The following is a 144,179-nucleotide window of genomic DNA, read 5'->3' as shown; positions in this document are numbered from 1 at the left end:
TCCTATTGCACATTGTATAGAGTATGTCTACACTCACACATGCAGGTGGAGACCAGAGGAGGACTCAAGTATACTGTTCTATCATTTTCTTCCCTCCTTGCTTCTTTGTACCAGAGTCTTTTACTGAACCTGGAGCCAGGCTGGCAGCCAGCAAATCCCTGTGATCCCCCAGTCCCTGTCTGCCTCAGTGCTGGAACTACAGGTCCCAGGGCAGTTACATGCAGCTTTTGATGGAGCTCTGTGGATCTGAACTCAGGTTTGCATGGCAAATGTCCTTCCCAACTGGACCATTGCCTCAGTCTCCACACCTCCTTTCTGAGAGAAAAAATTCTAGTTGCATACTGCTGGCTCTTGGAAGATACCCCAGTTTCCTTCTATGAGTCTTTCAAATGTCTCTGTTTTTCCAAATACTCTCGGAGTCATTATTAATTAATTTGTTTATTTATTTATTCATTTATTATTTTTGTTTGTTTTTCTAGACAGGGTTTCTCTGTGTAGCTTTGGAGCCTGTCCTGGAACTTGTTCTGTAGATAGACCAGGCTGGCCTGGAACTCACAGAGATCTGCCTGCTTCTGCCTCCCAAGTGCTGGATTAAAGGTGTGTGCCCCCACCCACCACCCCACCACCACCACTATTAAAAAGAACAAATCTGCTGCTTGTGAGCTGCCTGTTTTTCCTTTATGGTTCTTAATTGTTCATTTGCAGAGCTGCCAGCTTAATTCATGCTGGGATCAAGAATAATGGGCCTCAGGGGGCTGGAGAGATGGCTCAGAGGTTAAGAGCACTGACTGCTCCTCCAGAGGTCCTGAGTTCAATTCCCAGCAACCACATGGTGTCTTACAACCATCTGTAATGAGATCTGACACCCTCTTCTGTACACATAATAAATAAATAAATCTTTAAAAATAAAAGAATAATGGACCTCAGTGGTTCATGTTCCTGGAGTTGTGTGCATGCCAATGGATACCCACATGCTCCAGAAGAGAATTTGACATCACTGCTGCCATTGTTGCTGTTATAACAGTGACAACCACTGCTACTACTGTTTCTGGGATTACCATTTCATAACTGGTTACTACAGCTAGCACAGTGGAGACCCTGGCAGCAAAAGTAGCTACCACAGTTTACTAATTTTTCATTCTATTGGGCATGACAAATTTAAATCAATAGTTATATACATTTCGATTGGCCTTGAAAGTTATAAATTTACAAACTCAAGTTCCATTTGCTCTCGGGATACCATCTTAGAAGGACTCCAATTTGCAGTAAGGCTTGCTAAGGAAGGGAATGGCTCAGCTGCCTTTAGCCTACCGGCTATGGGTGGGTTAAGACTTCTGTTGGCCTTTTCTGTGTTGAACACACAGATTGCAAGCCCAGCGCCACTTAGAGATCTTTGGCAACAGTTAACTCTGCAGCTCTCACATGATTGAGCCTGTATGATAATGAGTATTCAGAGACGGGTAATTCCTGGGGGGCACTCACCAACCTAAGACAGAACGCCTGTGTGGCCTGGACAAGTGTCTCCATGACGGGTAAGGTGACCTGCTAACGTCCCACACAACCTAAGTCAGAAGCTCATTTTTTTAGTAAAAGGGGGGGACCTCTAGGTCCCTGGCCCCCGTTTTGGGTAACTGTTGCCTTGCTTGCCGACTTTGACCTTGATACCCTCCCTATGCTAATTCCCTTTGAGATTCCACCCTCCTGAATGCTTAAAGGAAGATCCTTGTCTTTGTATCCAGCATATTGGGCATTAACAGCTTAGATGCAAGATTGTAAAACATCAGGAGCGGAGGTGGGGATTTAGCTCAATGGTAGAGTGCTTGCCTAGCAATTGCAAGGCCCGGGGTTCGATCCTCAGCTCAAAAAAAAGACATCAGAAGCGAACTTCTGCCCTCCAGGGTTCTCCCATTGTGCTGTAAGCCTGTATTTAAGACCTCCACCCTCCTTCAATAAACGGCATTCGGCATTAGAAGAAGGAGGAGGAGGAGGAGGAGGAGGAGGAGGAGGAGGAGAAGAAGAAGAAGAAGGGATCAAGATAATGATGGGGAAACCCACAAAGACAGCTGACCGGTGCTAGTTGGAGCTCACTGGCTCTGGACTGACAGCTCGGGAACCTGCATGGGACTGAACTAGGCCCGCTGAATGTGGGTGACAGTTGTGTGGCTTGATCTGTTAGTGGGGTCCCTGGCAGCAGGGCCAGGACTTATCCCAGGTGCATGAACTGACTTTTTGGAACCCATTCCCTATGTTGGGATACCTTGCTCAGCCTTGGTACAATGGGGAAGGGCTAGGCTTTCCTTCAACTTGGTATGCCAGACTTTGTTGACTACCGTGGGAGGCCTTACCCACTCTGAGGAGTGGATGGGGATAGAGTGGGAGGGAGGTGAGGAGGCAGGAGAAGGGGAGGGAGGGTGAACTGAGGTTGATATGTAAAATGAAAACAATTTTAATAAATAAATATATTTAAATACAAAAAAGAACCAAAAATTTTTTTTAAAAAAAAGATGTGTGCCACCACCTCTCTGGCTATTAAATTTATAATATTTACACTTGTGGTTTGGAAGAAAATGGCCCCCATGGGAAGTGGCACTATTAGGAGGTATGGCTTTGTTGGTGTAGGTATGGCCTTGTTGGAAGAAGTGTGTCACTCTGGGGGTGGGCTTTGAGGTCTTCTATATTCAAGCTACGCCCAGTGTCACAGCTCACTTCCTGTTGCCTACAGATCAATATGTAGGTCTCTCAGCTCTTTCTCTAGCACCATATCTGTCTGCACACCACCATGTCCTGCCAAGAGAATAATGGACTAAACCTTTGAAACTGTGAGCCAGCTCCAACTAGATGTTTTCCTTTATAAGAGTTGCTGTGGTTATGGTGTCTCTTCACAGCAATAGAAACCCTAACTAAGACAATATTCATATCTACATCCATCTCTACCTGTTGGGCCCAAATGTCCTATTTGGTATTTTCATGGATTCTTCCGTTCATTCTAAAGGTCCTCTTTTTTTGTTTTGTTTTGTTTTGTTTTGTTTTGTTTTGTTTTGTTTGTTTTGTTTTTTGAGACAGGGTTTCTATGTGTAACAGTTCTGGTTGTCCTGGAACTCACTCTGTAGACCAGGCTGGCCTGGAACTCACAGAGATCCACCTGCCTCTGCCTCCTGAGTGCTGGGATTAAAGGTGTACACTACCATTGCCCAGCAGTCCTTTACTTCTTAACTATTTTATTGCACATTTGGACCTTAATAAATGTAATTGTGTGTGTGTGTGTGTGTGTGTGTGTGTGTGTGTGTGTGTGTGCGCGCGCGCGCACAGGTGGGTACACTAGTGTTGGGATGCTCAAATAGAGGTCAGAAACAACTTATGGGAGTCAGTTCTCCTTCTACCATGTGGATTCCAGGAACTGAGCTCAGGTTGTCAGTTGTGGTGAACCTACTGAACCATTTTACCAGCCCTCCATATTTGATTTTTAAAAATGGTTCATGAAAGATTATTTAACAATATGTACATGAAGCCCAGTGTGGTGGCACATGCCTTAGTCCCAACACTCAGGAGGCAAAGACAATTGGATTTGTGAGTTCGAGGCCAGCCTGGTCTACAGAAAGAGTCCTAGGACAGCCAGGACTACCGAGAAATCCTGCCTCAAAAAAAAAAAAAAAAAAAAAAAGAAAAAAGAAAAGAAATCTGTGTATGACATTTTCAAATTATTCAATTTTGTGAATATGAATTTGTGAAGTCTGTAGATTCTAACTCATGTGGCTTATGTAGTGATGATTTTTATTAAGATTTATTTATTTATAATTCATGTGCATGAGGGTTTTGCCTGCTGTATGTCTGTATACTGTGTGTATTCCTGGCACCCACAGAGGTCAGAAGAAGCTGTGAGGTCCCTGAAACTGGAGTTACAGAAGATTGTGAGCTGCCACATAGTTACTTGGAATTGAACTCAGGTCTTCTGCAAGAGCAGTAAGTGCTCTAAACCATTGAATCATCTCTCCTGCCCTGGTGATGAATTTTTTTATAGTGAGTGTCCTGGTTAGTTTTAGGTCATCTTGACACAAGCTAGAGTTATCAGAGATAATGGAGCCTCGATAGAGAAAATTGAAAGCTGTATGCTCTGGCTGTATGCAAGCCTGTAGGTCATTTTCTTAATTAGTGATTGATGTGGGAGGGCTCAGCCCATTGTGGGTGGTACCATCCCTGCACTGGTGGTCTTGGGTTCTAAAGAAAGCAGGCTGAGCAAGCTATGAGGAGTAAGCCAGTAAGCAGCACCCCTCCATGGTCTCTGCATCAGCGCCTGCCTTCGGGATCCTGTACCAATTGGGTTCCTGTCCTGACTTCCTTTGATGATGAACAGTGATATGCAAGTGTAAGCCAAATAAGCCCTTTCCTCCTCAAGTTGCTTTGGTCATGGTGTTTCATCACAGCAATAGAAACCCAGATAAGACAGTGAGCTCTTACTTTATTGAACTTAATTTGTGGAAATCCTAGGTACCTACGCTAAAGTATGCTTCCCTCCATTGATTCAGTGGGGAACTTTGGGGTAGTGATTGGGGATCTCTGTAATGCTTCCTCCAGGGCCAGGCTCCCTGACTCTGCGTCATCCATCTTTGTTTTCAGACACATCCTGCACCCCCAGCACAGCTCTGGCTTCTATGTTCATTTATTGTTCCTTTTATGTTTGTTTGTCTGTTTGTTGTTTGTTTTTTGAGACAGGGTTTCTCTGTGTAGCCCTGACTGTCCTGGCACTCACTCAGTAGACCAGGCTGGTCTTGAACTCACAGAGATCCTGCCTGCCTCTGCCTCTTGAGTGCTGTAATTAAAGGTGTGCATATCCTGGCTCGGTTCAGTTATTGTGATGAAGGACAGAAAGTCCTTTCGGGTGAGCTAAGTACAACCATCGCTCAACTACCTGAATGACTCTTCCTGGTAAAGAGAAGTGTTTTACAGGGATGTGTTCTTGTTCCCCAATGCATCCACTATGCTGAAACCTCCTCCTGAAGGGCTGATGCTTTTTACATAAAAACATCTTGAGCTTGAAGACTCCACTGCAATTTGTACAGCTGTGTAATCGAAACCACTAAAAAGCAAGTTAATATATTATTCCACTCACAGAACAGCGGTTTGATTCCTATGACTTCTTGGCACATCTGTTTGGGATATAAATCCTGAGCAGACTGAACAGTCACTTTCTAAATCTTCAGAATGCTTTACTAAGCAAAGTCTTTAGTGTGGTTAAGGGGAGAAGAAAATTAATAGACTCCCAAGTGAGTGGAGTCATCTAGCTCACTGCAGAATGTTTAAGGCAGGTGCAGGTGGGTCTGGGGACTTGCAGAAGGTATGAGATGAGGTAGAGTATGGCTACATACCTCCAAGGACCAGAGGTGAATTCTCTTGCCAAGCTGAGATAATTAGAGCGAGCCTTTGGGGAGTGGGTTGCCCATGTTTACGACAGGCCTAATTTTTCTGATTGGCTACAGCTTAAATTACACTTAACTCAGTTTGGTAAGAGATACCAATTATGACCGTTCATGTCTATATCCCTTTCTGATAAAAATTCTACTGATCCACCTGACTAAGTGGACAGTGAGTCACATGACCACCATCACAGTTAATTGGATACCTGCCCAATGTGTGGCTATAAACCATATCCAGCAACCTTTGCCCTGTGCGCTTTGGTTTTCAAAGATAAGCAGAAGTCAAGCCTTCTCTCTTGGGAACTTGCAGTAAGAGACACAAAGGGACGCTCCAATTCAGTTCTGTGCTAAAACCAGAAGGCTATAGAGGCGCAGGGGCTAGAGAGGCCAGTTTTTTGCAGTCAGGTGCAAGACTAGGTTGAAAAGGCTGGCGGGGGTGGGGGTCGTGGGGTAGGCCAGCTCACTGTGAGGTCAAAAGGCCCCATGAGAGAAAACAATGGCTGTTCCCTAGTGCTTAGCTGCAGGTTTCCTGGCTCAGTTGGCCCAGATTTTGATATACATAATTTTTATGAGTCTTCCTTTTGACTGGTCTAGGAGTAACATGTCTCTAGTAATTTGACAGTTTCTTGTAACCAACAGTTTGGATCAGATAGCTCATCAACATTCTGTCCTATGCTGCTCTGGCTATTAATGCATCTCCTCTCTTCAAAAGCACGCTGTTTGGTTGCTGTTTCAGTAGGGCCCCTGCATTGCAAGTCAAAGGAAACCACATCAAGTAGATGTAAAAGGGGTGGGTATTGCAAGGATGATGCCAAAACCCAGCCTGGAGGAGAGGAGGCTCCTGGGTCTTAGGAATAACTGGAACCAAGGACTCAAGTCTTTTAGGATTTTAGCTCTCTCCTCTTCCTCCTCCACTTTCCTCCTCTTTCTCTTAGTGAGACGGGGTTTCCCAATGACATCCAAGCTGATCTCCAACTCACCACGTAGTTCAGGGTAGCTTCAAACTCATAATCTTGCTGCCTCTGCCTCCTAAGTGCCACCAAACCCAACTTAATTGACACCCGGATCAATGTATGGCTATAAATTAATTGAAAATTTTAAATTCCTGTGAGTTGTCCTCTGATCTCCTCACTGAAGCCATAGCTTGTGTGTTTTTATACACACACATAAGTAAGTGCCTACCTTGATAAAAAATTCATTTGTGTGAGAAGAAAGACAGTTCTTTGAATTTCTCTACCAGCAAACGACAGGTAGAGAATGGTTAGGGGTCTGGCAGAAGTGGGTGGGGCTCACCCAGACCTGATAGCAGGTCCCTTTACATTGTCACAGGAGGGCACCTAGCACAGGTCATAGGCGCTAAAGCTGCAGTTTACCCCGAGCCAAAGCACACCTACCCACTGCCACCGGAGGGTGCCAGATCACTGGGCCCTCGACAGCTCCAGGAGACTGTTCTGTGAACTGAGAAAGGAGCTTATCCAGGAGTGTATGCCTTGCTTACTGGGAGTGTTGTCAGGGGCTCTAGGGACCTGGGACAAGCCAGGAGAACTGGGACAGGTCCACCAGCAAACTCAGAGCCTCAGGAAATCCCAGCATGGGCTCTGTCTGCACCAAGGTTTCAAATTACCAAGTCAGGAGGAGAGCAGGCCATTAAGAAGTCAGGAGGAGAGCTCTGAGGGAGATGGAGAACCAGATTGGAGTTGAAGAACCTATACAGAAGTCAGATAAGGTCAAGAGAGCAAGAGAAAGATCTGACCCGTGGCAAATGGAGCTGAAGGCAGCCGCTTTGTGAAACATCTGTCCTGCAGGCTGTCCTGGGGAGTGCCCTGCTGCCGTTCAGACTGGCTGGGCTGTAAAATTGTTATTTCAATCTTAAACTCTATTGATTAACACAACCATACACCAAGATAATAGATATATTAAAGCACAAAGTTATAATGACATCTATAAAAACCCCAGGGTTGGTTAATGTATAATTATCTAATATGTGCAGTATTGTTTGTCAGCCATTATCTAAACTGTACCTCTTTGTGCACGACCAGAAACATAATATGAAGTTGTAGAAAAGGGAGAAAGTTCTACCAGCCTGAAGACCAGAAAGTAGTCAAGAAATTTGGGCTATGGAAACAAGGAAAACATAGACAAATGATAATAATAATAATAAAATCAAGTATTTTGTGGTGGCACATCCCTGGAATCCTAGCACTTGGGAGGCTGAGGTATCAGCCTGGACTATGCAGCCAGATCCTGTCTCAAAAACCTCCAAGAGGGCTGGATGCTGAGATGGCTCAGTGGAGTAAGGCAATTGGCCTGAGTTGGATCCCCAGGACCCATATGATAGAAAGAGAAAACTGACCCCTGAAAGTTGTTATCTGACTGCCCATACATGTGCTGTCACACACATGTGCCCACATACATACAAATACAAACAAAATAAAGAAATAAAATGTAAAAAAAAAAAAGCAAAAACATTGTTTTCCTATCCATCTTAATTGGCCTTTAAATATTATTTTTAAAACATAGTTTATGAGCATGTTCAATGTGATATTCTATCTTTTATATCTACTATCATCTCACAAATGTCTCTATAAGAAAATTATTTTTCACGACTACATATGGAAGCCATGAATTTAATGTGGGTTTGTCACAAATTACTACTTATGCTATAATTGAATACTAAATTCATTTTTAGTTATAATTACACTATGGTAAATACTTTTATGCATTAAAATTTTATTCCTATTTTTATTTATATCCTTAGAAGATTTTTAAATGAATTTACTTATTTTTGTGTGTTTATGCATATATAATGTGTCTGTGTATGTCTGCATGTGAGGGTGTGCAATTGCCATGGTGTGCTTGTGGCAGTTGAAGGCAGGGTCTGTCCTGTTGTTTGACATTCCAGGCTAGTTGGCCCCAAGTTTCTGGGGATTCTTTCTCTGTCTCCTATCTCAGTGTAAGAGTGTTGGGGTTATAGATATCTTACTCCATCTGGCTTTCACATGGGCTCTGAGAATGTGAACTCATATTATCAGCCTTGCTCAGGAGACACTTTTACCCACTCAGCCCACCTCCCTGGCCTTTTCCGAAGCTTTTCGTTGTTGTTGTTTTGTTTTTGTTTTTTGTTTTTCAAGACAGGGTTTCTGTGTGTAGCCCTGGCTGTCCTGGAACTTGCTCTGTAGACCAGGCTGGCCTCAAACTCACAGAGATCCACCTGCCTCTGCCTCCTGAGTGCTGGAATTAAAGCTGGGCGCCCATTACCTCCAGGTCAGAAGCTATTTTTTTTTTTTAAGATTTATTTATTGTGCATACAGTGTTCTGTCTACACATATCCCTTGTGGGCCAGAAGAGGGCACCAGATCTCATTACAGATGGTTGTGAGCCACCATGTGGTTGCTGGGAATTGAACTCAGGACCTCTGGAAGAGCAGTCTGTGCTCTTAACTTCTGAGCCATCTCTCCAGCCCCAGAAGCTATTTTTTTTAAAGATTTGTTATTACTATTACTTTTAGTTTATGTATGTGAGTGTAAATACAGGTGCCTGCAGGGCCCAGAAGAGGGCGTCCCTGGAGCTGGAGTTCCAGGCAGTGCTTGAACCCACTAAGAACCAGACCCCGGCACTCAGAGGGGTGGTAGGCACTCTTAACTGCTGAGTCTTCTCTCCAGCCCCCTTCGACGCTATCTTGAAAATAACATTATCGGCTCAAAGAGCCTGGCCATTTTAAGGTTTTTTATACATTAAGGTCAAATTGTTCTTACAGAAAGTTCAACCAACTCCCCCCCCCCACCCCTTCTCAGCAATGTTGATAAATAAGAATGGTAAAATTATACTTCTTTATAATTTTGGGCATCTGTGCATTAATGAATTATCTTCTCAGGTTTTAATCTACTTTCCAAAACTCAGATCACAGGAGTTTCTTATAAATTCATTTAAATTCAAAATAGATTTTTGAATGTATATTATTGTTATTATTGGCCTTTTTTTTTTTTTTTTTTTTTTCCCGAGACAGGGTTTCTCTGTGTAGCTTTGCGCCTTTCCTGGAACTTTCTTTGGAGACCAGGCTGGCCTTGAACTCACAGAGATCTGCCTGGCTCTGCCTCCCGAGTGCTGGGATTAAAAGCATGCGCCACCACCACCCGGCATGGCATTTATTTTTAATATGACATCATCCTGCTATAGTAAAGATACAGCTTTTCTTTTTTTTTTTTCAGAGCTGAGGACTGAACCCAGGGCCTTGTGCTTGCTAGGCAAGCGCTCTACCACTGAGCTAAATCCCCAACCCCAAGATACAGCTTTTGTAATATTTATTTATTTATTTATTTATTTATTTTAAGATAGGGTCTTAATGGGTAATGGCACACGCCTTTAGTCCCAGCACTTGGGAGGCAGAGGCAGGAGAATCTCTGTGAGTTTGAGGCCAACCTGGTTTACAGAGTGATTTCCAGAACAGCCAGAGCTACATCTTGAGACTCTGTTTTGGAAAAAAAGAAAAACAGAAAAAAAAAATAGTCTCACTATGTTAGTATCGACTGGCCTGAGCTCACTATGTAGACCAGGCTACCCCTGAGTTCATAGAGACCCACCTGCCTTTCCCTCCCAAGTGTTGGGATTAAAGCCATAACAGCTGGCTTTTTTTTTCCTATTTATTTTTGGGACAGGATCTTATCCCAGGCTATCCTGGAACTTCTTGAGTAGCTGAGGGTAGACCTTGAACTTCAGCTGCTCCCTCCTCCATCTCCTCAGGGCTGGGATTATATTTTATTTTTATGTGATGTTGGAGAGCTAAGCCCAAGCTTGGTGTAAGCACGTCTACCAACTGGGCTATATTCCCAGTCCCTAGTGTTGCAAATTTACTTCCTTTTTCCACCATTTTGTTTGTTTGGTTTTATTTTTAGAGAGGTTCTCTCTACATAGCCCTGGCTGTCCTGGAACTCACTATGTAGACCAGGCTGGCCTTGACTCAGAGATCTGCCTGCCTCTGCCTCCTAAGTGCTGGGGTTAAAGGGATGCACCACCACACCTGGTTATAAGTTTACCTTATTATATTTAAAGCCTAAACCCAGCAGAATTTTCTTTGGGGGTGTGATATGAGTTGACAATCAGAATACTTTTATAGAAAGGCAAAATATAGCCATCAGTGCCAGTGAGCAGTCCCCAAACCTCCCTCCTAGTGACTCTGGTTCCATACTGGGTGCTTTTTCTAGGCACTGTAAACATCAAACATTGAATTGCTGGGGTTTGTTGTTATTGTTTTTTAAGCTGTGAGCACAGAAAGATTCCCCCAAACAGAGATATTTCTGGACTCCATGGTACTTTGCAACAGGGAAACCACTTGGCCATTTCACTGGCTAAGTTATACCAGACGATAAAGATGAAAACCTCGGCTTCTCCAGGCTTTAGTGGTCCAAGTACATTTATACCAGATGCCTGATACTGGGTGTACTGCTTAGTTTTGGTCAACTTGACACGAGCTAGTGCTCTCTGAGAAGAGGAAACCTCAACTGAGAAAAATGTCTCCATCTGACTACCTGTAGGGCATTCTTCATTAATGACGGATATGGGAGGACCCAGGTCACCGGGCAGTGCTATTCCTAGGCCTGTGGTCCTGGATGATATGAGAAAGCAGGATGAGCAAGCTGTGGGAAACAAGCCGGTAGACAGCATTCCTCCACAACCTCAGTTGGTTCCTGCCTCCAGGTTCCTGCCTCGAGTTCCTACCCTGGATGATGCACTTAGAAGCTATAAACTGAAATAAGCCCTTTCCTGCCCAAGTTGCTTTTGGTCATTGTCACCGTCACAGCAATCAGCAATGGAAAGCTAAATAGGACACTAGACACTTAGGCTTCTGCACCTCTGAGGTGGCCACGTGAGCACAGGCAGCTGATATCAGCGAGGCTAGCTTCCTCCACAGCAAATGCTTGTGGATGCAGCCGTGATTCTTTTATCCTAAGTCAACATAGCCACACGGTACTGTTAAAGTTATTGCTTTCCTGGTGTAGGGCTGTCCATGTCCAGGTAGGCTACAGTTCAGAAAGAAACAAGTCTTCAAGTGCTAGAATATTTTATCCAGCCCCGTATTTGAGATTTGAAGGGAGAGTTTTTTTTCCCCTCCTCCTCCTCCTCCTCCTCCTTCTTCTTTTTTGTAAGATTAATTGTGATTAAGTGAAAGTGGAAGCCTACAAGAATCCCAGGACTAACTCAGTGCTGTGCACGGACCTGACTGAGTATAAAGTACAAGGCCACTGTGTAGATAACCGTGGGGATCTCTGACACAGTTCTTGGACTTAGCCTGGAGTGCTGCTGTGACCAGTAGCCAATAAACTTGGTTCACAGGCTCATGTCAGATGGGGGACATGTCCTCAGAGACTGTATGGCTAAAGCCCGATTTCCTCGGAGCCACATAGGAAGCTGTTCACTAAATGACTGAGAATCTGTGCGGGCAAAAGGCAGTGCTGACTGGTGCTTAGAGACCCGGTAAACAAATTTTCCTTCCCTTCCAGGGTGGAGTTATAGGTTCCTTTAAAATGTCTATCTTGCAAAAGATCAGAGATTACTTGGAACAGCTAGTTAGGATGGATGGAAGACTTATCCTACTAAGGCAGAGATGCCTTTTATTTATTTATTTTTTTAATGAATGGTACTGAGAGTATGAATGAGGAAAAGAGACTGATCTAAACTACCATGAAAGGTCTCTGAGATACCTCTCCTTCCTGATGACCTTGCTAGTTACCGGGGGCGGGGGGGGGGGGGGGGGGGGGCACGTTCTTCAATGGTGTAGCCTCTGATCAGGTGCCCAAGATCCTTCCTGTAAATAACCCGTCACCCACACTCATGAAAGTAACTTTAATTAAATTCATTGGGTTACCCAAAAAAAAGGCCTGAAAGTACAAGAGAGACTCGCTGAGAGAAGAAAGAGGATGAATGGGAACGAGACAAGAGGACGTGTGTGTGTGTGTGTGTGTGTGTGTGTGTGTGTGTGTGTGTGTGTAGAGAATATGAACAGCCCACATTATATGCCTGCATAAATATCAGTAAATCCATCCATTATTATGTATAATTAACATATGCTAATAAAACCTTTTGTGAGACCATTTCTCACTATGCCCTGGCTGTCCTGGAACTCACCTTGTAGACCAGGCTAGCTTTGAACTCAAAGAGAGCTGCCTGCCTCTGCCTCCTGAGTGCTGGGATTAAAGATGTATGCCACCATGTATGGCTTAAGAAACATTTTTTTTTTTTTTTTTATGGTCTCTGATTTTGACTCTGAAGTCAGGATGTGAGGAGAACCGTTACTTGGCACCAGACCTGTTGTATGGGTTCACCTGGGGAGCAAGCTCTTTCTCAACTGTGTATAAAAGCCCTTCTCATTAATATGAGTGAGCCTTATGCTCAGACAGAAATCTTGTGGGGAAAGGTCATAGGTGAGACAGGGTTTGATTGGGAGTAGGGTAAGGGGAGGTACTGTCTATAATGACAGTGGGAATATGCTAGCAGGGAGAAGGAGTACATTTTCCAGGACATGGTTGGGTCATGGGCCTCTAAAGGAACCAGAAATCTAGGGGAAACATTCACACTGAATGTGTCCAGTCTCTATCCATGCTGCAGTTGCCACATGTCAAGTGAGAGAGAGACCAGTTAGACCAGAGAAAGCTGCCTGAGGCCCCTGAGTCCATCAGTACTTCATCTGAAGTCTGGAACCCTTAGACCTGAGCTCTACCAGGAAGCAAAACACTGGTTTCTATGCGTAAGGACTGGCTGGCCCCAGGGCTCAGAACCAGGTCATCGGCCAGACCATCTCGTAAGGTAGATTGCACCTGGATTGTGCGAGGATAGAGAAGCCTGCCTTCTCAGACAAGACCAGCCAGTCTTCTAATCATGGAGCAAATAGCAAACGCCAACTGGATGAACTGAAACATATCTCAGTGTATTTGGCCAACGGTTTGGTTTAATTAAGCAGACACACTTCCATACATACACTTTTTTTTTTTTTTTTTTTCCGAGACAGGGTTTCCCTGTGTAGCTTTGCGCCTTTCCTGGAACTTACTTGGTAGCCCAGGCTGGCCTCGAACTCACAGAAATCCACCTGGCTCTGCCTCCCGAGTGCTGGGATTAAAGGTATGTGCCACCACCGCCTGGCTTTGTTGTTGTTGTATTTTTTTTTAAAGATTTATTTATTTATTACGTATACAGAAGAGGGTGCCAGATCTCATTACAGGTGGTTGTGAGCCACCATGTGGGTGCTGGGAATTGAACTCAGGACCTCTGAGAATTGAACTCAGGACCTCTGGACCTCTGGAAGAGCAGTTGGTGCTCTTAACCTCTGAGCTATCTCTCCAGCCCAAGTCTCAGTTATTTTTAAATTGCCATTGAATCCTAATTCAGCCCTCTTTAATGATTACCAAGGAATGGTATTGCAGTTTTCCCATGTTCCTAAAATTCCTCCCATTAATGTAACTGAATATATTTATTTCCCTAAAATATTAGGTAAAACCACTTGTTATCATTGCATAAAGGCATTGTGTTTATTATGTCACCGGTGTGAGCAGCATAAGATAGGGTTAGAATTCAGTGACCTGTTTTTATAGTAACCATTCTTTACCCACCCAACTTGGCCTTCTCAGGCAAAAGCTGAACTTATCAGATCTTAATGAAATGCATTTTTCATTTATTTTTGCATGTGGGGATGATAAGCCTTTTGAAGATTCATAACTTGAGGTGCTTTAGAAGTTACCAATGAACAGATTTGCCTTGATTTATCACTCTTTTGCCAACAGTGTCTGGATTAGTGTGTTCCTCAGCCATATCCTACAGACTAGAGTAATTTAAGTAGAAAACACATGTTGGGCCTGGGGAGATGGCTCAGTTAATAAAATGTTTGCTGCATAGGCATGGTGGCCTGGGTTTAGATGCTCAGTACTCATAGGGAAGCCTGGAGTGGTGGCGTGCACCTATGATCCTAGCGCTGGGGCCGGGCGGAGAAAGACAGATGGATCCCCAGGGTTTACTGATCAGCCAGCTGAGCTGAACTGATGAACCCCAGATTCACTGAGAAACACTGTCTCAAAAAAAATAATAAATAAATAAGGAGGAGGGCAAGTGAGGAAGGCAATATTGACTTCTGGCATCCGCGTGTACATACCCACACTCATCAGACACACATGAACTTGTACATGTACACACATCTCACGTACATACAAAGAGAGGGGTGTTAGGGAGATGACACAGAGGCCAATACAACTAATGGGAAAGCTGGAGAATCTGCTTGGGGGACAGGAAGCAGGACAACTCCAGAGGCCGGAGGGCAGGAAGTCCTTGAGGGTTCAGGAAGAGAGCACAGGGACCGGAGATGATAAGGTTTTTGGTGTCTCGGTCCTATCATCCAAGATTGAGTTCCCAGGAGAAAGCAAGGCAGTTTGACTTCAGTCTCGTCATGACTACACAATAGGGGAAGGAATTGTCTCAGTCAGAGAGTGACCACCCAGAACAAGCCCTGTATGGTCCTAGGGCTCTAAGTCCCCTCTGTCCTAGATTACTTTAGTTCTGAGCATCCCGGTGACTCACATGCTCCTGCGATGGCTTCAGTGGCTCTGCCAGAATCGAGTGTGGAATTCACACTACTTCTCTCCATTGCCAGGACCCACATATGTCACTGCTCCCCGCTGAGTCTGGGACTCTAGATGCTATGATAATAACAATGTTCACAGCTAACAGGGAAGATGTTTTGGTCTGTGGAAAAATGATAGTTCTGCTTTTAGGCCCCTTCAAATACCACAGTGGTCTTGGAGCTTTCTGTTCTCCTAAGTAAGAGTATTTGAGTATCTGTATCCTGTGCAGGGATATTTCTTGCTGAAGTCACTTGTGTCCTGCCTAGGACATGTTTTAAATGTCATTCCAACCAGCATGAGGATAATTCTCTCAACATTTATTTATTTCACATATGTGTATGTTCCATGGCATATGTATAGAGGTCAGAGTTCAGCTTGCAGGAACTGATTCTCTCTTTCCGTCATATGGGTACCACAGCTGGAACTCAGGTCATCAGGGCTGGTGGCAAGTGCCTTTACCCACTGAGCTATGTCATAGATCAGAGAATTCTCTACTTGCTCACCCTGTCCCCTAGTCAAAAGTTGTCCAAGGCCTAGCTCCCATCCCAGTGTCTCAGAGATTTTACTTGTCTTCCACGCCATTTCTTTCAAGATATGAGAACTCCTGGTCCTCTCCCCTGACATCCCAGAGACATACAAATGAAGTCCTTTATATGTCTGCTTGTGACCGGGTGTGCAAGACATGCTGACTGTGAGGCTCCCTCCTTGTGCCTGAGGGCTGAAGGCTAAACTCAGATCCCAGGTGAGGGTACGTGGTAGGGGTTGGAGTAGGCTCAGTGAAGATGAATTGCTTGGAACTCTAGCTTGCATCCTGTAGCAACAGAAAGCTACCAACCTGCACTCCACCACATAGGGAGCCACTCTGATAAGAATCAGCAGTGTGAGAACAGGGTCAAGAGTCCAGAGGACTTGCAGGGTTGAGGAATGTGTGTTACGAGCATTAAAACTCCAAATGCACTTTCTCACAGAAACACTGTTATAAACAGTGGTCAGGGTCCTCAGTGTCATTAGTACAGTATTTTAGGTGCATTAGGGAAATGTAAGCTTTTGTGGGTTGGTGTTGGGGTAGAGCTACTATTTGGAAAATTGTTTCTATAGGAACACTTGTCTCCTGATTCCAGACGACAGACCAACAGATAGACTGAGATGCTGGCAACTGCGCGTTCTGAGGCTTTCACCAGTAAACACAATAGATTCACCGGCTTTCACAGTTGACCAAACTCAGCTTAGAACCTTCTGGCTAAGATGTTGGCTCTGAACCCAGAAGCCCTCTGCCCATCCCTCTGTCCTTGCTCTGTTGAAAATCTTGATTTAGTACCCCTAAACCTCCAGAGTCCGTCAGCCAGGGCTGCCCTCCACCTCCAGGCCCATTGATAGGCATCCACTGGTCAAAGATAAGTATAGTTTATTCTAAACTTTCTCATCGAAACACTTCAGAATTATGAAAAGATACAAGGATATGTATGTATGTATATGTGTCTGTCCCCAGAAAGAAAATGTCACACCTATAGCTGAAGTCCCCCAATGCTTGCCCTTGGCTTTGTCCCATCTCCCCTTCTATTCCGGAAGTAATCACATTCCTAAAATTGGTGTCACAACCGCACAAACTCCCATCTGGTCCATTCCCTCTGGGCACCACCTCTGCTAGAGCTGTAGTGTAGATACAGAAGGAAGGGAAAGAATCATTCAGGGGAAGCAGATGAGTTTGTTCCTCAAGCCTTGTTGTGAAGATGCCATTTCATAAAAATGGAGAAAACACTCATTATGTGTCAGGCCCAGGTTCTCAGAGGATGCTGGGGAGGCAGCTTAGGAAGAATGAGGACAGGGTGACTCTCGAGCTGGGTTTGTCTCGCCTGGCAGATGGTCCCTGTCTGGCAAATGTGGAATTAAGGCCAGGAAATTGGTAATCATGGAAGAGGGTGGGCAAAAATGAGAAAGTCTTACCACAGAGGCCTCTTTGCAGAGCCCAACATTTCTAGGTGTTAGGAAAAGGGCAACACAAGAGCCAAGTCCATTCATTTCTTCATTAACATGTTCACCTGACTAAGTTCCAGGCAATGCACTCAGCATTAGGAATGGAGGGCTATACAAAAGAACAAGAAATAGTCCCAGGTCTGAAGAAGTCTGTGGATTAGAATATGTCATATTATAATTACAATGACATAAATTTCTGGAGACTGGATATTAGCTTAATAAATACATAGTCCAGGGTACAGCTCTTAGAGAGGTACCAGAAGGTTTGGTGGGACAGTGGAGATGTAAGGAGGTGAAGGAATTCCGAATTTCAAATTCTCTGGGTGCAGATGAGCAGGCGGACGTCTACACTGCAACAAGGATTTCCGCACATGACACACATGACGCAGCACACTGCAGCCCCCCCCTGCCCCGCCCCAGCTACTGTTCTAGATGCTGCCTTCCTGACTCCACCAGTTTGAACCCACAAACCACTGCAACGCCACGCTGCTCTGCACTTCTGCCTTGCTCTACTCCAGCAGACATTCTATTTGTGTCTTTTGGAACACCTGTCCGTTGAACGAACTCTCATACTTCCTCAACTTCACTCAACCCTCTATTGCTGACATCTTTTTTGGAGGATTTGTGCAGCTCACAGCCCAGCACTCTTCCCACATGCAATGGTGGATTCATGGTGAGTTGTTCAATATGTGCAAAATATGCCCCCCCATCCCCAGCCCGCCACAATCCTCCGCTCCCCACTGACCACAGGTGGCTACAATTGGTTTCTGTTAAATGCAACCAGAAACCTAGCTGATCCCCTTCACCTTCTAGCCTGAACTGAAACCCGGCCTTCCCCTGAGGTTACCACTTCCCCTGTCATCATCTGAAGTAAAAGCTGTGTACTCTCCCATGGCTCACGTACAGGCGGGCTAGTGACATTCTTCCAGCCCTCCGAGACCCCTCCCAGCCATTTCTTCCCTGTTCCACTGTGAAAAAAGTCTCTGCCCCACTGAGGACCAACACCATTCAACCCTTTGCCTTCTTTTATTTGGCCCCGTCACCTCCCAACCTGGCTATCCCGTCGTGTTCTCTGACTCTCTGGCTCACTTCTTCATCCTGGGGTGGAGGGAGGAAGGGAGTTGGCTGACTCTGGGCACCTTCCACTCAAGGGCCCAGCTCCTTAATTCCCTGACCCTTCAAACTCAGAACCTCCACTGAAGGCTCACTTCCATGGATTCCACAGCCACGCCCCGTCCTTGTCACCACTATAACAGCTCCACCCTGGAAATCTTACATTATCCCTGTGATCATCCAGCTCTCTGTCACACAATCTGATGGACAGAGAGAGGCCTTTAGTACAGTGCCAGTGTGCCTACATCATACTAGATAATATTTAGTTATCTGTTTATTTACTGTGTGTGTGTATGTGGGTACACATACCACGGCACCAATTTGGGGGTCAGAGGACAGCTTGCAGAAGTGTGTTCTCTCCTCCACCAGTGTCGGCCTTGGCAGCAAGCATCTCTACCTGCGGAGCATCTCCCCAGCCCCGATAAACCTTTTTTTCACTTGTTTCCTGTCAGCTTTCCTTGTCCTTTCATCTCTTAGCAATCATGACATACGTTCACTATTCTTCCCTCATGGGTATTCTGTGTATGAATTAATTTAGTTATCGTATTATTCAATAAGTCCTTATTACACTTCTACTGTGTGCCAGGTATTGGCAACACAAGGGCAGAGCTTTCTCAGCAAGCAGCTCACAGCCTTGCCAAGAGGCGAATCTAATAATCGCACACATAAACATAATTACAAACTGTGATAAGACATGTGTGTGGGACGGGGAGTGGGTGGGTGGGAGGGGTGGGAGGGGGGAGCAGAATGTGTTTCAGGAAGAAGAAAGATTGTGAGCCAGACCCGGAGGCTGACTGGAGCATGGCTTGAGGAAGTGAAGTAACAAGGCGAAGGACCTGCAGGGCTGGAGACAGAAAGCTGAGGACTGGAACAGGGTGCGGCTGGCTGAGAAGAGAGACAGGGGAAACTACACATTTTGAGAGGACCGTGGTCAAAAAATAACTAGATGGAACACAGGGGATTTTTCCAAGCAACGAAACTATCCTGTAGTCACTATAATGGCAGATCGTGACATGTACATCTGTCAGAACCCAGAGGGGATGTGCAAGAGTGAACCCTAATGTCAACACGGATTTTAGTTAATAATAATAATAAAAAAAAAAACCAAGCTGGGCATGGTGCCTCACACTTATACTCCCTACCACTTGAAGGTAAGACCAGCAGCAGGAGGAGTTCATGGTCATCCTTGGCTACATAGCAAGTTCTAGGCCAGCCTGTGATATGAGAACATCTTTCAAAAAACTAAACAGGCCGATGTTGGTGGCGCACATCTTTAATTCCAGCACTCAGGAGGCAGAGGCAGGCGGATCTCAATGTGTCTGAGGCCAGCCTGGTCTACAAAGTGAGTTCCAGGACAGCCAGGACTGTTACACAGAGAAACCCTGTCTCGAAAAACAAAACAAAACAAACAACACCAAAAACAGGCAGGGAGGCACATCCCAGAACTCCAGAGGGAGAGGCAAGAGGATCTCTGTGAGTTTCAGGCCTAGAGTTTCAAACTAGAGAGACCACAAACTCCCAGAACAAAATCGGAACAGAATATGCTGCACTGCCAGGAAATGTTAAAGTAGGGGAACTGAGTACACAAGGAAGGGCACAAACTGGGGCGCTGTGCTATGTCCTCAGTTGTCCATAAACCCATAAAACTGCTCCAATAAATAACAATCCATCATTGACAGTGTAAGACGATGGAGGAAAATCTCCGGTTGCTCTAAGAGAAGGGCTCTGAAGCAGAGGAAGAAGAGTGGGCATCCTCTCTGAAGGGGCTGGAGTATACCTCAGTTCCAGAGAGCTTGCTGGGTGAAGTCCTAGGTTGGATCCTAAGCCTCACAATGAAAGAAAGGAAAGAGAGACCAGAGAGAGGCAGAGAGGAGAGAGAGAGAGAGAGAGAGAGAGAGAGAGAGAGAGAGAGAGAGAGAGACAGACAGACAGACAGACAGACTCAAGCCAGGCATGGTAGTATGGCCTGCCATTCCAGCTACTCTGGAGGCAGAGGCAGAAAGATCTCTGAAGCCTGGGTATTCAAGGCCATCCTGGACAATATAGTAAAACTCTATCAGAAACAAAGGCTGGAAGGGAGGGAGGGAGGAAGGGAGGGAGGGACGAAGGAAGGAAAGTATCCCCAAGTCCAGGCAATAAAAGATGATGGCTGGTCCAGGAAGATTATAGAGAAAAAGAAGTGGGCAGAACAGAAGGCAGCATTGACAAGATGTGGTGATGGACTGACTATGGGCTGGGCATCAGGAGCCACGGGGGACTTCTGGCTTGCCTAACTTGATGAAATGATGTCATCTGCCAGTTGTTACTGTGGCGCTGGGGCAGTTTTATCAATTCTATCGCTACAAGCTGAGACACTTGAACACATCGATTCTTAGCAGGCATGTGGATGCGATGCTCACAAAAGGCCACTTCGTCACCTGCCTTCCCAGCTCTGGCTATGATCATTCCCTATGTCATATCATGAGTCCTGTCCTTGCTTCTGCCATTCATTGAACTAGACAAGATTGGTTGTTGTCTCAGGGCCTTGGTATTTACACTAGTGTTATGAGGAAGCTGGGCCAGATGGCCTCCAAAGGGTACAAAGCAGAGCTGGGGCAAGCTAGTGAGTGTGTGTGTGTGTGTGTGTGTGTGTGTGTGTGTGTGTAGAGATCTTTAGCAATGCCACCCACCTCCTTCAAGACAGAGTCTTTCCACTTATTAGGATAACCTAGCTGGCCAATGTGCTCCACCTGCCTGCACTGGAATTATAAACACATGCTGCCACACTGACACTTTTACATGGCTTGTGGAGTTTGTTTGTGGGTCCTCCGGCTTGCAAGGCAATCACTTTTCTGATCAAGCCATCCCCATAGCCCCTGAGGCTGGTAGTTTCTAGAGGTCTTCCAATCCCAGGGTTTCCACCATGAACATTACTACCTCTAACTTGCTGCTGGGTATTCTCCTGTTGTGGCAGATGTAGAGCTCCTAGATCCCTGCGCTCCCGCACTGTGACTAGGGTCTGTACAAGCTTCCATAACCTCAAGTAACCCTGGACCAACATGGAATACTCCTTTCCAAGTCACACGACCAGATGGTCCCAGGGGAAATTCAGTTCTCTGTGTGTTTTTATTTCCAAATGAAGCCTATCTTCAGACAACAGAACAAATGTGCCAACATCCTGTTCCAAAAACCAGAAAACACAAACTCCCAAGAACCACCAGCCCTTTAGTCAGTCTGGCTCAGAGAGAATGCTATTACTAATTCAAGATCCCATGGTCTTACCTCCTCTCTTGCCTCACTAGGAACACAGGACAGAACATGGAAGCAACTGAGTCATGCTGTCTGTTGTTGGCTCAACAATTAGAAGTGTGAGGGGCTGCCCTGCAATCTGACCTCCTCTATGTAGTAAAGTAGGGATGTGGGGAGTGACTCAAGAACATAGGCTAGCATTGTGCCATGACCCCTCTGTATGGCTTCTCTAAAACACTTCATTAAGTACTGCCTAAATAAACAAGATGACCCAAAGTCTGGCATACAGAGCTTGTGCTGTGTTGAAATCCATGTACTTGGACCCAGGCCAAGGACCATCCCATAGACTCCCTGTGAAATAAATCTCTTGGAAATGGTCATGTACCCTATCCAGGGCTATGATACTTTTGTACGTGGAACTTAGCAGTTTCCCTAACTCCTACTCTGCCCATCATCTGAAGGATCCCCAAGGCCCTAGGATCTGCTTAGAGCCAGCCCTGTTCACTCCCTGCCCTGCACCCTGCTCAAAGTTCCTGAATCAAACAAGTGATCTCTAGCTTTCTCTTCCAAAGTGGGTGGAAGGCTTCTCTGAAGTATAAGGTTCTCCCCACCATGGCAAACGTGTCGATTTTATATAATGTATGCCATGTGCTATAATCTCTTCCTTGTAAGGAGCGTTTGTTAGACTTAAACTCCTGGTGGATGGCCAGCCACATGTATTCATTGTCCTTGGTCAAATGCCAGTCCTTCGTTTAATCAGCTGTCTTGACTTCAGGAGATGGGGAGGGTCATGTGGTGTGAAATGGGACAACCTGTTTCTGGTGTTCCTGAAGGCAGATAGTGCACGAAGCATTGAACAGCTTACTCAGGAACCTCATTGGAACAAATACGGCGAATGAATCAGAATGTGCCTAAGGCAATTTTATAATTGTTTGGCTGATGTTTTTCTCTCTCTGACTAGAGAGGAAGATGCATGGGTGCACACAGTGGGTGCTTAACAGTTACTTTTCAGTGAAAGAATAAATTCCTGAATAAAGCTGGCCATCTATGTATGGGGTAGAAAGAAGTTGGAACTGCCAGGAGAGGAATGTAATGAATCAAAGGAGTGACTGAGTCAGGTTCTGAGTAAGCCAAGTTATGAATAAGCAGAACCTATGCATAAAAGACTCACAGAGCAGACGACATGAAAGGCAGGCAGTAGTGAGCAGAAAGCACGCAGGCACAAAGGAAGTGACCGAGCCACTTAGGAACCCAATCCTTGAGTCCAAGCATCCCTCCTACTCAGTTCTGCCTGGCTCTAATGTCCTGTCTTTCCCTGGGGTTCTGTGAATACATATTCTTACAGTAAAACTTACTGAGGTTAATTTGAGTGAATTGACATTTCTCGGTCATCTCAGCTTTAGGGAACCAATTATTACTCAGCCCATGAAGTCATTATCCCTTCCTCTGAGAAGATTGGCCATCAACCTATGTGGAAACTTAGACATGTTTCAATTCACAGTAGAGACACCTCTTAGACTCAATCTAGAACCCCTATGTAAATAAACCATATTTTAAATTTTGCTTTTTTAGCTGGGTGTAGTGGTGTACACCTTTAACCCCAGCACTCAAGAGGCAGAGGCAAGTGGATCTCTGTGAGTTTGAAGCCAGCCTGTTCTACTGATCTATATAGAGTTCTAGGGCAGCCGGAGCTACATAGTGAGATCCTGTCTTGAAAAGAAAAGAAAAATAAATAAAAAACAGAAAAATTGTTTTTTTTTTTAATTTTTTTTTTTTGAGACAGTGTCTTACTATGAACCCTGGCTAGCCTGGAACTTCTATGTAGACCAGGCTTGTTTCATACTCACAGAGATCCTCATGTTTCTTCCTCCTAAATGCTGGCATTGAAGGCATGCTCCACCTCTCCCAGCCCTGACATACTATATTTTATTATCTCTTGTTTCAATAAAAATCTTATCTTGCTGGGGCAAGGGCAAACAAATTTGCTTGACTATACCTGAATCTTTAAATTGAACATTAGAAAGAAAAATTAAATATTATTTTAGAATAATTTTGGGGGATATTATGAAGATAGATAACTTTCATCATTACCAATATTTACTACTAGATTTTTATGCATTATTAATTACTTAACTGACCAACCAAGCTGTCAATTACCCCACAGTCTTGAGGCCTTTTTGTCATCTAAATCTTTTAATTTATTATTGTTGCTGTAACAAGTTACCACACATTGAATCACCTAAAGGGCACACATTCACTAGCTTATAGTTAGTGGGATAAGAGTTGGATACAGGCAGGGGGGTGGTGGCGCAGGCCTTTAATCCCAGCACTCGGGAGGCAGAGGCAGGTGGATCTCTGTGAGTTCGAGGCCAGCCTGGTCTCCAAAGCGAGTTCCAGGAAAGGCGCAAAGATACACAGAGAAACCCTGTCTCGAAAAAGAGTTGGATACAGACCTGACCAGGTTCAAATCAAGGTATCAACAGAGCTGCTTGCTTTTCGGGAAACCCTAGGGAAGACTTCTCATTTTCTTCAGCCTCTATGGGCTTCTACTTCCCTTCTTCACTTCCAAAGCCAGCAGTGGTGAGCCTTGTTTACATTGTGTCTCTGATTTCTTCCATGGGCCCCTTCCCTCCAACCGATGTCAGCTGGGAAAGGTTCTCTGTGAGGATTCCAGGGTAATCTTGCAATGTCCAATCCCTTAACCTTAATTACATCTGTAAAATCCTCTTTGTAACATAATATATTCACAGATCACCTTCGGTTAGGGCACACATCTTTTAGGGAAGTAATTATTCTGCCTGCCACACTGTAATCCTTCTGTGGTCTGATAAGGACATCTAGGATCATGACAGCATTTAAGATGCGTCTCAAAAGCACAAATTGCTAGAAAGAAGAAACCTCACAATAAGACATAAAATATAGTCCTTTTATTACGGACCAGCAGAACTGGTTAATGTCGGCTTGGGCAGGTATTCTGTCTGACACTTGTTTGGCAGAGGGAGGAGGCCTCAGATTCTGAGGGCAGGCTAGACTGTGATACATACTGAGACTGTTGGAGAGAAAAAAGAAAAAAAGAAAAGAAAAAGGGAAGAGAATTGCCATTAGCGTCAGTGTGCCTGTACTGTGAAATTTACCTTAACTTTCACACGGATTCTTTCTAATAGATATTATCTCCATCTTCTAGCCAAGGAAAGTGACATTCTGAGTAGCTACGTAGTCTGTTCGAAGTTACAGAGCTAGCTGATCATCTGGATCCCTGACTAGGTCTGCAAGGAAGTCAACCCCACATAGTTTCCACTTTGCACCACTGCGAAATTCCTGCGCAGTTTAGCTCATATATGTGAAAATGGCTATATCCCCGGACAAGGGGTTCCCTCGGGGACTTTAGGCAGAACTTTCTCTGACTTCTTAAAAATTTATTTATTTTTGTTTGAATAGGATCTTGCTGTTTCTCAAATTGGTCTTGAATTCCTGGGCTCAATCAATCCTGCCTCAGCCTCCCAAGAAATAGGGACTAGAACATAAGCGTCCACACCCAGCTGAACTCTTTAAACATACATCTGTCATTACTGCTCCAAAGAAAATACCATCCCGGGACAGAATGCTCCCTCTTTCCCTGCTTCTTATATAGCCAAGAACACTGCAAGCCCTCCTCCACTTCTGTATGTCTGTCTGTTTGTTTTTCGAGGCAGGATTTCTCTTTGTATCCCTGGCTGTCCTGGAACTCACTTTGTAGACCAGGCTGTCCTCGAACTAACAGAGATCTATCCGCCTGCCTTTTCCTCCTGAGTGCTGGCACCCCCAACTTTTATTTTCCCCAGAAAAAGGTCATGGATCATTCTGCCTGTCATTTTCTTGAATACGAAGGCTGTGGATCTGAAGGCTGCCTGGGAGAATTCACTGATCTAATTCATGCTCCTCTGTCTCTGTCTCTGTGCCTCTGCCTCTCTCTCTCTCTCTCTCTCTCTCTCTCTCTCTGTGTATGAGCACACATGTGTAGATGGAGGCTAGAGGTCAACCTTGGGTGTCATTCTTCAGGAGCCATCCACCTTACTTTTTGAGACAGTTTTTTACTGGGTTCTGAGGCTTGCTTGCTTGCTAAGGAGATTAGGCTGGCTAGCTATCGTGAGCCCCAAAGATCTAGCACCTTCCCAGCAAGAGCCACCACACTGGGCTTTCTTTTTTCTTTTCTTTTCTTTTTTTTAATGCATTGATGTTTGACCTGTATGTTTTTGTGAGGGAGTTGGATCCATTGGAACTTGAGTTACAGACAGTTGTGAGCTGTCATGTGGGTGCTGGGAATTGAACTCAGGTCCTCTGAAAGAACAGTCAGTGGTGCTCTTAACCACTGAACCATCTCTTCAGCCCCCCACACTGATCTTTTGTTATTTCTCTTAGGATCAACTCAGGTCTCCTTATGCTTGTGTGATAAATATTTTATCCACTCAGAGAGAGAGAGAGAGAGAGAGAGAGAGAGAGAGAGAGAGAGAGAGAGAGACTGAGACTCACTATGTAGCCCTGGCTGTCCTGGAAACCAGGCTGGCCTGGAACTCACAGAGATCCACCTGCCTCTGCCTCCCGAGTGCTGTGATTAAATGTGTGTACTGTCAAGCTCCTTTTCCCCATCTCCCTAACCGCATAACTCCCTTTTGAAAACCAATGGCACTTAGATAAGCCTGGATTCGAGAAGCCAGTGAGGAAGCCTCACCCTCATTGCTCCACGTTCAGTCTCTATCACCAGCATGATCGCAGACCGGACTCACTAAGGATGCACTAGCAGCAGGAGGGAGGTCCATAGTAGATTTTGAAGCCAAGAGAGGATGTGGCGTCTGTTTGGAGAGCCCTCCTCATCTGCTGGGGCTGGCTATCTATTTGCCTGCTCTCCTCTGGTCCCCCTTCCTTCTACATTTCCTGTGAGTCTCTCCAAGTTTGACTGTTTGATCAACAGTCCTTCTCTCTGCAGGCTATTTGTATGTACTTTGGTCATCCTGTCTTGCTCTGCCCTCTGATATTTATTTGCCCTTGATTTCTGTTGATGGAAGGGCCTCTCTTTTACTGCTGCTCCAATCCTTGCATTTCCCTTATGGCCTTGTTCTCTTATACCCTCAGCCTGCTGCCACCTTTGGAACCACTACCATTCATTTCTAGAATTCCATATAGGCAGAACCAACATCTCTACTGTAATCAAATCCACTTGTTGAGATCAACAATAATCAATCTAAGAGAGTGACTTTAAATTCATGCTATATTTTTATTCATGTTCCTTTTGTCTGTGCAAGTGCATGGCGGGGAGCTGTGCGCATCCCATAGCACCCAGGAAGGTCAGAGGACAACTTGGGAAGAGTGGGTTCTCCCCTTCCACCATGTGGGTCCCAGGGATCAAACTCAGATCATCCGGCTTGGCAGCAAGAGATTTTATTTACTGAGCCATCTCCCCGGCCCTAGGACTATGGCTTTTTTCTGGTTCTTTCGATTTCTTAGTATTTGTGCTTTCATAGTGTGGTGTGATATGATTGTGCTGTCTAATTTATATTCTTGAATTGCATTCTTCTGCACCTCAGAATGTGTTCTTTGCAGAGTTTATTTATGCTTCTCTTGGCTGACACTCCTCGAGATTCATTTTCAAATGTATGAGCAAATCTGTTTACTTTTTCAGATCAACTCACACTATCCAGTGACTAGAAGGGTGGATATAATGACCAGTCTCACAACAGTGCTCAACCTTAGCACCCAGCTTTGATTAAGTAGCCTATAAAAGTCATGTGTCATAACTCACATATGATTTAATCTTTCTAACAACTCCCCATGTTTTCATCTCAATCTCATAGACCAGGAAACTAAGGCCTAGGAAGAGCAAGTGAGTGGCCCGCTCTCTCGGCACTGATAGAGTTAGGGTCTTAACCTCACTGTGTCTCGGTTTACAACAGGAAGAAACAATATCAAATCACCAGCAAACAGCATAGGATGTAGATATGAAGAGAACTTTGATTACTTTCTTTTTTTAAGATTTATTTATTTATTATGTACACAGAGGAGGGTGCCAGATCTCATTACAGATGGTTGTGAGCCATCATGTAGGTGCTGGGAATTGAACTCAGGACCTCTAGAAGAGCAGTCGGTGCTCTTAACCTCTGAGCCATCTCTCCAGCCCTTGATTACTTTCTTCTGATAGGATAAAATCGGATCACGATGGCTATGTAAGGGAGCATCCTAGAGGGACCAGGCTAAGGCATCTATCTCACTGTCCTGGAGGGCAGTGAACCAACCATGACATAGAACCCGTCCAGATGGACAAACCGGGAACTGAGGAATAAGTAGCAGCAAAGTGGGAGAAAGGACCATGGCTGGAGGAATCCCTAGGATGGAGAGCCCTAGAGGCCCTCCCTATGAGAGACACAAGCTGACTCACATGTTTTTGCCTAATATAGTAACAGCCGGAACAGAATGTAGCAGGCAGAGAGTATCAGAGAGTGGGTAGGGGGATTCCAGGAACAAAGTGGTCATGAACTCTGATGTGGTTGCTCTTCCAGATGCTTTCCTTCATCTTATGCAGGATCCCCACACTGGTGGTCTGATGGAGAGCCATATCGCTGAGCTGTCAAGGGTTGGGGAAGAGATTTTGTAGGCTATGGTTTAGAACTTCTCACTTAAGACAATGATGGGCACCCAAATCATAGGAACTGGAGGAACTTCTAGGACCCAAATCCTAGAAGTTAGAAGGTAAGTTTGGAGTTGGGATGTGAGTGGAGAATGTCACCAAATCGATGCATGAAAAAAATCGAGTAGCAGAAAGAGTATATACTTTCTCTTTGCTTTGTTTTATTTTTTGAGACAGCGTTTCTTTGTGTAGTCCTGGGTGTTCTGGAACCCGGTCTGTAGACCAGGTTGGCCCTAAACTTAGAGATCTGCCTGCCTCTGCCTCCCAAGTGCTGGGATTAAAAGTGTGCACTACCATGCCTGGTAAATATAAACTTTTTTCCCTCCATGAGGCTTGGCCCTTTAACACCTTCCTTCTAATTTACAGAGGCTAAAACATATTTTACACTATAGGGTCTATAGAAAGCATGTGACTCCTAATTAATTCCACCTTGGGACCAAGAGGCAGAGACAGGTGTTGTGTGAGCTGTGACTATGCACTGGTCAGCTGTGTTCTCCCAACACTGTAATTTTTACTTGTAGAGCAGGGCAGGAAATAATTGGAGCATAGGACTCAGAACCAGTTGCCTGGGCTTCTCCAAACAACAAATGGGAACACAGGAACATTCATTTAGCCAACACTCAACTTGAATGTTCTCTACTACGGTTTTAGGAAAAAGCAGGTGAGGCTTTCTTTCTGTCTTTGCTTTTTCATGCCTACCACATATAGGAAAGCACACCAACCAGAATTTTTCCCAAAGTCATTACATCTGTTCAATCAGTCCCCGGATCAAGAAAGAGAACGCTGGCTAGGCGGTGGATCTCTGAGTTCAAAGCCAGCCTGGTCTACAAAGCTAGTTCCAGGATATCCAGGGCCACATAGAGAAACCTTTTCTGGGGATAGGGGAGGAAGAAAGAGAATGTCACATGTACCCAATCCTTCCGTTCCCTGACCTGGCTACTCCTCCTCACATAATAACTGCTTTTCTGGCTCCTTAAAAAATTCATTTTTGCCTGGTTTGGAATTTCATACAAATAAAGGATATATTCTGCATTCTTTTTTGTTTATTATTGCATTTGTAAGATTCAATCATGTTGTACATAGCCATGGTTTTCCCTGCCCTTGTTGTATATTTCATTGTCTGAATATATTACTCTTTATCCACTCGACTGCTTGCTTTTGGACGTTTGGCTAGTTTTTAGCTAGTTTTATGCTAACTCTTGCTGTGAACATTCTTGTGCATGTCTTTTGATGAACATATGTGTGCATTTTGGTTGGGTCTGAATCTTGGAGTAGAATTCTTGGGTAAAAAGTATATGCATATGTTCAGCTTTAGTAGATACTGCCAAATGGTTTTCCAAAGTTGTAACCAAGAAGTTTCTTTCTTTCTTTCTTTTTTTTTTTTTTTTTTTTTTTTTTTTTTTTTTGTTGTTGTTGTTTTGTTTTTTTGAGACAATGTCTCCTGTAGCCTAGGTTGGCCTCAAATTTACAACATAGCTGAGGCTGGCTCTGAAATCCTGATCCTCCCTAAACCCTTCATCTTCCTGAGTCTACCTTCTAAGAGCTGGGATTTACAAGTATGCAGCCCCATGCCTGGCTTTCTCTTTGTTGTTTGTTTTGTTTTGTTCAGAGGAAGTGGGATAGTATATGATATAGTGCAGGTTAGTGTCGAACTTTCGAAGTAGATAGCCTTGAACTCCTGATCTTGGGAGGAGCCCAAATGCTTGGATTACAGATATGAGCCACTTAAAAGTCTTGAGATTGTATACAATCTCCTAAATCTCCTGGAACTAGAAGGAAAGGTAGAGAGCCAGGAAGAGAGAAATGCAGCTGGTAGTGTCTGCCAATAAGTGGAGCTGATAAGTAATCCTTGTGACCTCAGTGGTTACAGTCATGGACTACTTTTCCAGAAAGCAGAGGTTCAGTTTCCAGCATCCACATGGTGCCTAACAGCCATCTTTAACTCCAGTTTTCCATGGGCACTAGACATGCACACAATCCACAGACATACATGTAGACAAAACATCCATACACACGAAAATAATAAATAATGATTTTTGTTTGTTTGTTTTTTGAGACAGGGTTTCTCTGTGTAGCTTTGTGCCTGTCCTGGAACTCACTTGGTAGACCAGGCTGGCCTCGAACTCACAGAGATCTGCCTGTCTCTGCCTCCCGAGTGCTAGGATTAAAGGCATGCGCCACCACCACCTGGCCAAATAATGATTTTAAAAGAGTAATCCAGCTTCTCAGTGGTGGCCCACGCCTGTAATCCCAGCACTCTGGGAGGCAGAGGCAGGAGGATCTCTGTGAATTCCAAGCCAGCCTGGTCTAAAAAGTGAGTTCCAGGATAGCCAGGGCTACATAGAGAAACCCTGCCTCAAAACAAAACAAAAAGCAAAAAACAAAAAAGAAGAAAAAAGTAATTCTAGGCATGTGCCATAATTTCTGGCTTTGCCACTTTTTTTCTTCATTTCTTCCCAACACTCAGGGCTTGGACAATGTATGCCACCCTGGTGGAATTCTGCAATTCAAGAACTTAGGACTCAGTATGGTGTGTTTTAGCAAAGTCAAAATGAGAAACAAAGTAGAGGAGTTGGAACATCAGAAAACGGGGGCAACAGGTCAAAGGGCAAGAGGCTAAAAGGAAGTACATCAGCAGCGTTGACAAAACAGAGAGACACATAGAGCAAGCTGGCATAGAGGGCTTTAAACCCAGGGAGAGGAGGAAATGCATGTACATGAACACACACAACATGCAACACACACACACACACACACACACACACACACACACACACACACCACTTACATACCCTCACCACACACACACACATACCCTCACCACACACACACCACACTTACATACCCTTACCACCCCCCCAACACACACATGCACATGCACACATACATACCCTAATCACACACACACACCACACTTACATACCCTTACCACACACACATGCACACACACACACACACACACACACACACACACACATACACACACGGGAGTAGAATGGGAACAGGTCTGTGGTTCACAGCCGGCCTTTCTGCACCAGCATGGGTCAGAATGACAATGGTCAGCCAGGTTTAAAGGAACGAAGGATACAAAACAAAATAATCTCATCCTCCTGACAACCAGTGCTGAGTAAGCCTTGTCTGGAAACCTCTTTTAAGCATAATTGCAAACTTCTGGGAACTTGAATGGAGAGTATGGGGGTGGGACAGACAGTTTTCTGTCAAAGATCTGATGTTTGTGCAACACACGTTTCTCCAGGCACAATTAATTTGGCGGTACACTTGGGAAACAGTGACAGCAGCAGCCCCTCCACAGGATGCCACAGCCACCTTGGGTCCCTTCTATATCTCTCAAGGATCGTGAGGACAGGGGGGCCTCACATGCACTTCTGAGAAGCAATTCACTGACTCACTTCACCTCTGGTGTGTAGCCGCTTCTCTGCTGAGGTGGAGAGAGAGTTTCCTCCCACCTGCTCCATAGTCTAGCCACAAGAAAGACTGACTGGGGCCTCTGTTTCCTTGGGTGCCCCTAACGGCCCAGAGCTTTCATTCAGCTTTGGTTTTCACTTCAACTAAAAACAACTGAGATGATGTGACTTCATAATGTGCCACACTCTGAAATCATCTCTCCTTACTTAGGATAGGTAACCAACCCCCTCACCCCGTCGCTGTAGAAGTAAATAACTACTGTGTGGCCTTGAACAAGTTACTCCACATCTACAATGTTTACTTTTTTCATGGGTAATCTGGGAAGAAAAACACCAATCTTTCAGATATAGTGAGGATTAAATAAGGTAATTTGTACAAGGGTCACTGAGGATTTTTTCCTGAGGCCTCGTCTCTGTCTCTCTCTCTGCCATGACAGGCTTGGCATCGAAACCCAGGCATGTTCTCAGGTACAGAGTAGGCACACTGTGAAGGTATAGCCTGCTTCAATGGGAGTCCATTCGTTCTCTTGGAGTTGAGTGTTCTTTGTTTACTATGTTACTGGCGCCCATTTCTATTTTTCCAGAATTGGGCAAGAGTGAGGGTGGGTGGTGAGGAGAGCGAAGAGACTGCTGGGAAGGCAATGCCTGCAGCTTAAGGTGAGTTCTGGTGTTCTTGATTTAGTACTGTCTAATACAATTTCAAACCCACTAGAATGTTTAATGTTACTAACATGAGACATAATAATTTGGGGAGCTGGAGAGATGGCTCAGTGGTTACGAGCACTGGCTGTGCTTCCAGAGGTCCTGAGTTCAATTCCCAGCACCCACATGGTGGCTCACAACCATCTGTAGTGAGATCTGGTGCCCTCTTCTGGCCTGCAGGCAGAACACAGTATACACAATATATAAATAAATAAATCTTAAAAAAAAAAAAAAGAAGTAATTTGGTTGTCTAGCTCTACTTAATGAAAACCACTGTAACTTAGTGGCTTAAATTGGTTTTAATTTCTCATGGTTATATGGGTTGACCCGTGGGTCTACAGTCCTGCAGGTCTCACTTGGGTTTCTTTTGTTTTGTTTGTTTGTTTGTTTTTTTTTCGAGACAGGGTTTCTCTGCATAGCTTTGGAGCCTGTCCTGGAACTAACTCTGTTCCCCCAAATCAAGGTCTCCCATGGGGTGTCAGCAGAGCCCAGCACACTGAGCCTAGGCAGGTCCAAGCCCCTTCCCACTGCACCAAGGCTGTACAAGACGTCACACCGCAGGCACCGGATTCCAGAAGCCTGCCCATAGACCTGATCCCCCTGCCTGGGTGCCCCCCAAACAATTCGAGCCAAACAAACGTCTTCTGTATCCAGAGGGCCTAGTACAGTCCCATGGGGGCTCCACAGCCACCAGAGTTTGCAGCTTTTTAAAAACAATTTTTAAATGACAAATTATTTATTTTTAGGGGACACATAGTACAGCAGTGCATGTGGGGGTCAGAAGACACCTTGCTGGAGTTGATTCTCTCCTGTTTGGGTCCCTGGAATAAAACTCAGGCCATCAGATTTGGTGGCAAGCTCTTTTACATGCTGAGCTGTCCCATTAGCCCAGTCTGTTTTTTTCATTTCCACTACTCTGTGTACATGTATCCATGCATGGACACAAACTCCATTCTTGTCATTTTTGGTAACAACATGACATTCCATCAAATTGATATAGGTGTTGGTCCATCATGAATCATCATTTTCAGCTTCACAAAGAAAGAAAACAAGCCAATACTAATGTGTTCTAACTGCCTTTAAAAATGAGAACAAACATATTTTTTCAGTACTAGGAATTAACCCAAGTGCTTTGCACATGGTTTTTTATCACAGCAAACAGAAAAGAAACTAATACAGTGTATATTTTGGGGGTTCTCTCTCTCTCTCTCTCTCTCTCTCTCTCTCTCTCTCTCTCTCTCTCTGTGTGTGTGTGTGTGTGTGTGTGTGTGTGTGTGTGTGTGTGTGTGTATGTAGGCAAGCCTTTGAGAGTCAGCTCTCTCCTTCTACCTGTTCAAGGCCAGGTCGTTCTTGTCATTTCTACTGAACTGTGTATTCCAGGCTGGCTGGCCTATGAGCCTTGGGTGGTTCTCATGTTTCTGCCTTCCATCTTGATAGAGGATTATTGGAATAACAGATGCTCACCACCCCATCAAGCTTTCCTGTGTGGATTCTGGGGTTGAACTCAGGTCACTGGGCTTCTGCAATTTCCTTTCCTGTTGCTGTGATAAAACATGTTGACAATAGCAACTGTTTAGTTCACAGTTCCAGGTTAGTCTATCACCTTCAAACTTACCCATTCCTGCTCAGGACACATGAAGAATGCAGCCAGACTCTTGACGAAAGAAAAAAAGAAATCACATGAACGCCTATAATGCCAGTGCTTGGGTGCTAGAGGCAGGCAGATTTCTGGAGTCTGAGGCAAGCCTGGTCTACTAGTGAGTTCCAGGCCAGCCAAGACCATATAGTGAGACCCTGTCTCAAAAAGAAGAAAAAAATGTATGAATGGGTCCTAGTCCAGTTTCCAACAAAGTTCGTGTTCCTTGCTGAGATCTCATGGGCCAGACCTCTACTGTTCATGTTTCTTTCAGCATTACTGTTATCTGAGTTCCCACTAGAATGACCCATTAAGCTTATACTTCCAACATTCAATAGATTTTCAAACCCAGAGTCTCAAACTCTTTCATATTCCTCCCACAAAATAGTTCCAAAGGCTTGAAAGCCACACAATCAGGTTTATTGTAGCAACAACCCCACTCCTGGTAACTATTTTTATCTTAGTTTCATTGCCTGGTGTTATGATCAAATAGCCTGACAAAATTAGCCTAGGGGAGAAAAGGTTTATTTTAGTTTACAGTTCCAGTTTACAATCTATCATTGAGAAGTCATGACAGCATGATGGATCAACTGAATACATTGTATCTGTATTTAGGAAGCAGAGAGGAATGAATTAATGGCTCCTTGTTATTTCTTAGTAGGTTTTTTTCAGCTCTTACACATTTCAGGATCCCCTTCCTCCAGAATGATGCTATAAATAGTGGGAAGGTCTTCTTGCTCTAATTAATATAACCAAGATAATCTCCTATAGACATACTCACAGGCCAACTTGATCCAGACAATCCCTCACTCTCTTCCCAGGTGATTTCGATTGTAACAACTTGACAATTAAAACTAAGCATCACTCAAGGACATGTGGTTTTATCCACTGACTGAACCATCTTGCTGGCTCATAAAATGCTTTAAAGTAGCACCAGATAATATGATGTGTTAAGTACGACATACTTGGTTTCAAACACTCAAGATAGAATTATTTTGCAAGGAGCTTGGTTGAAAGGCATATAGGCAAAGGGGCATGAAAAAAAAAAAAAAAGAAAGTTGTGATGTGGTTGTGAGCTTCTGAGTTCACCTAGAACAACCCTGCCATGTGGGAGGATATTAAATCAAGGCTCACTTGAGTGATGGATAGATTATGACAGTGTTGGACTGCTCAGGCTAGATAATAAGGTCCCCTGTAGGTTCTGCCATGGCCTCTTGGTGAAGGCTAGATGCTGTGGGAGCAAAGGCCTCCTCAATATAGACCCATGTGAAGAGAAAACAAGGCCTTCTGCTAGCTCCCAGAAGCAACCTGATGTTCATGTGAGGGAGCCCCTTGGGAGGAGATTCTGCTAGCCCGAAATCAAGACTTCAGATGACCAGTGTCATAGCTGAAACTCTACCTAGAGCTAGCTGTTCAGCCAAAGAAACTGAGAGGGAAGTTCATTGTTTGAGCCACCAACTTTTGAGGTACTTTAGAGAATAGAAAACTAATCTGCAGGCTACTTTTCTTTTTTGGTTGTTTCTAATTTCTTTTTTTTTTTTTCTTTTTTGCCATCCTTCCCTTCTTTCTTCCTCACTCTGTAGCTTAGGCCAACCTAGAACTAAGTAGTCCTGCCTGGCCTGAGCCTTGCTGCCATCTTACTGCCTTAGCCTTCCGAGTGCTGGGATTAAAGGCATAAACGACCAGGCCCAGCTTTGCTCTCTCTTCTCCTTCCCGCTCCCTCTCTTCCCCCCTCCCTCCCTCTGTACCTCTGTATCTCCCTGCTGGGGATTGAACTCAGGATTTCTTGGATACTAAGCATATACTCTGCCACTGAGGTAGACACACTCCTAGCCCTTTCACACATCCATTTAAACATGGCTTTTACAAAAAAGATGTTTATTCTTTTTCTAGTTATAAGCTCATTATTACCCTGAGTTCTATATTCCTTTTTTATCACCAATTCTGGTCAAAAGAAGTCTTCCATCTTTTTTGTTGTTGTATTTTCGAGACAGGGTTTCCTGGAACTCATTTGGTAGCCCAGGCTGGCCTTGAACTCACAGAGATCCACCTGCCTCTGCTTCCCGAGTGCTGGGATTAAAGGAGTGCGCCACCACCTCCCAGCAAGTCTCCCTTCTCTTAACCTACTTAAGAATGATGCTCTAGGCTAAACAGCAGTGGCGGCAGTGGCACACGCCTTTAATCCCAGCACTCGGGAGGCAGAGGCAGGTGGATCTCTGTGAGATCAAGGTCAGCCTGGTCTCCAAAGCGAGTTCCAGGAAAGGCACAAAGCTAAACAGAGAAACCCTGTCTGGAATGCTGCTTTAGAGGGGTATGTTAAAACATATTATTTTCCCCCGAGGGTTTTCCTATTTTCAGAACTTTCTTCGACTACATTGAAAACATAAGCCAAATACTATGGGGCTCCTGAAACTTGGGCCTTGTTTCTTCAAACCTGCTGAACCAAATGTAAAGGTAATAAAAAGCAACAAGTTGAGAGCATAATTGTCTTTTCTTTGTTTTGCTAGTTGTGCAAAGTAATCCTGGTTAGAGTTGAAAAATAAAGTGTATTGCTACAATTAAGTAATTTAGGTAAGTAAGTCTAACCTTTCGACTAGCAGTGGGCAACCTTCCATGATTCCCAAGACCTTAGGACCAGCGTCATCAAATCCATTGCCCTGAATGACTCAGCTTCTACCATTGTTTTTGTTTTACACATGTGCATGTATGTATGCACGCTTGTTCTACACATGTGTATGTCCATATACATATATATTACTGTTTTTCTTCACATGTTCATTGCTTCAGTCAAACTAAACTATGATCTTTCTGGCTCATCCTTTTTCATGCTAGTTATGAAGCATGTAAAGGCAAAACACAAAACCAGGGTTTGTGATCAAAAGAGTTGGAAAATGCTGCATGCTCTAGAGTCCCCTGGGAGATTCATAATGCACATCAGCACATTAAAAAGTCCTGAGGAGTTCCTCAGTAAAGAAACCTGTTCAGCTCAGTAAGACTTCCTTGGATTAGTCGAGATCTAGAAGAAAAAGTAGCATCTATGTCAGGGACTTCATTAAAACACACACACACACACACACACACACACACACACACACACACACTCACAGTTATAAATGCATTAAAAAGCTGGAAGTGTTTGATGGGACACCCCAGAGTTGTGTGGCACGAAGGAGATACAAGTCCCAGGTGGAAAAGGAAGATGATTCAGAATGTGAAAACCAAAGCCTACAACGGGAACATACCAGATGTGGACATAGTTTTGTTTTTGGTAGGAAGAGCCTCAGTCCCAGTTGAACATTGAGATAACTGTAGCCCCAGATGACATAGGAACAGAATTATTGACACATAATTAATAATTACATATTACCATGTGTCGTTTGAATATATGAATACGTTTTTGTTTTTGTTTTTGTTTTCCAGAGCTGAGGACTGAACCCAGGGCCTTGCACTTGCTAGGCAAGTGCTCTACCACTGAGCTAAGTCCCCAACCCCTGTTTTTGTTTTTAATGGGTTTTCAAGACAGGGTTTCTCTGTGTAGCTTTGTGCCTTTCCTGGAACTCACTTTGTAGACCAGGCTGGCCTCAAACTCACAGAGATCTGCCTGGTTCTGCCTCCTGAGTGCTGGGATTAAAGGCGTGCGCCTCCACCGCCCGGCTACATTATGTTAGTTATGTTATCTAGCTATGTTCACTGCATTCTTGTGAAAAATTTGGATCCAGAACCACCTGGCCAATCTAAGTCTTAGATTTCCAGACTTTAGAGATTATGCAAAAATAATTAATAATCGTTGTTTGAAACTTTCCCAAGTAACTGTCTAGACAGAAATACCTAGTATACTGTTTTTTCTGTTAGTGGTGTTCTGTTGTAGCAAAATCCTTACATTCAGACATGAATTTGGAATTTGGGCAACAGTTTTGAGGACAATATTAGATAGCAAAAATCTTTTTCTTTTCTCTATTTGTAATTTTTGTTTGAAGCAGGGTCTCAAGTAGCCCACACTGACCTCAAACTCTCTATGTAGCTGAGGCTGACCTCCTCCTGCCTCTACCTCCTGAGTGCTGGTATTAGAGGTGTGCACCACCAGGACCAGCCACTTTCCTACTTTGGGAACAGGAATGTGTACAGCTGTTCTTGTTATTCTTGGCTCAAGGGCTAAATTATCACTTTGTTTCACAGGTAGACAAGAACTGTGCTCAGAGAGTTGTACTTAAGGAGCTGTGTCCAAAAAGCCTCAGCTATGCTTGAATTTAACTTAGACATTGAGATGCTGGATTTCAAACTCATGCTATAATGAGATGATATTTCTGTTGACTTGGCGGGGGCAATGTATGCATTTTACATGCGAAACAGACATGAATCACTTGTGACCAGAAGGTGGGCCTGGTAGCTAGTGTCTAAGATAGCAGCGAGTTCCTGAGACAGTTCGCTCCTAGTTATCTCGGCCTCCTGATATTCATACCCTCGTGTGGCTCCTTCCTACACTCTGCTACAGTTGGTCTGTGTGACCAACAGCTTGGGGCAGAAGTGACGGCATGTGATTTCTGAGATTAGGTTGTGAAAAGACCGTGGCTTCCCTATGAATCTCTCACCCACCCACTCCCCACCCCCAATCTTGGATTACTCCCTGTTGAAGAAGTAGGCTTCCTGATGTGCATAGTCCAGAGAGAATTCCACCTGTCAGAAACAGCTGGACAGGAACTGTTGCTGCCAGCGTCTGTAGAGGCAAGCTCGGAAGGGAATTCTTTCACCCTACTCCAGCTCTAACCAGCATCCTGGTAACCTCATGAGAGAACGTGAGCCAGTAGCACCTGGCTAAGTCAGTCACTCTCTAGTACTAACCCTCAGGAACTATTTGAGATAATAGCATGTTTGTTCTACACTAGGATGTTTCCATGTCATTTCTATACAGCAACAAATAACCAACAGACCAAAGTTCAGGAGTCAAGCCAGATAAGCAGGCCTCACAGAAGGAGTTTTTCTTTTCTTCTTTCAGAGAGTCTTATGTGGATCAGGCTGGCCTTAAACTGGCTGTGTAGTACAAGATGATAGACTCCTCCTGTTCCTCCCGCCTCTCCCTTCCAGGTGGCAGGATCACAGGCATGTACCAGCACACAAAAAGGGGGCTTTTCACCTGCAGTCAATGAGGCCAGTGCTGGAGAAACTGCCAGAAGCACAAGGAGAAGAATAAAAAGATTTGGTCTTCTCAGGGCCCTTCATCCATCACCCTTGATTCCATATCAAACCACACGGAAATTAGTGAAGGAGCCTGCTATGGGCTGTTTGCAAGGACCATTCTGGAAAAAAGCAAAGGAGGATGCAAATGTAAGAATAAATAATAAAGGAGCAGGTTATCAGCACAACCAAGAACCGCCTTTTCAATAAAATTCCCAATAGCATTCTGTAGAACTTTGTCTTCAAACTGCAGCTGGAGAAACATTACCTAAATTCTTCATCCTAAAAACCAGAGCAAGTCTTATTAGCTAAGAAGCCCTTTAGACACAAAGTTCTCTTCTAACTATTTCTTCCTCGGCACCTAGGGTAGCGCTTTCTTCTTCAAGCGCCATCATGCTTGATCAGCTATTTCAACCATTTGGAAACACAATTAGAGAGCTGTGTGTTGTAGGAGACATAAGAGGCATTTTAAGAGCAGGCCTGCTTCTGACTCACAGTGGGGCATTGCCTCGACACCACTTAGTATAGAACCTAGTAAACACCAGTGTATGTTAAGTGATGAATGAACGTCAGAACCAGCGGTTGAAAGAGCATAATAGGTCTCTGCATTTATATTACTATTAGCTATCATGTAGACTGTGGTGAGACCAAGAGATTGTAGAATAAACTCTTCTTGGCTGTCATACCTTTTGAACGCCTTTGGACTTTCCTTGAGGGAAGAGAATAATGGAATTGCAAACTAGTTTGTATCTGGGCAGGAATAATTATCCTGTGAGGCCAAAGTCTGCCCAGATTTTTTTTCCCCCATGAGGAGTAGGTTCAAAGAATTGCACTTCTCTTCTCTTTTAGCTTTGGCCACTCAGGAAAAAAAAGTCACCTCAAGTAAGAAAAGCACGTTCACCAGTTTGCCAAAGTGATTTCCTTTGGCCAGAAGCTTTTCCCAGGTTCCTCGCTGATGCCTTGACAGTGGAAATAAATGGGAAACAGAAAGGGTGTTTGTAGACAAGCTCCTCTTACTTGGGTCAGGCCTCTCCACTTCCTGCTTGAGTTGCCACCATGCCCCCAACAAGTCCCCTGGTATCTTGTTTCTAAAAACAAATCTTAGCTTGTCACGTTCATGTTTAGTCTTCTCTTCTGGAAAAAAAAATCCAAACTCTTTCTAATTAGGACCTGGGATTTCTCCTCCAACTAAACTGTTCGGCCCCTTTTTTCTTCTTCTTCCCCCTCCTCCTTTGGGGTTTCCCCTCCCCCCCCACCAGTCTTTTCCTAGCTCAACCCAACTCATCCTTCAAGATTTAGTCTCAACTGTCCCTCCAAGAAGTTTCCCTGGAGTCCTCGTGATATATTAGGTCTCGCAGCTTGCTTTACAGACGGCTTTGGTTGCAGGGAAGCTATTACTAGATCTCAACATTTCATTATAGAAAAGTGGAATAAAATAGTACCTCAAAAGATGGGAGCGAAGATACAAGGAAACCTGTCTGGAATGTATTACCTGTCACATATTAGGTGCTAGTGGCAATGGTCCTTTAACCCAATCTCTTCATCCCTCCGTGAGAACAGGAGAGCCAGAAGGCTTAGGTGACTGGCTGAAATAAAGACCTGGAAAGAGACTGCGACTTTGCTAATAAATGTTTGCAAACCTAATTTCAAGTAATGGAATTAGGTGGAATTGATTTCAAAGTTCATGTCAAAATGAAACTTTATTTTTGTTTTTTTCCAGGACAGGGTTTCTCTGTGTAACAGTCTTGGCTGTACTGGAACTCGCTCTGTAGACCAGGCTGGCCCCAAAGCCACAGAGACCCACCTGCCTCTGCTTTCTGAGTGCTGGGATTAAAGGTGTTAGCCACCATCACCTGGTAAAATGAAACATTTGATAGAAAATTTGAGGCTGAGAGTAGATGTTACATTATCAAGAAAAGTAGCAATTTAGGCTATTTCATGCAGGGAAAAACAATGTTTCCTTATTTTCTCACCTTGCTGATTTTCTTTGCTTTGTTCTGTACCTTTGTATATTCAGTGAAGCGAGAATGTGTGCACATTCACTAACTAAAATGCTGTGTGACTTCTTACTCTTCTTTTCTATTGAACTAAATACAACATTAAACCATTAACATGACCTTAAGAAAAATCAATACTGTCTCTAGGCTGAAAACCACTCACTCTATGGCTTAATTGGTTCCTTCACTTTCAGCTTTTGATTCAAAACTTGTATTAATCAACACAGTAGCCATTACTCACATTTACCTATTGGACCCTTGAAATGTGACTAGTTCTGAATTGAAATGTGCCTTAAGAAAAACAAACAAACATGTATTTTGGAAGGTTTGGCAAATAAATAAGTAAGTAAAAATTAATAAAAATGAAAAGGAATGCCTATATGAATAGATTTTAAATGAACTACATATGAAATGATATAGTTTCTGATATATTGGCCAAAGTTTTTAATATGTTTAACAAACAATAACTGGAACTATAGGATTTACTTGGCTTTGTTTCATTTCTATTGGCTAGCTTCGCTCTAGACTTGGCATTTTTTTCAGAATCAGGGGTAGAGAGTTCATTCTAACGTCAGGCTTTGCTCTTTCCTGTACTTCTCTGTATCAAGTAAGGAGCCCATAACCAGGGCCTCCCCCATTCCATACAGAATGGAGCTTCTGAAAGGCCAACGGAGTTAATGAATGGTTTTAAGTGTAGAGATCACTGACTGGATCAGTATTTCAAAGAGAAGACGGCCAGTGGTTAGTGACCCGAGGCTACCTCTCAGTTACCTTGAAATTTCTCCCTGTTCTGCTGTCAGTCACTGTTTTACTTGGAGCCTCTCATACAGTGGTTGCAACAGCGCTCACATCTGGTGCCATTTTACATACCCATTTTATGAATGAGTAAACCCAAGTTGTGAGGCCAGAAGAAACAGTTTTGGTTTCATTTGTTCCAACTGTCCAGTATCAGATCTAGCAAGACTGTGTCTTTTCCATCGTATTCTTGCATGTCCACATACACACACACACACACACACACACACACACACTCACACACACACACAATGTGCTGTGTAAACTGATTAATATAAAATGTGATCTCAACCATTTAGAAAAAAATTATAGGGAAGGCTATGTATCAGAATGTAAAAAGGCGATTAATTGTGGTGATGTTATGGACCTTTTTGGGTATTATACAGTTTTTTTATCATTATATTTTCCTTTTTTTTTTTTTTTTGGTTTTTCAAGACAGGGTTTCTCTGTGCAGTTTTGCTGCCCAGCTATCATTATACGTTTCTACATTTTTATTTTTGTTTAAGATGGGATCTTGCTATGTAGCCCAAGCATGTCTCAAGCTTGCTTATGATTCTCCTGCCTCAATCTCCTGAGTGTATACATCATTACATCTGTTTTATTTTTTTTTAAGCAATTGATGAACCTACATTGACACACCACTATTTCCTAAAATTTCTATTTTTGTTTCTCTTTAACTCACACAAAATGTCATCTTAACACAATGTAGGTGGTTCCCAAGATGCTCTCTGGAAATGGTGCTGGCATCATTTCTTCCTCCTTTCTTCCTCATGTTCTTCTTTCCCCCCCAGGTTTCCACTCTGGTCTCTGTTGGGATCTTGTCCTCTACTGGGTCTCTTTCTGCTTTCACCTCTGCCTTCCCCTCTCCCAGGCCTCTCTCTTCCTAGGATCCTCAAAGTTCTTTCCTTCTTGGGACTTGCTCCTTTCTTTTGGAGAAGATTGACATTCAAATGAAAGTTCAATCAAAAGCTACTTCCTACGTGGTGGATTTCAGGCAGATTCTACCTGCCCCTGGACGCTTAAGGTGTATTAGGTGTGTGTGTGTGTGTGTGTGTGTGTGTGTGTGTGTGTGTGTGTGAGAGAGAGAGAGAGAGAGAGAGAGAGAGAGAGAGAGCGAAGGGAGAGGAGGTGGAGAGGCAGAATCGGGGAAAAATGAAGGAGGATGGATATACTTGAGAAAAGGAATGGGAGAGAACATTTCAAGCTGGGGAAAGCAACAGAGCAGAGATCTGAGGAGTCTCTCCCAGAGGAGAGACCAGCGGAGGAGCTTTCACCTCACTGGGTCTTGGGATCGGTGACTCCTGGTGCTGGCACTCAGTTATAAAGGATGCCGACCTTAGTTGATTTGAGCTCCTGGATTGAATTAGTCCTGGTTGTATAATTGACTTTGATATGTGGCCTTTGGATCTGAATTGGGTTTAATAAGATTTAACTGCTTCAAAGAGCTTTATAAGAATTCATTTTATCCTTCAAATCTGATTTCAAATGCTGCCTACTTGATGACGCCCTCTCAACTTGGATACTCCTCCTCCAGTGCTCCTAGAGTGTCACAGTTGATGCATATCTTATCCAGGTCATTGCTTTTATCTTATTGTGTAGGAAATGTTTCTTTTATTGCCCCTCCAGAAATCCTGAGGAACAGGCAGATACTAAAAAAATTCTTTTCCTTTTCCTTTTATTTGAGGAGAAGTCTTGCAACTACCTCAGGCTGGTCTTGAACTCTTAGTTTTCCTGTCTCCGTCTCCCAAATATAGGGATTGCAGATGTGTGCCACCACTCAGTCATGATTTTAAAATTATATTAATGGTTAGCATTAATGTGATTAAGGATGCACTGGGACAAGCACTTATGACCAACATTATTTCATCAAGCATTTTAGGAGAAAACTACTTTTATTATCCCCTGATTTATGATAAACTAATTCGATTTAAGGTCAAATTTGATCTAAGGTCAACTGGCAAGTGGCAGAACATTCTCTGCAAGTTTTTTGCTCCAGGATCTCAGCTCTTAATAAGCATAGATGGACAAAGAGATGGATGAAAAATACTTTTCAGTCTGTGACTCAAGAAGTAATCTTGAAGAGTCCACTATTTTACAGAGATATATGACTCAAAATTATGGTAGTTTTCAACTGTTGTCTCTTTGTTTTTGTTTTTTTTTTTTTTTCCGAGACAGGGTTTCTCTGTGTAGTTTTAGTGTCTGTCCTGGATTTCAATCTGGCCCCGAACTCCCAGAGATCCGCCTGGCTCTGCCTCCCAAGTGCTGGGATTAAAGGCGTGTGCCACCACCACCCTGCTTGTCATTAACTTTTAAATAGACTTTTTCCCTTCCCTCCCTCTGTCCCTCCCTCCTTCCTTTCTACAATCCTTTTAAAGCTCTCAAGAAAAAAAAATTGAACTCTTACACTAAAGAGTAAGCCAGTCCAGGATGATTGGGAAGGTAATTAACATCACATATGGTTCTTCTTATCATTTATTTGTAAGTTTTCAAATACCAAGTGCCTACTGTGTGCTAGGAACTTTTTAAGGCAACGGACAGCTACAAACAAAGTCCCAGTTCTCATGATTCTCACGCTTAGACTTCATTTGCTCCTCAAAATAACCATATACAGTAATGATAGCCATATAATAATGTGTGCCTTTACAGCGCTTATCTGTGCCCGGCACTTGGTTGGGAGCTCAGGTTGCATTGATGCTTCATATAGCAAATACGAGGTTTGATTCTCTCAATTTGCTGATGAGGAAACTGAGTCACAAAGAGGTAAAAGCCTGGCTCTAGCTTCGAATCCTATACAGCAGGACGTTATTCCCAGTTTATTAACCACAAGGCTATATTGTTTACCTCATTCTTATAACTCTTAAAAAGTGCAGCTGAGGGTTGGGGATTTAGCTCAGTGGTAGAGCGCTTGCCTGGAAAGCACAAGGCCCTGGGTTCGATCCTGAGCTCAAAAAAAAAAAAAAAAAAAAAGAAAAGAAAAAAAGAAAAAAAAAAGTGCGGCTGAGGCTGATCTCCCTCCAGCTTGACTCTCGAGTCTAAGAGCTTTGCGCTGTCCCCCTGCGGCCTTATGGAATAAATGAGAATGCATTGGAATTATTATTATTATTTTTGTTGTTGTGGTTGCCAACTTTCTCTTCCGAAGAATTCGAACTGATTTCCAAGTAATTCTCGTCGATTTTGAAGGGAACTCTTCCTGTCCTACACATTCTCCAGCCAGGAGAAAGCAAGGGCCAAGGCCCGGGTCATCTTAACCGGGGCATCCAGCAGATGGCGCCATCTTAGTAGCCACCAGCTGGCTGCCCGGTCCCCGGGGCTCCGAAAGCTTCCCTGCCCTCCCTCACTGCCTTCTCTCTCCCCCCTCCCCACGGAGCCCGGGCCCACGTGACCTCACGGCGGCCAATGGGCGAGCAGAGAGGGCGAGCTGGTCCCTGTGGCCGCCATTAAAGCGAAGGGAAAACCCGTGAATTCGGATTAAAGGGGGAAAAACACCGCCCGCTGGGCCCACAAAATGGGGGAGACTACGGCGTCCAGGCGCTGAGGCGGCAGGAGAGCAGACGTTAGGCAGGCTTGGCCCAGGGACCACACGAGGACGCAGCCGGAGAATGGACTGAGCCCTCCGCCGCCGCCGCCACCACCTCCGCCGCCGCCGCCGAGGAGACTCTGGGCTTAAGGACATCGCCGCTGCCGGGCCGGGGGGCCCGGGCTGCTCCGCCGCCGGTCCTCGCCCTTCCCGCCCCTCCGCGGGCGCCCCCCGGGCCGGGGAGAAGCCTCCCGGGGCTTCAGGGCTCGGCCCGCTCGGACTCGGGCTCTGACTATTTATCGTGTAACTGATTTTTTTTTTTGTTGTTGTTGTTTTTGGTTTTTTTTTCTTTCCCCTTTTAATCTTTTTTCCTTTTTCTGGTGGAAGGGACACACATCCCTTCCCCTCCTCTCCGGAGAGGGACGCGCGTCCGCGGGCTCCGCAGTCCCGGCGGCCGGCCGAGCGCAGCGCGGCGCGGCCCTCCCGCCTGCGGCCTCGGCCCCGGGCGGCTGGGTGCCTTCGGGCGGCGGGGGCCGCGGCGGCGCCGGGGGGCGGCGGGGAGGGCGGGCGGCCCGGCGGCCTCCTCCCCACCGCCCCCCGCCCTCCCCGGTGTCTGTGTTTCTCTCTCTGGTCGGAGGCGGCGGTAATGGCGGATGGTGGGTTGTGGCGCCGGCGGCGGCTGCTGTGAGGGACGATGAGTTCCTCCTTCGTGTCGAACGGGGCCAGCCTGGAAGATTGTCACTGTAACCTCTTCTGCCTGGTGAGTGCGGGGGCCGCGGGCGGTGGGGGAGGGGGCCGCGCCGGGCGCCCTTGGGCCGTGGGGGAGGGGGCCCGGGTCCCCTCCAGATGCCGGTGTTCCCCCCCCCCCCCCCAGGCTAGGCCCCGCCGGAGTCGGCCTCCTGCGAGGCGCTGCGGCCGCCCCGGGAGACAGCGTCCGCTCACCTACCGGCCAGGACTCTGTTGGAAGAGTCTTGTCTTTCCCCGTCCCTGGTCTTGTTTTGGACGCTTTTTTTCCCTATCGCAGTCTCGTCCTTAACTTGGGTTTCTTATCTGGCCGGACAGTAGTATTTTTCTCAAGTGCTTCTTGCTTAACCTCCCCCCACCCCCCCAGTCGAACAGTTATCCTTTCCCACTTTCCCATGATCGCCCCTACTTCACGCCCTTTATGCTTTTCTTTGTTAATTGGGTTTTCTTAAACAGGACACCCCCCCCCAAAAAAAAAAAAAAAAAAAACAAACCAAAACCAAAAAAAAAAAAAAAAAAAAAAACTTAATGGATTAAAGCCCTGTTCGTTTTGTAAGTTAAACTAACACGGGTAGTTTCCTTATGGGTGACTAAAGATCTTTGTGTAAAAACAGTGTTCATATGTTTTCTTTTTAAACTTTGAAAACATTTTGCCATTTTGACAATTTCTAGCCATCTTGCTTTTATTAGAACATTATGTTTTTGTGAGAGTGGAGGGGCTAATGGAGGAGGTACTGTGGTTTCGCACTAAGCGTTCTATATTTGTCTGTTTTGCTTACGTTTTAAAAATGTTTTGAGCTGGCTGCTCCTTTTATTGAACTGAAAAGTCTGGGGACGCTGGATGTAGGAATGTTCTACTGTGTAGGTTGGCCCCAGTCGGGCAATATCCAATAGTTTTAAAGACTTTTCTCTAAAGTACCAACTGTTGCAAATATCTAGTCCTTAATTAGGCGATAGCTGAACTTCATCAATGACTTTAAGTTAGAGTGGGTTTTTCATTTTTACCCTGTGCGATGAGAAATATTAAGTCTATCCTAGGCAAGTGAATTAGTAGGTGGGGCATAACTAGTTGGCAAGAGTAAACTGCCAGTCATGTATCAGCAGTTTCATTTTGGCACATTATGCTTTCTGTCATTAAGTTAGAAGAATTGCTGAATTCCTTTGTTGAATTTCTTTCACGATGGTAAATGGGGATCTTTAAGGAACTTGTGCCTTGCAGAATATGCTGGTTTTCTTGACAGTGTCCATTAATCAGCATGTCTTCACATGTAGTAAGATGTACAGCAGGTTTAACGTTTCTGTCTTCCTCAACTGCATCTATTTTTGGCACTTTGGTTCTTTGAAGATAGATTAGCGCAAATCTGACAGCTCTTTGGAAGTAGTTCTTTTCTTAAAGATGTGTGCTTGTGAAGAATTAACAGGCTTTTTTTTTTCTTTAGAAAATTGTTTAGATGTCTTCTTGTTAGAGCCGTGACTTCTTACAAACTTGGAGTGAGGGTCTTTAATTTTCAGTTTACCAAGGAACAAATGTGACTGACCAGTTAGAGAAGAACGTAGGACAGAGAGCAGAGATAGATTTAATGTGCAGTACTCAAGTGCACGTTTAACGTCAACGTCATTGTTTCACTTATTAAGTCCTGGGTTTATTGTATTTATTATAGATGTACTGTTCAGTGATATCTTTGTTATTATTATTTTAAAACTATTTATGTTCTTTTCCTTAAGCTCTTGCTGGTTGAAGTATTTAGAACTATTTGCATGGTGTTTTTTGTTTGTTTATTTTGGTCACAGTCTTTCAGTGTCTTAAGCATGCATTTAAAATAGTGTTTTTTTAAAAGATTTATTTATTTATTATGTACACAGAAGAGGGCACCAGATCTCATTACAGATGGTTGTGAGCCACCATGTGGTTGCTGGGAATTGAACTCAGGACCTCTGGAAGAGCAGTCAGTGCACTTAACCTCTGAGCCATCTCTCCAGCCCCAAAATAGTGATGTTTTAATGAACTTTATAGTGAATTTTTTTTTACTTGAGTGAATGTACAATAATACAGAAATCATGTTTTCTTTCCTTCAGGCCGACTTGACAGGAATTAAGTGGAAAAGATACGTATGGCAAGGCCCAACTTCTGCCCCCATTCTGTTTCCGGTGACAGAAGAAGACCCCATTTTGAGCAGTTTTAGTCGATGCCTTAAGGCAGATGTACTTGGTGTTTGGCGGCGAGATCAAAGACCTGGAAGAAGAGAATTGTGGATATTTTGGTGGGGTAAAGATCCCAATTTTGCTGACCTTATTCACCATGACTTATCAGGTGAAAACAATTTATTATTTTTAAATGTGACTTAGCAACATTTTATACTTTTCCCAAAAATATCGTTGGAATTATTAATTATGGTGTTTGTTAGTGTGTATATGCACACAGCCTTGTTAGTGTGACACCCTAAGAACAGTGTCAGTGTTCTATTTCACCGTGTTTGTTTTATTTTACATAAATCATCCATGTCTATTTGGGAGACTTAGGCTTTGAATAACTTTCTTCCATCACCACCCAGCTTCTTCCCTAATTTCTCACAGGCAGTTTGTACCCAGGGAAGGCCTTTTCATTAACCTAAGGAAATGGAAGCTGGAAACAGTCTCACAGTTATGGAATACTTTTGAAGCCAAGTGTAACTTACCTTTGAGTCTGTTCTGCTCTCTTTTGTGAGACACTGTGGGCGGTTCCTGAAATGTAACTTTATCTGGCATAGTTTTCAAAAGTTTGTTGTTATTTTTATATTATTTGTGATTATTTATTAACCCAGGGAAGCATATACTGTGGGTTTTTTTTTTTTTTTTTTTTTTTTTTTGTTTGTTTTTGTTTTTTAGGGGGAAAGTGGATCTTATATACTGCTTCATCAAAGATTATATTAAAAGAGACAAGTGCCACCTTATTTAACTTTTATAGGTCCTGGGTCATTAATCTGAAAGGTTGTACAGAAATAGTTTATTATGAGCACATCCATATTACTTCTTACTTTTTTGACTTTTAGAGCCAACTGTACTTTGGAAAGAAACTGTAGATCTTCATGAAATTACCAAAGTGATGTTCACTTTAAACTTGGTGCAAGCGAAGCTTTGAGTGACATATTGGGGGACCAAGTTCTAGTTTGATAAGTTGTTGTTTTTGGTTTCCGAGACAGGGCTTCTCTGTGTAGCTTTGCACCTTTCCTAGATCTCACTTGGTAGTCCAGGCTGGCCTCGAACTCACAGAGATCTGCCTGGCTCTGCCTCCTGAGTGCTGAGTGCGCCACCACTGGCCCGCTTGATAAGATTTTTGACAGTTAAATTGAATTTTTTTTTTCTTAAGCTCTTCAAAATTTTTTTGTGTGAGGAGAGCATGTGGGTGTGGTTTATGTGTGGACAGTGTGTGCAGAGGTCAGAGAATAGCTTTTTGGGAGTCCTTTCCTTCCAGCTTGTTGAGCCAGGGTTTTTCTGCTTGTTTCTGCTATTATGAAGCTTATTTCAAGCTAGCTGGTCCTCTGGTTTCTGGCCAGTTCTGCGGTCTCGGCCTCGCATCTTGCTGTAGGAGTGCTGGGGTTACACATACACCGTCCCATCTGTTCTTTTAAGTGGGTACTGGAAATCGAACTCAGACTGGCTGTGCTTTTCCCAATCCTTGAGTCATCTCTGCTGCTCCTGAGGCCATTGAAAACAAGCTTTCTTGTATGAAAGTTAGTACTCTATGGGTTCTGGTTTTGAACTGTAGGATCTGTTTTATTTTGCACGAAATATAATCCAGGTGTCATGTAGCCCTGGCTGGTCTTGAATTTACTATGTAGTCAAGACAGGCCTTGAACTCTTACTCCTGTTTGCTGCTGGAATTACAGGTGCGTACAGGTACCATCAGACCAGGTTCCAGATAGCTCCATTTTGAACTAATACTTTCTAAGGTCAACATATATGTAAGAGTGTGTTGTAGTTTTTTAAATTACTTTTTGTTTTTAATGGTTGCTTTATTCAGTATTGAGTGGTGCAGTTGTTTTTTTGAGACAGGATTTCTCTGTGTAGCTTTTGCGCCTTTCCTGGGACTCACTTGGTAGCCCAGGCTGGCCTTGAACTCACAGAGATCCGCCTGGCTCTGCCTTCCGAGTGCTGGGATTACAGGCGTGTGCCACCACTGCCCAGCATGGTGCATTTGTTTTGTGATAGAGCATTCTAGCTTTCTCAAGATGCTTAGTGAAGAACCTAGTCCTTAATTCTAAGTATTATCATGTATTTGTTATTTTGTTTGTTTTGAGATAGTGTTATACATAGTCCATTAGGGCCTTGAATTCCTGATCCTCCTGCCTCTACTTCTCAATGCTTTTGGCTTAATATAGTTGAAGATGGTGAAAAGATGAATGTATATCTGTGAGTGCATACATATGGTGTCTATATGTGTATCAGAATACCCGTAGTGCCATTTAGCCAGATGATGCTCTTTGCTTGTGCTAAAACCTTAGCACACCTCCTCTTTTATTTCATTGATCTAGGTGAGAGGTGTTTTAAACTTTGAAATGATTCATGAAGTCAACTCATTAAAATGTTTGTAGGTTGTTTGTTTTATTTTTCTTTTAAGCGATGAGTATTGAATCCAGGGCCATGTGTATATGTTAGGCAATTGCTCTACTGTTGACCTATATGACTGGATCTTTGTTAAACTGTTGATTGACTGCTTAGAAACTGAAGTGAACACAATCAGTGTTAAAACTATAATGTTGCTCAGAGTGTTTGGCTAGTGTGAGTAAGGTCCTGGTTTTGAACCTCAGCACCACAAAAATAATACAAATATTGTAAGTCTCCTTATGGGGTTTGGTCTTCTGGATAAAGTTGGCACACCATCTGAACACGCTTTTTTACTTGAGACTGAGTCTTGCTGTGTTGCCTTGAATTCAAAGCCGCCCTCTCAGTGCTGGTATGACAGGTGTGTACTTTCCTGCATAGCCTTGAACAAACCTTTCCATGAAACGGTTTGTGGAATCAAAGAGAAGTGTAGATACACAGTATTTAGTTTTACCCCAGTGAGAGTAATGTTTTGAAAATGAAGAGCCTGCTATGCTTATGTAGAATGGGAGCTGTTTTAGTACATGTCGTTAAAACACTGCAGCTATTTTTTCTTCTGGATTTTAGGTTATCAGAAGTGTTTTCTCAAGCGAAGCTTGGTTAAAGTTTAAAGTTTTCCTCTCAGCTTCTATTTTAGCATGATTTTAAAATGATGATACCTGTACTCTAATACAGATACTGATCTTTGAATATGATGAAGGTATTTTGGATATCAAATTTTCATTGCTCTCAGTTTTTGCTGAATGCTATTGAATAACGAAACATTTTTTATCAAAGTGGAAGTGATCCAAAGAGTAAGCTAGCCCTGAACTCTTGGTTTACAAAGTCAATGGTGTTTATTTAATGTTTTAGCTTCTTTTTAACCTGTCATTACTTTAGAATGTTACTTAAGTCAGACATATCTTAAAGAATAATAAGGTCTTTTCAGATAGAGTGTATTTGTCTTGCCCTTTCTTTGCTCCAGGGACACCGTCTGCCTCCCTTTTGGGGTAATTAGTGCGCCTCTGTGCTCTAGCTAACCCCTTTTCACTTCTTCCCATCTGTGGCACTCGGTTCCCTTCTCTTCAGCTCCCTTGAGAAGAGAGCAGCTGGACAGTAGGGTTGGCATCAGCTGCAGGAGGCAGTCCTGAGCTGCCAGTGGAGGTGTAGCAGTGAGGAGAGAGGGCCAGGAAGGACGCAGGTGGTCACTGAGCAGCTAGTTAATTTGGCTTAGCCTGCTCTTCTCAGGCAGTGCCCTGTTTGGTCAACACCTACTACTTCTTGTTACAGAAATGCCTGTGATTATGGTAATATTGCCCTCCTTATTGGGGGTGGGAGTAGAGGAAGGCATTCATTTTTGTAAAGGTTAGAATTATCTGGTTTTTCACTAACATGTTCAATAACAAAACCACAGAGTGGCCTCTTTATCTACTCTGTCTCATCTACAACTGTTTTAAGAATTTTATTTTGAGTAGTTTTAGATTTACAAAAGTTGGCAGAATAGTGTAAAGTGCCTGTGCATCTCTCAGTTAACTTCCTTTATTCCTTTATATCTTCATCAGAATGATGGATTTTTCACAATTCATAAATCAATATTGTTTTGATATTAAAATACTTACTTCACTTGGATGTCTTCTACTTTTACCTAGTTCTTTCTCTGTTGATTTAGAATCCTGTCTGGCTGCCCGTGTGATAATTTAGTTGCCCTCCTTTGCTCTTCTGGGCTGTGACAGTTTGTTTCTTAGAGAACCTCCTTGCTCCATTTGGATGATGTTGACAGTTCTAAAGAGTCTGGAGTCTAGTCAGGCTTTGTAGTACATGTGTGAAATTTCACCTTCTCTTCTGTCTCATATCATTTAGCACGTATTTGGATTACCATCCTAAGTTTAGCTAATGGATAGAAGTAAAACATATACCCATCTAAATTGGATTCCACATTTTGGATTTTTGCTTATTTTACAGCAGTAGTACTTGATACTGTTTTGCAAAGTAATTTGGGAAAGACTGACTTTTGGGTAAGGATTTCTGCTCATTTGGTATTAGCTCAAATATAACATTCCAGAAAGACATTTGCTCAAAAACATCCCTTGAATTTCAAAGCCAAACATACAAGTTTTTATTCTCTTTCTAGGAGCATGGACAGTTGAATCCATATTGGTTTATTTTGGTAGAAAAAGAGCTAGGGAAAGACTTTGTGGTTACAGGTTTGAATGTTGTTTAGTAGTTGTGTGGTAATGAATGACAGATTTAAAGTTGGTGGTGGGAGATCTTAGCTCACGGCTCCTGTCCAGTCTCCAGTGGGTATGATTGATTGTCTCTTTTACAGGTCCTCTTAGTCTGCTGTTTCAGTTCATTGCTGTGTATTTTTATTGTGGCCTCAGTTGGAATTTTATTGCTGCCATTGGTTTTTATTCTTAAAAACAAAACTGTTTCCTCTCTCAAGATAGTTGTCTAAAAAAATGATAAGGTAGATTATGATGAGACTGAGAGAAAAGTGATTCCTTAAAGTTAAAAGTATAATGAATCAAGGCTAAAAATATTTCTTTTTTTGTGGTTTTTGAGGTCTCTATACTTGAGTTTAGCAACATATCCAAATACTTTATTATACTAGAATCCTATCATAATGCATCTGCTTAGGTGGGTCATTGTTCTCGATTTCATTTGGGATGCTTTTATCAGAGGAACCTTAAAGGGCAGCTTTTAGCAGAGTTGATAAACATATACAGAAAGGTAAGCCATGCTGTAGAGAGTTTTAAACTTTGTAAACTGTGTCCCACTTCTTTGTATTGGCTAGTCTTATGAGTGATGACTTCATTTGCTGTATGTTGTGTGGTAGTATCCTTTTTTGAGCAAGGAAGTGTTATCTTTTGGATCATATCAGATATAACAATCACCATATTAAGCTGTTTTAAATAAATTTCCAAGTTTTGCTCTAAGTGAATGATGTTACGGCTTAAGGCAGTTAGTAATATTTGTTGACTTAATGAGTAATGAATGAGAAATAATTATTAAGAGAAACGCTGATCTAGACATGTTGCTTTTTTTCAAGAAAGCTGTACTATTTTCTAACATGCTAATTTTTGAGTCATTCCTTATTCATTGGCATATGTTGCATTTTAGCTGTTTAGTAAAATTACAGGGAAAAGATGCCTTTTTAAAAAAATCAGCTGATCACCATGGAGATATTTAAAGATGTCATTTTTTTGAGGAAAATATTGAGTACTGGTTGTATCAGCTTTTTATACTGACTTCCCCCCCCCCATTCATAATTATTTTGATGACCTATGACATCCTTTTGCACTACTATAATCCGTGTTCTCAGGAAAGCATAGGGTAATCAGATTTAGCATTTTAACTTTTGTGTTGCATTCTACAAATAATTTGTAAAAGTTTTTGATTAACACTGATGGTTTAAGAGCTCTAATACCAATAGTAATGGAAAAGTACTAGAAACGGAATAGAAACTTTGTTTTCTCAGGGGTTACAGATACAAGGGGGAGGAAAACATTGATTTCAATGCATTAAGCAGACTTTTTCCATTAGGCTCTGCTTAAGTTCTAAAGTGCCTGCTAAAGCTTGCCATTTGTTCCCTACTTTCTTTCCTTGTTACAATGTTGGTGTTGAGATTCAAGGAGCTTTTAATTAGTGTAAGATAAGAGATACTTATTACTGACTTAGGTGATGGGTTCTGCCATTCACTTTTCATATCAGTGAGTATAGTGTGTAGAACATACTTTTCATTTTCTCATCAGGATATTAGAAACTTGGTTCAGTACACTTTTTGTTTCTAAGTGACACTCCTCTCAAAATAAAACCCCAATTCTTTAGACTTTTCATTGGGTGTTACTAGGAGTTATTATTTCTTTAACAATGAAAAAATGAAATAGTTGCTTGGTTGCTTACTGTGTAGATGAAGGTGTCTTTCAGAGAGATTCGCTGCTTTAGGTAGGTCTGTTTGTATTAATGAGAATTATGAGCATTTGGGGCAAGAGACTCCTGAAAGCATTGAGTTCATGCTGAGTTTCTCTAGATAAAAGTTAAAGCAATGAAAGAAATCCTTGGAAATCAGTATTGCTTTTCTCGTGTGTGTGTGTGTGTGTGTGTGTGTGTGTGTGTGTGTGTGTGTGTGTGTATCTGTCTATCTGTGCCTGTCTGTCTGTCTGTCTCGGGAGGCACATGTGCTCACAGCATACATGTGGAGGTCAGAAGACAACTTCGTGGTGGTGGTTTTCTTTCCAGCTTTATATGAGTTCCGAATATTAAACTCAGGTCGTCAGGCTTGGCAGCAAGCACTTTTACCCACTGAACTATCTTGCCAGTCCTGATTACTTCTAAACCACATTTGGTATTCTTAGCTTAGGTTTAGCTGAAATAGTTTTTTTAAAAATAAAAACCATGGTTTTTAGAACATGTAAAAATTTGTAAAGAATTAGAAATTTTGCTATTCTAAAGATTTTTGTTTTAAACTTGCAAACAGTTCATAAATCTGTTAAACAGTCTTTTTTAAAAATTGGAATTCCATTTATTATTTCATGTATATCTGTGGCTATACAAGTGCCGTGGCACACATGTGGAGATCAGAGGCCAACTTGTGAGAGTCCATTCTTGTCTTCTACCTCATGGGTCCTAGGATTCAAACCCAGTTAGGCTTGGTAGCAAGTACCTTTACTTGCTGAGCCGTTTCATTGGAACTTTGTACTTAATACTCTTGTTTTAAATTGTAGGAAGAAGGTAAATTATTCTTAAGCTTTAAATGAATAATTTATTTGAAGTTTGTAATAACTTGTAGCTTAGAAATGTGTAGAAGTAACTGTATATCTTATGCCTTTCTTTTAAAACTTAGGAGTAGTTAGGGAATATATTTTGATAATGACTACTTATATAATGCAAATGTTACAAGCTTGTGTTGTTTAGAATGGAGCAGTTTTTGAAAGTGGCAGGTAATGAAGAACATTGAACAGGTGGAGAATTGGGAGCAGTTCTTGACATATTTCTTTTGGAATTAGGAACGTGTATTTCTATTACTATTGTCATGTAATTTGAGGTAAAAGTTTTAATGAAGCTATTTGACTTTGAAATCAGAAGTCTACTTATTAAGCTAAAAGATGGATTATTTTTTCATCTTATCAGCTGACACATATGTTTATGATCTAGACCTTTAATAAGTGAAGTCACTGTGCCAGCTCCTTTTCTCTAAGAGAATATCTTTTTAATAAGATGAAGCCCATAAACATTTTAGCTTTAAGTGGAAGTAGATAAAGATCTCCAACATAACTGAATGTGAAGTTTTCCTACTTAAATTACTCTATTCTAGCCCTTAAGTATTGCCATTTTCCTTTGTTTTTCTGTAGAGGAACTGCATTAGATGCTTTGAAAGACCTGACAATGGTTTAGGAAAGAACACTTGAAAGAACAACATAAAATCAGCGTTAACCTTTGTAGTGGCAGTCTCCAGTGCAGTTAAAGTCCACTGTCATTATGGTTTTTAGTTAATGTTTACTCTGCCCATTTGTTGTAATACATTCTGAATATAAACTGTGTGTCAGTCTTAATACATCTCTGTTGGTATTCAAAATGCTCATAGCAAATGTTATTTTTCTGTGAGTTCTACATGTATATTTGTAAAGTGAGAAATACTTGTCCTTTTTTGTTTTTTTGTGGTTGGAGGGTTTTTTGTTTATTGTTTGTTTTATTTGAAAACTGAATGGAAGCCAGACATGGTGGCACAGGCCTGTATCCAATACTTGAGAGGTTTGAGAGGCTGAGACAGGAAGATCATGAGTTCAAGGCCTGTCTTACAGAGCCGGCTCCTGTCTCAAGGGGAAAAAGAGATGATGATGCATAAGTAGCAAATGTTTATAGCTGGGTGTGGTGACTCCTGCATATATAATCCCAGGATTGAGTAATGGAAGACTGAGACAGGATTGCTGAGAGTTCAAGGCCAGCCTGCTCTATGTAGTCAACCCAGGCCAGCTGGGCCAAAAAGAAAGAAAAAGGTTATGTAAAGATATAGTATATTAGACGACCCTTAATTATATTTGGACTAACAATTTAAAATAAAAGTAAGCTGCTGAAGTGATATCTATCATTATTTCTCTTACTGAATATTTTGTTAGAGATACAAGAATGAATTCTGTCCTTTGAACCATGTCCAGACTTAACCAATGACTGATTTCTGTCCCCCACCTCTCAAAGTTAACTTGGAGTGACTAATAGATTTAGTGGGGATTTTGAGGCTATGTAGTTAGTGAAGAGCAATACTTCGTATGACTGATAGCCATTTAAAATTGAAGTCTTCATATTTTTCCTCCTGTATTGAATAATCATGTGAGTCATTGAAATGAGATCTAGTCTGATAATTAACATATTGCTTGTTAGACTTAGTGGCAGCAGCTTCCTTTGTATTCGTCACTTAGTTTTATAGTTGAGTCATGGATTAGAATGCTGATGGTCGTGAAATGTTTTGAGTTTAATTATTAACTGGCTAAGTTTTTTTTTTTCTTCCTCTCTTCAGGTTAAATGATTAGGGAAATTAGGAAAAAGTAACAAGTGAGCCAGTTTAGAAACAGGCGTAATATGGTACGGTGAACGTTTTCTACAAGCAAATGCCCTTTCTAAAATATAGAAAACAAATCAGTATGTTTATGATTTCATTGCTATATTTTATATTGTGGAAAATAATAATTTTTAGGCAGTTTTGTAGAGTGCTTTTAGGCATTTTATATTTTGTAGAGTATCTTTGAAACCTGATACTTTGTTTAAAGATGTATTATTAAAGAACACCAAGTATAGTGGCCCATGGTCTTTATCCCAGCACTCAGGAAGTATCAGGCAAGCCTGGGCTACATAATGAGACTCAAACAGACAAGAGAAGCATAGGCTCCACACCTACACATACAGATTGAGAGGTTTAGACCGAGTCTCTGCCTTCTGACGTAAAGGAGAGGAGGGCTCTGAACACAGACACTGATCTGTCCTGTATCTCAGTTGTCTTTAAGTAGATGGAGTCTACTCACTTATTTCTACTTCATTTTTTTCCTTCAGAAGAGGAAGATGGAGTGTGGGAAAATGGCCTTTCCTATGAATGCCGTACTTTACTTTTCAAAGCAGTTCACAATCTGTTGGAGAGGTGTTTAATGAACAGAAACTTTGTTCGAATTGGCAAGTGGTTTGTAAAGCCGTATGAGAAAGATGAAAAACCTATAAATAAAAGGTAAGCCATCTTATGTACCTCTTTGATAACTGATGATTGTTGATTTTATGAGTTATATAATAAAATGAGTTAATATCTTACAGAAATGTTCAGAAGTTAACATTGGCAAAGTACTATATCCATTTACTTGAAAGAATTTTTTGTGCAGTGAGAATGAGCTATATATGATTGTGTGTGTATGTATATATATTAAAAAATGCTAATACAATGCTCAGTCTGTATGTTTCATGTATGTATGTATGTTTTCAGGGCTGACCATTTGGTATTGGATAATCAGTTGCTATGCTCTTCCCTGGGAAAGACTATTTCCTCCACTCTCAGCATTCCTTAGTTGCCTGTAGTTCTTTGTCTGGGCTTCAGGAGCTGTTATTTCATACGGATTTCTTTTCATGTATATCTAAAGTTTTTTTCAAGCTTGCTTTTTTGAATTTTAGTAGATGGGTGAGCTGGAGAAATAAAAGCTTTTTTCCTCCTGTTAAAATTACCAGACTTTTTATTTATTTATTTATTTTGGTTTTTCGAGACAGGGTTTCTCTGTGTAGCTTTGCACCTTTCCTGGATCTTGCTTGGTAGAACAGGCTGGCCTTGAACTCACAGAGATCCACCTGCCTCTGCCTCTGCCTCGAGTGTTGGGATTAAAGGCGTGCGCCACCACCGCCCAGTTTATTATTTATTTTTAAACAATTTTTTACTTTTTTTTTTGAACCAAGGACTCATATAGCCCAAGCTGGACTTGAATTTACTGTGCAGCTGAGGATGATCTTAAATATACAGCTTTTTTCTTTCTACTTACCAAAGGCTGGGATTGCAGCATGTGCCACTGTACCCAGTTGTATGCAGTAGTGAGAGTCAGAACTCAGATTTTTGCTCAAGCACTCTACAAACTGAGTTGTATTCCCAACTCCAACAAACTTCAATTGTTAACAAAATAATTGTAAAAGTTAGGAATGCATTCTCCTTCAAATTGTAGGGAAATATAAGTACCAAACCATTGTAGGGACTCAGATTTTCCTGGAATTTTCTGCTCTGCTACCTTTAGCTCCCTCGCCCACCTTATGGTCATGGTCTCTCTTGGTATTGGTCTTCACACTGTACAGAAGATTGCAGGCAGGAAATGGAAGGGAAGTAGGAAATACGGAGCAGTGCCTGTTTCAGAGATGATTCTTTTCTGGAAACCAGATGTACATTGGCTATACTGAGAGAAACAAATATTTGTTATTTAGAAGCATTACTACTCTGAACTTACAAGAAGAAAAGTGGAGATGGAGAAATGGGCCCAGTAGATAAGCAAGCTCACCTACCTAAGTTAAAGTCACTAGTACTGACATTAAAGGACAGGTGTGTGTGTGTGTGTGTGTGTGTATAGAACACACACACCTAAAGTTGATATTGAGAGTCTTCCACATTATTCACTGAGGTATGGTCTCCATCATACCTATATCTCATTGATTTCAGGTTAGTCCCTGGCTAGCTTACTGGGGGGATACTGTCTCTGCCTGTGATACTGGAATTAGAGTTGAACAACTATACTGACCTTGTATTTCTGTGGGTTCTGGGGGCTGTGGAATCCCTGTCCCTTTTGCTTGGCCCGCAAGTACTTGAACTGCTAAGCCATCCCCTCAGACTTCCATTGTTACTGTTATTTTCTGTTCCAGTGGTGTTCGTCCATCAATACTTTTTCTTGAAAAGGGTGCGTGGGGAGCAATATTTTTGAAATCCTAAATGTTTGTCTTATCTTTTTATCTATCTTATTGTCTTATAGCTGAGTTGTATCAGTAGCTTATTGTAGAATCTATAGGAGATTAGTAATCTTTTTTCCTTGTAGATTGCTGGAAATTGAGAGAGTTCATTTAGATAACTTATATTTGTACTTAATTTATTTTAAATACTTTACTTCAGCTTTGCTTACTCAGAACAGAGGTTCTGAGTACCTGTGTTTGAATCAGTTTGAACTTATCCTGAGAGAGACAGAGACAGACAAGAGAGATGGCTCAGTACTTGAGAATACTTACTGCTCTTGTAGAGAACCCAGGTTTGTCCCTAGTCCCCCCATAGTGACTGAAAACCATCTGTAACTAGTTCTAAAGGATTTGACACCTTCTTCTGGCCTCCACAGGCAGCAGGTACAGCAAGTGGTGTGCATACATATATGCAGGCAAAACACCTTACAAAAATAAATACATCTTTGTTTTTGTTTTTAAAGTGTGGTCTCACTGTAGTTCAGCTGCTCTGGAACTCACTATGTAGACCAGGCTAGCCGACAGTCACAAGAGATCTAGCTACTTCTGTCTTCTGAGTGCTGGGATTAAAGGCGTGCTCCATCACACCTGGCTTAAATAAGTCTCTTTTAAAATTATAAAAAGATTATAAAATCGGTTTCTGAGTCTTACCTTTTTGAATTTGCATTCCTTTGGTTTTCAGTTATACATTATACTCTTGTGTTCAGATACATACTGATGCTTTTGACTTCTGAGCCTTTCCCTGGGTGTTTGGTTTTGTTTAGTTTGCACCTTGCTTTATCCACTTAACCTTTGTCTGCTAAGTAAACTAAATCTCACCATGTTAGCGCCTCAGATCCTGTGTCTGTCTCTTTGCCATTCTCTGTGTCTTGCCCATTGCTGTCTAGATGGAGGAAGTTACATGAGTCTAGAGAGGGAAATGAACGTGCTCATTTAGCCATGCAACTACTGGAAGTGTCTTCATTTTTCTTAGGAAAATCTCTCTTACATGATTGCTAATAATTGCCAATACTACTTACAGTTGGAGGTTTCCATGAATCACACAGATTCTACTTGCTGTTTACATAAGTAATTGAGCACTAGTGTTTTTCCGTCGGATTACCTAATTGAGAAGGGAGGCTAAATTAAAACTTATTACTGGAAATATTGTGTGTTTCATTGAATTACTTGCCGCAGTTGTAGTTGTATAAACTTGATTTTTAACCAGAAAAAATTAGTTAAATGCTGGTTTTCAAACTGAAAAGTTTTAGATGTCAGAACTTCTTATACTTTTGGATTAGGGATGCTCACCTGTATGAACGTTTTATAAAAGAATAATGAAGTTGTCAGAGAGGAATATTATGCTGACTTGACCTAAGCAGAAGAGAAAATAGTCCCTATCTCCTTACTTTTAAAAAACAAAACAAACAAAGCAAACAAGGTCTTGCTATATAGTCCACTGTGGGCTAGCATCGAATTCATAATCCTGCCTCAGCCTCATACGTGCAGTGATTGCAAGCATGTGCCATCATACTTGGCTGTCTTTTTTCTTTTTCTTTTTCTCTCTAGTACAAAGATTCTCTTGGGGCTGGAGATTGTGTTCAGTGGGTAAGAGTTCTTATTGCACCTGAGTTCAGGTCCTAGCACCCATGTAAAAAAAAACTGGGCATGGTCTGGAGCAGGTAGGTCTACACACACACACACACACACACACACACACACACACACACTCACACTCACTCACTCACTCACTCTCACACACTCATGACTGTGTCTCTGTCCATGTCTGCCTTGTATCTCTGTGTCTGTCTCCCCTTCCCCTTTGTGGATCCAACCCGGGCCACATACATGCCAGGCAAGTGCTCTCCTCACTGAGTTGTATCTCTAGCACTTAGTTGTATTTTTATTTTGAGACTGCATTTCTAAGTTGCCCAGGTTGGCTTCAGACTTGCAATCTTCCTGAGTCAGCTTCTGGAGCAGTTGGAATTGTGGCAGGTACACCCCATGGTAAATCTAGGGGAGTTTCTCACTTCTAATAATCTGGACATAGAAGTAGTTAATTTGTCTAGTAGTTTCCAGGGACTGAAAGACAAGAAATGGAGTCACCTTCTAATGTTGCAGCAAGGATGGGTATAAAGGACCCTTAAATTTATAAGAGTAATTAATTAACCATTGAAACAAATTACTCTTCAGATAATTGGATGAAAGAATGTCTAGTATTTTATCTTAAATAGACAAGACATCATTCTGCAGTACAGTAAGATTATAAGCAAATGGGATGTTATAAAAACCAGTGACTTTGCACCCTTGTGAGAGTATATCTGAGTAAGACTTTCTTGAGTAAGAGTATTACTGAGTTTGGGTTTGGTTAAGCTTTTTGTCATGTTGAATCTATTATAACCTTATTGCTGAGTGGGCAATTGAGTTTGTACATTTGGCAAGGTTTTTGGTTGGTTTTGTTCTTTTTTTTTTTTTTGAGCAAGGTCTCATTATGTTGTCCAGTAGGGCCTCTGACTCCTGGTTCAATTGATCTTCCTATCTTATCTTCCTACTAGTTGGTATTATAGGTAGGTCTCACTGTACTGGCTTATAACATTTTAAAAAAAAGTTTATTCATTTACCTGTCTATTTATTCATTTGTATGTATGTGAGTGTTGGCTTTCATGTGCCACGCACACACAGCACATCTGTAAAGGTCAGTAAACATCTTTTGGAAGTTTGTTACCTTCTGTCATGTAGCTCCTAGGAACAGAATTCAGATTATCAATTTATCCACTGAGCCAATCTCCCCATCTAACTTAGCAGGTTTCTAAATGCTTCTAGTAAGGTTATAGAATAGAATGGCATTGGTATGCAACTCTTGTTTGAGACAACCAAGAGAACATCTTGTGAAGTATATTGCCATGCGATTTTGCTGAGTAGCAGATGAGATTATATACAGTAGTATGGAATTTGAGGCTCAGGCTAATTGAGAATTTGTGATGGTGATCCTCATGGTTCAATTCAGTTCATAATGTTAGGTTTACAGGTAGAATCCACCATATCTGGCTAGTATTTGATTTTAATACATACTATAATCTTATCCCATATTTTCAGTTGTAGATATGTAAATTTTTATGAAAAAAATTTTCTAATTTGGTCTTTTGACATCTTTTATTTTATATATAATAGTTATCTGTAGCCCCAATTGTAAAAGGCAACATAGAATGATTATAAAAAACATACGCGGGTCTGGAGAGATGGCTCAGTGGTTAAGAGCACTGACTGCTCTTCCAGAGGTCCTGAGTTCAATTTCCAGCAACCACATGGTGGCTCACAACTATCTGTAATGAGATCTGGCGCCCTCTTCTGGCCTTCAGTCCAACATGCTGTATACATAATAAACAAATCTTTAAAAAAAACATACACATGTGTGCATGCACATGAGCATACACATACACACGTGTACACACACACACACACGTGTAAATGCAAGATAGAATAAATAGTTGCTAGCTGTAGATAAAACAAAAAGGAGATAGGATCAGACCTGTGGTTCAGTATTTTATCTTATGTCCTGGAAAGAACCTGGTCCACAAAGATTAAGGTGTTCTTGGGTTTGTTTTGTGGGGAAGGAGATGAATACTTCATGCATTTGTGGCAAATTATTGTAATTAGACTATTAAAGCTGAGCGTGGAGGCACATGCCTATAATTCCAGCACTCCAGAAGCTGAAGCTGGAAGTTCAAGATCAGCCTAGCCTACATACTGAGACTCATTTCACCACAACTTTCCCTTATTGCCTAAAAAAGAAGGAAAAGGAAAAGAATATCAGGGTGAAATATTGGAATACAGTGCTTTTTTTCTTGACATATTTTTTTTAGGCCTATACTGTTTAATATGATAGCCATTAACTATTTGCTGCTATTTAAATCCAAGACATTGAAATGAAAATTAAAAAATTATTCCAGTTTCACGAGCTACATGTTAAGTGCTTATTCTGTATAATGCCTGTTGTTCTGTATAATAGCAGTTCAGAGGTGGGACATTCCTATCATTGTAGAAAGTTCTTTTGGATGGTGTTGCCTTTATAATTAAAAGAGTGCTCTTAGTGTTTTATACAAGCAGTTGATCAATTTTTTATTATTTATTAAAATCAGTAGGCAACAGAATATGCTTTAAATTGCAGTAATAAAACTGTTTACTCCTACAAATGCCTTTTACTTTGTCTCCTGATCTCCAAAATTAATTTAATAGGTTTAGGATGTTCTTTGTTCTTTGCATATCTTGCTACCTTTGAAAAGTGGAAGTTAGGAGGTATTGCTTTGTGTTGTCCTTATTGTTTGCAGAGAGTGTCATGCTTATGTAGCCCAGCCTGGCCTTGAACTAAAGAGCCTTCTACCTCAGCTTCCTCATTGCTGGGTCTCTAGGCATGCATTGCTATATATCTTTTACTGTTAAATTTCTTTGTATCTTCTTAGGTAGCATGAAGAAATAAGATGTAAGCCACATTAAATTTTCTGTTAGACTGTTAACTGAGCTCGGTAGTGTTTGATAGACTTAGGTGAATGTGCATGTGTACACACACACCCACACACACACCCACAAACTAAATAAAATTAAAACAAAACCCAAAGAAAATATTTTGCTAAGTTTGGTACACTTGAAATACACTTTAGAGTGTAAATCTACAAGAGATACCTTTGAGATAGTTTATATGTTTTTGTGTGAGGTATTTGAAATTAATGTGTTTTTCTCCTTAGAGCCTATCTTAATTTGAATTGGCCATAGTTCAAATGATTATAATTACATGGTGATTGTCTAACAATTAAATTCTAGAGCTTTAAACTTAACTTGTTAGTGTTGGTTGGTTATTACCTAATACTTGGTGGTCTCCTCTTGGAACTGATTGAGTCCTCAGTTGTGTGTGGTAGTCCTAAAGTTATCTGTATCAGGATACACAGTCTACCAATTTAGCCTAGGTATGTCAGACTGTCCAATTTCCCTTCTGTAGTTCTTCTAAACTGATTTGTTCTTACAAAGTCTGATCTTACATGGTGATAATACCTATACCCTGATGTATTTTGCTTGGATATTCCAATCATTAGGATTTTTTCTTCTTTTTTCCTTTTGGTTTTTGAGACAGGTTTTCTTGACTGTTCTAGAACTCACTCTGTAGACGATGCTGGCCTCAAAAGCGATCCACCTGCCTCTGCCTCCCAAGGGCTGGGATTAAAGGTGTGCACCACCACCACCTGCCTGAATCATTAGAATTTATATAGCTTTTAACATTTTCATCTTTTTTATGAATATTTTGAGAAAAATTAAGTGCAAAGAATGACTTTTCCCCACTCCACTGATTTCCCCCCCCCCCCACCTTATTGCTGTTTTCTACTATAATTCTTGGTATTGAGTCATCTTTTTTCAGGTAATTGCTTTTAATATTGAGACTAATATGCTAATAATATTGAGACTTTTTTTTTTTTAATGAGGAAGAGGGTAAGTAGGACTGAGGCACTGTTCAGACTTAGACTTTACTATTTGTAAGTACAAATCTTAAAACAACCCTATTACTTCTGGCTTTACCAATCATTAAACATAAAGTACAGAGCAGTTTAGTAACTTTTCTACAAGGCTGCATAGAACTAAGGATTGGAGCTGATTGATAGGACATGAAAACCAAAAAATTTTAAGCCTTATTAAGCAGACCGTTACATCTCATGCACTTACTTACATTTTTTTTTTTTTTCCCCTGACAGGGTTTTTCTGTGTAGCTTTGGAGCCTTTCCTGGATCTCGCTCTGTAGCCCAGGCTGGCCTCAAACTCAGAGATCCGCTTGCCTCTGCCTCCTGAGTGCTGGGATTAAAGGAGTGTGTCATCACTGCCTGGCTCACATCTTTTTTAAAAGTAGTAATAAATAGTAAAAGCAGAATACTTAGAAAAAAAAGCAAAAAGAAAGCATTGAAGATTTCAAGCTGTAAACTGTAGAGTAACAGTGTTGCTTTCTAAGGACTCTTTATTATATAATGTTCAATATTATGTTCACTAAGTGTGTAGACATACATAGAAGATGCAGAGATACGTTCTTTGGGATTTTAGTGTAGCTCCTTTGTTTATGGAGATATATTAAGAATGCCTGATATTGCTAATTAATGTGGTTTGCAAAGTTGCCTGAGTGTGGAAATAATGATGTGGAAAATGTTCAAAAACCACTGATAGTAGGATTGGGGCTGTAGTTGGTAGAGTTTGTCTAACAGCACAAAGCCTGGTTCCCTCTGTAGCACTCCTGCACTTTGGGGGTGGAGGCCGGAGGACCAGAAGTTTATGGTTGACTACATAGTGAGTTTGAGGCAAGCCTATGCTGCATGAGATGCTGTATCCAATAAATAAAGGGAAAATTATTACTGGTGTTAATGTCTTACCCTGAGCCTGTGACATGGGCTAACCTTAATTTATAAATTTATAATACTTAGAGGCAGGGGCAATCAGGTCTCTGTGAGTTTGAAGCTAGCCTGGTTCTACATTGTGGGTTCCAGGACAGCCAGAGCTACAGAGTAAGACTGCCTCAAACAACAAACAACAACAACAACAACAACAACAACAACAACAAAAACCCAACCAAATAACAATGAAAAACAATAAATAAACAAAAAATTAAAAAAAAATAGAAAAATTTAAAAAGGAAACTATTGAATTCATAGAATACAAGTATGTGGGAATTGAGATACTAGGCTTAAAATACTATAAAACACATATAATAAAGTTAGTCACTTGTGCTGGTTTTCAGTATTACCTGGCATTAAGGAAATTGACATTGTGCTGCCTCTGTCATTACTATCAATCTAGAACTTATTCATCATCCCAGACTGAAAATTTACCCATAAAATAATAACTCCTTTTCTCCTACCCCTTGGTCCCTGGCTGACCACTTTTCTGTTTCCTGTAAGTTTTCTAGGCACCTCATAGGAGTGAAATTATATAACATTTGTTGTTTTGTGTCTCACTTATTTCACTTGGCATATCTTCAAGTTTTATCCAACTTGTGGCATGGGTGAGATTTTCTTTAAGACCAAATAATGGTCCATTGTATATGTAGAGTATATTTGTGTGTCCACTTATTAACTGGTATCTGAGTCATTCCCACCATTTGACTATTTGTTATAAACACGGGTGTGGATGTGAAATATTTCCTCAGGTCCTTGCTTTTTATTCTTATAGTTACGTACTCAAGAAGTGAAATTGCTGGATCATATGACAATTTTAAGGTTAATTATCTGTAAAATTGCCATACTATTTTCCATTGTGGTTGTGTTTTACATTTTCCTCAGCAGTATCAGAGTTTCAGTCTCATTGCATCCTTAACAATGCTTGTTATTTACTGCTTGTTGTTAAGAATCATTTTGTTGGTGTGAAGTGGTATCTTAGCATATTTCTGGTTTGTATTTCCTTAATCACTACTACTGGTGAGCATAATTTTTTATTGGCTGCTTATTTATTCTCTCTGGGAAAATACCAGACTCTGCCTATTTTTAATTGTTAGGATGACTATATTATATATATATTTTATTTAAGTCAGCACTTCTTCTAACTAATTTTATGATATGTACATGCATGCGTGTGTGTGTGTGTGTGTGTGTGTGTGTATGTGTATGTGTGTGTGTGTGTGTGTGTGTAATCATTCGAGTACTGAGTTAAATACACCCCCTTCCCTAATTTTGTGATTTTAAAATAGGTCATAGCTTGGTGTGGTGGCATACGCCTTTAATTCCAGCACTAGGTAAATAGGGACAGGTATCTGTGAGTTCAAAGCTAGCTTGGTCTACACAGTGAGTTCCAAGACAGACAGAGAGACTCTGTCTCAAAAATAAAAACAAACAAGCAAAAAAAAAATGAATCTTATAACCCTCTTTGTTCCTCAAGTTCTCTACCAGCAAAATGGAAGATTGTTTTTCTGTAGCTTCTTAAGACAGGTGCTTAAAAACAGATCAGATAAATTACTTCCTAGTAGTATGCATGTGTATATTAATTAAACCCATTCTAGCAAGCTGGATGTGGTGACTTACACCTGTTAGCCAGTAATCTTGGTACTTTGGAAGTGGAAACAGAAGATATCAAGTTTGAGGCCATCCTATATGACTAGTTTAGTGCTAATCTGAGAGACATAATGAGATCCTGCTCAAAAACAAGCAAGAAACAAAAACAGAAAACTCGTAATAGAAGAGGTGACTTTCATTCTTTGGTTTTCTAAGATAATGTCTCACTGTGTACCCAGGCTGTTGTTGTTGTTGCTATTTTTTTTTTTTTTTAATCCCTGTTTCCTTTTCCCAAGTATTGGGGTTGTAGGTATGTGCTGCTTACTACATTAGTCCTAGAGGAGCTAGCATTGATCTTGAGTCGCTGCCACCATCATTGTCTTATGTTTTTGGTGTGAGTGTGGGCCATCTTAGAAAATAATCTTTTAGAGGCCTATGAGGTAGCTTAGAAGGTAAAGGCACTTGGCCATCAAGCTTGCTGACCTGAGTTTGATTCCCAGAACCTACGTGATGGGAAGAAAGAAACCCATGAGTTGTCCTCTGACCCCCACAAGTGTACCATGGCTTGCTCAAAGTCTACACACACAGACACACACACACACAGACACACACACAGACACACACACACACACACACACACACACACCAGAAAATATGTAAAACAAACAGAACCCTTTTATTTAATTTGAATAGATGATCGAGGAACATTTCTGAAACACAAAATTGTTGAGGTTCATCTCTGAATTCTGCTTTACTAGTAAATAGAAAACAAAGAGTAGTCTTTAATTTCCTTCAGAATAACTAACAGTGTAAATTTCTTGGCTCGTCATTGTAGTTACAGACATTTATTCACTTTTCCTTAGTACTAACCAGAGTACCTCATGAGATGGTACTATAAATGATAACATTTCTCTCTGTAAGAGAATCCATTCTGAATGTAGTAAGTACTAACCTAAAATTCTGTCCTTCAATGTTCTGTGACTAGAATATTGCTTTCGATATAAGAATCTTAAAAGTATGAATCCTATTTTAGAAAATGTCTCCTCAATATAATACACAACTCAGTTTATAAATCATTTTGTATTACAGTTTGATCGGAGTATATTGGGGTCAGTTGCTAGCGGGGTGGGAGGGATGGCTTTCTTTGCTGTAGATTGCTGGGATGAAGAGCTGCTGGTAAACAGGTGCTGCACATAGGCAGGAGGCAAGAGGAACGGTGCTGCATTCTGCAGTTTGGTTATTAGCTTTCCACGGAGATTCATTGGAGGCTAGTTTATTACACTGTACTAGAAAGCCACATTCCCTTTTCTAACTTAAAAATTAAGAGGCCAGAGTGATGGCTCAGCACTTGCCACCAAGACTGATGACTTGTTTGATCTTAGGCTAATGTGGAAGAAGAGAACTGTTACCTCCCAATTGTCCTCTTGACTCCTACAAGCACATGCATGTGCACATACTACATACAGACGAAATAAATAAACTGTAATAAAAAAAGTTAAATGGCCCAATGTTCATTGGATATAGGTTATTGGGGAATTTGAGAGATGGTCTTCATGCTTTTTCTTTTTGTTTTGTACTGAGGATGGACACTTGGTCAATATTAGATACTATTTTACTGCTGGGTTACATACCTAGTGCCTCTTTAGTTTATTTTGAAACATGGTTTCACCAAGTTTGCTGAGGCTGCTATGAAAAAATAATCTAGCTGGGCGGTAGTGGCGCATGCCTTTTGCCCCAGCACTCGGGAGGGAGGCTGAGGCCAGCCTGGTCTACAGAGTGAATTCCAGGATAGGCCACACAGAGGAACCCTGTCTCAAAAAACAGAAACAAAAAAAGTAATTTGTTTCCTATTAATATTTTTTTTAGAAGTGAATACCATAGAAAGCAGTATTTTAGAGAATATTATTGTTTAGAAGAGCCATTGATACCAAGATATATATTCAGGTTTCCAAACCTGTCTTTTTTTTTTTTTTAAGTTAAAGAACCTATGTCAATTTTAGGTTATTGCTTATGCTTGCAAATATTTTTTGAAAGTATTTACTATAGACATTGAAGATTTTGCTATTCAGTGAATTGTGGAGATGACTCAAGTCATCAAAAGTGCTTGCTGCACCTCCCTGTTATGCACATAAAAAGCCAGGTATGATAGATAATGTGTGCCTGCATTCCTGGTGATGTAGAGTCAGAGACCAGAAGATCCCTGGGGCTTGCTGGCCAGCCACTGTAGCCAAATCATGAACTCTAGGTTCAGTGAGAGACCCCCTCTCAAAAATAAGGCAGAAAGCAGTTGATGAAGACACTTAACTTTGATTTGCCTGCACAGATACATGCACATGTATGTATACACATGTACCCCCCCCCCCCCATGTTACATTGAGTTACCAAGCACAGTTTTTATAAAGGAAAGTGGGTAATGAATTAGGGCCAGTAATGAAATCTTACACTGATATTAAAGTTAAAATTCTTTCTAAGGGTATTTATAAATTGGCAGGGCATTAAAGGAATTTGAAGATATTAGGATGTGGAGACAAGTATGTGGCAGATAAGAGGTTTTAGTGGGTTAAGTATCATGGTTTACACAGTTTGGCAAGGATCAGATACTAAAGGGCCTAAAGTGCTGTGTTAATGCTTCTGGATTTAGTCCCGAACATTTTGGGGAACTGGTGAATGATTTTAGGCTTTCCAGTTATATGATCATAATTAATTTTTATGAAGATCCCAAGCAGCAGTGTGAGGCAAGGGGGCGATATAGGGATTCTGATAATTACTCAGACTTTAGAGACTTAAGACCTCACTCTGGCAATGCCAGTACTTAGGAGGCTCTCTTGGTTACATTGTAAGTTCTAGGCTATTGTGGGATACATAGTAAAGCATAATGAACAGAAAAGTATTGTATTATTTAGTAATAAAGCACCCCTAGTTTACATGTAGGTCTACAAATTATAAATATTTTTAAGAGTTGGAATCAGTAGGAATTGGTAGAAGCGGGCAGATGGCGCAAAGAAAACTTGTATTTGTGGTTTAGAGCGCTGTGGAGAGGGCAGATTTGAAAATGGACTCAGTAAGTTAGGGACAAGTGGTTCAGATATGGGCTTTATGCTGCAGTGTTTAGTGTGTGTCTGTGCAGCACGTCAGTCTGTGTCAGAGACGTACTGCAGACACAGTATGAACAAAGAGAAGGTCCTCTTTCACTAGAGGTTACACTCCGGGCCAGCTGTGAGAAATAAGTAAAACCATAGAATGCATTTACATATGGTGATGCTCGTTTTAGTAAAAACATCCCTTCACCTCCCAAAGAGAGAATTTGGAAGCAGTGTAGATTCATTAGTGAAATGCCTACTTAGAAGAAATTATTTGAACAAAGTCCCAGAGGTGACTTCAGAGGGTTTGAGGAAAAAAACCAAAAACTGCAAGTGCAAGGGCAGGCCTGTTTAAGGAACGATGGGGAAGGGAAGCCAGTGTGTGAAAGAAGAGCACTCAAAGACCACCCACCAGAGGTGAAAGGGAGAAGTGATGAATCTTTAGGGAGGTTGATGGCTGTCAGCAGGGGATACTCAGAACAACCTTGGTGATGGGATCCAAGCTCCTCCCCCCCCCCCCCCCCCCTTTTTTGGTTTTTCGAGACAGGGTTTCCCTGTGTAGCTCTGCGCCTTCCCTGGATCTCACTTGGTAGACCACGCTGGCCTCAAACTCACAAAAATCCACCTGCCTCTGCCTCCCCAGTGCTGGGATTAAAGGCATGCGCCACCACCACCCAGCTTTCTCTGCTCTCTCTTTAGGAATTTAAAATTCTGTTGTCAAGTCGGTTCAGAGTTCTTCATGTTAAGGCATTTGTGTAACACTCTGTACTCGGGTTTTGTCACAGCACTTGCTGAGTTCATGGCTTCAGATGGTGCCGTGGCACGCAGCGAAACAGTCTCCTGAATGAAGGAGTGATCTTGGCTCTCTTTCGTGCTTCGTGTGTAGTACATAAGGATGTGAATACAGCACTGTTTAATGAAGAGTTGGCGTGTGTGTGTGTGTGTGTGTGTGTGTGTGTGTGTGTGTGTGTGTGTGGTTTATCTTTAAAACAGCATGGGGGTGGGCTTGTGCTTAGTATGTTCTTGATAATACAGGTACTGGTGCTAGAAGATGCTGGCTAGCAGTACTGCTATGTAACAGTAATAAAACTGAGTTTTGCTTTAAATGAGCACTGGCAATGGAGATTTTGGAGATGAACAGCTATCAGAGCTATTAAGTTTCTTTTCATATCTTGGCTTGATGACTACTTGGGGTTATACTCCTTTATCATAGTATCTATCTAAAATCTTAATAATTCCTCAGCCAATACCTATTCCAATAAAGTAAGCGTTTTAATCAGGAAAAACAAACTTAATTTAGTTTTTTTTTTCTCTATTAAAAACTATTGCTTAGCCTTGGAGAGGTGGCTCAGTGGTTAAGCTGGGTTAAATTCCCAGCAACCACATAGCAGCCCACAGCAGTCTGTTAACTCCAGTTCTAGGGAATCAGATGCCTTCTAGCCTCTGAGGCACTGTATATGCGTGGTGCACAGACACACATGCAGGCAAAATACCCATCCACAGAAAATAAACATAAATATATCTCCCTCCCTCCCTCCCTTCCTTCCTTCCTTCTTTTTTTTGGTGTGACAGGGTTTCTCTGTGTAGCCCTGGCTGTCCTGGAACTCACTCTGTAGATCTGGCTGGCCTTGAACTCAGAGATATCACCTTCCTCTGTCTCCCGAGTGCTGGGATTAAAGATGCATCCTACCACTGCCTTTTAATTTTTACTACTACTTCCTACTTTCGTTAGATCTCTCATAACTTTTACTATAACTTAATTCTTTATTTTTATTTATTTATTTTAGTTTTTTGAGACAGGGTTTCTCTGTAGCTTTGGAGCCTGTCCTGGACTAGCTCTGTAGCCCAGGCTGGCCTCGAACTCACAGAGATCCACCTGCCTCTGCCTCCTGAGTGCTGGGATTACAGGCATGCGCCACCACGGCCTGGCTTAACTTAATTCTTCATGCCTTGACTTGTCCTGAAAAAATTAAGTAGGGCTCATACACATACACATACACACATATATATGTATATATATATATATATAATATATGTGTATTATATATTGGTTTTGAGTTGATTAATGGTCATATTTTAAGGAACTGGCTTTAAGTTAAGTGCTTAAGACAAATGTGTGAGAAAGAAGATTCTTAGTGTATACTGCTTCAATCCCTTTTTAGTCACTTGACTTGCTTTTGACATAACCATACCTGCTGTCCTTGAGAATGTATTTTGTAGGGTTAGATAAAACACATTGTTTACCTCTCCCAGCTCATTTGCCTCAGCTTTGAGAATTTATTTTCCAAATTGCTTATTCATTTGTACCTACTTTTTATTTCACATATATCTTCAGTTCTAGGATACTTAATAAGCACTCATTTATGATTCTGGAGTGTGCGTGTGAGTGCCCCAACTTTTTCTTTAAAAAAAATTTTGGGATTGTATTGGTAGTCCATTTTGTTTTATTAATTCCCTTTTCCTTGACTTATTTCTGTGGTCGTATAATAATTGCATATGTGGTGTACCTAACTTATTTTAACTGGTTGCTTAAAGTTTGCATTATCAACAGTGTTGTGAAAAACACTTTTTATCTTTGCTCATATCCACAGTTTCCCCCTTACAGATGATATTCCACAGCTAAAGTATGCATTTTTGTAGTATAGCTTAATAAAGCAAAGCATGTGAAGTTGGGAATGTAGCTCATTTAGTAGAGTGCTTGGCTAGCATGCATGATCCCATATGTTCCCTGGATCCAGGATCACATAAACAAGGCATGATGGCACATGCTTATAATCTCAGCACTCAGGAGGTAGAGTTAGGATGATCAGAAGTTCAGTCATCCTTGCCTACATAGTGAATGTGAGGCTAGACTGAAATATGTGAATTTCTGTCTCAGTAATTAAAACAAAAAGCAAAAGCAAGGTATTTTTTTTTATTTTTTTGCTATTAATCATCACTAAAATATAACTTTTCCTTCTTTATTAGTGAACACTTGTCCTGCTCTTTCACCTTTTTCTTGCATGGAGACAGCAATGTTTGTACCAGTGTGGAAATTAACCAACATCAACCTGTGTACCTTCTCAGTGAAGAGCATGTCACCCTTGCTCAACAGTCTAATAGCCCATTTCAAGGTAGATTATTCTCATTTCATTCAGTATTGGAAATTAAAACTTTCATGTTAACAATTATAGTAATAAGACAACAAAATAAGTAGCATAGTGAAATTATATTTTTATGAATGGGAATATTAACATTTCTGTGTTTTCTGTTAATAGCACATTATGTTATATATGTGTTAATCATTTTAAGGCTGTGTTGTATAAGCCAGGTTTAACATAGCTACCCAGGGGATTGATGTCATTTATACCATGGATTACTGAAATCAAGAGAAGTTGTTTTATAAGGTTACTGATTGCTTTTTAAGTCTTAGAAGTATCTACTATTTTAAATATAGTGTGTGGGTTTTTTAAAATTTATGTGGCAGACTTCATAAATATTTAGACTTATTCTTCAAGTTGCTTACTTTTTTATGAGTCAGAATAAATTGAATGATATGCACATATTTCCAGTTAGTTCATTTTGAAATGCTGTTATCTTTTGATTTGGGGGTAGGCATATTTTAAAGAATTTTCAAAATCTTGGCATTGTATTTTATATTAACAATAATAAAGTATAATGCATTGGCTTTCTTGGTGTTATCATAATGGATTTCCTTTTTGATTTACATCATTACAACATTGTTTATTATGATTTTTTATTTGTTATGTAACAGTCTTTACTTACGTGATATCTGCTTTGATTTCTAGTTATCTTAAGTCCTTTTGGACTAAATGGCACTCTCACAGGACAGGCATTCAAGATGTCTGATTCAGCTACAAAAAAATTAATTGGTGAATGGAAACAGTTCTATCCTATTTCATGTGGTTTGAAGGAGATGTCTGACGAAAAGCAGGAAGATATGGATTGGGAAGATGATTCGTTGGCTGCAGTGGAAGTTCTTGTTGGTATGGAGTCTGATGTTAGTCTGAAGGGGAATAATAAATCATATGTGTTTTAGTTAGATTTTGTTTAATAACAAACAGCTCCATTGGCATTCAACACCAAACATTTACTTCTTGCATATTATGTAAGGGCTACAGCTTGACTGTGATGGCTCTGTGTGTCTTCTCATTGTCCAGTCTAGGTTAAAGGAGTACCCACTATCTGGGACACAGTGTTCTTATGAGAACAAAGGAATAGTAGGGATCAAGTCTGACCATGTAAGTGTGTTTAAAGCTTCTGCTGGGATGTGGCATATGGTACTTTTGCTCACATTTAATTAGACAAGACTGGTTATGTGCTGAAGACAGTTTTTGAGATAAAGGAACGTACTCTGTTGTCTACATGGTAAAGAAGAGGGCAAGAATAATTGTGAAGGAGTTAATGTCGGAGGCTGGGAAAGTTGGCAATCTATATTACGTATAGTAATAGTTCACATATTAGTAAAACTTTCTCCTTTAGTAACAGAAAATACCCATAAGTACTTCTGGCTTTCGTGTGTTCTATTTGAGTCAGTTCTTTCCAGATTAGCCCTAGTCTGTAGGTAGGTCTTCATATTCAAGGATTCAGGTTAGCAAGGTGATGTGTTTCTGGACATACTAAGCACATGGCAGAAACAAAATGTTAAAGAGACTGCACTGACCCTCCAAGCATATTTAGCTCTGTTGAGACGTGGCATGCAGTTAAGCCTGACAGTATGTAAAGACAGGGGAGGCATGATAGTGTATAAGTGACCAGATAGTAGGGATTAATATTTACTGTAGTTAATGGACTCCTAATAGAAATGTCATAGGTAAGGATTAACTATGGGAGTTTGGGTTTTTTTTTTTTTTTTTTTTTTTTTCCTTTTCAAATTAGATTTTTGAGACTCTTTTGTCCTATAACCAAGGCTGGCCCTAGACTCCAGACTCCTCCTACTCAACCTCCTGAGTCCTGAGAATATAGTTGTACACCACCATGCCTAGCTTTTTTTTTTTTTTTTTTTAATTTCGTTTCTTGAGACAAGGTTTCTCTGTGTAGTTTTGATGCCTTTCCTAGATCTCGCTCTGTAATCCAGACTGGTTTCAACCTCAATAGCGATCTACCTGGTTCTGCCTCCCAAGTGCTAGGATTAAAGGTGTGAGCCACCGCCGCCCAGCATGCCTAGCTTTTTAAAAAAAGTGTAATTATTCTCATTATTCAGTTTCAGTAGATACATCATTTATTATTGGAATAGTTGTGACAGAACCAGAACACTTAAAATAGACAAGAAGAAAACAAAATCATTCATGATCTAAGTGTCCAGGTTATCTTTGTTAAATTTATAACTTGAAGTGTGTTAAATTTATATATTAAAACTTACAATGTAATACACATTGGTCAGCTGTATAAAAACAGATTAAAAAAACCAAACAAATATATTTATAGATAGAAAATCTGTGGTTTATTGGCTTAAAGTACTTGTTGTACAAGGGTGAGGATAGGAGTTTGGATTCCTAAACCTACCTGAAAGCCACATACAGTATTGCGCATTCCTGTAATCCTTGCACTCTTATGGCAGGAGATAGGAGTTGACCTGGAAGCTCATGCTAGTTAAAAAGATTGGTGCCTGAGTTTCTCCTCTGCCCTCCACACATACAGTGTAGCATGTGTATAGCTACACGCAGAGATCCATATTGATAGATATCTTTATTTGTATAAATGTGATACCATCTTATTAGGCTTAGTTTTTACTGCAGCGATTTTCAATGAAAATAATGAATTCTATTACTATGACATTGGCAGCTGATTTTTTTTGTTTTTGTTCATTTTGTTTTTAGCGGGTGTTCGAATGATCTACCCAGCATGCTTTGTTCTCGTCCCTCAATCAGACATTCCTACTCCTAGCTCTGTGGGGTCCTCTCATTGTTCGGCTTCTTGCTTGGGTAGCCACCAAGTGCCTGCTTCCACAAGAGACCCTGCTATGTCTTCAGTTACTCTTACCCCGCCAACGTCTCCTGAGGAAGTCCAAGCAGGTACCAAACTAACTGCTCCATCAGCCCTGCTTACAACGCTGTTCATTTGAGTGCATCAGTGCTTCATTTTTATCTTGAAACTTGTTTAAAACTTATTAGAGAATGGCAAGTATAATGCAAAGAACACATTCATCTAAGTTCACACTTAAAACCTTTGCTTTTACATCCTCTATGTATGTATACATTGATTATAAATTGGTCTTTTTCTGACCCTCTTGTAAAAGCAGTAGACTTGATATCTTATTATTCCTACATATTCATTGCACTTAATTCAAAATTAAGACCACTTATAAAACATATAATGTGTGAATTTGTGCGCATATACATGTATATGTGATTGCTTGTGTTGCTGGGAATTGAACCCAGGACCTTCATAATCTGGTATTCTGCTGAGTTGAACCTATAACCTCTTGTTTTGAATCCTTCAAATCATGAAGTCAACATTGGTATACCACCATCTAATTTCTATCCCCTATTTAAAATTTTTGCTCTCTACATTTAAATAAATTTTTTGACCTCAGAATGTCACTAAACTTACCAAATAGAGCAAAGAGCAAATAATACAGCAAATTAATAAAAACTCCCACTTGTTACTTTCAATCTGTTTTACCTTTCTATAGCCTCTTCTTTTTTGTTTGTTTCCAGTTGATCCTCAGTCTGCCCAGAAGTGGGTCAAATTCTCTTCTGTCTCCGATGGCTTCAGCACTGACAGCACTAGTCATCATGGTGGGAGAATACCCAGGAAATTAGCAAATCACGTGGTAGACAGAGTCTGGCAAGAGTGCAACATGAACAGATTACAGAGCAAGTATGTGTCTGCATTTTATGTCACCATTTATTTATTTCTTTGTGCGGGCTCTCACTATGTGACCTTGGCTAGCCTGGAACTTGTTTGTAGACCAGACTGGCCTCGAACTCACAGAGCTCCAGCTGCCTCTGCCTCCCAAGTGCTGAGATTAAAGGCATGCGCCACCATATCCAATTGTATCTTTTATTTTGATATTTAAAGCTTGCATGTTGGTTAACTATGAGTATGGAATAAAAACTGAGAAAAATTAATTTTAAATAATTAAATGTTAGAGCCGGGTGGTGGTGGTGGCAGACACCTTTAGTCCCAGCACTTGGGAGGCAGAGGCATGTGATCTCTGTTAGTTTGAGGCCAGCCTGGTCTGTAGACTGAGTTCCAGAACAGGCTCTAAAAAGCTACACAGAGAAACCTTGTCTCCAAAAAACAAAACAAAACAAACAAAAACCAAACAAAAAATATAAAGATTAAATTCTAATAGAAATTTTATGTATTCTAAGGAATTTATAATTTCATAATTTAGGAGGAAGTATTCTGCTACATCCAGTGGCATATGTGAAGAAGAGTCAGCTGATAAAATAGCATGCTGGGACTTTGTTGAAGCCACACAAAGAACAAGCTGCAGTTGTTTGAGGTAAGTTTATTTCCAGTTGATATATGTATATATTATAGTTATGATGCTAATACTTTTTTTGGGGTATCTTATACAAATACGGTATGTTAGGATTTTTTTTCCCCAAAAAAGAAATGTGAGAAAAAGTAGCTGGCAGTCGTCCCCCCCCCCCCTTTATTTTATGTGTATTGGTGTGAAGGTGTCAGATCCCCTGGAATTGGAGTTACAGACAGTTGTGAGCTGCCATGTGGGTGCTGGGAATTGAACCCCGGGTCCTCTGGAAGAGCAGTCAGTGCAGTGCTCTTAACCACTTGAGCCATCTCTCCAGCCTTACTAGCTGGCAATTTAAAGCTGATTATAGAAGTATATAAAACTCATGGCTTATTTATTTTATTTTCTTCTATACTTACCAGATATGGGACTGGAAAAACTTTTCCTAATAGCCAAATAAATAATTTTTTTTTTTTGTAATGTTAGGGTATAATAGAGCAATTATAAGGACACACCTTTGGTGGTAGTTGTTTTGAGGCTCTCTGTGTTGCCCAGGCTGGCTTTGAACTTGATTGTCTTGCCTCAGCATTCCAAGCGCTTGGATTACAGTCATCCATTCACCATACTTGACTTACACATCTCTGGAGAAACACATTCCTTAATTGCATTATGCCTGAGAATTTTTCCCAGGTGTGTTTATTGCAGAGATGATTTTCATAATTTTTAAAAGAGTAAATACAGTGTGGAGTTTTGTGTAGCAAGTTCTTATCCTTGGGCAACTGTTGGTGAGTTACTGAAATGAGGTCATGAAGTAATGACTTTACAGGAGGCATGACGGAACTAGCAGCTTTCTAGTGAGCTGCATCATTGAAAGATCTGTAGCAGGATGGGTTAGCTTGGAATTCGTTGGGCAGTTGCATTTTTCTGTTACATATTGAGGGCTTTTGATGAGATCTGACTGTCAAGCTATAGGACTCTTTTGTCAAGTTTATTACTTTCTGCAGATTAAAGGTAGATTAATTATATGCTTTCTTTTTTACTTTTATTTTTATTTATTTATTTTTTTTTCGAGACATGGTTTCTTTGTGTAATTTTGGTGCCTGTCCTGGAAATCACTCCTACCAGGCTGGCTTTGAACTCATAGAGATCTGCTTGGTTCTGCCTACCGAGTGCTGGGATTAAAGGGGTGTTCTGCTGCTGCCACCTGTCGAGAAGGAGTTTTGTTTTTTGTTTTTTCTTTTTTGAGACAGGGTTTCTCTGTAGCTTTTTTGGAGCCTGTCCTGGAACTCTCTTTGTAGACCTTGCTGGCCTCGAACTCACAGAGATCCACCTACCACTGCCTGGCGTGTTTTTTTTTTTTTTTTTTTTTTCCCCTAGAGCTGAGGACCCAACACAGGGTCTTGCACTTGCTAGGCAAGTGCTCTACCACTGAGCTAAGTCCCCGACCCCTGTTTTTTGTTTTTTAAAGTTCTATGTCAAGATTTTTATTTGGCAGGTCTTTGTGTTTGTTTCTAACATGGATTTTTGTTTTAGTCCTCTTGAAGTAATGGATTTCACCTATTTTATGTAAATTGATTTTAGGAGAAGACACTAAGAAGTACATGTTTTAAATTCTTGACTTTAAGCCAAAAGCTTGCTTTTGGAAAGTTACTTTTTTTCGTATCTTGAGGAAATTATTCCTAGGTCTATAGAGATTTTGATATACTACATCAGTATATGTGATTTTCCTTGTGTTTTTCTGTAGTTTTGGATATATGTCATTTTCTCCAAAAACATAAATATTAATTTGATTTTTTGGCAGCTTTCTTTTCTTTCTTTTTTGACATCAGATGTTTGTGTACTAGCTATTGCTTGAAAAGCTTAATTATTATTAAATATTCCACTGAATGGTAGTACCATGGTTTATTTAGTCATTCTAGATTAGATAGACAGTTATTTCTAGGACGTTTTGTTTTGTGTTTGCTATGCTGATGGATTGTTATCTTTTTTTCTATGTTTAGTCTATGACAAGAGCTTTTGTAGACTCAGAATACATGAGTGAGCAAGCCTCTTGCTGAAGCTCATTTTCTAGTGGAAGTGATGCAGTAGTTTGCTTACAAAAAAATGTTCAGGTCTCTTTAAATTTAAGAGTAAGACGGACGGTGGTGGCGTATGCCTGTAATCCCAGCACTTGGGAGGCAGAGGCAGGTGGATCTCTGAGTTCGAGGCCAGCCTGGCCTACAAACCGAGTTCCAGGACAGGCTCCAAAGCTCCAGAGAAACCTGTCTTGGAAAAAAAAAAAAAATTAAGAGTGAATGCTAGGCAGAAAATAAACTAGGTGGGTAATGTGATAGTTGAGCAAAAGGTCTTTTTAAACTCCTGTGACTTTTAAATGAGTATCAGTTTTACTCATTTTCATACTCATAAATTTAAGGCATTCATATTTTTACATATTATTTTCTTGCATTGATAGGAAAATTATCTTCAGAATTACCTGTTGTTATGGGGGGGATAAAATTGTTTTGATTGCATTTTTGCATTGGTAATGTGGATTAGTACACTTCTTACCAGGCTGTAGTCTGGTGAAGTGTTTTATCTACTTATGAAAGGGAATTTCAGATTTTAACTCTAAGGGCCCTCCTATTCCAGGCTAATAGGAAAAACTCTAAAGAGATCACTTTGTTATGCCTTGAGGATGACAGGTCCTCTGGAAGAGTCACCCACTTGGTTTAGTATGAAATTAATGGTAGAACAATTCTGAAGAATTCTAACTTTTGGAAAGATCTGTGTGCAATAACAGGATGAGGATTTAATGTCAACAATGTAAAGAGCTATTACTAATAATATATTTAAGCCGTAATTAATAGTTTTCTTATTCATATAACCAATTAAATAAATATGGCTGTGTACTATTCCCATTCCTTATACCTAAAATACAACTATGTATTTCATTTCCTCAGTGATATCTTGTCTTTATTATTGTCTTGTAAGAAGTAGACTCCCAAAATTTGGTTCAGAACTCATTTATTTATATATTTTTTTCCCCCTTCTGGTTTTTCGAAACAGGGTTTCTCTGTGCAGTATTGGAGCCTTTCCTGGAACTCACTCTGTAGACCAGGCTGGCCTTGAACTAACAGAGATCCACCAGCCTCTGCCTCCTGAGTGCTGGGATTAAAAATGTATGTCACTGTGCCCTATCCCAGGTGATAGTGTCTTAAAAGTCAGTTGCAGTGGGCTGGATAGCTGGCTCAGAGGTTAAGAACACTGGCTGCTTTTCCAGAGGTCCTGAGTTCAATTCCCAGCAACCACATGGTGGCTCACAACCATCTGTAATGAGATCTGGCCCCCTCTTCTGGCCTGCAGGCATACATGCAGGCAGAACACTGTATACATAATAAATAAATAAATCTTTAGGGATTAGGGATTTAGCTCAGTGGTAGAGCGCTTAAGGCCCTGGGTTTGGTCCTCAGCTCTGGCAAAAAAAGAAAAAAAAAAAAAAAGTAAGTTGTAGTGGGAAAGTTAAAGCCACATTAATAAAACTCATTCCACTAATGATAGGAATGATGTTTACTTAATGCGATTTTTATAACATCAAGTATTGTTCATTTGGAAAACAGTAGTTTACTGAGTTATGCAAATTTGAATGTTGGCACATTTTGTTAAATATAATATTGAAGTGCATTTATGTCACCAGTCGTTTAATGTAACTTTTCAAAATTTTAAATCTTACTCAAAAGCTCACTTTTCTCAGTTATTCTTCATTAAAATGGCAGACTCATTGTGTTTTCAAGAACCTTAATAAGAAATTCTATCAAATAATTAAAACATAATTATTGTTTATCAGTCATTTTCCTTTTTTTCCCCATGTGACAAGATTTTGTTGTCTAGCCACAGGTTAGTCTAGATCTCATGAAGCCTGTGGCTAGCCTTCATTCATGATTATCATGCCTTTGTTTCGCAAGTTCTGAATTGTGGTATGCAGTGTCACCTTCAACTCAGTGATTCAAATAAAAATGATATTTCATGAAAAAAAAAACAAAAAATGGCTTGCTTAGCTTTAACCTCAAGTAATGATACAAGTAATTTTCCTCAAAGCAACCATTGACCTTAATTGTGTAGCAGACAGGCTGCATAGGGACCTGTTTCTTCATACAGACTACAGAAAGCAGGACAAATACCTACAGTTGTTGAAGTTTAATAAAATACTGAGAGCTTTACTGTTTTTAGTGAAAAAGAAACAATGAAACTGTTTAAAGCGAGACCGGCTTTACACACGTTCTAAGTGGAGAGAGTGCTGCTTTCGTGTGCTGCGCACGTGCTGGTTTCAAATCTCTGCACAGCAGGAAACTCAGAACAAGACAAGCCAGAATTCTGTATACCTAGTAGTGAAGAAAACAGCTATCCCAGTTGGTACTATTGCCAAGGGCTTTAACAGAGTCTGTTGTTTTTGCCTCATTGCCATGTCAACGTAATGGAAAGGGCAGATAATGTGTTAGGAAAACAGTTTTAACTGGGTGTGATGACACATATCTGCAATCCAGCAGTTGGCAGCCTGAGGCAGGAGAGCCTGTCTCAAAAAAGTCTTTTAAAAAGTTTTAACCCCTGTGGGGGCTGGAGAGATGGCTCAGAGGTTAAGAGCACTGACTGCTCTTCCAGAGGTCCTGAGTTCAACTCCCAACAACCACATGGTGGCTCACGACCATCTGTAATGAGATCTGGCGCCCTCTTCTGGTTCAGGCAGAGAACACTGCATACATACTAAATAAATAAAACCCCCCCCCCCCCCATTTCTTTGTGTCGCTTTGTGCCTTTCCTGGCTCTTGCTCTGTAGACCAGGCTGGCCTCAAAGAGATCCGCCTGCCTCTGCCTCCTGAGTGCTGGGATTAAAGGCATGCGCCACCACCACCTGGCAGATAAATAAATCTTAAAAAATATTTTAACGCCCTTAACAGGCAAGTATTTGAGAAACTGATAACTGAATGATAGTCATTATTTTTTTATTATTGTTCCCTTTGCTTTTTTTTCTGTGTTACTGTTAAGTATCTTCCCTTGATTAGGTTGCCTTAAAAGTTTGGCATTCTATTATTATTATTATTATTATTATTATTATTATTATTATTATTTGGTTTTTTGAGACAGGGCTATTTTTATTCTTGAGTCCTGAGCTAGAGTAGTATATGCTGTTAATCTCTGAGACCTTTCTCCAGATTCTAGGTCAGATTCTTAAGAGCCACATATGGGGCATTTTTATCATTGTAGTAGAAACTTATTTTAGAACTTTGATTAGATTCAGCATTTTTAGCAAGAGTACTTCATAGATAATTGCTTTGTAATATGTCATAGCAGAAGAGATACAGGGTCTGGTTACCCTTCTAAGAATGTTTAAGTTTAGCCAGTTGTAGTGGCCAATGCCTTTAATCCCAACACTCAGGAGGTAGAGGCTAGTCTGTTCATAGACAGTTTTAGGACAGCCAGGACTGCATAGAGAGACTCCAACTTCCCCCCTAAAACGTTTGACTACAAATTGATACTTTGACCTTTGAAACACTGATGGTTCTAACTATAAATTACAAATAAAGATAGTTTTTCTTCTTTTGAGACTTTTTTTTTTTTCTTACCTTGTTGTACTGGATGCATTTTTAGTTAAGTGTAAAGTAATAATATTTAGAGTTAGTACTGTTCCTTTGTTTTCTCATTTACTTTGTTAATGTAATGAATACTGCTGATTTATTTTTATTTCCTATTTAATATCATACCTTAAATTTTTAGCTAGGATAAACGCCATTTGGTTGTGATGGTTGTTTTAAACTTTGCTGGGTTGAATTGTTGCTAATTTGTTAATTGTTTGCTTCTGTTAGTGACGTACACATGTGTTCTTGAAGAATATTGGCATATGATTTCATACAGTGTTTTTGATTCTGGTATTTGAGTAATGGGGATTTGGTTTCTTTCTATCTTTTTGTTATAGGTCATATTTTCTTTGATAACATCCCCTAAGTTGTCCCAGACTCTGTAGGAATGAATGTTTCAAAATGTTCCTTTATCAGAAATGTCTTTTTTTAAAAAAAAAAAAATTCTTGCCATCTTCTTAGAATTTTGAGTTGTTACATGTGTGTATTGGAGGTGGCATGCACATACAGCAGTGAGCATGTGGAGCACAAGACAGTATGTTGAGTCTTCCCTTTCACTGTGTGGATCTCCAGGGTTGACCAAGTAGTTAGAAAGAAACAAACAAACAAACAAAAAATACAGTGTATGTCAAGTATCATGAATTTGGAAGCCTCTTTTTGAAAGATCTTAGACCCAAGAAAATTACTCAATTTTTCAGGAATAGTTTAAGTCCAAGACTTACTTTTTTTTTTTTTTAAGATTTATTTATTTATTATGTATATAGCATGTATGACTGCAGGCCAGAAGAGTGCACCAGATCTCATTACAGATGGTTGTGAGCCACCATGTGGTTGCTGGGAATTGAACTCCGGACCTCTGGAAGAACAGTCAGTGCTTTTCACCTTTGAGCCATCTCTCCAGCCCCAAGACTTACAATTTTTTAAAAGATACATTTTATGTGCCTGAGTGTTTTGCCTACATATATGTATGTATGTGCACCATATGTGTGCCTGGTCCTGGTGGAGATCAGGAAAAGGCATTGGATTCTTTGGAACTGGAGTTAAACTGGTTGGGAGACACCACGTTGGTGTTGTGAATTGAACCTGAGTCCTCTGCAGTTCAGTTCAGAACTGATTCATGGATAAAGAAAAGGTTGTTTTAAGCATTTCTTTTCCTTTTATAGTCAAGTGATTCTTTCTGTAGTCAAATCTCGAGAGAACACAGAAAGGCCCGTCTGTCAGTCAAATCTAGCACTTTTCTAGTCTAATCAGTTACTGCTGTATTCTAGTTAATGACTGTGAAGTCATTCTTAATAGTTACTAACTCTGAAATACCAGGTCTATTTACAAATGAAGAACTTCTTATATTTTTATCTTAAACTAGGTGTTTGTGTTTATTGAGATGCTAAGATAGTAAGATGATATGGCCTAATCATTAGCTATTTGATCACAGTGCTATTAAGTGAATATAAGTGAGTTGATTTAAAAATTTTTTAGAAGATGTATTTTATGTACACGAGTGCTTTGCCTGCATATATGTATGTGTCCCATATATGTGCCTGGTGCTAGTGGAGGCCTGAAAAAGGCATTGGGCTTCTTGGACCTGGAGTTAAATATGGTTGCAAGCCACCATGTGGGTGTTGTGAATTGAACACAAGTCCTCTGCAAGAATCTGTGCTCTTAACCACTGTGTCATCTCTCTAGTCCTGCAAATTGGCTTTTATGAATTGTTCTGTATGCTTTTATGCTTAAGATCACTGAACAAGTGTCTTAAATTCAAATCATCCTAATTTTAGAGTTGTATATGAAAAACATGCTCTCAAGAGACTCAAAGTCTTATTTTACATAGTTTGTATAATAGTTGTACTTTAGAATGAATAACTGAACCTATTATTTAACTTTTCAGGCATAAAAGTCTCAAAACAAGAAATACTGGGCAACAAGGACAGGCACCATCTTTAGGGCAGCAACAACAAGTACTTCCTAAGCACAAGACCAATGAGAAGCAAGAAAAGAGCGAAAAGCCACAAAAACGCCCCTTGACTCCTTTTCACCATCGTGTATCTATCAGTGATGCTATTGGCATGGACACAGATTCAGCCAGCCAAAGACTTGTGGTCTCCGCTGCAGATAGTCAAGTGAGATTCTCCAACATCCGCACTAATGACATAGCAAAGACCCCACAGATGCACGGGACTGAACTGGCAACTTCACCTCAGCCTCCCCCACTTAGTCCTCATCCGTGTGATGTGGTTGATGAAGGAGTGACTAAAACACCTTCAACTCCCCAGAGTCAACATTTTTATCAAATGCCAACACCGGATCCCTTGGTTCCTACCAAACCAATGGAAGATAGGATAGACAGTTTGTCCCAGTCTTTCCCACCTCCATTTCAGGAAGCTGTAGAACCTACCGTGTATGTTGGTACAGCAGTAAACTTGGAAGAAGATGAAGCTAATGTAGCCTGGAAGTATTACAAAGTCCCAAAGAAAAAAGATGTAGAATTTTTACCACCTCAACTTCCAAATGATAAATTCAAGGAGGATCCAGTTGGACCTTTTGGACAGGAAAGTGTAACATCAGTTACAGAGTATGTATTTTTTTTAATAGTCACTACTATAAGTTAAAAGTAAAAGATGATGTAACTTCTTAATGTTAGGACTCCACGGTTTTACAGTGTAGAATTTATAAAAGTAGATATTCCAAGTATTAAATTTGAATAATTTTTTTAGCATGTTTATCTCCGAAATAAGCTCTCTATTATGAAACCATTTGGCCACAAACATCTGGAGAAAATACTACGTAAAAGCTTCAGTGTCTTGTCACCCAACCAAAGGATTTTGCCTGTGACTTGATTCATCTGCTCTGTTACTTCTCCTCTGTCCTGAGTTTGGCACTTTTTTCTCCATATGCCTTATGCTTTAGTTAGTTCAGTCATTGCTTTGTGATCTTGTTACTTGTCGATATGCTGTAGTTTATCTCCCCTCGTTTAGGTAGACATCGTGTTGTCTGGTTTTCAGAGCAACAGAGTAGGTAGCAGTGAATTAGGGTACATACTTCCTTGTATACAAATTACTTTAGGAAACACATCTGAAGAGGAATTGCCAGACCATCAGATATGTCCAGTTTCAGTGAAAGGGTTAGCCAGGTTCCTCCTAAAACCACTAGCCTACGATTTATACCATCAGGAGCCAGGAGATCATGAAAATACTGTTGATTTTCATTTTCATCAATCCTTGGCATTATAAGACTATTTTGACTACATGAAGAACGGCAAGGCTTTATCTTAATGCATGTTTGTAGATTTCTAGTGAGATTAAACATCATTTAAAATGTTCGTCTGAATTATCTGTCTAAATTTTAAGGTTCCCTTTTCCATTTTTATTCTTTCCGTATTTTTGGTACTAATCCTGTACTATTAAATGCACTGTAGATATCTTTTTATATCTAGTTTACCTTCTTCACTAATATGGCATTCTTTGGACAGAATATAGCTGGCTTTCTTTTGGGTCTTTCTTTACTTTCTATACTGCTTGGAATACGTTCTTAGCCTATCCAACGATTTTAATATGTAAATTTTTAATGGTATAAATATAACAGCAAAACACTGTTATATTCCCTTTTTAAATTTATTTTTCTGTGTATGGAAGTTTTGCTCGATGTATGTCTGTGCAACATGTGTATGCCTGAATTCCTCAGAGACCAGAAGAAGGTGATGAATCCCCGGGACTAGAGTTGTAGACAATTGTGAACTGCCGTGTGGGTGCTGGGAATTGAGCCCTGGTCCTCTGGAAGAGCAGCCAGTGCTCTTAACCACTATTGTATTCTTAAGGTTACATAATATATTAGATTTTTTTTTTTTTTTTTGAGCTGAGGATCGAACCCAGGGCCTTGTGCTTGCTAGGCAAGTGCTCTACCACTGAGCTAAATCCCCAACCCAATATATTAGATTTTATTAGTTGTCGAAGATGGCACACATCCTTCTTTTTTCCTTTTGTTTTACCTGCAGTGCTGGATGTCAAATCCAGTGCTGTGTGATTGCCAGGCAAGCAGTCTGTCACTGAGCAGTAGCTACAGTCCTTGGTGATTTTTTTTTTTTTTTTTTAAAGTTTGTTTGTTTTGCTTTATATGCATGGGGCATTTTAGCTTACAACACATGCATTCCTAGTGCCCTTAGAAGCCATTGGATCATAAGATTGTGAATCTCCATGTGGATACTGGCAATTGAACACAGTTCTTCTCTAACAGTGGCAGGGGTCTGGGGGATGGGGAGCGATACTTGGAATCATCTTAATGCTTAGGAGAGAATGCTGTTTCTTCCTCATGGTCTCGTGTGCTCTACATAGTTGGAAAAAATTCTTTAGTAATGAACTACAGAAGTGATGCCTGAAAGTATAGTCTTTTTAAAAAGTTAAATACAAAGCAATGGGTTTCGTTATGCCATCTTCATCTAAATATGTCACTATATTTTGTTTATTCCACTCCCCACTGTCTTTATTTGTGCCCTTTCCGTCTTGTGGCTGATTCTCTTTCTCTAGATAGTATCCTGTTTTTGTTTTTATTTTCGAGATAGGGTTTTCTGTGTTACCCTGGCTGTCCTAGAACTCACTCTATAGACCAAGGTGGCCCTGAACTCAGAGATCTGCCTGCCTCTGCCTCCCTATTGCTGAGATTAAAGATGTGTGTCACCATGCCCAACTATGTACCATGCTTTTTATCCATTGATGGACATGAAGTTGGTATCAATTGTTGGCTGTTGTCTAGGAATGACCCTGCTATAAGCACACTTGTGCATGTTATCTTTGGGTCACATGGTAGCTTTATTTTTAGGGCGATTTTCTTTTTTGAGGAACCTCTATACTGCTGTCTATCATAGTTGTACCAGAAGTGAAGAAGCCTCCATTTTCTCATATCCTTGCCAGTGTTTTTACCTTTTTTTTTTTTTTTTTTTTTTGGGATAATCATTCTGACTGGGGTGAGACAGAGTCTCATATTTACATTTCCTTTATTGCTAAGGAAAGTTCACCCTATCTTCTGTTAGCTTTCTGATTTAACCACATCTTCCTTAAGGAAAAAAAAAAAAAACCAAACCAGGCTCAGGCCTCATGGCCATTCAGATTGTATTAGAGGGAGTAGAGGACCACTTATTCCTCATCATTTGATGTTGCTTGAAAGTTGTAGGGAGTTTTCTGATTATTCTGTCCAAGTTATGGTCTGTTTCTATGGTCTCTCTTCTAAATTCCTGCCTCTCCTATATACTGTTTTTTTAATTTGTTGTTAATACACTTATCTCCATATCTGAAATTGTGTGTATTAATGGGGTCTCTTCTCTGTTAGAATGTAAGCTCTACAAGGGCAAGGACTCTTGTCGACTGCTGTGCTTCTCTGAACACAAACAGGTATACAGGTAGATGCACACCTACAGCAATCCTGTGCACATTGTAGAACGCACAGCTGTTTGGATGAATCAAACAACAGTGTGTGTATGTGTGGCTAGACTACTTGACTCTTTTCTTTCCAAGTTGGATTTTCTTATTTATTGTAGAAATGTGGTGATATGAATATTTTTACGTTAGAAAATTTTAGGAATGAGTTTATGTATTTTATTATTTTTTATTCTTGTTTGTTTTTTCGAGTCAGGGTTTCTCTGTTTAGTTTTGGTGCCTGTCCTGGATCTTACTGTGTAGCTCAGGCTGGCCTTGAACTCAGAGATCTGTCTGTCTCTGCCTCTTAAGTGCTGGAATTAAAGGCATGCACCAGTGCCTCATGGTAGGAATGAGTTTTTATGGGTACATTATATTCATAAGATCTAAGAATTCTAGCCATAGCTTTAAACACATGTATCGACTGCTTAAGCTTAAAACATTTAACCTCAGAATCTGTTATAAAATCACTTGACATTCTTCTCGTTGAATATGAATGAGAAGCAGTGTAATGTAGAAGAACAGCATGCGGAGTAGAATGGTGCTGGGTCGGGTAAGGACACACCTGTTTCTCACCCCCTCCTTGTCCCTTAGTCACAGAAAAGGGGGAAACTTGAATAAAAGGTTTACTGTTGGTTTTATTTAAACAAATTTAAAATTTTTGTTTTGTGGAATTATGTCATCTTGTTTGTTGTTAGACCAGATAGTAGTAAACTTTGTATTCCCCTTCAGTTCTAAGCCTTGTTTTTGTAGCATAATGATAGATATGTTAGATAACCTCAGGTTAACTAACTAAGGTTTTGTTTCTATGTTAACTCAATCCTTTATAGAATACGATAGTTCTGCATTTGATAGGCTAGAAATAAGAGAGAGATTAATGTTTGTTGTCTGTAGTTTTCTCCTTTTACCTGGAATTACTGGAATAGCAGTAATTATGACAGCAATGGCAGTCATTCTGGCTCCATCCTCTGATGACATTTGCCAGTGCCTACTTTTAATTTTTCCAGCTAAAGGTATGTTTCTGACATCTGGTAGGCAGAGACCAGAGATGCTGCTAAGAAGCTTTTAAGTGTACATGGTAGTATCCCACAACAAAAAACATAATACAGCACGAAGTGTTATGTTGCTTTAATGTGCCTTAAAAATCCTTTATTATAAAAAAAAACCTTGCAACGAAATAGAAACATCACATACCAAAATTAATCAGGCTTAAAATCTGTCCAACTTAATGAACTTATATACAGTTAGAATTGGCATAAAACTTTTGATAACGTAGCTTTTAACAGAAATTTGACTGTCACTAAATTAAATGGGCCAAATGCATTTAATTATTTCTTTAGAATTGTGAAATATCTGGCTCAGTCATTGGTGTTGCTCAGAAACATAAGTCTTGGTTAGAAGGACTTGGTTCAGTACTTGGTATTAATACTGTAAGAAGAGCATTATCTCATTGTAGAAAGTGCTAAAACTAGTATCCCTTATTGAAATAAGTTTATGATTCACTATTAGGTTTTTTTGATGGCATCTCAGCAACTTCCTTTTCTTTTTTTGGAAGTGGGTGGTGTTGAGACAGAGCCTCTACTATGTACCTCTTTGGTTGGCCTAGAACTCACAATGTAGACCAGGTTTGCCTTGAATTCACAGAGATCTGTCTGCCCCTGCCTCTGAGAATGCTGGGATTAAAGGCTTGGGCCATCATGTCTGGCCCTTTAACAATGTCTTTCTGTAGGAACATAGAAATTCTTTTTTGCTTCTTTGTTTCTTGAGACAGGGTTTCTCTTTTTAGTCTTAGTTGTCCTGGAACTTGATCTTAGACCAGGCTTGCCTTGGACTCAGAGAAATCCTCCTGCCATTGCCTCCCAAGGGCTGATATTAAAGGTGTGCCACCATGCTTAGCTAGAAATTTTTAAAGGGATACAGGGAGGTGGCTCAGTGAATAAGAACACTTATTATTTCACAAGCAGGTCTTAAGTTTAAATCTTCAACACTGATAATAGAAAGCCAGGGTCTGTGGCTATATGCACACCTCTAACCCCATAGTTTTTAGAGGTGGAGACAGGAGGATTGCTGGGGCCTGCTGGCTACCAGCCTAGCTCCAGGTTTAGTGAGAGACTCTGTCTCAAGGCAATAAGGTGGAGAGTGATAACACATCTCACATGATCTTGCTAGCCTGCATGGTTCTTTTCCCCTTTCCAGTTTAATTGTTGTGTTGTTTGTTCTGTTGTTTTGGAAAGTAAGTCAGTTTAGACTTTTTCTTTTCCTTCCTTCCTTCCTTCCTTCCTTCCTTCCTTCCTTCCTTCCTTCCTTCCTTCCTTTTTCTTTTTTATTTTATTTAGGGACAGGGTTTGTCTGTGTAGCCCTGGCTGTCCTGGAACTCATTCTGTAGACCAACTCTGTAGGACTCACGGAGATCCACCTGCCTCTGCCTTCCAAGTGCTGGGAATAAAGTCATGCAATTTGGACATGTTTTTAAACAGCTCAGACTGCAAATTATTTGTTTTCACTAGGGAATTAGAAACAGCAAGAATGGGCAGAAATATGGATGTTATAAATACCATAATTTTTCAAAGTAGAAGTGCATTGAAATAACAGGTAAACTTAAGAAGTAAGGTCTTGGTAAATTGTTACGGTCTGGCTAAAAAATAACAGCATATCCTTATAAAGGAAAGGGAGTCTGTATACGGTGATAGAAGAGATTCTCTAGATGTATTATAAACTTTAGATTTGAGGTGTATGATACATGCATACATACAAGATCTTATGCATTGTGATTTTTATCACTAATTAGATGTTATGAACAGTACCTGTTTGCCTGAAGGAGAGGGATTGACTGTTCATCTGTCCTTCTAACTCTTACACTTAGTTATGTGCATAGAAGACATGGACACTGCAGAAATAGGATTTCAGTTTGAAATGCCAGCAATTTGAACATGTGTCTTAAGCTATTAATAAACCAGTGAGGCATAGGCGGCACAGGGTAGAAATGCATCTGAATTATTTTCTTTATGAGTGTTGCCTTTTATAGGTCTTTGCCTTCATGGATAATTATTAGTTGGAGGAAAAACTTAGAATTTCTGTTTTCCATTTGGTATAGAGAAATGTTTTACACTGTTGGTGCTTCAAGTGTGGTACTATGCTGCATGAGTGGGTAAATGTCTGTGGATGAGCTCAGTTGGAAGGATGCTGCTTAGCATGCATGCATCTGGGTTCAGTCCTCAACTGTAATGACAAAGGCAAGCTTGGTGGTGTCCGTGCATAATCTTAACACTCAGGAAGGAAGTGGAAGCATGAAGATCAGGAATCCATAGAGAGTTAGAGGCTACTCTGGGTTCCATGAGACTGGCCCCCACTACCCCACTCCCCCCCCCCAAAAGAAAAGTAGATAAGTGAGAGAAGTGTTGCATTGCTTTTTATATTTTCCAGTGTTGTTCTGTTTATATTGGGTATCAGTTCTCCCTGCGACTGGAGTTACAGATGATTGTGAGCTGTCTTGTGGGTGCTGGGGATCAAATCTTTATTCTCTGGGAGAAGAGCCAGTGCTCTTAACAACTGAGCCATTGCTCAAGCCCCATTATTCTACAATTTTAATAGTCTGGCTGCCTAACTAGTACAGAGGAATATAGTTCATCATTTGTCAGTAAAACTATATTCTTAGATTTTTTTTGATCTTTCAAGACAGGGTTTCTCTGTGTAGCTTTGGAGCCTGTCCTAGAACTTGGTGTGTATCCCAGGCTGGCCTCGAACTTACAGAGATCCGTCTGCCTCTGCCTCCTGAAGATTAAAGGTGTGTCCAACCACCGCCCGGCTTTTTTCCCCCCTTTAATTTTTTCCTATCTATCTATTTATTTATTTATAATTTTATGTGCATCGGTTTTTTTCTTGCATGTATGTCTGTGTGAGGGTGTCAGATCCCCTGGAACTGGAGTTAAAGATGGTTGTGATCTGCCATGGAGTTGCTGGGAACTGAACGGGGGTTCTCTGGAACAACAGCCAGTGCTCTTAACTGCTGAGCCCCTATTCTTAGACTTTTATGTGTAGCACTTGGTGAAAACTTTTTCACGAGCTATGCTAAAATATGATTCCTTTTCTAATCTGTAAAAATTTACTAGGAGGAAGAGAGAGTTTGGATGCAGCATAGCATATCCCATATGCAAGGTGTCCACATATGTGGCAAATATCTCTACCATCATCTTAGTTATTTTCAGTTTGTTAGTTATGGTTAAATCTGTTTTAGAATAGAGGCCAGGACCTTTTAAATTGTGTGGATTTTTTTTTTTTTTTTTCTCTCTCGACAAAGTTTTGTTGGCTTTGAACCTGCTTGCCTTTTGTCCCCTGAGTGCTAGTAGTTTATGTGTGCCTAGGGTTTTAAAAAGTAAAGATTGACTTTCTGGTGCACACTTTTTTTAATCCCAGTACCCAGGAGGTGGAGGCAGGTAGATCTCTGAGTTTGGGGCCAACCAGGTCTACATGGCAAGTTCTAGGACAAGCCAGGGCTACAAAGAGAAGCCCTGTCTCAAAAGAAACTAACAAAGTTTTTTTTTTTGTTGTTGTTGTTTGTTTGTTTGTTTGTTTTTTCCGAGATAAGGTTTCTCTGTGTAGACCAGGCTGTCCTCGAACTCAGAGATTCACCTGCCTCTGCCTACCAGTGCTGGGATTAAAGGCGTATGCCACCACCTCCTGACTCTAACAAAATATTTTAAAAATAGGAAAATTCCTGCCAAGAAATGTGGTTGTTTAAATTCTTTTTCATGGATTTAGCTTGTTTTAGTGGAGTTTGTGTTGTGGTTGTTTAAAACAACCTGCTATTTTTGTTTAGATGCTGCTTCTAAACTGAGTGAAGGAGACTGTGCTTGAGCCTAGCTCTTCACATTTTGTTCTGTAGTTACGATACATTAGAATCTCTTAGTGGTATTCATCAGTAAGACTCCTGTGTTACATTAGAGCCACCAGATAGTTACTGTATGTATGTAGTTACTAGCTGCATTATTTGCTCTCTGAAAGGTAGTTTTGAATGCCTTTGTTTCATAGAAAGAAGCCTGAGATGAAATAAACTTGTTTTGATTTGATTGTACTTAGACCTTTTAAGAATTCTGTTTGCTTTTTTTTTTTTTTAAATGCAATAAAGTCATACTTCTGATAGCTCGAGGATTGCTTCTGAATATGGAGATGGTACTAGGGATAGTACCAGTTAAAGAAAGTAGGAGGATTTTGAGATAATTCAGTTTTCTGTTTTTAACATTTCCTTCTATAGCTTTTTTTCCTATAATTGTCAATGCATATTGTCAAACCTTGCCTGGAAGAATTCTTTTGAATAAAGCATAAAAATATATGCTAAGTTTTATATGAGTACATATCAAAGAGTGTGCTTGCTATTTTCTTACTGAAAGGAAGGAGATGCAATTAATGAAAACCATAAAGGCAATTTATTTTGAAGTTTGGGCTTTTCAGTGCTTCCTGTTATTACTGTACCCGATCTTCCAACTGTGTGTAGCTTTGTATCTAATTGATATTATCTTTAGAGTTAGGAATTTGGCTGCATGTGAAATAAAGTTCCTTTTAGGAAAGGAGAGGTGTTACTTATATTCATAAAAGCTTCTGTGTACTGTATATTTGGATAGAGACATGATAATTTGTTTTAATCTGGCACTTCAGGAGTTATACTTTTATTAAGATTTTAATATAGACCGATGTACAAATGTTATTTTATATTAACTTTATTGTGACTTGATATAAATGACTGCATTTAAGATCTTTGCATATGCCAATGTCCCCAAGATCACTTCAATAAAATAACCAAAGTTGTCTTTTGGCAGTACACTTGGTTTACTCTTTTTTATTCTTAATAGAGCTCTGTGCAGTAGGTTCATCCTTTTAATAATGTTACTGCACACTAGTTTAATAATTATGTATGTAAACAATTTGGCAATTTTTAAGCTTCTGCCAGAGAATGGCTTAATATGAAAGAGCTGATTTGTTCACATTCACAGATCTGTAGTGTTATTCAGTCTAGGTGTAGGAGGGATTTTAATGCTTTATCATTTGTGTAGGTATTGGAAGATGAATAGTTTAGTGCTTAAATTTTTCATCTATATCTTTGCTCCACTAAGTGTCCTTGGCAAACTATTTGTTGCTAATTCTAATCACTTAGTGATTACCCTCTATATCCTATCATAGAAGGTTATTTTTACTAAGAAAGACCATAACAAAGAAAAGTACTATTTTAAAATATTCATATTAGCATATTTGGCAGTTTTCAGCCAAGTTATTCAAGATCTGGTGTGATGAGGTCAAGTTACTTTTTACATATAAAAATTCATCTGTTTATAGAACTATTCTAATGAGTAATTAATATATCTCTATTGGCATTTGTGTTATCAGTATGTTTCTAGGAAACTGTAGACTTGAATGTTAGTTGGGGATTAGCTTAGTATATATTTAGAACGGTAGTCTATGCTTGAGCATCTGATAAAACATTTAGAAAACACTGGCTTTTTATTTTGATGGCCCCTGTTTCACGCTGTAGGAAACCAAGTAGAGCTAGTGCTGGGCATCAATAATAGGTTGAGGGTTGATGTCATTCAGAGAACTGTGAAATAACTAGCAAGCTCATTCATAGCAGACTGTCAGTGACTTCAATACTTGTTTTTCCTGTGGTGTATGTCAAGGGTGTTTATTGAGATGTGATCTCAGTTTTTAGTTTAGGCTGGCCTGCGTGCTGGGATTGCCAGTGTAATCATGCCTGTCTCAGTACTTCTGCTGTATAAGAACGGCTTATTACACAGTAACAGATGTCCTCTTCTTAGGATCATTAATGACCAACTATCTTGGTTTTGTCTGTTTTTCACCTCTCTTTTTATTATCAAATATTTATTAACTACCTGTCTTGTATCTTGACACTCTTTCAGTATTAGAGATGATTCAGTGAACAAAGAAAAGATCTCAGACGTGGTAGGGCTTTTATTCTAATGAGAATGACAGTTATGAAGTTGTAATGAATTATATAATATGTTCTATGATACGTGCCACCAGAGGGGCAGGCTACAGAGCAGGGTGAGAAGCATTAGTGCTTAGGCAGGTGGCATAATACAATTTTAAAGATAGTGGCCACAATCAGGTTCAGAGAAGGTGACATTTCAACAAAGAATTGAAGGAAGTAAAGGGAATGGACCGACAAATGTTGCAAACAAGGGAACAGTCAGGATTGTGTCTGTCCTGTGTGAGGAACATCAAGGAAGCCTCTGGAAACGAGGGAGGTGGGGTGAGAGGGGGTATGGAGTAGAAGCAGATGAAGTTGGAGAGGAAAAGAAGAGCGAGATCGTGGGAGGTGTGGCTTGGGTATTATTGATTTTGGTGCTGTATTCAGAGTGAAGTAGTTGTTGCAGGATTTTGAAAAAGTTCAGACTAGAAGCTTGGGTGCCATTGTTCTGATAGCTTGAGGTTTGTAAACCTGAGAGAACAGGAAATTGGAAGTTTTAAAGCAGCTTATTAACCATGTTAGTGATTTTCTATTCATGGCAATAAGAAAAGGGTAATTACTTTCCTTGTACAAATTATATGAAAGTATCTTGTGTGTGAAACTTACACTTGGAGAGTAACTGGCCTTTTGTAGTTGATAGTTGAGATTCCTTCTCAGTACCAGGCTTTGGACAAGTCACTGTGCTTGATGACTGGAGGACAAGGCGAGTGACTGAAAAGTGCCTTGTTTTTCTGGTGGAACGTCTGTATGGATAGACATGGATTTTAGTTCCATTTCTCTGTTGTTAAAATTGGTATTATAAGAAATCACATGATCTCAGTTTATTTATAAAATTAGAAATTATAGGGCAAATACTACGAGTAATTCTGAAAACTTCATGACATTTAAGTTGTTTTAGAATTTTCAAATGTTCTTTTGGCAAACATTAATTTTCTAATTTTGTTTTTTGTACAGGTTAATGGTGCAGTGTAAGAAACCTTTAAAAGTTTCTGATGAAATAGTACAGCAATATCAAATTAAAAATCAGTATCTTTCAGCAATAGCATCTGATGCAGAACAAGAACCTAAAATTGATCCATATGCATTTGTTGAAGGAGATGAGGAATTCATTTTTACTGATAAAAAAGATAGACAAAATATGGAGAGAGAAGCTGGGAAGAAACACAAGGTGAGTAGGAGCAATGCTGTCCTACAGTGTGCACACTACAGTGCACTTGGGCGCTTGGCGCCACACTCATTCATTCCTTTGGTTTTGGTGGTGCTGGTTACTAAACATACGGCCTTGTGCATGCTAGGCAAGCATTCTATCTCTGAGCTGCATCCCTGTCCCCACTCATTTATTCTTCCAGAAGAGAAAGAGGAGTCATCTTTATGTAGATATATGTGTACTCTACCATAGGCAAACCAGGCATATGACACACTTTTGGTTAGTTTCTGATGATGAAAAGATTTTTGTGGGGGGGGGGTCGGCTGGAGAGATGGCTCAGAGGTTAAGAGTACTACTGCTGTTTTCCAGAGGTCCTGAGTTAATTCCGAGCAACCACTTGATGTCTCACAACCATCTCTAATGAGATCTGGCACCCTCTTCTGGCCTGCAGGCATACATGCAGACAGAACACTATTTACATAATAAATCTTAAAAAAATTTTTTTTATGTTACATTTTCAAATTGGAGAGTATATTAACTTTGGTCAAAATTAGAATTAGGTACACTGTTTTCATACTGGGTTTTAAAAAATGCAGGATATTTTTGGGAGTGTGATTTAGGAAAATTACCTTCTTAAAAGTAAAGAACAGGTAATGAAAATATTCAGCTAGTGCTGGACAGATGCCTCAGTGGGTAAAGATGCCAACTACCTATCCTGAGAATCTGAGTTCAATCCCTGGGTCCTGCAAGATGAAAACATCTTCATGTTGTTCTTTGAGCTCTACACTCACAGTGTGGCACACACACGTGTCACACACATACAAATAAAATGTAACTAAAAATATGCATATGATTAAAATTTTTAAGTCACCTACTAAATGATCTGTTAGGTAAAAAAAAATAACTTAGGAATTTGGTAGTAAATATAAAATACAAGCATTGAAAATTAAATTTATTAAATGACCCAATAATGTTTGGTACAAAACAGTTAACTTCATAGTTTTACTTAGCTGGACTATATGCCATCTACTTAGTTTTGTCCTTTTGTTTGTATCTGGGAAGAATATACCCACAATTCAAAGTTAGCAGACCTGGGAAATGTATAGTATGTCAAAGTTTCAGCTGCCACTCTCGGGCATAAGTTTTGGGGCAGATTCCTTAGCATCCCTGTGAATTAGATTTATCTGTAAAGTGAGCTCATTAATTGTTTACTGTAAGAATTATTGATAGCTTGCCTTAATGGCATACACCTTTAGTTCTAGCACTCAGAAGGCTAAGGCAGGAAGATCTCTCTGAATCTGAGACTAGCCTAGTCTACATGGCAAGTTCCTGGCTGGCCAGGGCTACATAGTGAGATCCTGTCTCAAAACAAACCAAATTAAACAGTAGAGGAGAGTGACAAGCCAAGTGTAGTGGTGCATTCTTTCTAGTCCAGTACATGGGAGGCTGTGGCAGGGAGATGACAAATATGAGTCCAGCCTGATGGACATGAGACATTGTTTCCAAAGTAACTCCCTGACTCCAAAGAAACACAAGAATTAGAGGTAATGTGTATAGTACATCTATGAGAATGTTTGACACATAGCTACTCAAGAATTGGTAGATTTTTGTTGTTGGTAAAATATATGCCATAGCTTAATACATATTGTTATTATTGTTATTCTAATAATATATATTATTTTCAGGTGGAAGATGGGACATCTACTGTGACAGTGTTATCACATGAAGAAGATGCTATGTCATTATTTAGTCCCTCAAAGCAAGGTAAAACTTTTTTTCTAATCATGACTTTTGCATTCACTACTGCTTAGCCTGTTGTGACTATATTATTAGATTGTGAATAGTCTTTTTTTCATAATTTATGTTTCATATGTTAGATTTATAGTTAATCTTGTGCGTGAAGAAGCAAGTTCAGATGATAAAAATTCTGTTAGAAATCACTTCTTATATTTTTGGCTAATTAAGATCAAGTGTAAATTGTTGGAATATTTTATCCCTTTTACAGATAGAAATAGGTCTTATGAAGTATGTAGGTAAAGATCAGATCATTGCTTAAGGATCCCTCTGATCTGAAAACTCAATTTCTAGGGTTTTTTATTTTTAAATTTTTTTTTAAGGTATTTTGGTTTGGCTTTTGTTTGTTTTAAGACAGTTTCTTCCTTCCTTCCTTCCTTCCTTCCTTCCTCCCTCCCTCCCTCCCTCCCTCCCTCCCTCCCTCCCTCTCTCTCTCTCTCTCTCTCTCTCTCAAAACGTTTCTTTATATGCAGTCCAAGCTGAGCTGTGGTGATCTTCACTTTTGAGCACCTGAGTATCACTTGGATTATGGATGTGCCACAATACCTGCCCAAAGAACTCACTTTTACTTTTGATTTCAAGACAAGGTTTCTCTGTGTGTCCCTGGCTGTCCTGGAACTTGCTTTGTAGACCAGGCTGGCCTCGAACCCAGAGATCCACCTGTCTCTGCTTCCTGAGCGCTGGGATTAAAAGCCACCACCACCTGACTAAGAACTCATTTTTTAAATTAAACATGTACAAAGTTTTGATTCTGGGGGCTGGAGAGATGGCTTATTGGTTATGAGCACTGGTTGTTCTTCCAGAGGTCCCGAGTTCAATTCCCAGCAACCACATGGCAGCTCACAACCATTCGTAATGAGATCTGGTGCCCTCTTCTGGCCTGCAAGCATGCATGTAGGCAGAACACTGTATACATGAGTAAATAAAGCTTTAAAAAAGAGTTTCGATTCTGCTTAAGTCTCACACGCATAGGAGAACTTTTTCTTTTTTTCGACTTTGTTTTTAATTTTTTGGTGACATGATTTCATGTAGCCTAGGTTGGCCTTATGTGGTGGAGCCTCCATTGAACTTCTTATTCTAATGCATCTACCTCCTAAGTACTGGGATTCCATCAAAGTGTCACCATGCCTAACCAAGAATTCTTTTTCTGATGCTGTTCAGCATCTCTCCCCTTCCGCCCCCCACACCCATCCTCCACCCCACCCAAGATAGGGTTCCTCTGTGTAGCCTTGGGTATCCTGGAACTAGCTCTGTAGATAGACCAGGCTGGCCTTAAAACTCAGAGATCTGCCTGCCTTTGATTCCTAAGGGCTAGGATTAAAGACATGTGCCAACACCTCCTGGCAGCTCATCATATTTTTATGTTGTAGACAATAGAGATATAGTAGTCAGAGTCCTTTGGAAGTATCTGGCCTGTGTAAAACTATATGTAATTTATATATGTATATATATGATGTAGGATTTGTTGCTTTCTGTGGATATTTTAGAGTGCTAAGTCAGGCTGTTTAATATGTATCTTCTCCTGTAAGTCCTTTTTTTTTTTTTTGGTAATGAAAATACAAAGATTGGTTTTCTTAGTAATTACCAGGCATTAAACGTGCTATTAACTTTAGTCAGAATAATTAATATACATTAAACTTTCAAGTAGCACAGTTTGTCTTTTGAGGGCAATTAAAAATATTTTAAAAATAACAAATATGAGAATAAGGAAAAAAGTTCATGTAAAGAAGGAGCAGGTGGTCTTTGATAAGGCAGTTTTCTGGCTGACAGCTCTGAGTGTTGGTGGTAACTTGTTTCTTTGGTGAAGCAGTCCTTATCAAATTCCAGTGGCATGTTGTACAGAGATAAAGTCCTGGAATTTGTATTAAGGCTTAGAAGAACTTGGGTAAGCAGTGTGATATTGAAAGACTGGGTGCTGAATCAGGTTCTGTAGTGTGTGCCTGAAGTCCCAGCACTTGGGAGGTTGACCCAGGACTAGTTCAGTGTAACAAGGTTCTTACTTCCTCTCCTCTCGGTAAAAAGCCGTTCATTAGCTGGGCAGGGGTGGCCCACACCTTTACTTCCAGCACTCCGGAGACAGAGACAGATGGATCTCTTGAGTTTGCTGCCAGCCTGGTCTGTAGAGTGAGTCTTGGGACAGATAGGGCCACATAGAGAAACCCTATCTCCAAAAAAAAAAAAAAAAGTTTATTGTCTGTCTTTAAAATATACAGATAATAATAGTATGGTACTGGCATTAAGAAAAAATGGCACACCTTTAATTCCAGCACTTGGGAGGCAGAGGCAGGTGGATCTCTGTAAGTTCCAGGCCAGTCTGATCTACAGAGCTAGTCCAGGACAGGCCCCAAAGCTACACAGCAAAACCCTGTCTCGAAAAACCATTAAAGGGAAAAAAAAAAAAAAGAAAAGAAAAGAAAAAGAAAAAAAGAAAGAAAAGAAAAGAAAAACAAAAAGGCACATGGACCAGTATAACAGAGTAGAGAGTCTAGAAGTAAATCCATGCATTTATGGTCAAGATGTCTGTGCTCTTAAAAAAAAAATAAACATGCAGCTTGGTCTATGGAGCAAGATTTAGGACAGGCACCAAAACTATACAGAGGAACCCTTTCTTTGAACGCCCCCCCCCCCCAAAAAAAAAAGTCATTATTCTGTGTATGTGTGTGTGGTACAGTATGTTTCCTTACATGTATCCCATATGTACCAGCCAAATCAGGGTACTGTGTATTTCTGTTTCTTTATTTCAGTATATTAGGAGTCTTAAAGCTTCTCTTAGTTTTTCATAAAATGTATGATTATAGATTAAAATAGTTGTTTGTAAAGTATAATCACCTCTGTGCTAAAGGCACTAGAACCTATTCTTCTGTCCAGTTTTTGTCCTATTTTGCTGTCTATTTTATTTCCTTCCCTCCATCCTTCCCAGCCTCTAATTACCATATACACAAATAATAATAAAAAAGGAAAAAATATATCAAGTCTCTAGACAAATAATAATGCTATATTGATGTGTGTAAATATTATGTTTTATAGAAGATACCTAGAATTTATTCATCATACATAATTAATTTGATGTTCAATGATTGTATCATCTTTATTTAGGTGCTTACATACAACTTTTTTTTTTGAGATAGGGTTTCTCTGTTTAGTTTTGGTGCCTGTCCTGGATCTCGCTCTGTAAACCAGGCTGGCACTGAACTCACAGAGATCCACCTGCCTCTGCCTGCTGATTAAAAGGCGTGTGCCACCACCAGCCTGGCCTACATACAACCTTTTTTACTTACAGTAAATACATTTGTTTGAAAATGCAAAGGTAAGAGTTAGGTGGATGGCTTGCTCGTGATTGCTTGCTATGCAGACATAAGAACCAGAATCGGGACACTCAGGAGCCACATAACTGTTGGGCAGGTGTGACGGGGCCTGACTATTCTTAGCATGGGAATTCCTAGAGAAACCTAGATAGCTAACTCACTGAATCAGTGAGCTCTAGGTTCAGGGGAGAGGTAGGAGGCAACTAAGGCAGATACCCAGTGCCACCCTCCACATAATATGCATATATGTGTGCACAGGCACCTGTAAATACGTGTAGATTCAATCACATCACACAGATACTATACACAAAAAGAAAAAGTATATCTTTAATTCTCCCATTCTAGTAACATATTTTTTTATGCTTTATGTACAGAGCTTAACAATGGTATAGATTATGCAACTTTTGGGGGAAAGTACTATTGTTTATTTAAAACTTTATTTCTAAGAAAAATTGCTGAGATTTTAACTAAGGGACTATGAACCATTCATGTTGCATAGTTGTCTTGATAAACATCAGCTTTATGTCTGTCTTAGATAGCAGACTATTACTGGGCCAGTGGTTAGTTTTCAGTCTGTTTCTTCTGATTGTCATATGTAGATGCTCCACGTCCTACTAATCATGCCCGTCCTCCATCAACCAGTTTGATTTATGACTCAGATCTGGCTGTCTCTTACACTGACCTTGATAACCTCTTCAATTCCGATGAAGATGAATTAACAGTGAGTAGCCTATTAATGATTAGGATTAAATTAGCTTTCATTGACTTTATAAGGGCTCAGGTTCTGGAAGTGGTTTGTCACTTGAGTACTGTGCTCTAACTTTGAACAGTAGGAAATATTTTATAATGAAATATAATCAGTTTATTTTACTCTCATGTTAGAGTCATCTCAGTGTGTTTCCTGTGGACCTTGATGTGGGATTTTACTTTGGTCTGTTTGAGAGGTAGATGATCAGGTTTCACTGAGCTCTGCCATGTGAGGTTCCTTTTTTTTTTTTCTTTCAGCCCTCCAAATGATTTTTCTGTTTGTGTGTGTGTGTGTGTGTGTGGTTTTTTTTTTTGTTTGTTTTGTTTTCTTTTTGGTTTTTCGAGGCAGGGTGTCTCTGTGTACTTTTGGTGCCTGTCCTGGATCTCACTCAGTAGACCAGGCTGGCCTCAAACTCACAGAGATCAGCTTGGCTCTGCCTCCCGAGTACTGGGATTAAAGGTGTGTGCCACCACTGCCTGACCTGTTTTTTGATCCTGTAGTTTGAGAAGTGACTCTGGAATTGAATGAGAAAATGTTTAAATAATTAACATTAGAATTTTACACCTTATCAATTTAGGAATACCAGTTCTTCTGAAATGATTTGACATTACCTCTCTTACTATAAGACATACACTTAAAAACAGTAAAGGAGCCGGGTGGTGGTGGCGCACGCCTTTAATCCCAGCACTTGGGAGGCAGAGCCAGGCGGATCTTTGTGAGTTTGAGGCCAGCCTGGTCTACTGAGTTAGATCCAGGAAAGGCGCAAAGCTACACAGAGAAACCCTGTCCGGAAAAAAGGTAAGTTTTCACACCTGTTTTCAGAGAGAGTTGAAGATAGAAGCAAAAACTTGTTAGTTCTAAAAACTTTGGTTAAGAGCTGGATGTGGTGGCACATGCCTATAATCCCTGTTCTTGGGATGTGGAGGCAAGAAAATCAGGATTTTGAACTTAATTTTTTTTGCATAAAAATGAGAAGCCAGCTTATGTTAGTTACTTGAGGCCCTACCTCTCTTTAAAAATAAAACCAACCAACCAAACAAAAAACCCCACAAAAAAATTGGTGATAGTGGGAGACCTGAGAACTTGGTTTGTTAGGAATTTTATTGCCTTGTTAAGAAGTCTCCCTGAGGTAAACTATCTAGTATGGTAATTGGCTCTGTCATAGATTCAGAAGACTACTTTTGATGGCCAATATTTTTAAGTTACATATGAATAATTAATACTGTGTGATCACATTGGCTTTCAGATTAATACATCTTTTTTTTTTTTTTTTTTTAAATAGCCTGGATCTAAAAAAACAGCAAATGGATCAGATGATAAAGCCAACTCCAAAGAATCAAAGTCAGGAAGTCTGGATCCATTATCTTGCATAAGTAAGCTTCACAGATCTGAGCTTTAGCTCAATTTGAAAATTTACTCCCCCAGAGTAAGTTTTTTTGCTTTAAGCACAGATTTTCCTTTTTCGTCTATGTTAAAATAGGTATTTTATTAAACACAGGCACTGCAGATCTTCACAAGATGTATCCTACACCACCATCATTGGAACAACACATTATGGGATTTTCTCCAATGAATATGAATAACAAAGAATATGGTAATATGGATACAGCACCTGGAGCAACTGTCCTAGAAGGAAATAGTTCTAGTATAGGAGCACAGTTCAGAATTGAGGTTGAAGAGGGATTCTGTAGCCCCAAACCTTCTGAAATTAAAGTAAGTATTTTTCTAAAAAAGTAATCCACTTCCTATGTTTTCTTATAGGATTAATTGCTGTGTTCAGAAATCTTTTCACAGTTGATTTTAGTTTTGTGGCTAATACAAGGACTGAATTGTGGGGATACTTTGTAAAATGCATTAATGAATAGAACAGAAGATATTTTTACTTTTGTCTGTTTAAAGAACAGGGTAAAGAAGATAGTCACTTTGAACATACGGCACTGAAAGTCCACATTCTTTATATTGTAGGATTATTCTTATGTCTATAAGCCCGAAAACTGTCAAGTTCTAGTAGGATGTTCCATGTTTGCACCTTTAAAAACTCTACCAAGCCATTGTCTGCCTCCTCTCAAATTGCCAGAAGAGTGTATCTACCGGCAGAGTTGGACTGTTGGAAAATTGGACTTGCTTCCTTCAGGCCCTTCAATGCCATTCATCAAAGAGGGGTATGATTGATGTTGTATTTATAATATTGAATGCTTTGTGTGTGTGTGTGTGTGTGTGTGTGTGTGTGTGTGTGTGTGTTAGAAGGGTAGCGCATTGGAGGGTGTACATGCCTGTGAACCACATTTGAAGGCCAGAGGGAAGTAAATATTGGGTTTCTTTATTTACTGCCCCTCTACTCATTTGAGACACTGTTTTTCACTGAACCTGAAACTTGCTGTTCTGTCTAGGCTGATTGGCCAGCAGCCTTCTGGAATCTGCCTGTCTCTGCCTCCTAGATGTTGGGATTACAGCTTGCTCAGCCATGCCCAGCTTTTTTTTTTTTTAACATGGGTGCTAGGAATTTGTACCCAAGTTTTCAGCCTGCAGAGCAAGCACTCTTACCCATTGGGCTATCTTACCAGCCCAGGTTTTATTCATTTTTTGTTAAAGTAACTGGTTTGCTGGAAAAAGAGCATAGGTTTTTGGAATCCTAAAAATAAATAAATAAAATAATAATTCTTGTTGATTATAACAACAGTAGAGATGGATAACTGTTTGAAACCACAGACCATTTTTTTGACTTTAAAGTCCCTTTTCTTTATTGAGTTGTTTCCATTTGTTTACTGCCCTTTTACATCCACTTCACATTGTAACAGATAAAGCTTTGTATTTGATTTGTATTTAAGTTGCATCTTAAAATTACTATCACACAAACAACTCAAAAGTCAGAATTCTTTTTTTTTTTACAATCAGTAGCAACTAGAGTCAATGAAATACAAATATTTGTAGCATTAGAAAGTTATAGATAGTAAATATGGTTGTCTAGATGTGTATAACTGTATATAAACTTTGTAATTTTTTTAAGACTTTTAAAATTTTATATGTGTGTCCTTATATGACTTCATGTACAAACATGAGGCAGAAGAATTCAGATCCCCTGGAACTGAAATTATTGTCAGTTGTGTGCTGCCTGATGTGGGTGCTGGGAACTGAATCTCTGAACTGGAATCAAGTTAGCTTATGAGAGTCTCCATAGTGGATACAATAAACCTGAAATAAGTCTTAATTTTACCTGTAATCTTGTACTGATTGCCATATGGAAATTTTCAGTGTTGCTGAAAAGCACTTGAAGAATTTTTCTTTGTACTTCACATTACTGATGTGTTCCTTTACGTATGTGTTTCTATTTTTGCCTTGGTGACAACAGTGATGGAAGCAATATGGATCAAGATTATGGCCCTGCCTACACACCTCAAACCCATACTTCTTTTGGGATGCCTCCGAGCAGTGCACCTCCTAGTAATGGCGGTGCGGGAATTCTTCCTTCTCCATCCACCCCTAGATTTCCAACTCCAAGGACTCCAAGGACTCCAAGGACTCCTCGTGGAGCTGGCGGCCCTGCTAGTGCTCAAGGTTCAGTCAAGTATGAGAATTCAGACTTGTATTCACCAGCTTCCACCCCATCTACATGCAGACCCCTCAATTCTGTTGAACCTGCAACTGTCCCTTCCATCCCGGAAGCACACAGTCTTTATGTAAACCTTATCCTTTCAGAATCTGTTATGAATTTGTTCAAAGACTGTAATTTTGACAGTTGCTGTATTTGTGTTTGCAACATGAATATCAAGGGTGCCGATGTTGGAGTTTACATTCCAGACCCAACGCAGGAAGCACAGTATCGGTGTACCTGCGGCTTCAGTGCTGTCATGAACCGAAAATTTGGAAATAATTCAGGATTGTTTCTTGAAGATGAACTTGATATCATAGGACGGAACACAGACTGTGGCAAAGAAGCAGAAAAACGTTTTGAAGCTCTCAGGGCTCCCTCCACAGAAAATGCTAATGGAGGCCTAAAGGAATCGGAAAAGGTGCCTGATGAGTTGATATTATTGCTACAAGATCAATGCACTAATTTATTCTCACCCTTTGGAGCAGCAGACCAAGGTCCTTTTCCCAGAATGGGTGTCATTAGCAGCTGGGTGCGCGTTGAGGAGCGTGACTGCTGCAGTGACTGCTGTCTTGCATTGGAACATGGACGCCAGTTCATGGACAATATGTCAGGAGGAAAGGTCGATGAAGCCCTGGTCAAAAGCTCATGCTTGCATCCGTGGGCCAAACAGAATGGTAAGTTTGGGAATGGAGTCAACTTTTTTTAATTTTGTTTTTTAGGTGTTTGACTTTGCCTTCTTTTTTCTTGGGAGTAAAAGTATCAAAAGCAGTTAGACCTGATAAGATGCTGAAATTTGGATTTAACCCTCATTTAAAGACAGTAACATGCTTAGTATGGTGGTGCATGCCTTTAATCCCAGCAGAGGCAGATGGTGGGTCTCTTGAGTTGGAGGCCAGCCTCATCTACATATGGGGTTTCAGGATAGCCAAGACTATATTAGAGATCCTGTCTCAGAAAAAACAAACAAGATAGTAATGTAAAGAGAGATTTCTTCGCTCTTTAGTTGAGTTTCAGCAACAGAATTAAGTTATTGTACATCTACAATTATATACTCACATAGAAAAGGCATGCTGCTTGTTTGTCAGCAGAAAATTCATGATTATTTCATTCAGCCATCTAATTTTTTCTTTTCTTTCTTTCTTTCTTTCTTTTTTTTTTTGAGACTGGGTACCACCACCACCCGGCACCTAATTTTGTCTTTTGAGGTGCATACACTCTGCTATCGAGCTATGCCTTGACTGCCTTATTAATATTTTCCAAGCACCTTGTTTGTGCTCAACACTGTTTCGTGATCACTGTTGAACAGTCACAGCAGTTTCTGGTTTTGATTTTTGTCTTTGTTGGTTTGGTTTTGCTTGTGTGTATGTGTGTCCATGATTGCATGTATCTGGGTTTATGTGCATGTGTGTATAGAGACCAGAGGATAGCCTTCGTTGTTCTGCCTGAGAAGCCATCAACCTTGTAGACCCCACCCCTGTTTGGATTGGGCTTCTCATTCACAAGGCACTGACTATGTTAGAATCCCCTTTCTTTTTGAGCCTATGATTCAGTGGAGGAGACAGGTAGTAAACAACAACAACAAAATAAATATATGCTTGCATTATGTACCAGTTATAAGAGCACTGAAGAGAAAGCAGGGCACCACTTGTTTGTAAGGGAGAAACCTTATGTGCTGTTTCAGAAATATGGTCAGAGATGTTAGTGACGGGGAAGGAGCATTTATAGAAAGCCCTACTTGAAGTGGGAAAGTGTGAACAGTACAGTTAGTTGGGGGAACAATGTGATTTTTTTTTTTTTTTTTTTTTTTTTTGAGTGGTGGTCAGACTGATACATGATGAAGCCTGAGAGGTATCTGAAACACCAAAATTATATATTAAATTTTTAATTACATTTATTTATTTAATCTGTGTGTGAGTGTTTGGATGCATATGTGTGCCGTGGGGTACATCTGGAGGTCAGAGGACAGCTTGAGGGAGTTGGTTCTCTCCTTGTACTAAGTCGATCCAGGGATTGATTGAACTCAGGTTGTTAGGCTTGGCAGCAGGCGCTCTTTGGACCATGCCTTTAGAATTTATTTTAAGTGCTGTGTGGGAACTATTTTTAATAGAAAAATAACAACACTGTCTTTTTTGCTTAAAAAAAAAAACAACCAAAAACCCTAGGCTGGGGAGTGTTTTGAGGTGAGAGTAGAAGCGGGGGAAATGAGGTGGAAGCCAGTCACAGTAGTCAGTGAAGAGGACAGCTTGGGAAGGACCGAGAGCAATGGAAGTAATAGTAGATCCGCCTGAGATACAGACCTCAAAATTGTGCTGATCCATGTAAGAAAAGGTGAAGCGTTAAGCATGGTTTGTGTGAACGTTGGTGCTAACTACAGAGGAGGAAGATAGGAAGAGGTCAAATATGTATTTGGAGTTTTAAATTCAGAATGATGAGTCTAGAAATGAAACATCTTTTATAGGTGGGTTATCAGTATTAAATACTATGGGATGCCAGGTGTGGTGCACATCTGTAATACCAGCACTGGGAAAGTGAAGGAAAGAATCAGAAATTCAGGTCATCTTTGCCTACATGGTTAAGTTCAAGGCCACCCTGGGATTATATGGGGCCCTTCTCTTTAAAAAGCCTGGAGCTGGATGGGAAGTTTTGGGGGAGAGAGGGTCAGTAAGGAATCTGAGAAGGAGCCAGGAAGTAGGGACTCATGTATGGGAATATCTGAAAGAGAGTGATTATATGTGTAAATAGTGTCTTCATAAAGTTATAATGTGACAAGACCACTGGATGTGGCCCTTTGAAGGTAGTTAAAGAACTTGATAATCAGTTCTGTCAGCCTGATTAGAGTAGATATGAGGAAATCAGAAACAAAGTTAAAATTTGGGGGAGACATTTGGTATAGCTAGAAATTTTATGTTAGGGTTAATATATAATAATTATATTAGTATGTATATACATATGTACATGGAGAATGATTCTATCTAGATGAAAATTGTAAATTGATAAATATATTCATATATATTTATACATCCATATTTCATGAGTACAGTGGTATTTTGCTATATGGGCACATTGTAGAATAATAAACAAGCTAATTAGATTATCATTTAAAATCTTTCAGCAGTTTTAAAATACACAATACAGTATTATGAGCTGTGCTTATCATGTCACTAAATGGACCTCCAAAAACTTCTTCTTCCTACCTAATTGGAACCTCACTCCCTCTCTCCAGCCCAGCCTTCCTCCATGGGAAGAATTTGTTGGAGCAAAGTCATTGAATAAGTGAGGGGTAATAGAATCAATCCATTTCAAGTAGAGGTATATATAGACTTTTATATAGAAACCTTTCCATCACAACAAGAAGAAATGTTATTTCTTTGGACTAGAAGAGGGAAAGTGAACATTTGTAGTGATTGCTTTTGTAGTTTTGAATGAGACCAAGGGGAGACAGTGACAGTATCATTTGATACTGATGTCCACTTTATCACTTTGTTAGAAATGCACATTTTCACACTCTGCCCATGATCCTCTAAATCAAACTCTGGAGATAGGAATCAGTTCTGCACTCATTACTAACAATGCCTTTGAAAAAGTAAATTTTTTATTTTTATTACTTAGAGAGAGAGAGAGAGAGAGAGAGAGGAGAGAGAGAGAGAGAGAAGGGAGGGAGGGAGAGTGTGTGTGTGTGTGTGTGTGTGTGTGTGTGTGTGTGTGTGTGTGTGTGGTGGTTTGAATCCAGGAACTTGTGTATGCTAGGCAGATACTTTATAACTGAACTCTATCCTCAACTCACTTCATTTATACTAATGAGAAAAAACTAGTATTTGACTTGGGTAGCGTTGTAAAGATTTACTGAGCTCATTCATATAAACATAATAGGTTTTATGTGGTCCTTATTAATTCAGCCACTTTTAGACATACATAAAACACTGTGCTTGGTATTTGGGAGAGCGATGAAGATATTCTACTTTTTTGATTGTTTTCCAGCTACTAAGATAACTAAAATTATAATCAGAAGTAAAAGATAATCCAAATTCCTATTGATAGAAGAATGTATAATTAGATAGAATATTAACAAGCCCTGAGATTAAAGACAATTATATGTAACAGATAGGTGAATTAGAACAGTAGTAGTTTGAGAGTGAGGTCAGAATAATTCCGAAGATTGTAGTCACGTGTATTTTTTATTACATACTGTTTGCATGTGTATTTGTGCCATGTTACACATGGAAATCAGAGGACACTTGCAGGAGTTGCTTTCCTTCCTTCCTTTCAGGTCTTTAGACTTGGCTGAAAGCACTTTACCCCTGAAACGACTCACTATCCCAGTTAAAGCATTACTGTTAGTTCAGTTCTGAAGCAAGCAAAAGTAAATGTGTAGATCAATCTCAGGGTGCTGGTTAATTATTGAAATTTACACATGTATGAAAATGAGCCAGGAATAGACCAGGAGGGGGCATTTATTTTTTTAAAAATATTTATTTATTATTTTATTATGTATACAGAAGAGAGTGTCAGATCTCATTACAGATGGTTATGAGCCACCATGTGGTTACTGGGAATTGAACTCCGGACCTCTAAGTCATCTCTCCAGCCCCCCCCCCCTTTTTTTTTTTTTAAAGCTGGGTGGTGGTGATGGCACACACCTTTTTTTTTTTTTTAAAGATTTATTTATGATGTATACAAGTAGAGGGTGCCAGATCTCATTACAGATGGTTGTGAGCCACCATGTGGTTGCTGGAATTGAACTCAGGACCTCTGGAAGAACACTCAGTGCTCTTAACCTCTGAGCCATCTCTCCAGCCAGAGGAGGGGGCATTTAATAGGACTGTTTGAGGACGTATAATAGTTCTTGAGCAGGCTAGGCATGGTGGCACACTTGTTTAATCCCAGCACTCAGGAGGTAGAGGCAGGTGGATGACTGAGTTTCAGGACAGCCATTACTACATAGTGAGAGTCTGTCTAAACAAAATAGTTTTTGGGCAGTGAGATCATAACTCATAATTATTTTAATTATGATATTAAAAGTAATTTGTGAAATAAAGCAAGAAGACCACATATGAGCTCACTATTATACATGACAATACCATAATTCATCTAACTTATTATACTATAGGGAAGTGCAAATAAAATAAAACTGAGTCGGTGAGTGCCTAGCACATAGGATCTCCATCCAGCGTTACTAACTCCAATGGCAGCAATAGCTTCAGTGGTACTCTTTATTATTAGTTTATTGGGAACATCCTGTTTGCCAGATAAATACTGGGTTTTACCTGGTGTGTATTTATACTCTGATTAAAGTATAACATCATTGAGGTATATACCAACAGATACTTAGGACCTATACGTTAGGGCCTATGGATTATGCCCTCTGCCTTGGATTCCTTTCTCCTGTAGACTTGGGGTCTTGTTTCCTTTAGGTCTAGTTAGATATTATCTTACCAATACAAAATTGGAAATCCTCCTCATGTTCTGCATTTTCCATAGTGTTTGATTTCTCTGAAGTAGAATTGATTGATTGTCTCAGTTCTTTTTTTTGTTGTTGTTGTTGTTGTCCAGAGCTGAGGACCTAACCCAGGGCCTTGCTAGGCAAGCGCTCTGCCACTGAGCTAAATGCCCAACCCTTTGATTGATCTCTTATCCCTTAAGTACATGGCGTGCAGTTTCTGTGTAAGGATAGCCATATTTCCAATACTGAGAATAGTATTTGGCATTTAGTTCATGATCGGAATAATGAATATTTGTTTAAATTAATTTGAAAGTGTAAAGTAGGTTAAGAATGTAATTCTGTAGCAGAGCAATTGACTGATAGGTATGTTGTCCGTGGTTTAATCCTTATTACTGCAAAAGAGGAAAAAAAAAAATCTACAGAATACAGTTTATGTTTCAGTGGCAACTTTTTTTTCCCCTTATTTTTTTGAGGCAGGGTTTCTCTGTGTAGCTTTGCTCCTTTCCTGGAACTCGCTTTGTACACCAGGCTGGTCCGCCTGCCTCTGCCTCCCGAGTGCTGGGATTAAAGGCGTGTGCCCACCGCCTGGCTTCAGTGGCAACTTTTGTTTTGTTCAAAATGGAAAAAATTTTGAGAGCTCTTAAGAATTGAGACAAGGGCTGTAGTGGGGAACGCCTTTAATCCCAGCACTCTGGAGGCAGAGCCAGGCAGATCTCTGAGTTTGAGGCCAGCCTGGTCTCCAAAGCAGTTCCAGGAAAGGAGCAAAGCTACACAGAAAAACCCTGTCTCGAAAAACCAAAAACAACAACCAAAAAAACAAAACAAAACAAAAACAAACAAAAAAACAAGAATTGAGACAATAAGTAAAAGTTGATCTTAGAGACAGGCAATGGTATTGTACACTATTGGTGAAATTATTAAGGCCACCCCACGTAGTTAAAAGGGAGGTTTATTTTGTGGGCTAACTTATAAATGAAGGGGTAGGTTGCAGGGTCTGGCAAAGATATAGCGCAGTCCTGCGGTGTTCTCTGGAGAACTCTGCTCCGTCTACCTCCAGCGTCCAGGGGCCGGGAACCAAGCGCGAGACCTCTTCCCGATCCTTGGTCTGCCGCTTCCTCCTCCACCCTGCCTTGTGGGCGTGACCATTACCGAAGCCTCAATGGGGGTTGGGACTTCCAGGCCAATGCTGGGATGGCTATCCACTACAGTACACCTTTAATCCCAGCACCCAGGAAGCAGAGGCAGGTGGATCTCTGAATTGGAGGCCAGCCTAGACTATAGAGTCAGATCCAGGCCAGCCAGGGCTACACAGAGAAACCCTGTCTTGAAAACACCACCACCAAAGAAGTTGCTGTTAGTTTTCTCATGTCCACTGTCACACCTGATGCACCTCCTGATCACTTGATACTTTTATAACCATACCATATCATTCACCTATGTAAATATATAATCACATATTTAGTATTTACAGTGTAACCATCAGTACAAACAATTTGGGGACATTTTAGTAGTTATTCCCTATTTCTTTCTGTCCCTTTCTCAAAGCTGTAAGCAACCATTAGTCTAGTTAGGGTTCTGTCTGTATACATGTGCATTTGGGGATATTGTATGTAAATAGAACAGTACAGTATGTAAGTAGTCTTCTGTGACTTTCTTTAAAACAATGTTTTAGTTTATTTTTATTTCATATTTATTGGTGTTTTGCCTAAATGTGTGTGTGTGTGTGTGTGTGTGTGTGTGTGTGTGTGTGTGTGTGTTGAGTTCCCTGGAATTGGAGTTACAGATAGTTGTGAGCTGCTATGTGGGAGCAGGGCATAGAACCTGGATTCTCTGGAAGAGCAGCCAGGTCACTTAACCACTGAGTCATCTCTCCAGCCCCTAAGTTTTTTTTTTTTTTTTTTTTTTCCCTTCCACTCAGATTATTTTCAAAGTTCTTAAAACACCTATTAGTACTTTAATGGCAGTATTCCATTGTGATATATCCATACACCTTTTTTAAAGTCTACAAATTGGACATTTGAGTTGTATGCACTTTTTGGCTATTATAAATAATGCTTCTGTGGACATTTGCATATGATTTTACATGATGTGTACTTAGGTTTCCTGGGTCATATAACTAATATTTTTCAAAGCATCTGCAATATTTGAAATCCAAACATTGGATGGTTCCACTTTTTCCAGAACTGCACTAACACTTGTAGCCTAATTTGTTACTGAAGACATCCTTCCTAGTGGTTATCAAGGGGTGTCTTGTGGTTTGGCTTTGAATTTCCCTAATGATAAATGATGTTCAGTGTCTTTCCATAGACCTTATATCCATTTGTGTATCTTTAGAGAAGTGTTTAAAATCTTTTGCTGTATTAGGGGTGGGAAAGAAGGGGTGAGTATGCAGGTGAAGTCTCTGATCCTGCGACTCTGGCTGTCTTCAAATTTGCAGTCCTTGAGCCTTACCTGCTTTAAAAATTTGATTTTGTGTTGTTCTTTTAAATCATGGTCTGTTTTTGCCTTTTTATTAGTGATTTGTGTGAGTTCTTCATGAACTGTGGATGAAAATCCTTTATTGGTATATAGTTTGAAATTATTTTCACCTGTTTATTTTTATTTTAACTTTTTGTGCATGTGTGTGGTAAATGTGTGTGGAGTGGGTTCTGGGGATTAAACTCAGATCATTAGGTGTAGAGGCAAGCACCCTTACCTCCTAACTCATCTTCCATTTCTTGATAATACTCTTTGAAGAATGTTTTTGGTTTTGATAAAGTCTAATTTTCCTCTTGTTCCTGTACCTTGGTGTCATATCTAAAAAGGTTTATCTGGCCCAAGGACATGACATTTCAACATTTTTTTCCTAAAAACTTTATGGTTTTAGCTCTTAAATTTGTATCTATGGTCCTTTTTGAATTAGTAGATGTTTAATGATTTTAATTTTTAAAAAGAACTAGAATATCAGGGCTAATATAGCTGATGTTCATTAATTAAGGCTAGAAAACAGTATCTTTTTGTGTTTTTGTTTGTTTGTTTTGGGGGGGGGGCTGAGGATCTAACTCAGGGCCTTGCACTTGCTAGGCAAGTGCTCTACCACTGAGATAAATCCCCAACCCTCAGAGTATCTTTAAGAGTTCCTCTTATTTTTTTCTTTTTTTTATTATTATTATATTTGTGTTTTAATTTTACACATCAGCTATGGGCTCCCCTGTCCTCCCCCCTCCCGCTCCACTCCCACCTTACCCCTATCCCCTCCCCTCCATTCCCATCTCCTCCAGGGCCAAGACTCCCCTGGGGATTCATTTAAACCTGGTGGATTCAGTACAGGCAGGTCCAGTCCCCTCCTTCCAGGCTGAGCAAAATGTCCCTGTGTAAGCCCAAGGTTCCAAACAGCCAGCTCATGCACTAAGGACAGGTCAGGGTCCCACAGACTGGATGCCTCCCAAACAGTTCAAGCTGTTCAATTGTCTCACTTATCCAGAGGGCCTGATCTAGCTGGGGGCTCCACAGCCTTTGGTTCACAGTTCATGTGCTTCCATTCAATTGGCTGTTTGTCCCTGTGCTTTTTGCAATCTTGGTCTCATAAATTAATGCTCTTACAGTCCCTCCTCTTTCTCGACAATTGGACTCCTGGAGCTCCACCTGGGGCCTGGCTCAGGATCTCTGCATCCACTTCCAAGAGTTCCTCTTAATTAGAATAAAAAATACAAATTTCTGTGCTTTGATTATCTCAAAACTGAATGCTGAATTTATGTTTTAACAAGTCTGATATTTTTTCTTGTATGAGTATGTGTCTGCTGCACCTTGACTGCTGGTGCCTAAGCTACAGTGCACTAGTGGAGCTCTGTTCTCTCTTTCCATGTTGTATTCTGAGGATCACACTAAAGTTCTTTGACTTGCTAAGCCACCTTACCAATTCTTTGGTTTGGTTTGGTTTTTTGAGACAGGGTTTTGAGCTCTGGCTGTTTTGGAAATGACTCTAGATCAGGCTGACCTGGAACTCATAGATCCAGCTGTCTCTGTCTCCATGTGACTTTAGAAGCTCCTATGTAATTACAACTAATAGCCTTAGCTAATGATAACTTTTTCTAGGTTGTTAATATTCACATATGAATATTTATACTAATTGCATAACTTAAAATATACTCCAGTTTTATATTTGTCATTTACTATTATTTATTAATAGTATAACATGTTCTGGCTTTTGTTTTAGTTATTTAAGATTTGTTTTCTTTTTTGTTTGTTTTTTTTGAGACTGGGTTTCTCTGTGTAGCTTTGCGCCTTTCCTGGAACTCACTTGGTAGCGCAGGCTGGCCTCGAACTCAAAGAGATCCGCCTGGCTCTACCTCCTGAGTGCTGGGATTAAAGGCTTGTGTCACCACTGCCCGGCTTGTTTTCATTTTTAATTATGTATATGTATATATGTACCTATGTTTATGTACATAGGGGTGCAGGTTCCTGTAGAGACCAGATCTTTTGGAGGTGGAGTTACAGGTCATTGTAAGCTGCCAAGGGGCTTGAATTTGGGTCCTCTCTAAGAGCACTAATCACTCTTAACTATTGAGCCACTTTCCTAGGCCCCTCCCTTCATTATTATTATTAGTCAGTATTCCATGTCAGGTAGTTTTATCACTTAGTAGTGACTAAATAGTATTCTCTTAATGTATATAGCAGTCTATATACCTATATAGATCTTGTATATAGGTTTTTTGTGTTGTGTTTTGAGATAGGATCTTTATTCTGTAGCCAGGCAGCTCTGGTACAGTCAGTTCTCTTTCCTATCTTCTTCAATGCTGGAATCACTGCCATATACCACCATACTTGGCTCAAAATTGTTATGAAGCATGTATTTGGAATTAAATTACTTCTTATATTATAAAAATTAAAGCTACCACTGGTAAGATAGGCAGTGATAATAATTAAAGCTGAATGATTTAATGTAATAGTATGATCAGATAAAATTATTGGCCAGATTAATAATATCCGTGTCATTAGTGATACTTTTCTGTAGCCATTTTACATTTATAGGCCACATCGTTCCTACCCATTCGAATATTTGCTTTAAAATGCATTTCAAACAGTTTTATAATGTTATACATACCCAAGATTACGAAATATCTGCAGATAATAGTCTTGTGTGAACAGGTTTTATCTGTTAACACATTCTGTATTCCAAAATGGCTTTGCTTGTGCTGCTGGGCAGTCTTGGTGCACCACTATTACATCCCCAGTCTTAGAGTTTGGAGTTGTTAGAGTCTGTGTTTTCTCAAATTAATTCATTATTATAGCTAGTTTTACCACAGTAGTAGAAATAGGAGAAATGATCTATAACTCATTTCAGTGCAAGACAGAATCTTATGTACTGGAAATGACCAAAACAAATACAAATTAATTAATTAGATAAACCATATTTTATAATGAGGAGTTGTTTTTCAGTGTTTTTTGGCCGTTTTGCATGTGTGTTGAACTTGGTACTACACACATGCTAAGAGTGCTCCTGCTAAGGCATCCTTAATCACCTGACTTGCCTCCTCCCTCCCTCCCTCCCTCCCTCCCTCCCCTCCCCTCCCCTCCCCTCCCCTCCCTCTTTTACCTCCCTCTCCTCCCTCCCACTCTTCCTCCCTCTGTGTCTCTGTCTCTGTCTCTCTCTTTCTTTCCTTCTGAGACAATTTTGCTAACTTGAAGAGGCTAGCTTTAAACTTGGAACCTTCCTGTTTCAGCCTCCCGAATTCAGATTTTACAGACACGTGCCACCACGTTTGACTTTTGAAAGGTTTTATATAGTTTTCTGTGTAAGCAAATGTTTAATGTTCTTTATAATGAACAGTTAAAATTCCTGAGAATTTTTTTATCTCTGAATTTGTGTCACCAGTATCGATTGTTACTCACTTTTTTTTTTTAATGGTTGTAGATGTGAGTATGCAGTGTTCGCAGGATATACTTCGAATGCTCCTCTCTCTTCAGCCAGTTCTTCAAGATGCTATTCAGAAAAAAAGAACAGTGAGGCCTTGGGGGGTTCAGGGTCCTCTCACTTGGCAACAATTTCATAAAATGGCTGGCCGAGGCTCTTATGGTAAGTTATAGATTGTGATAGATAATGACTGATTTTATATCTATTCTCAGATATGTGCCCAACTGGAATAAGCACATTACTTCTCAAATATTTTTGTATTAAACATTTAAGGACATTTACTTTCCTGGGTTCTTACATCAGTATGAGTAGCTGTACTGTTTGTACACACTTGACAACCTGTATGATTTTATGTGAAGAAAGAGTCATGTTGCTAAGATGATTTTTTTTTTTTTTAAATCTCCAAATGACTTCAGTTCCAAATTGAGTGAGATGGACAGGTTGGGGTCAGATATTAGAGACTAATACTATTGATTTTAAAAAACATGAAAATAGAAATTGACAGTTAATGATAAAAGTAGTGACTGAATTCTCTGAGTAGGTATACGGTTGTTTATAATTACCTGTGATGGAGGAGACTATTTAAATGTTTGAATATTGATGTTTCTGAAATAGCACTTACGAGAAGTATATGTGGAATGATAGCTGGTTGTGTTATCTGTAGTTTTGGGGTTTGAACCCAGAGCCTCACCCACAGTAGGCAAGTGCCAAACCACATCTCCGGCTCCTCAATAGCTGTTAGCATTAAAATCCTTGATTCCGTGTGTGGTTTCAGAGTGCATTGTATACAGTAGTAGGCTTCTTGTATTTTTCTTTTTTATTAATGGCAGAATGATTTAGCTGTCATATAAATTGCTACTCCATGAAAATGTCCAAGTTAGCAATACTTTATAGTATAAACTCTACATTCTTTTCAAAACCAGTATTTTTTTTTTTTTTTAAAACTCTTTTGCCCTTTTGGAGGCCTGCCAACCACCTCCCAAATAAATACACATGGATGCTTATTCTTACTTTATGAATACCTGGCCTTAGCTTGGCTTGTTTCTTGCCAGCTTTTCTTAACTTAAATCGCCCATCTACCTTTTGCCCCCTGGGCTTTTTCCTTCTTTTACTTTTGTATATGTTACTTTCACTCTTACTCCATGGCTGGCTGTGTGGCTGGGTGGCTGGCCAGCCCTTGAAATCCTCCTCTCCTTTTTCTTTTTTTTGTTTTTGTTTTTCGAGACAGGGTTTCTCTGTAGCTTTGGTGCCTGTCCTGGACTAGCTCTGTAGACCAGGCTGGCCTTGAACTCACAGAGATCCACCTGCCTCTGCCTCCCAAGTGCTGGGATTACAGGCGTGCGCCACCACCGCCTGGCCTTTTTTTCTTTTTTGAGACAGGGTTTCTCTGTGAGACTGTCCTGGATCTCATGCTGTAGACCAGGCTGGCCTGGAACTCACAGAGATCCACCTGGCCCTGCTTCCTGTGTGCATCAGCACCACTAGGCTTCCTCTCCTTTTCTTGCTTCTTCCTCTCTTGTTTTGTTCTCCTTTTACATATTCTCTCTGCCTGCCAGCCCCACCTATCCTTTCTCTGCCCAGCTATTGGTTGTTCAGCTTTTTATTAGACCATCAGGTGTTTTAGACAGGCAAAGCATCACAGCTTCCCAGAGTTAAACAAATGCAACACAAAAGAATGCAACACATCTTTGCATCATTAAACAAATGTTCCACAGCATAAACAGATGTAACACATCTTAATGTAATATTCTACAACACAGTACAGAAATTTATTTCTGCTCCTGATTTTGCAATTATTTGTGTTAACACATCCATAACTATCTTCCTTTACTTTTTAAGTGGTTGTCTACATCCTATCATTTTCATATATGTAATATATGTGTATGTAGTTTATATATGCATTTTACCAATATACTATTTATAGACATATAGATTGTTTCCATCATTATCATTTAAGTGATTCATGTATGCTTGGCTTAAAGCATATATGTAGTTTAAACTGTATATTGCTGAATTATACTCAAAAGTATCAATTTAAACTCTAGAATCCCAGCATTTAACAGGTTGAGGGAAAGAGACTGGCTACAACCTGACTGGGCTGTAGAACAAGATTACCTTAAAATAACCGTAAACATTTTCAAATTACCTCTTAAGGATATTTTTAATTCTGAAAATATATCACTGCTAGCTTGACATGTTCGTGTTTTTAATATTATCCTAATACTTTGGTTATTAGCTTTGGAAATAAGAAGATGACATGAATTGGCTTTTTCCTATTTCCTTCTTTATTACTCAGGAACCGATGAATCTCCGGAACCACTGCCAATTCCCACGTTTTTGTTGGGTTATGATTATGATTTTCTGGTGCTTTCTCCATTTGCTCTCCCTTACTGGGAGAAACTTATGCTGGAACCTTACGGATCTCAAAGAGATATAGCCTATGTTGTACTCTGTCCAGAGAATGAAGCTTTGTTAAATGGAGCCAAAAGTTTTTTTAGAGATCTTACTGCAATCTATGAGGTAGGTATTTTATGATTTATAGTTCATGTTTAAAATATACCTGGGAAGCCAGCCGGTGGTGGCACACACCTTTAATCCCAGCACTTGGGAGGCAGAGGCAAGTGGATCTCTGTGAGTGTGAGGCCAGCCTGGTGTACAAAGCGAGTTCCAGGAAAGGTGCAAAGCTGCACAGAGAAACCCTGTCTCAAAAACAAAAACAAAAAAAAGTACTGGAGAATTCTATTGATGGAAGACTGCTGGTGGTGTCAGTTGTCTTACTAGTGAACTACACTTTGCCACGTTTTTGCTAGTCTTTGTTAGGTATGTGTGCCCTGGGTGACAGTAGAAAACATAGTATTGGAGTGATCTCTCAAGGGTGGCATATGTGTTCCTTTAAAGTAACCCTTGGTTGGTTGGGGATTTAGCTCAGTGGTAGGCCCTGGGTTTCGTCCTCAGCTCCGACCAAAAAAAAGAAAAACTAGCCCTTGGTATGTCGGGTGTGATGGTGCATACCTGTAATTCATGTACTTGAGTAGTTAAGGCAGGTCAGTCTGGGCTACACAGTGATACCATATCTTGGGGGGAAAATGTGTTACTGGGGATGAGGGTATATGCTTGTAATCCCAGCATTTGGGAGATGAAAGCAGGAAGATCAGAAATTGGTGGTCATCCTCAGCTACATAGCAAGTATAAGGCCAGCCTGGGCTACCTGAGACCCTGTATGAAAAACAAACAAACAAACAAACAAACAAACAAACTAGCAGCTTGAAATTCCTAAAGGAAATTGACCAGTGTCAATGATATTTCGATTCATTTGTTAATTATAAGTAATAAAGCTTATTTTAAATAAATAGCTTAAGTAATTTATTGTCTGTACCCTAATAGTATAGTAAATTCCCTGATTCTGCCTTTGTAGTCCTGTCGATTGGGCCAACACAGACCTATTTCTCGACTCTTGACGGACGGGATCATGAAAGTGGGAGCTACTGCATCAAAGAAGCTTTCAGAAAAGTTGGTAACAGGATGGTTTTCTCAGGCAGCTGACGGTAACAACGAGGCATTTTCTAAACTCAAGCTTTATGCACAAGTCTGCAGATACGATTTAGGTATTAAGTTTGTATTCACTCTTCAAAAGTAGTGTGACTAGCAGTGTGCCTTGGTTCATCATCTATTTTTGTAAAATAGTATCCTAGTATCATGTAGCCATCTCCATTTTTCCAAACACGCTCTCTCTGCCTGCTTTTGTCCTGTAAAATCAGAACTGAGTAGATGTGGCAAAGGCTGTGGTTTTGAAGTTAAAGATGTATGTCTGACTGTCCACATAACAATTCTGCTAGCTCCATATGTGGACATCCTATCAAGTAGACATTATGGATTCCAAAATAGTTTCTGCTACTTTTGTGGGATTTGATGTTTTATGTACTTCAAGATCTGTGATTTGCTAATAATTCAGATGCACGGAATTTCTAAGTAAACTATGCAACTCCAGAAAAAGTCTTACTGTAGATAAGAGAATGACTATTATTAAAACCTTTTTTGTAGTACTTTAAAATTTTAATATTAGTGACTTCCTTTACACCTAATTCAAAAAGATATAATACCAAATTACGGAACTTAATTAGACATTTTTGTAAATTGAACCTCACGGTACTATTCCTCCATTTTATATTTTAGTTAGCTATTAATTGAAATTGGTATTTCTTCAGCTTGTGATTTAACAACACTTGAAGTGATTTGATGAAATATTGCTACATACTGCTATCACGTTTGTTGATGTATCTAATTTTTATTAATGTTTATTTCCTTGAGTGTGATGGGGTATATGTCCCTGAACTAGTGGAAGTCAGAGGACGGCTTTCAAGGTTGGTTCTCTCTTTCCACCGTGTGTTTCCTGGGACTTAATCACTGAGCCATCTTGTCAGCCTTTGTTGACATTTAATTTTGCCCAGGAAATAGAATTTTCATACTGATTATCTGAAATTTGAATGAAAATATAGGTTTACTTTTATAGTTCCACTTTAAACTTGTTTCTTTAGTTTCTGGGAGAAAATAGAAAGCTAGTACATGCTGCACTGTTAGTAAAATAGTTAAGGGAAGATAATTGCCATGAAAGTATTAGCTAAATTGTTATTTCTTTAGTGGGATAAAAATAAGTCAGTGAAATCAAGAATTAAACACCGTTTTTGTTCTTTAGGTCCATATCTTGCTTCTCAGCCGTTGGACAGCACTCTGCTCTCTCAGCCAAATTTAGTTGCCCCTACAAATCAGTCTTTGCTTACTGCACCTCAGATGACAAATACTGGACACGCTAACGCTCCATCTGCCACCTTAGCATCTGCGGCAAGTAGCACTATGACAGTGGCGTCAGGGGTTGCCATGTCTACTTCAGTTGCCACTGCTAACTCAACTTTGACCACAGCTTCATCTTCATCATCTGCCAGTCTGAGTAGTGGAGTGTCCGCAAATAAACTGCCTTCGTTTCCACCCTTTGGCAGTATGAGCACTAGTGGTTCAGGACCCATGTCTGCACAAGCAAGTTCAGTTCAGAGTGGCCAGCTAGGACAGCAGCCGCCGCCGTCATCTCTGCAGGCAGCAGCGTCAGCATCAGGGGAGTCAGCTTCGCTTCCCACTCAGCCGCATCCTGATGTATCAGAAAGGTAATATAAATGCCGACACTTGGGGTTGAGAGATAGTTGAGCAGTAAGTAGCATGTGTTTAGCCTGTGTACAATAAATGAATAAATAGAAACTAATTTCAGTTTGTGGAAATTCAGAGTCTACAGTCCCCTCTTTTTATAAGACGGGTGGCGGGGTGGCTGCGGCTCACGCCTTTAATCCCAGCACTCTGGAAGCAGAGCCAGGCGGATCTCTGTGAGTTTGATGCCAGCCTGGTCTACAGAGTGAAGTCCAGGACAGGCACCAAAACTACACAGAGAAACCGTGTCTCGAAACCCCCCCCCCCCCCCCCCCAAAAAAAAAGATAGTCGTAAGGTAGTATAAAGTGCTCCTTGGTCTTATCTTGGAATTTAAGTTTAATCATGTTAAGTATTTTATGTATAAAATTATATGAAGATTGTTTTAAAAGTCTTTATTGTAGAATCACAGGGTTGGTGTTAAGATCTTAAAAAGCATTTAATTCCACATATCTCTATGACTGAGTCTGGCCTGTGACATAAGCACATGTGATTGTTTATACACACTGCACAAATGCTTAAGCAATCACTTTGGAGCTCGCACACACATACGTGAGTGTGTGTGTGTGTGTGTGTGTGTGTGTGTGTTTGCATGTGTGCTGGGCCTTACATATGCTAGACAAGCAGTCTACTACTGCTCTGTACCTCAACCCTGGCATAGAGGCTTTAGATTCTTATCAATTCTGAATTTCAGATTTGTCATTTACCCACTTTATGATTGGGGGAAGGCCTAACCTTTTTGAACATGTAGCCTTCTCTGTAGTATGCAAATAATGTGGTACAGTGCACAGTAAGTACTTTAATGGTAATAAATCTCATTGTTTTTACGATGAAAGTGCTGTGAATATTCCCATGTTCTATGAGTTCAGTTAGTCTAAACCTAGTTATTTTTCAGCTACCTAGAATGCAGTTGTTCCAAAAGTCACACTTACAAATGTAGGTAAAAAATAATCTATTATCGAGATTGGTTTGCCCATCTTGAATAGCCACATAGATCTGAAATTTAAAGAAAATTAAAATTACCTATCTAAGAGTGGTGCTTACTCACCACTAAACTTATGAAATTAACATGTCCTATCTAAAAATGCACCAGAACATTGAACAGACAACCCTGGCTTCTGTCTCGATTAACTCTGTGTCTGCCAGGATCGTGAGCTGGGTCAGTCTCTGAGATGGCTGCCAGATAGATCTTTGTCTCAGTTTAATCTCTTACTGCTCAGCTATTTAAGAAGTCTGTTCTCGCTTTTAAAAGCACAAAGCCTCATCTATCACGGGATTTCATATGTGTGAAATGTGAAAGGGTATGCACAGAGCTATGGTTCTCTTTGGAGGGATAAGGAGCATTCTGATCTTTAGAGAGGTTTTCTGATACCTTGTACTACCAGTAAAGGAGGAGGGTGTAGGGATTTGCTTTGGTGCTATCCCAGGCAAATGAAATACAACTAACTTTCTATTTTATTTCTACTTGAATGTTTAGCACAATGGATCGTGATAAAGTGGGAATTCCCACGGACGGTGACTCACATGCAATTACCTACCCACCTGCAATTGTTGTTTATATAATTGATCCTTTTACATATGAAAATAAAGATGAGAGCGCTAACTCTTCTAATGTATGGACTTTGGGGCTACTTCGATGCTTCCTGGAAATGGTCCAGACTCTTCCTCCTCATATCAAGAGTACTGTTTCTGTACAGGTAAGAATTTGACGTTTTAGAACTTTTAGAGGTACTTTACTGTATTCAGAATAATTTTGTTAATAGACAGGTTGTAAGCTGGGCATGGTGTTGCATGCCTTTAATCCCGGCACTCGGAAGGCAGAGGCAGGTTGATCTCTGTGAGTTTGAGTCCAGCCTGGTTTACAAAGTGAGTTCCAGGACAGCCAAGGCTGAAAAACCCTGTCTTGAAAAACAAACATACAAAAGATAGGCTGTATTGATTTTATTTAAGAAAATGTAAGAGTGTTTATAAAATATAAATTTTATAGTCATGGGGTCTGATTAATGGCTTAGAAGTTAAGAGTGCTTGTTGCTCTAACAGAGAATCCAAGTGTAATTATCTCCACTCACATCCAGTTGGCTCACAACTATCCAGCAACAGGCAATCAGCTCTGTGGGTGCTGTCATATATATAGACAGACAGACAGACACATACAAATCTTTAATAAACTTTATTGTCATTCTACTGTCATGAGAAATAAAAAGATGATGTTAGGTGTGTATGGTGTGGTATGTGCTTGTAATTCCAGGAAGCTGAGGTAGGAGGACCATAAGTTTGAAGTCAGCATCAGTACATAATTCCAGGCTAGCCTGGAATACGTAATAAGACATTGTTTTGATGCCGGTCGGTGGTGGCACACGCCTTTAATCCCAGCAGCACTCGGAAGGCAGAGGCAGGTGGATCTCTGTGAGTTCAAGGCCAGCCTGGACCACGACCATGAGTGAGTGCCAGGAAAGGTGCAAAGCTACACAGAGAAACCCTGTCTCGAAACCCCCCCCCCCCAAAAAAAAACCAACATTCTTTGTTTCTTAGCCCCACACCCCCAAAAACGATTATATTGAGTATATTATTTCTTCTGTGTTACTTTGTAAGCAGACTTATAAAGTAGAGCCTAAATAGGAAAATAATGCTTGCATTCTGTGTAAGTTAGTTTTAATTAAGACCAGTTGCAAGTAAAAGTAGAAGAAAATTAAAGAAATTTTGATTAATAGGCCTCATGGGAGTCTTAATAAATATAATTTCTGTGTACAGAAAATTTAGAAAATATATAGGTAGTTCTTTAGTTCAGGGTCTATTTAAATTGCCTGTATATTAAAGTCCATATAGTAGTGGTGGGAGAGATGACTCAGTGTGTCAGAGCACTGTCTATTCTTCAGAAGACGAGTGTTCATTTCCAGTACCATATGGCAGCTCATAACCATCCATAACTCCCAGTGAATCCAATGCTCTTTTCTGGGCTCCACTCATAATAACATACAAGGGGTGTGTGTGTGTGTGTGTGTGTGTGTGTGTGTGTGTGTGTGTACACACACACACACACACACATACAGGCAGAACTCTCATACAAATACTATAAAATTTAAAGACAATGTATGATAGATAGAAGCTGTAGTTTTTTAGTCAATCTTTCCATTAGATGTTGAAGTTTTGTTTGAAGGGATTTCTCTTAACTCTGTTCTAAGTTACTCTGTTAACATTTGTAATACTCACTTTATTTGTAGATTGTTCCTTGTCAGTACCTGTTACAACCTGTGAAACATGAAGACAGACAAATCTACACCCAGCATTTAAAATCTCTGGCTTTTTCGGCCTTTACTCAGTGTCGGAGACCACTTCCAACATCAACCAATGTAAAAACACTGACTGGGTTTGGTCCAGGCTTAGCTATGGAAACTGCTCTTAAAAGTCCTGATGTAAGTATTTTTTTATTTATTTATTTTTTCTGTTTTTCGAGACATGGTTTCTCTGTGTAGCTTTGCGCCTTTTCTAGAACTCACTTGGTAGCCTAGCCTAGCCTCGAACTCACAGAGATCCGCCTGCCTCTGCCTCCCGTGTGCTGCGATTAAAGGTGTGCACCACCACCGCCTGGCCTGATGTAAGTATTATAAGTATGCTTTCCATGAACAAAGTTATTAAGATGACTTAGAGTTTAAGATTTTATATAGAACTAATAATGCTTTTCTTTCTTTTTTTTTTGTTTTTTTAGAGACCAGAGTGCATTCGACTTTATACACCACCTTTTATTCTGGCTCCTGTGAAGGACAAACAAACAGAGCTAGGAGAGACATTTGGAGAAGCTGGACAGAAATACAATGTTCTTTTTGTGGGCTACTGTTTATCACACGATCAAAAGTGGATTCTTGCATCTTGCACAGATCTATATGGAGAACTTCTTGAAACATGTATTATTAACATCGATGTTCCAAATAGGTATTTATATTTTTTTAAACATGATTATTCCAGTTTGAAATGTTATTATATGTACATGTGCACAAACACACACACTGTTTTATACTCAATAGATAACAATTGAAAGCTTATATACATTATGTTATTAATTGTTAAGATTCTGGCTATGCTTTTATCTACATTTTTTAGTTAGTACTTATACTATGTAATATTAAGATAATTAAAAACACTTTTGGCCAGGCATGTTGGCACATGTCTTTAACCCCAGCATTTGGGATATAGAGTCAGGTGAATCTCTGAGTTTGAGGCCAGACAGGGCTGCAATAGCGAGACACTGTATCTCAAAAACAAATGTTCCCTCCCATGGTTAATCTTTCATACAGATAAAGATTTAGTCTCTAACTTTTATGTTACAAATCTTGTGGTAATGATTTTGGGTGAAGAATTTGAAACATTGGGGACCAGAGAGATGGTACAGCAGTTAAGAGTGTTTACTGCTCTCCCTAGAGGGCTAGAATTGGTTTTTGGCATCCACAACAGGTGGCTTATAACATCTGTGAACTCCAGCTTCCATAGATACCTGTGTTCATGTGCACATATCTTCTAATACACATAATTTTAAAATACTTTCAATTTTTAAAAAAAAATTATGTGCACTGGTGTTTTGCCTGCATGTATGTCTGTGTGAACGTGTTAGAAACCCTGTAACTGGAGTTATAGACAGGTATGAGCTGCCATGTAGGTGCTGGAAATTAAATCTGGGTCCTGTGTAAGAGCAGCCAGTGCTCTTAACCTCTAACCAATCTCTCCAGCTCCCTTAAAATATTTTTAAATATTAATTTTGAGAGCCCTCCTGCTTATAAAAGTGGATCTGTTAAGCTGGGCAGTGGTGGTACACACCTTTAATTCCAGAATTTTGAAGGCAGAGGCAGGTGGATCTCTGAGTTCAAGTCCAACTTGGTCTACAGAGGGAGTTGCAGGACACCCAGGGCTATACAGAGAAAGCTTGTTTCAAAAAACCAAAAAGTAAATAAATAAAGAAATACTGTTTGTAGCATAAATTGTATAATGGTGTTTTTTAAACCTAATTTTCATTAAATACATCTTTTAGTGGGATATTTATTAGTTATGAAATAATCTGATTCTCTGTGAAGTAGGAGAGCGGACACCACTACTGTCAGGCTTAGGTTGCCATTTTACTTCTTTGATCCAAAGGTAGAAATAAGGACAGGAGGGACAGCTCAGAGGTTAGAAGTACTAGCTGCTTTTCTAGTGGACTGGCTTCCTTTCCCAGCACCCACATGGTGGTTCACAACCATCTATAGTTCTAGGTACAAGGAATCTAGTCTTCTGCCCTGGTCTCTGGGGACCAGGCTTACATGTGGTGCACATACATACATGTAAGCAAAATACTCATATGCATAAATAAAATAATTCTTTCAAAAAATGTAGAAATGGGACAAAGATTTAAGATTTGTAGGGGTAGGCAAGATGGCTCAGTTGGTAAAGATTCTTACCTCCAATCCTGACAATATAAATTTGACCCTTGGGACTCATATGATGGAAAGAACTAATTCCCAAAAGTTGTCCTCTGATCTCTACATATGGGCCATGGAATATGCACCCCCTGCACAATTAATTATAATAAGTTGTAATGGTCTGGGTGGTGGTGGTGCATGCCTTTAATTCCAGCACTCAGGAGGCTGAGGCAGGTGGATCTCTGAGTTTGAGGCCAGCCTGGGCAACAGAGTGAGATCCAGGACAGTCAGGGCTGTTACACAAAGAAACCTTGTCTTGAAAAAGCTCCCCCCCCCCCCCCAAAAAAAAAAGATGTAGTGAGACCTATCTTGAAATACAGTTTCTTGCTGGCTCTATGATATTGATAAAATTAGGTAGCTGAGCTTATTATCTATATCATCTATAGAGTAGCTTTATCTGCCTCACCTTATTGTTAGGATGAAATGAGTATTGCATGTACAGTGGTTTGGCCATATAGTTGTAACATAGTAAGTGCTAAATAAAAGTTAGCTGCTAGTGCTCATTTGCAAAGTCCTTGTGTTATGTGCTTGCCTACCTTGTAAAGGACATGGATTAGAAAATCCTCAGCGTTATTTGGTCTGAGAAATGTAGTTTGTGTTGGGTATTTTTCTTTTCTTTTTTTTTTTTTTTTTTTTTTTTACCTTTTAAGATATAGAGATTGGTCTATTAAAAATTGTTGGCCGAAACTGGATAACTCATCATTTTCTTCAGTTCTTGTCCATGGCATTGCTTGTGCACTATCTGCAGTAGTGAGAGTTGTTGATGGCTTGTAAAACTGGAAGGATTGAACTTAAGAAGGTTTGGCTGGAATAAACAGTATTTATAGTAAATTGAAGTTGTTGGTAGGTCAACCAAAAAAAAAATTCTTAGGCTAAGTATATATCAAAGTATATGTATATATATTTAATAATTTATTTGAACTTATTTTATGTGCATTGGTATTAAGGTGTCATATCCCCTGGAACTGGAGCTACAAACAGTTGTGAGTGGGTGCTGGGACTTGAACCTGGAGTCCTCTGGAAGAACAGATGGTGCTCTTAACTGCTGAGCCATCTCTTCAGCCTCTCAAAATATATTTAAAATATTTATTTATGTGTGTTTGTGGAGTCAGAGGACAACCTTAACTGTGATTCATCAGTTGGATTCCATCCAACCTTCCCCTTCTCTGAGAGTGGCTAGACAGTTTCTAGCCCAGACTTTGTCATGTAGGCCAGAATGACTGGCTAGTGAGCCTCCTCAGCTCTGAGATTAAAACTGCACACTTATTTTCTTAGGTTCAGGGGATTGAACTCAGGTCCTGATGCTTGCAAGGAAAACACGTTAGCAAATTAGCTATTTCTTCAGGACCATAATGCATATTAAACAATAAAAATAACAAAACAATCCATAAAGTTGAAGCTGCATATGCTACCATACACTACAATTCAGGGAGCTAACCCAGGAGGATTGATTATTTGAATTTAGGAGTTTAAAATAGTCTTGGGCAATCTAAAGAGATCCCATTTCAAAAACTTAGAAACTTGAATGGCAAATATGTGTGTATCAGGACTTAGTTTTTGTAATGTTTTGAAGCATTAAAATTTAAAGGACCAAGAATTGGGGGCTTAGCTGCATAATGGAAGTATAGGCATATCATATACAGTGTGATACCTAGTAGTAGTCAGTAAAACAGAATAAAATAAAATTGATTAACCAGTTTGTCATACATTTGAATCCTCTTATAAAATGTTATGTGAATTTCAGAAACATTTACAATCATTTTGTTCGATAGGGCTCGTCGGAAAAAGGGTTCTGCCAGAAGGTTTGGTCTACAGAAACTTTGGGAGTGGTGCTTAGGACTTGTTCAAATGAGTTCTTTACCTTGGAGAGTTGTAATTGGTCGCCTGGGTAGGATTGGACATGGAGAATTGAAAGGTAAATTGTGCTTTTATCTCACTTTTTTACTTTGTTTTGTGATGATGTATATTTGCATCAGAACATATTAAGTAACACGTTGAATAAAATACGTTACGTGCTTAGCAGTTCAGAGCTCTTCCCGTCGACCCAGGTCAGACTCTCAGCACTCATCCTAGTAGCTCACAATATCTATAACCCAAATTTCAGGGAGTCTGATGCCCTGAGGAGTAGTGTGCAGGTAAAACCACTCATACAAATAAAATAAAAATAAATCTTTTAAAATGCTAAAAGTTATCAGTAAAACTTTGTTTTAAACAAGGAGCCATATATAAAGTCATTATGTAAAGTCATTATATATAATGACTTGTGTGTGATCCTCACTGAAGGTAAAGGGATAGGGGTGTCAAGTACCACTAGCTATAAGATAACCTCTGTGTTAGAAATAGACTAATTTAAGCGCTGTCCTGTATTTCTCTTTGGTTGTAACCTTGGGCTAATAGCATAACAGAACACTTACTTTTAGTACCGTCTCTCTTTGCCCCGTTGATTCCCACAGATTGGAGTTGTTTGCTGAGTCGTCGAAACTTGCAATCTCTTAGCAAAAGGCTCAAAGACATGTGTAGGATGTGTGGCATATCTGCTGCAGACTCTCCGAGCATTCTTAGTGCTTGTTTGGTTGCAATGGAACCCCAAGGTTCTTTTGTTATCATGCCAGGTTAGTTTTCTTCAGTGCCTGTCTGATTGAATTATTCATTGTACACTTAAGTTTTTAAATGTTACATACAAATCTTCACTTACACAAACAAAGGAAAAATGCCTCTCTCTCTTCAGATTCGGTGTCAACTGGTTCTGTTTTTGGAAGAAGCACCACTCTTAATATGCAGACTCCTCAGCTAAATACCCCACAGGATACATCATGTACTCATATACTTGTGTTCCCTACTTCTGCTTCTGTGCAAGTAGCTTCAGCAACTTACACCACTGAAAATTTGGATTTAGCTTTCAATCCCAACAACGGTAAGTTAGTTGAGCCTTAAAAATTCTATTTTATTTGTTTTGAAATCCTGGTCTTGCTGTGTATCCTTGTCTTGCCTGCTGCTTGTTATTTAGCCCCAGGTTTGGTCTTGATTGAATTCCAAGCAATCCTTCCGCTTTGTCAGAAGTGCTGGGTTTATAAGCCTGTGTAACTCTGGCTGCTTTATTTTATTTTATTTGTTTTTTGTTTTTTTAAAGTATTTTTGAGGGGTTGGGGATTTAGCTCAGTGGTAGAGTGCTTGCTTAGCAAGCGCAAGGCCCTGGGTTCGATCCTCAGCTCAAAAAAAAAAAAAAAGTATTTTTGAAACAAGGTCTTGCTGTTTTGCTCAGGTTGGTGTAAAACTCCCACGCTCAGCCACCCTCCTGCTTCAGTCTCCGAAGTGGCTGGGACTACAGACAGGCACACACCACTGGGTTTTTTGGTTTTTTGGTTTTTTTTGAGCTGAGGACTGAACACAGGGCCTTGTGCTTGCTAGGCAAGCACTCTACCGCTGAGCTAAATCCCCAACCCCACCACTGGGTTTTTTAATACATTGACAGTTGATGTAGGCTGAATAACATGCCCTATACTTGCCTTAGTAAGAACAAAGAATTTGGAAGATGTAGTTAAGACTATTAAGATGGAGAGTTTTATCATAAACTATGCAGATGGGACTTAAAAACAATAAAACATCCCTTATAGCAAGGAAGCAAAGAGAAAGCTGTATCTATCCTCCATAGGAAAAGCTATTTGAAGGAAGAAAAGGCTGCAAAGTACAAGAGAAGGCTGCAGACTAGGCATATAGTTCAAGTCACTGGTAAAGATAAGGAAACAGATTGCTAAGACTTTTGCCTCTCAAACATTAACGAAGAAATGTTTGTTTTACTCCAGTAAGTGCATGGTAATTTATTAAAGTGGCTTTAGGAAATGACTGTGCCATTTTATATTATTGCATCAGAATTAGTCATTGATAGAAATTCCGTAAATTTTATTTTGAAGGGCTATCATTCATTGATCATAAAATTTTTTGAGAGTTTATGCTGTGCTTTCGAGCTACTTGTACATAAATTTTACCACATTCTATATACTATATATATAATCTGTCTCTTTTCTCTCCATACACCCACAATGTTTTCTTTCCTTTTTTTAAACAATACTAGAGATTATTCCTGGAGTTTTTTGCATGTTAGACAAGCTGTTTCTACCACTGAGATATAATCGTAGTCTTTTTTATGTCAGTTTGCTAAAATAATGTTTTGTACAAACTACTAGAATAGAGATGTAACTTGGTGAACCTTTTAGGTTGTATTTAATAGAGTAAAAAAAGTAGTGTTTATTGTTATTCTAAACTACTTTTGAAAATGATAGATCTTCAAAGATACACACATATTTTATTCGCGCTCTCTCTCCTCTCTTTTCCTTTCCTCAAGACAGGGTTTCTCTGTGTAACCCTGGCTGTCCTGGAGTCCAGACTGACCTCAAACTCACAAAGATTCACCTGCCTCTGCCTCCTCAGTGCTAGGATTAAAGGCATGTGCCATCACCGTCTGGCACATTTTATCACTTTATTCTTTTGTTGTTAATAACTTGAATATTTTACTTAGTAGTGAATAGTACCATTTAAAACACTTAATTTCTCGATTTTATATTGATTTTGTTACCCATTGTTTTTATAACGTTATATACTTAGTGGCCTGAAAGAACATGTGTTTGTTATAATTCTCAGAATCATTCTCAGTAGGTTAAAGTCAAGTTGTCTTAGGGTTGATTCCTTCTAGAGTCTTAGATAAATCTGTTTCCTTGCCTTTGCCAGCGTCTAGAGACTACTTTGTACAAAGCCTGTACTCTTTCTCTTCATTTTGAATGACAGCATTACTCCTTTCACTGCCTCCTACTCTACTACTTCCTATCAGATCTCCTGGAGTTGGGGTTAATTCAGTGGTATAATGCTTACCTGTCATTTGTGTGTCCTACGGTTCAATCCGAGGCACCACATTTAAGAAAAAAAGAAAAGGACTCATATGATTACAGGACCCATTGGAAAGCCCTGAATAATCTTTTTGTAGGCCTCTTTATTGATCAGGACTGAGAAATCCTTTATATGACTGTTACCACAATACTTGGCACATAGTTGATGCTTAGTAAATATTGGTTATAGTAACCATTTTACTTGTAAGATACTTTTTGGTTGGTTTTGTATTTTGAGACAGGGTTTCACTGAGTAGCACTGGCTAGCCTTGATCTTACAGAAATCCTCTTGCCACTGCTTCTAAGTGTTGAGATTAAAGGCATGCGTCAACACGCCCCTGCTGTTGTTGTTTTGAGACAGGCTCTCCTTGTATAGTCCAGGCTGGCCTTAACTCATAGCAGCCCTCTTCACTCAGCTTTCTCAGTGGTGGGATTACAAGCATGTGCCATCATCCTTGCCAGTCCCATTTTGGTTAAAATTTATTTTAATACTTTACTGTGAATGATCATGGTATACAGAAAATAAAATTTTAATTTCTTTTCTCTGTACAGATGGAGCAGATGGAATGGGTATCTTTGATTTATTAGACACAGGAGATGATCTTGATCCTGATATCATTAATATCCTTCCTGCATCTCCAACTGCATCTCCTGTACATTCTCCAGGTTCTCATTACCCCCATGGAGGTGATGCTGGCAAGGTAATTCTGTTAAAAATTTTCCGTGGATGTAAATGCCATCCATCCAGGGATTATTATATGAACTAGAATACCATTTTCCCCTTTGATATTAGCAAAGAGATGAGATCACCTGAGCTTTTTTGGGAATGGGGTGGGGCAATGCTCTCCCTACTTCTTCCTCACAAGTATTGAACTCAAAGGCATATACTGCCCATGGCCTCTTTTGTTGGTTTTTGGGGTTTGAGCCTCCACTGTTCAGGGATTGCACCAATATGTGAGGTTCTCCTCCCCTTCCCCCCACCCTCCCCCCTCCCAAGATCATTAAAAGCACCAATAATCCTGTGATCAAAACATGTTATATGAAATTCTCAAAAAAATAATAAAAAGGGGTGTGTGCAGTTTTTACTGTTTTATCACAGTAGTAGGATTACTGGTGTTTAAGGTACTAATATAATGAACATTTTCATTGTGAATTGATTTTCTTTTATTTGTTTTCTTAAAGTAAATGCTGAGAAATTTGTTCACCAATCCAAAGGGAATGAACAGTAGTCCAGATTGCTACAATGCCTTCCAAAACACTATGGAAATTAACAGCATAGACAGTGCTGGGGAACAAAGCAATTTGAATTTGTCTTTGGAATTGGGCTTGAGGATTTAGTTGAAGAACTATTAGGAAAAAAGTAGAAGTTAGAGTGAATGATCTGTATTTTCACTTTGACCATAGACATACTCACTTTGTTTTGCTGTTTTATAATGTACTGCTTTCATGGTATTGCTACATTTAGTTAGTTATTAACTGAGACTCTGACTAAATATATAACCATTTAATTTTTAGTATTTTATGTGGTTTATTGCAATAATAATATGAAATTAGTAGTTGTAAGTTATTTTGTATTGATGTTTGTTGTCTGGATATATTGAATGGACTAATACTATTGTCTTTTTAAGGGTCAGGGTACTGATCGGCTACTTTCAACAGAATCTCATGATGAAGTAACTAATATTCTTCAACAACCATTGGCCCTTGGATACTTTGTATCAACTGCCAAAGCGGGTCCATTACCTGACTGGTTCTGGTCAGCATGTCCTCAAGCACAATATCAATGTCCCCTTTTTCTTAAGGTATTACTATTTCTCTGGCAAATCTTAACTAATCCTAATTCATAGTTTTAGTGCTGAGAACTATCAAAGTGACATTTTAAAGTTTTATAGCTCGTCTCAATTCCAGGTTCTTAAATACACTGTTGTATGTATTTCTGTAGCAGCCATCATAAAAAGAATTATCTAATATGAAACATGTAATTATAAAAATTTATAATTAAGTTTAAATATTATTCTTACATCACACTTCTGGAACTCTTGCTTTTAAGTTATATTTTCAATTGCAATGTAGACGTTTAGAGCTGAGAATCATAGTCACTCTTTCTAGTCTTATTCTCCAGCTGAACATACTTGAATTCAGTAAATTCACCCATCTAAAGTTACAAATCAGTAGTAGACATCAAGAGTAAAACCTAGATCTTTTATGGATAATTATGTTATTTGAATGGGATCATACTGCACTCCTATTACATTTAATTATTTTTAAGATTTAAAAAAATGAACAATCTTTGTAGATTTTTTTACTTTCATTTACCTGCTCTAGAAAGTTTCCTTTGTATAAATTACCATTGAGTATGATGGGTGTGATCGCACATTCCTTTAATCCCAGCACCCAGCAGCCAAAGGCAGGAGGATCTCTGAAAGCTTAAAGCTAGCCTGGTATACATAGGGTCTTCCAGACCAGTTAGGGCTACATAGTGAGACCCCTGTCTCAGAAACAAGCAAACTAATGAGTAGGTTGGGCATTGTGACTTATGATCTTACACTTGGGTGGCAGAGGCAAGAAGATTGCCTAGGAATTAGAGGCCAACCTGGTCTACAGAGTGCATTCCAGGTGAGCAGTGATACAAAACACAAACAAAAAAACTGATGAGGAGTTGTCGTGCGCCCCCCACCCCCTCCACCCCCCCCTCGAGACAGGTTTCTCCGTGTAGTTTTGGTGCCTTTCCTGGAACTCACTCTGTAAAACAGGCTGGCCTCAAACTCACATTTCTGCCTCCTGAGTACTGTGATTAAAGGGGTGTGCGACCACTGCCCAGCTGGTGAGATGTTTGTAAGAAGTAAGATTCTCAGACATATACTTATTTTTCAGTATTATCTTATAATATGAATTTTAAGATGGTAAAGTAAAATGAGATGTGAAAGCTCTCTGTGGTGATTGTTATTACTACTCAAAAATAGTAAATGAAGATCTGACTTATACAATCAATGTAAAAACTAATGGGCTCTGCACATTTCAGGTCAGATTGTATGCTTCCATTTCTTGAAATTATGTTTTAGTAGTTTCTGAGCATATAGATTTCTTGGACCTTTTATGCCAGTTAAATCTTGATACCCTTGGCCCATGTCTCATTGTGTCAGAGAGCCTTTTAAGATTAAACAATGGACTTCCATAGCACATTCATAAAGATTACCATAGTTTATAATCTGTAGCATGCACCACCACCACCCACCCCCACCTTGAATGCCAGACAAGTTACTCTGAGCTATCCTTGCCCTTGAATTAACTATTAATATAATGTTAGTTTATTCTGTGACTTTTATTCTTCTACCAGATGTTCATTGGTCTATCCTGTTTCATTGTATGAGCATTTTCCGAGGGGTTTCTGCATAATAGTGATCTTTGGAGCCTCCACTTAACAAAGAGTTCCTTGGTCCTTGGGGATGCACATGCTGTCTCCTCCCAAGTGTAGTCACAGAGCCTGAGTGCACACTAAAGTTCTCAAAATAGCAGTAAATGACCTTGCCTATCTAGCAATTTCCAAATTCAGTATAATACCTATTTGTAGTTATTACCTTAGTGTTTCAGGGCACACTTTTGTTTAGTAAACACTTTGATGAAAAGTCCAAGGGACTATCCAGATTCTTTTCTACTCAATATTTGTTTGCAGAGAGGATAGTGTAAAGTGAGCATTCACCCTCAGATACAGTGTAACAAGATTAGGACTTCTGATTCTGAATCACAGGTAAGGTATAACCTAACATAATTTTGTTCACCTTTATCTTTTTCATGTATCCCATTTTAATTCTGTAACATAGTCAATGAAACCACTTGGTATATTTCTCTGTTCTTGAGAAATCAGCAGGTTCTAAATATTTTTATCGCAAGAATTTAGTCAGCATTCATTTACTTTGTAGTGATCTGACAACTGAGACTTATTTATAATTCATAAATCATGAATTTATAGACAGTTCAAACATTTTATTTACATTCCAGAATATATTATGTAAGAGCTTATACTTGTATGCAGTTGTGTTAGAGAACACAGACTGATATAAAGAAGCATCTTCATAGAACGTAGTATGCTTTGTGAATTATTGTCTGTTGATACCACCACTTTGTCATATTGTTAATACTATTGTACAACTTACATATAAGATGATTTGTTTTACATAATTGAATGTGGAGAGTAGTAGCACATTCCTTCTGCTATGCCTAAATGTGTGTGCAATTGTTTATAAGCCTCTGCTAAGAAATATATACAGGCATGTGTACATTGTTTTCATTGCTAAGTGTTCATGCAGAGGCAGCTTTGTTAAAGATATATCTTCCTGAGTAAAAGATTGTGCGGGATTACTCCCTTGACTTCTTTTTAGTGTTGCTTAGAGTATAACTGCACAGTCTAAAGTCTGTGTAATCCAGGGGCCAGGGTACACTCAGGCTGATGGTTGAATGATTTCTTAGTCATTTGCTTTATACACTCAGGCAAATTAGAAGATGACTAGAAAGGTTTTTTTTTTTTTTAAGGATTGATAAATGGTACTAAAACAAGTTTAAAGTAAAAATTGTAGAGAGACACTCTGAAGTTTTGCACCTTAACGTTTCCATCAAAGCCATGAATTTTTACTACAGTAGCTCCCTCTGCTAACACTGTCACCAGATGAGTTTCATCAGTCCATTGGGAGCACGGCGTTGAAACTGACTGATTGCCTTGCCTTTTAGGCCTCTTTGCACCTCCACGTGCCTTCAGTGCAATCTGACGAACTGCTTCACAGTAAACACTCCCACCCACTTGACTCAAATCAGACTTCAGATGTCCTCAGGTACAGCTCTTGTAACCTTACTGTTGTGTGTGTCAGCTTAAGGAAAACAGAATGTCTATAAGGAAATATCTTTATTCTTTGTGGTAAGAGTTTACTGCTTTTTAGTTTTGAATCCCTGGATGAATTCTTTTAGATGACTTAACAGTGTTTGGGACGTAAGGGTTTTTTTTTTTTTTTTTCCCCTCTCCACTAATGATGTAGACAAAATATGGGGGCCTTTTGCATGCTAGGCCAATTGTCTACCCCTGAATTAAACCCATTGAATTATTTTTTCTTAAACTATTTATTATTTCTATTTTGGGTGTTTTGCCTCCATGCAGTGCCAATGGAGGCCAGAAGAGGGCATCAGATCCCCTGGAACTGGAGTTACAGATTTGTTAGCAGCCATGTGGGTGCTAGGAATTGAATGCTGGTCTTCTGGAAGAGCAGCTCTTAAGCACTGAGCCCTGTTTAATTACTCTTAAGTTGGGACTTTTAAGTCCTAGCCCCATTAAATTACGAAGAATGAGTGTGTTTTTAAATATTTATTTATTTATTTATGTTAATTTTTTATACACATTGGTGTTTTGCCATAGGTGTCAGATCCCCTGGAACTGGAGTTACAGATGGTTGTAAGCTGACATGTGGGTGCTGGGAATTGAACCTGGGCCCTCTATAAGAATAGTCAGTCTCTTAACTGCTGAGCCTTTTTTCCAGCTTCCAGAAATGAGTGATTTTCTAATATGAATAATTTTTTCCCTCAATTGTTGAGAAAGGGTCTTATGTATCACAGGCTAGTTTCAGATTTAGTGCGTGGTGAAATTAGTTATGTCTCTCTATTCCTTATCTATTGTTCTTTTTCTTCTCTTTTTTCTTTTTTTTTAAGACAGGGTCTCACTGTTGTTTTGGGCTGCCTGGAACCAGGCTGTTCTTGACCTCACAGAACTCTATCTGCTTCTACCTCTGCACTTAGATCATTGGTTTTTCTTTTCTTTTTTTTTATTTCTTTCTTTCATTCATTCATTCATTCATTCATTCATTCATTCATTCATTTTTTTAGACAATTCTGATTGGCCTGGATCTTATAGAATAGGCTGGCTTTGGACAGAGATTCACCAGCCTTGTCTCTTGGGTGCCAGGATCAAAAGCATGTGCTGCTAAGCCTGGCTTTACTGCTGTTTTTTAAAAAATGACTTCATCTATATTTGGTGGTTTATACCTATAATTTCAGGATCTGGGAGGATTAGACAGGAGAATTACTACAAGTTTGAGACTAGTCCAGCTTGAAAACAAACAAGCAAAAAACCAAGAAATGGAACCAGACAACAAAGAAAGTGACTTTAGCCAGGCATGATGCCACTCAGGAAGCCAAAGCAAAAGGCTTACCATGAGTTTGAGGCTAGCCTGGGTTACAGTGTGAAGTTCTTAGCAAAGAAAGAGTTTCAGTGGTTGTGGTGCTGATGTAGCTACAGTACTTATGCGGTGGAGGCAGGAGGACCATGTGTTTAAAGCTAGCCTGGGCCTCATGGTGAGTTTGAGGCCAGAGTGCCATGCACAGCAATATGTTGTGCACACACCCATACACCCACATTAGCACTTTGAATCTTAAAAGTGCTGCTAAAGTCTTTGTTGAAATTCATGAATTTACACAGTTTATGAATTTATTTTTTTCTAGGTTTGTTTTGGAACAGTACAATGCACTCTCGTGGCTAACCTGTGACCCTGCAATCCAGGACAGACGCTCGTGTCTCCCAATTCATTTTGTGGTGCTGAATCAGTTATATAACTTTATCATGAATATGCTGTGATCTTCGTTTGATGGAATTGCGCAAGGAAAGAACAGGAAGAAAGGATATTTTGCTGCAGGATTAAGTTACAGTTCTCAGTGGAAGTCATTTGTGATGGGGTCTAATTCTTATTACTTCAACAAATATTGTTTTGACTTGGGGGGCGGGGCTATAACCCTATTTTTCATTGACTATATTGAGCTCTTTAGGATGATGACTGATTATTCAAAACGTATTATAACATTTTCGTAGCAAAAATTAACCTTTTTTTTCCAGTCACAGTATTTGTGAAAAGTAATGAGCCATAGTACCCATTCATGTTAAAGAATATTAAAAGCATGGAGAGGAAACATGAGGAAACAATGAATTTCAACATATGGCTTTAGAACATCAAGATGTTCTTGTATTGGATATAGTATCTAGTATTCAAAAATGCCTGCATCTCTTATTTATTGTAAGTTTTTAAATGTATAAATTGTCTTATATTTCTTAACCTCTTTTATAAAAATTTTCCTAGAAGGTTTATACTGCCTTCTTGCTTTAAAGCAATTGGTCTAAAATATATGTAATCGTCTTAATTAAAAAGTTGCAGTAGGGTTGCTTTTAGAGTATTATTTTTTTGTAAGGGGGTGGGTTGGACAGTAAATTTGTATTGTCTCAATGTACAGTTTAACAGGGATAGAGGGGAAATAATGTCCATACCATTGTGTGTGGAAGATTTACAGCTAAGCTGTAGTTGCAGAGTACATGTACAGTAATGAAGTTCACTGTGTTTATAAATTGAAAAGGTACCGGGTCTTACAGCATTTTATATATCACACCTTTGCAGAATAACATGATGGCAATATACATACGTGATATTGTTAGGTGGATTAACTTAGAATAAAATGAGAATTCTTCAGTTATATTTTGTACTATGGTTTAGGGCTATGACTAATATTTCAGGCCATTTCCAGTGAAAGAAACTTAGTTTTACAAAAAAAAAAAAAAAAAAATTTGCTACTGAATGCTTAAACTAATTTTGGTGTTTAATGTTACATGCTTAAATTTTTTTCAGTTTTCACAGTGGCACATTTAGGCATGGGGATATTACTAATTATGAAATTTATCTACAGGATCTGTTATAAGGTTGAAATTTAGCCCAGCTCTAGGCATTTTACAAATTATTTTAAGAGCAGTCACTCTTGATTGCTTTACTTTTTTTTTTTTAAATTAAAGATTGGGAATGTGTGTGAGAGTATGCATATGTATGGGTGTGAAAGTGTGAGTGTGTGTGCAATCAAACTGTGGTGTAAATAGATCCTCAGTGAATTCTGGTATTCAGACTCTGTTCCACTAGTGAAAGAACCATTTTCTAAACTGTTTCCCTTTGACTTTGTTATTTATTGAATTTCTTGGTTTGGAGATGGCAGTCCCAAACACCAGAGTCTGTACTTTTCTATGACACAGCTCAAATTAAGGTAGGGCATATGCCAAGGAGGTTCTCACCTCCCTAAAGAAGGGACTTGAATTTTAGGGACTTTAATTCACCTCTTCCTTCAGTACAACTTCCCCCTTCTTGTTTGCACATGCCAAGATAACTGCTTTGATGCAGGCTTTACCCCTGAAATAATCCTACAGTGCTGCTCACAAGAGCCCAGTTAGTCTCCTGCCTGCACCGCTGACTTGAATTCACAGTCGACAAGTCTACCTATCTTTCTTGGAAGCAGTCTTTCAAAATTCTTACTTGTATATTCACTCATTGTTGACAAGGACAAAATCAGTTGTATTTACAAAACTCAGTAATTCAGTATGTTATTTTTTAAACTGAAACCTGTTTTGTAAATAGTATACATTTAATGTTACTTAGCAAATACCATTTTCTTACAGTATCTTCTTTAAATTGGGTATATGAAAACATTACCAACTCTTGTTTTTCTATAAAGAAACACAATTAGTAAGTAACAAAGTTTTCAGATTATTTCTTCAACCTTAATAGAGCAATCTAAATGTTGAGCATATTTTGATATTAAATTTAAAGATCACATCTCTGTTTTTAAATTATGCTGACACCACCACAGATTATGTTGGTATGTTTTGGTCTGTATTTTCTTGGTGGGGGGAACTTAAGATTTGAAGTAAAATATGCTTATTTGGAATTTCTATTAAAAATTATCCTTGTCATTTTCATAGCTCAATAGTGATTCAAGAAAATAAAAGACTATAATCCCAGTTTAAAATTACTAACTTATAATAACCACACCTTGATTTGGAAATAGATTTAACAAGAGTATTCCTTAGCAGTTTCTTTCATGTAGCCATAAGCAGGGACCCCCGCACACAATTCTTCTTTCCTGGCAATCAGGAACTATTCCCAAATGAAGGATTTATTCATAAGTTTTTTTCCTCCCCTTCACACATCAGTTTCTGCTCAAAAGAAGTTACTAAATAGCCATTAGAAGAAATGAAGCCTTTTGTGCAGGATGATAGATATATCTAATGTACTGTCACAGACAAGCATGGGTAATTGTTTTATTTGAGTAGGTAAGCAAAATTGTACACTTTCTCCCAGTGAGTTCCCAAACCTTGACTTCCTCATTTCTATGCTAATGCCTGTTTTGTGTGCAGTTATCCATTATGAAGCAGGTGAGAGTTCAGTATTGTAGCATTTTAAAGATTAGTTATATAATGTCTGCTTCCAGCCAGTCTGAAACATCTAGCCATACCTTTCTTATGCAAGCCATTCAGTTATCAGGACTGTGAATTAACACTGTATGAATACATTTCTGTACACCTTATTGTTTGGCCAGAAGGCCACCAAGTGTACTTATATGTAATCCTTAAATTTTAAAATAGCTTGTAATTTTTAAATATTTCTAAACTTTTCTTAACCACTAAAATTAAGCTCTTACTACTTAGTCGACTCTCCTCAGCTGTCTTCGTCCTCAATTGTCAGTATGGCACAGATTACTGTATTCAAATATTCTCTTTTTCGTCTTCATATTGACCTTCTGAGGTAATTTTTTTAACTTAATGTGTTACTACAAAGATTTGCAGATCTTTAATCAAGCACTATGTTATTACTGTAATATCAAAATATTATGTCACATTATTTCAAATGTTCAGATTGAATAAGTTAAAAGAAAGTCTTTAAATGCTATTGCATCATAGAATCTGCTCCTACCCACTGTGGCATTGCGTATTAGTCTATTGAGACATTCAATGTTGCTTGACTGACATTTTGATCTGGGTTTCCTCTTAATATTTTAGTTTAATTAAAATTAAGAAAAAGGTGTTTAACAAATATTTTTATTTTGTCCCACTCTCCCCAAATCAGCGGGAAAAATCTTACCCTTTGGTATTTCTTAGTGTATTAATGGGCCCAGAACTGTGGTTTAAATTTTTATATGTGTATTCACTCATTTTCTCTCTGGCTCTCTCTTTCTCTCTTTTGTGGAGTATAAATTTCAAAACTGGATTTGGGACCTAAAATACTCCTCAGGTTGAGATACTCTTGAAGTTTTAAAATAGCTTTAGTTTTTAAAGTAAACTGGATTTGTGGACCTTAAAGTTACTGAGTTCAAACTAGAAATTGTAACATCATTACTGGACATGTCAGCATCAACCCTCTCAGAATAGCTTGGTCACTTTATGAAGGGGCGTTTTTAAGTTGTTGTTTAGCAGTGACATTTAATATGGTCCAATTGCTTTTCTTTTTAACGTGACAGACATTTTCAAAAAGAATAAGGAACAAACACTATTGCTGCCGAATGCCATAACACTGAGTTGTACAGATTGTGATTGAGGAAATGAAAAAGTTTATACTTTTTAAAAAAAAAAAAAAGAAAAAACAAAACTTCAAATGAAATAAATTATTCATGAAGCCTTCATTGTGGTGTCTCATTCTGTTGCAAACATTTCTATCTTAAAATATTTCCATAATTAGGAGAAATTACTACTTTTGTGTCACTTATCTAGAGAAGGGGCTCACCTAGACACTGATGACTAGGCTGTTTGGGGCGGGCGGGTGTCAGGCAGGGTATTGCTGTGTAGAATAGGTTGGTCTTGAACTCACAGACGTGTCCTTGTGCTTTCCAGGTGCTGGGATTAAAGGAGTCCCCCCCCCCTCCTTTTTTTTTGAAGAGAATGTTAATTTTCAGATGTCCAGTATTTATGATAAATGTGTATGTATGCATACCAGCTC

General features: G+C 39.9%; 1 protein-coding gene and 1 pseudogene across 2 annotated transcripts; one reads left to right on the top strand and one right to left on the bottom strand.

The window, feature by feature from the left end:
- Positions 1 to 45,791: 45,791 nt before the first annotated feature.
- Positions 45,792 to 141,198, top strand: Med13 (mediator complex subunit 13). Of its 2 annotated transcripts, none has more exons than XR_004945628.1 (30): positions 45,792 to 45,990; positions 48,051 to 48,285; positions 57,579 to 57,747; positions 73,525 to 73,670; positions 74,346 to 74,543; positions 76,377 to 76,571; positions 77,217 to 77,379; positions 77,900 to 78,010; positions 85,475 to 86,158; positions 96,922 to 97,135; positions 98,800 to 98,878; positions 102,813 to 102,934; positions 104,244 to 104,334; positions 104,460 to 104,674; positions 104,927 to 105,123; positions 106,311 to 107,227; positions 117,887 to 118,048; positions 120,183 to 120,406; positions 121,302 to 121,491; positions 122,580 to 123,042; positions 124,555 to 124,774; positions 126,299 to 126,490; positions 126,784 to 127,007; positions 130,297 to 130,439; positions 130,978 to 131,136; positions 131,253 to 131,438; positions 133,957 to 134,105; positions 135,033 to 135,206; positions 137,078 to 137,152; positions 138,130 to 138,187. XR_004945628.1 is itself a non-coding variant. In XM_036195654.1 (30 exons), the coding sequence occupies exons 1-30, from the start codon at positions 45,925 to 45,927 to the stop codon at positions 140,015 to 140,017; spliced, it is 6,522 nt and encodes a 2,173-aa protein (XP_036051547.1). In that variant the 5' UTR covers positions 45,793 to 45,924; the 3' UTR covers positions 140,018 to 141,198. The 2 variants fall into 2 exon arrangements, 1 of the variants encoding a protein (XP_036051547.1); XM_036195654.1 differs by lacking the exon at positions 137,078 to 137,152 and adding an exon at positions 139,885 to 141,198 and having other exon boundaries at positions 45,793 to 45,990; positions 138,130 to 138,230.
- LOC118590582 lies at positions 87,853 to 87,970 on the bottom strand (annotated as a pseudogene).
- Positions 141,199 to 144,179: the final 2,981 nt, after the last annotated feature.

Source organism: Onychomys torridus, chromosome 8 (assembly GCF_903995425.1).
Source record: "Onychomys torridus chromosome 8, mOncTor1.1, whole genome shotgun sequence".
NCBI classification, from domain to species: domain Eukaryota; kingdom Metazoa; phylum Chordata; class Mammalia; order Rodentia; family Cricetidae; genus Onychomys; species Onychomys torridus.
Note: the sequence above shows the minus strand (reverse complement) of the source record. Positions and strands in the feature narration are given on the sequence as shown.

Bases quoted from the DNA above. Each gene is read 5' to 3' on its own strand.
- Med13 (XM_036195654.1), top strand. From the start codon at position 45,925: ATGAGTTCCTCCTTCGTGTCGAACGGGGCCAGCCTGGAAGATTGTCAC. The intron at 73,671-74,345 runs GTAGATTATTCT...TTTGATTTCTAG, and splicing joins GTCTAATAGCCCATTTCAAG to TTATCTTAAGTCCTTTTGGA. The intron at 131,137-131,252 runs GTTAGTTTTCTT...CTCTCTCTTCAG, and splicing joins TTCTTTTGTTATCATGCCAG to ATTCGGTGTCAACTGGTTCT.